This window comes from Amblyraja radiata, chromosome 9 (assembly GCF_010909765.2).
Source record: "Amblyraja radiata isolate CabotCenter1 chromosome 9, sAmbRad1.1.pri, whole genome shotgun sequence".
NCBI lineage: Eukaryota > Metazoa > Chordata > Chondrichthyes > Rajiformes > Rajidae > Amblyraja > Amblyraja radiata.
The window spans coordinates 14,908,464-15,052,642 of record NC_045964.1 but is presented as its reverse complement, the minus strand read 5'-3'; the positions used below and the strand labels follow the sequence as shown (position 1 = coordinate 15,052,642).

The following is a 144,179-nucleotide window of genomic DNA, read 5'->3' as shown; positions in this document are numbered from 1 at the left end:
CCTAAAGATAGAAATAAAACTCTCTCTTAGATGTGGTGGAGTTAGATACAAGAGGGCAAGGCCACATGATGAAAGCACACCTGATGCTGACAGAGGAAATTAATAACACTAATGTTACGCCAGAAGAGGCCTACTTCAGAAAGTGTGTGTTTTAGGTTTTGATACACAATGTCATAGCAGAATTAACAGTCCGCTTCAATGCTGTTAAGCAGTTTGCAGAACTATTTTTTTTGTGGAAATATCTCACCATGTCTGAATGTGATGTGGAGAGAAAAGCTTTATCTTTATCAGAGCAATATCCTGCTGAACTTAACGGTGATGATTTTGGAAAAGAACTGCAACATTTACCCTCAGTACATAAAGCAAATTTTGTTAATGCAGTTAAAGCCATTATCTGTTGAACTTGTTAACAGAATACAGACTTGGTGACCTGTTTCCAAATGTTTGTGTTAGCTTAAGAATACTATTACCAATTCCAGCAACAGTAGCTTTTGCAGAGAGGTCATTTAGCAAACTGTAGATTAGTGTGGCTCTACTGTGTGGCTCATACTGTGGCTCTGCCCGCAGGCTTAATAGAGAGCTCCCTCTCTCTCTCTCTGTTAGACTAGTAGTATGCATGTTGTGATGAAAGATCTTTGAGTTACCTCTGCAGAATTGCTAATAAAAGACTATGGATTCTAATCACTTTGTGTGAGTAATCTATATCCAACATGGTGTCAGAAACTTCGAGCTCTCTCCTCGCCTAGTCATTTTACGTTTATTTTAGTTTGTTTTTTTGTTATTTGTGTTTTTACCACGGCTTCAGCACTTCACAAGCCAGAGCATTTAGTGTTTGATGGCAACCTCGCCGAGCCTTGGCGCATCTTTGAAGAAGATTTCACTGTATATGTGCATGCGGCGCACACTGCTGCCACTCCAGATGTTCATGCCTCTATTCTCCTCAACCTGGCAGGCACAGAAGCCACTCCATGTGCCAGAAGATTTCATTATGAACCGGCGCAGTTCAATGCTGCGGGTGTCCAGATTGTTCCAGCTGAATCTATACAAGACCCTGAGTGCCTGCTGAACAAGTTCCGACAGCTATGTGAGTTACGTATTAATCTTGTAATGGTGCGCTATAACGTTTTTTCGCGAAGCCAAAGATGCGGTGAACCTGTCGAAGCGTACGTCAGTTCTTTGAAACACATCGCCAGCAGGTGCGAATTTGCCAATTTGTGTGATAGTCTGATGCGGGACAGACTAGTTTATTGAATTCTAAATGATAAGGTGCGTGATGAACTTTTACGTGATACTGCACTCACGCCGGAGACTGCTGAAAACCGCTGTCGCATTGCAGAAATGACAGATTCTCACACCAGATCTTTGGGGCTCGGTCCCCATTCTGCCGATGATGTTAATGTTGCCGGCACAGTTTATCAAGCTCACCGCCAGTTTTCCCAGAAGCCCGGCAGGCATCTGGGAATTGTGTGAACTGTGGAGGTTCGCATGTTGCAGTTCGTGAACGTTGCCCGGCTTATGGGAAGCTTGGCCACTTCTGTAAATGAAGGAATCACTTTATTCGTTGTTGTCGTTCATTTGGAAACAAAGTTCAAACAAAGGAATCCGTCAATTTGCTCAACCATGGGAGCATGGATCCGAAGCCTTCCCAGGTCACCAACACGTGCTGTTGAAGCTAATGAGGACATACTGTCTGCTAACGAGAATCTTGATATTGACGTACATTCTTCGTCTGAAGTCTCATAAACAACAAGATCCCAGGGTCGCTCTCCTTATTAATGGAAATAATGTTTTTGTAAAACTAAACACTGGAGCTCGCTGCAATATGTTATCCTTATGTGAGCTCAAAAGGATTCGAAAAAAAGAGACTATCAAACACACGGCTGCCACTCAACTTCCATTTGCAGGTGGTGCAGTGCACCATATCGGTCAAGTCGAGCTACGATGCTGTCTTGATTCACGTGTCCACAGCCTGAGCTTCTTTATTGTTTGAGAAAATGTGCCTTCTTTGCTGGGCATTAATGCTTGTAATGACCTGGGTCTGGTCACCTTCAGTGCATCTGTTTGTCAACTGTCTACAACATGTGGCTTCACTCAACAAATCCTGGCACAATACAAAAGTCTGTTCGACAACAAGATGGGCAGGTTGCCTGTCAAGTACACAATCACAACTAACCCCGAGGTACGCCCAGTTGTCCGTCCGGCACACCGGATTCCCCATGCTATACGGGACCGTGTACAAGGTGAACTCGACAGAATGGTGACTATGGGTGTGATTGCCCCCGTCGCTGACCCCTCGGATTGGGTCACAACCATGGTCATAGCAACGAAAAAGAAAGAATAAGGATGAAATACGGATTTGCATCCATCCTAAGGATTTAAACACAGCCATTAAACGACCACACTATCCCATGTGCACAGTGGAAGAGATTGCAGCGCAGCTGTGCGAAGCGACTGTTTTCATAGTATTAGATGCCAAGAGTTCATTCTGGCAGATTGCTCTGGATCCCAATTCCTCCAAGTTAACTACCTTCAGAACACCCTTCAGACGGTACAAATTTCTTCGTATGCCATTCGGCATAAGCTCTGCTGGTGAAGTATTTCGACGTGCTACGGAACACTTGTTTGCAGGTTACCCATGCTCCATCATAGTTGATGATATCCTTGTTGTTGGACAAACTATTCAAGAACACGATACAAATTTAAAAAAGGTTTTGGACCGCGCTAAAGATATCAACCTCAAGTTAAACCCATAAAAGTGTAAATTCAGAGTAAATGAGGTGAACTAAGTAGGCCATGTGTTCAGTAAAGACGGCCTCAAAGCTGATCCATTGCTATTAACGAGTTACCAGCATCCACAGACGTGCTCAGCCTGCAGAGTTTCCTTGGCATGGTAAATTACTTGGGGAAATTTATTCCTAACTTCAGTGAAATATCGGCCCCACTGCGCCAGATGACCATCAAAGACACTCTTTGGGCCTGACAAGAGCAGCAGCAGAGGGCGTTTGACACTCTTAAACAGTAGATGTCTCGTTCCCCACTCTCGCCTACTTAAATTCTAAATTACTGGTCACACAGACTTGTGAGGCCTCACAGCATAGCTTAGGGGCAGCCTGTCTCGGCAGCCAGGTAACGTCAAAAGGCCTGTCGTCTATGCTTCGCGCACCATAACACCACGGAACAACGCTACGCCCAGATTGAAAAGGAGCTGCTAGCGGTCGTTTTCACATGCAAGAAGTTTAATGACTTTATCTTTGGAAAAACCGTCACGATTGAAACTGACCACCAACCCCTGATCAGCATCTTGAACAAACCAATACTCGCCTCTCCAGGGCGCCTTCAACGGATGTTACTACGGCTTCAGAAGTATGACATTGTTTTGACCTACAAACATGGCAAGGACATGCACCTGGCTGCTCCTCGAAAGACCTGCGAGGGTCCACCCTCACCGGATGATGGTTTTGTGGTAATGACTGTTTCCTTTATTCCCTCGTCCTATTTGGAGGACCTGGTTACCCACACTGCTGCTGACGATACCCTACGTTTGCTCTCCTCCATCATTAAGCGAGGCTGGCCTGACAAGCAATACAATCTACCACTTCCAGTTCGGCCCTTCTTTGCCGTCCACGATGAACTAGCACTACAAGATGTCATTATCGTAAAAGGCCACAAGGCTGTAGTTCCTGCCTCTCTACACAGCAAGTATTTTGACGCTGTCCATGCGATACACTCAGGCACCGAAGCAACTGTCCTATGAGCAAAAAACATGTTTTACTGGCCTGGCATGGCTGATAACATTCACGAGAAAGTGGAATCCTATGCAGTGTGCAACAGTTTGGCACCACATCAACAAAAGCAACCACTTCTCTCACACCCGGTTCCTGCCCTTCCAGTGGCAACTGACTTATTTGAGTGGCATGGCAAGCAGTAGCTGGTTCTTGTTGACTCGTATTCCGGTTGGTTTGACATCGATCTTCTTAGTAGCCCCACTTCTCACGGGGTAGTTCTAAAGCTGGCTCGCCATTTCTCAGACCACAGATTTTGCTGCATGCTGGGGTTTTCATCACATCACCAGCAGCCCTGAATTTCCTCAGTAGAATGGACTGGCTGAACGTGCCATCAGGAATGCCAAACAATTAATGGAACAATCTCACAGAGCAAAATCAGATGTGTGCCTGGACCTGCTCAATCTGCGCAACATCTCCCGCGACCCTATCTTGGGTCCACCTGCTCAGCGTCTGTTGTCAAGGCAGACCCGAGCCACATTGCCTGTGGCGAATCAGGCACTAGTCCCGCAGGTGGTCCCACCATCAATGGTCCAGTCCAGGCTACAACAAAAGCGGGAAATTCAGAGAGAGTGCTGTGACAAAACGATCAGACCGCTTACACCATTAGCCAAGCGGCAAGTGGTGCGTCTGAAAACCGACAAAGGTCACGACTGCATCGGCGTAATTTTTGGAACTGCCTCCGAGCAGCGTCCATACTTGGTCAATGCCGATGGCGGCACCTACAGACGTAATAAGCCACATATCCTGCCTGTGAATGAGCCAGCACCATCTCCATACTACCCTGACAGCACAAGTGTACTTCCTTCCACATCCAGCGGCATCGGCACGCCTGCACCAGATTCAGATTCAGATTCAGATTCAGATTCAATTTTAATTGTCATTGTCAGTGTACAGTACAGAGACAACGAAATGCATTTAGCATCTCCCTGGAAGAGCGACATAGCAAATGATTTGAATAAATAATAATAAGTGATAATAAGTGTCCGGGGGGTGGGGGGGTGATTGGCAGTCACCGAGGTACGTTGTTGAGTAGAGTGACAGCCACCCGTTGGGGTGAAAGCAGTCCTTGGCGATGCTGAGCGCCCTCCGCAGACAACGCTTGCTTTGGACAGACTCAATGGAGGGGAGCGAGGAACCGGTGATGCGTTGGGCAATTTTCACCACCCTCTGCAATGCTTTCCGGTCGGAGACAGAGCAGTTGCCATACCATACTGTGATGCAGTTGGTAAGGATGCTCTCGATGGTGCAGCGGTAGAAGTTCACCAGGATCTGAGGAGACAGATGGACCTTCTTCAGTCTCCTCAGGAAGAAGAGACGCTGGTGAGCCTTCTTGATCAGAGTTGAGGTATTGTGGGTCCAAGAGAGGTCATCGGAGATGTTGACTCCCAGGAACCTGAAGCTAGAAACACGTTCCACCTCCGTCCCGTTAATGTGGATGGGGGTGTGCGTGCCGCCCCTGGACTTCCTGAAGTCTACAATGAGCTCCTTGGTCTTCTTGGAGTTAAGGGCCAGGTTGTTGTCAGCGCACCATGCTGCTAAGTGCTGGACCTCCTCCCTGTAGGCCGACTCATCGTTGTTGCTGATGAGGCCAATCACCGTTGTATCATCTGCATACTTGATGATGGTGTTAGTACCATGTACAGGTGTGCAGTCATAGGTGAAGAGGGAGTAGAGGAGGGGGCTCAGCACACAGCCCTGTGGAACGCCGGTGTTCAGGGTGAGGGTTGAACACCAGCACGACGACCTGTTTCTGATACGGTTACTTTGCCAATGGCTACGCCACCTCCACCTGTGCCAAAGTCTCCTGTTTCGTCACCGAGAATGCCGTTTCAATCTTCGATACCTATTTCACCACCGATTGCATATCTCCGGTGGCATATACCGTATGCGTGCTGGTCGTGTTTATAAGCCCACCATAAAGTACCCGGGCTATGTTTGAACTTCCTCCAATTTATTGCCATATACTATGTATGCTTTATATAGTCAGCAGTATACATTTGTATTTAATTCTTGGTAGTACTCAGTAGTTTTGTATTTGCATTTAATTCTTTAAATGGGATGATGTGGATAAGTGTCACTCATACTGTGGCTCCGCCCACAGACTTATTAGAGAGCTCTCTTTCTCTCTCTGTTGGACTAGTAGTATGCACGCTGAGATGAAAGCTCTTTGAGTTACCTCTGCAGAGTTGCTAATAAAAGACTATGGATTCTAATCACTTTGTGTGAGTCTGATCTTTCTCTAACACAAACTCAAGCTGATTAAGAATTATTTAAGGTCTACAATGTCTCAGGAACATGTTGTGGATTTGGCCAGGCTAAGTATTGAATCAAATATTGCCAGAACAATTAATTTTCATGCTGTGATTTGAAAATTTTCACAAAAAAGATCAGGAAAGCTCTTTTTTTAAAGTAAATACTAAACCTGTCTACCTTTTTTTACTTTTTACTAATAATTATGCCTTCTGATGATCTGATCTGCATTGAAATATAAAAGGACTAGACTAAGTGGGACCCGTTGGGTCCCAGCATCACACGGGAGGGCTGGTCCCCCAACACCATATTCCACCTCTCCACCATTTCCAATATTGGTGGCCAGTGGTGGGGGGGGGGGGGGCTTTCTGGAGCACTAGTATGGGTGTTGTGGGCTGAAGGGACTGGTTTCCAGAGAGCTAGTATGGACATTGTGTGTGCTGAATGGATTCTTGGGCAGGCGGCTCAGTCACTCAAGCCTGCTGACAGCTCACTCACTCACGGCTGGTGGGCTGACAGTTGACTCATTGCTATTCCTTGAAATTCCATTTCAAGCAGGGTGCAAGGCCACCAAATTCAAGTGCAGTTTCTTACCACTTCACGCAGGGTGCAAGGCCACCAAATTCAAGTGCAGCTTTAATCAGGCAACAGAGTTTTAGCTTTTTCAAACCAAAGGCAACACAGCTTTAGCATTTCCAAACCAAAGGCAACACAGCTTTAGCATTTCCAAACCAAAGGCAACACAGCTTTAGCATTTCCAAACCAAAGGCAACACAGCTTTAGCATTTCCAAACTATATTTTGAAACCACATTAAGGGCACTGACAGGTCAGTAAAACCACTCACAATTTAGTAGACATGTGTTCAGTGTTATTCACAGCTCAGACTGAGAGACGTGACCCTCTCACTCCCCCATCTTGCAGAGACTGACTGAGGCACTCAAAACGTGGGTTTTATAGTCCCTCCGGAAGGAGCGTGGCCTTCAGGAGAGAGAATCTCAACATTTTTTAAACACTAATAACTCTTTTATTTTTCATCGATGAGACAAATCCTCTTGTCCTGCGCAGCGGAGGGGGACTCTGAGTAAGATGGCCAAAAATCACAGCCGTAAGTGGCAGCGTTTTTTCTAAAATCAATATACAGAACAACAGGAAGTGGTCAAGATCAGATTTTTAGTAATATAGATGTTTCAATGTGAATTCTTTCTCCTTATATGTATTGTAGCATAAACAAAGATTTCAAAACAAATGTGCTTTCTTCTCTCTGATCCTTTTATTTTATTTATATTTATTTATATTTATCATGGAGGGAGTATAGGAACATAAGGCCTCAAATGCAGAAAATCAACAAAGCGCTCTATTCCACCCCTCTCTCATCTTCCATACCCTTTTTGGCTTTACAGGCTACAGCTCATGGCATAAAACCGTAGTGGATCAAAACAGGATGACTAATGGAGAAGGGAAGGGGGCCCGAAAGAAACTTTGTACCCACTGATAAAATTCCTCTCAGAGGCCCTGCAACTTGTCCCTTCCCACCCAAAACACCCTCTCCCCGGGTACTTTTCTGTGCAACCGCACGAGATGCAACACCTGTCCCTATACATCCCCCCTCGACTCCGTCCAAGGACCCCAACAGTCTTTTCAGGTGAGGCAGAGGTTCACTTGCACCTCTTCCAATCTCATCTGCTGTATCCACTGTTCCAGGTGTGGAGTCCTATGTGTTTCCCTGAACACCTCCACGTAGTCTGCCTAAACGTACCTGATCTCCCAGTTTGTAAAGAATTTATCTCCCCCTCCCATTCCCACAGTGACCTTTCTGTCCTGGGCCTCCTCCATTGTCAGAGTGAGGCCCAGAGCAAATTGGAGGAACAGCACCTCATATTTTGCTTGGGTAGCTTACACCCCAGCGGCATGAACATTGACTTCTCTAACTTAAAGTAACCCTTGGGGTGGAAGATTGCAACCTTCACATGGTCATCCCTGTTTCGACTAATACAATCAACTCGACGTGCACAAACGGAAGATCAAATAGAACAAGTTAGAAACATAGGAACATAGAAAATAGGTGCAGGAGTAGGCCATTCTGCCCTTCGAGCCTGCACCGCCATGGCTGATCATCCAACTCAGTATCCTGTACCTGCCTTCTCTCGATACCCCCTGATCCCCTTAGCCACAAGGGCCACAATTAACCCTCTTAAATATAGCCAATGAACTGGCCTCAACTACCTTCTGTGGCAGAGAATTCCACAGATTCACCACTCTCTGTGTAAAAATGATTTTCTCATCTCGGTCCAACAACATTGGGCTGTGCAGGCCACACAAAAGAAGAAGAAGAAGTAACCCTTGCTTTCCCTCTCTCTCCTTCCCTCCCCCTTCCCAGTTCTCTGCCCAGTCTTACTGTCTCCAACTACATTTTATCTGTTTGCTTTGTTGTTAGCTTCTCCCAGCTAACAATTATCTATTCTACAGTTTCCTTGAACTCCCTTCCCTTTGTCCTATTTTCATACTTTACACTTCCTGTATCTCCCTGTCCCCTTCCTCTGACATCAGTCTGAAGAAGGGTCTCTACCCAAAACATCACTCATTCATTCTCTCCAGAGATGCTGCCTGTCCTGCTGGGTTACTCCAGCATTTCATGTCTACCTTCAATTTAAACCAAGGTCTGCAGTTTCTTGCTGGAGAAACTCAGCGGGTGCAGCAGCATTCTATGGAGCGAAGGAAATAGGCAACGTTTTGGCCCGAAACGTTGCCTATTTCCTTCGCTCCATAGATGCTGCTGCACCCGCTGAGTTTCTCCAGCATTTTTGTGTACCTTTGATTGTCCAGCATCTGCAGTTCCTTCTTAAACACATCTGCAGTTTCTTACTACATATGCAGATTGTGAATGTGTTGACCCGCTGAATGGCCACAAATAATTTAGCTTTCTTCCTTACACTGTGGTCACTTTTGTAGGTAATCCAATCATCAGTAAATAAAAGTTAAGGCTGATCAATGTTTTACCTTTGTGCTTGTACTGATTTTCGAGGAGCCACCGAACGACTACTGCTTTGGATGCAGTGACCTCAAGTGGATAATCAACAAAGTGTTTTAGTTTCCACTCGGCTATCTCAGGGTCTGACCAGTGTGAACACTGAAACACTTTCATGACGCTGTACTGAAATTCTTTTCTTTTATTATTTCAAAATGTACTTTATTCATTAAAAATTTAAACAATGCTATGTACACGTTTTTTAGTTTAGTTTATTGTCACGTGTACCGAGCTACAGTGAAAAGCTTTTGTTGCGTGTTAACTAGTCAGTGGAAAGACAAGACATGATTACAATCATGCCAACCACAGTGTACAGATACATGATGAAGGGAATAACGGGAATAATGTCTAGTGCAGGATAAAGTCCTGTAAAGTCCGATCAAATGTAGTTCAATGAAGTAGATAGTAGCTCAGGACATCTCTCTGGTTGTTGGTAGGATGGTTCAATTGCCAGATAACAGCTGGAAAGAAACTGTCCCTGATACTATCTCAATATATACTCTTACAATGCACCAATGCCACTTCTGTTTTCTCCTTGACAGGTCATAGCAGCTGGAAAGACGTGTTACTTGTTCCATCAGCAGCATTGAGAATCACATTTACATCTGCAAATAAACTCAATTGACAGACCAAGGGATGAACAAAGGGCATCGCATCTGAATTTTGAGCCTGGTTCATCTTCTAGCTCAACCCCTGCAAAGTAGGTGCAGGGGATTTCCAGCCCCTGAATCACATGGAGGCTGATGCAAGGTGATTACTTTCTTGAGGTTTCCTCTTCCTCCTGGTGCACAAGTTGGTTTTGCAGAGTCCTCCCCCACTATTGAGCTCCTTCGTCTGGCAGTGTTTTTCTTCCTTGCTCTTATTTTCTGATGGCATTCAAATTGGTCACGAGGAGGTAACAATGAATATTTCCTCACGTCACAAACATGCTACAAAATTGAAGATCACATCGGCAAAGTCCAATAAATGTAGGTGCTGCAGTCTCTCCCACAACTCTCAGTGGGGATGGGGCTAATTGTTTACTGTCTTATAGGAATGATGGCAACCTTGCATTGGAGCATTCATTTAAAGGACAATAATGTTAAAAATCCTATTTTGAAGAAGAGTTGGAAAACTCTCTTTCGTGTCCAAAGCAACATTATTCATCAACTTGTTGTTATAAGCAGCCAATTAGGACATTTATCTATCTTCGGAATAAGTCTGAGGAAGGGTTCTGACCCAAAATGTCACCCATCCTTTTCCTCCAGAGATGCTGTTTGACCCGCTGAGTTACAGTACTTCAGCACTATTGTGTCTATCTTCGGTATAAACAAGCAGTTTCTTTCTGTTATGTATTGCCCGAAACAATAACCACATCAGAGTAAGTCATTTAACAGTCATTTTCTAATTACCTTCAAACTTAATACATCAACGTAACTCACATAAAATGGCTGCAGCCTTTCAAACCCAGTTTCAGCCGAGTCCCGCGCAAGTCCCGCCTCACCATCCTCTGATTGAACGGTGTTTCCAATCTACCGTGCACGCGTGCACATGTGACATTCCTGGCCAGCAGGCATGCAAATAAGATGTTGGCGTGCATGCACAGAAGTTAACCATTTGGGACGGTGCATCCCTCCCCACGTAGTGCTGGCCCAAGTGATCCACCCTGACCAGTCCTACACGGTCCCGGGCCAGTCCCTCCAGGACAACATTCATCTGATCTGGGACTTGGTCTACCGGCCAGTCTCCTGAGCTAGGTAGGGTGGATCACCTGGTCAGGGTGGAACACTTGGGCCAGCACTGGGCCCAGACGGTTGGCCATTGCCCTATCAAAGACCTTGTAGTCTGAGCAGAAAGACCGGGCTGAGAGTTCTTCAACAGATGGAGATCGCCATTCTTGGGTAGAGGACCATGACAGCCCTTCACCAAGACAGGGGCATCTCTCCTGTCGCAGACTCTCCCTCAGGACCATGGTGTGGTCCTCCCCCTGGACCTCTCAAAATGTTTGGAGGAATGTCCAGTGTCAGGGGAGGTATCTTGTGAGAACAAGGTCCAGTAAAGGGAAGGAACCACCACATTGATGTCTTCTGGTTCAGTGACGAAGGAGTCATCATCAACGTGCAGCTCCACTAACTGCTGATGGACTCCCCGCCACTTCTCCAGCGTGTTCAAGGTTGAAACACGGTCCAAATCGTGGAGCATTTGGATCCATGACCTCATGTATGCACCTCGGGATTACTCTAACAGCAGCTCCCTCATCGTGTCCGTTTTCTCCTGATATTCCCTCCTTTGGATTGGGTCCCCGACGGTCTGACCCCAAATCGAGCAACTCGCTCCCAAGCTGTTCGACCTTGGAATCCCGCCTCTTGGTCGATCCTCTAGTGTACTCCTGCCAGAAGAACCGGATGTGGGCCTTCCCTACATCCCACCATCGCCGCAGGAAGTGAAATCCTCTCGTTTCCCCTTCCAGGTGGTACAGAAACTTTTGAACAAATCCCGGAATAAACGATCCTCCAGCAGCTGGTTGGTAGAGTACCAGTACGCAGACCCTACCCCGCATGCATAGTGGGCTGAACTCCGCCCACAGAAGATGGTGGTCCGAGCACGACACTGGCCACATGGAGGCCGCCGAGACGCAGGAGACATACGCCCGTGAAATGTACAGGATTTTGATGCGAGATCCATCCCATTCTGACCTCCTGGAGAAGGCACTAGGCATGGTGGAGATTCCTCCAGGTGTCCAGCAAGTTAAAGGAGCTCACGAGTTCCTTCAACTTCTGCACATAGACCCCCCGCTGTGCACACTGATCTCCTTCCTCGACTCCGTCCAAGGACCCCGACAATCCTTTCAGGTGAGACGGAGGTTCACTTGCACCTCCTCCAACCTCATCTATGGTGGCCTCCTATATGTCGGCGAGACCAAGCGTAGACTTGGCGACCGTTTTGCTGAACACCTCCGCCTAGGCCTACGCGATTTCCCAGTTGCTAAACACTTTAGCTCCCCTTCCCATTCTCATACTCACCTTTCTGTCCTGGGCCTCCTCCACTATCAGAGTGAGGCCAAACCCAACTGGAAGAACAGCACCTCTTATTTCGCTTGGGCAGCTTACAACCCAGAGATATGATTCTTGATTTCTCTAACTTCAAGTAAACCTTACTTTCCCTCTCTCTCTGCCTCTCCCTCACCCAAGTTCCCTGACTAGTTTGACTGTCCTCCTGATTGTATGCCTCATTGTCACCTTCCCCTCATCCAGTAATGAACCACTCTACATTTCCTTATCATCGTCATTCTCACACCTTACATTCTCTTTGTACCCTTCCATATCTACAGTTTCCCTCTCCCCTGACTCTCAGTCTGAAGAAGGGTCTCGACCCAAAATGCCACCCATTCCTTCTCCCCCAATGGGTGCATGTCCTGCTGAGTTACTCCAGCCTTTGTGTCTATCTTTGGTGTAAACCAGTGTTTGCAGTTCCTTCCTACTCATTATTACCCCAAGGTAGTCTTCAGCTAAATTTGTTATTATTACCTTTATTATTAAGAATGGCAAAAAAAAAATTAAACACTGTCTATTCCTATGGGAGAACCTACCTCTGCAGGCATCTTCTGGCAACTCATTTCATAGCTGACCTTCATTAAGCAATCAGGCACACCCAGAGACAATTCCAAAACAAGCTCGAGTCCTAGACCAATCACATAGACACCCGCCAATTATGCCAAGGCTTGCACGCAATAATGGGTCACAAAACAAAGTCGGACAGAATCATTGGCAACAGTGCCTCTTTCCTCAATACATCCTATGTTCATTTTGAACAGAGGTCAGTGGAATGAATTCACCTGCCCGAAAAGTCTCGGGTGAACCTATATTCATGGTCACTGTCATAGACATCAGATCAGCCTTTCCTTACAGAAAGGGTGGCACGGTGGCGCAGCGGTGGAGTTGCTGCTGTACAGTGCTTACAGTGCCAGAGACCCGGGTTCGATCCCGACTATGGGTACTGACCGTGCGGAGTTTGTAGATTCTCCCCGTGACCGCGTGGGTTTTCTCCCAGATCTTCGATTTCCTCCCACACTCCAGAGACGTACAGGTTTGTAGGTTAATTGGATTGCTATAAATGTAAATTGTCCCTAGTGTGAGTAGGATAGTGTTAGTGTGCGGGGATCGTTGGTCGGCGCGGACTCGGTGGGCCGATGGACCTGTTTCCACGCTGTATCTCTAAACTAAACTAAACTAAAAGTGACGGGCCCGGATGGAATCCCCGGCCATGTTCTTAGAATCTGCCCTGACCAGCAGGCACGAGTTTTTGCAGACATCTTTAACTCTTTTCTATTCCAACTTTGGGGGTTCCACTTACTTTATGAAGACCACTATCATCCCTTTGCAAAAGAAAAACAAGGTAGCATACCTTTTGACTATCATCGGTGGATCTGACGTCTACGATCATAAACTGTTTTTCGAGAGGCACACATCATACCATAGTATGCATCAACTCCAGCCTCCCAGACAGCCGTGATCCACTGCACCACCACCACAACAGGTCCTCAGCAGATGCTATCTCTGTGGCTCGACATGCATCCCTGCAACATCTGGTAAACAAGGACACTTATGTCAGATCGCTTCGCCGTCTGAAGAATGGGCCCGGCTCAAAATAGCGCCTATTCATGCCCTCCAGAGATGCTGCCTGGTCCGCTGAGTTATGCCAGAATGTTGTGTTTTACAGTATGCAAGAGTCCAGCATCTGCAGTTCCTTGTGTCTCTTCTTTATTAACTATAGCCTTCAACATCATAATTCCAACCAAACTCATCGCCAAACGCCTGGACCTAGGACTCAGTACACCCTTCTGCAACTACAGGTAAATCCTCGACTTCCTGACAGATAGAACACAATTAGGAAGGATAGGAAACAAAACCCACGATAATTCTCAACACTGGTGCCCCCCTGTAAGGTCGTTTTCTCAGCCCCTTATTATACTCCTATACTCTGTCAACTGTGTGGCCAAATTCTGCTGTGACTCCATTTAAAAGTTTGCAGATGACAGCACCATAGTGGGCCACATCTAAAACAATGGTGAGACGCAATACAGGAAGGAAATGGAGAGCTTAGTAGTAGTGTATCAATGCCAGCAAAATGAAGAAGCTGGACATCGACTTCAGGAAGCCTGGTGGAGTATATGTTCCAGTCTGTATCAATGGTGCTGAAGGGGAAATAGTCAAGAGTTCAGGTTCCTATGTATAAATATCACCAATAAATTATTCTGGTCCAACCACATTGACACCACGGCCATGAAAGCATACTGATGTCTCTATTACCTCAAAAGCCTGAGGAAATTTAGCATGTCTCCAATGACTCTTCAGATGCTTCGTAAAAAGCATCTTATGGCAATGCAACACAGCTTGATATGGCAACTGCTCTGCCTAAGCCCACAAGAAATTGAGGAGAATTCTGAACACAGATGAGTCCATCATGCAAACTAGCCTTTGCCTAAAGGGCCTGTCCTACGAGCATGCGACCTGCATGCGGCAAGCGCGACCTAAGGGGCCGGTCCCACCGGCATGCGCCTGCATGCGGCAAGCACGACCTAACGTGGTCGCTTGAGCCGTACGGCCTCGCGGGGCCGGCCCCACTTCGATCGCCGGAGCCATATGGAGTTGTGCCGAGCTGGTCCCGACATCGCGCGGGGCTCCGAAAAACTGACCGTGCTCAAAAACTCCGCGCGGCAACGGCCTGCCGGCCCGCAGCCGCCTCGACGCCGTACGTCACGCGCGAACTTCTCGCAGACTTCGCTCAAACTTCATTTCACTCACTCGACCTCCGCGCGGCCCCCGCTTCTGGTTAGGTCGCGCTTGCCGCATGCAGGCGCATGCTGGTTGGACCTGCCCTTAAGGTCGCGCTTGCCGCATGCAGGTCGCATGCTCGTGGGACAGGCCCTTTATTGACTCGTTCAAGCTGCTTGGGAAAGTAGTCAACATAATCAAGGGCCACTCACACATCACACTCACATATTCTCTCTTCTCCCCTCTCCCATTAGGCAGAATATAGAAATACTTGAAAGCACCAACGACCAAATTAAGGAACACTGTAGCATCATCCCCACTGTTATCAGACCTCTCATATGCTAAGGATAAATTCCCCATCTTCCAACTTACTTTGTTGCAGCCCCTGCACTTTTTATATCTGTTGTTTCCCTGTGGCTGTAATACTATATTCTGCTCACCGTTTGTTTTCTCTGCTGCACTGGGTGTACCGTTGTGCTCATGTTTTGTATGAAATGCCTACATAGCATGCAAAGTAAACTGCCACAAACTGGGGAGGACCAAATACATGTCCTGTTCCCTTTGTGTTTGAAGTACAATGACGGAGAGTATTTGGTCCATTCCGAATTAGTGAGTACAGTGAGTGAGTACAGAGTTGGGGGACTGAAATAAATTTGTGTTTGATGCAAAGCTCTGGATAATGCTTGGCACCAACAGATGAGCAAAATAAATTGCTGTTAAAGATTTAAAACTGAACAGTAATTAATAATACAAAGTTAGCTTCCATGCATCTGAGCCCGTGATGATCAATTTATTGGACTACATTCTGATGAAGATTATAAACTTTCATTTAAAAGACACATATTAATCAAAGATAAACAGCATGGATTTATTCAGGAAAAGTTGTAGCTGACTAATGAATCAATTTTTGAGGAAATAACGAGGAAGTTTAATAAGTTTGGTACATTTGATGTTGTCTACATCGGTTTTAGCAAAGCTTTGGTCAGGTCACAGTTGGAAAGCTGATCAAAAAGGCAAGAGTATAATTCAAGGCAGAGTGGCAAATTTGATCCAAAATTGGCTCGGATGCAAGAAGCAAAGAGTAATAGCTAACAAGTTTTTTTTGTGCCCAGAGGATATTACCAGTGAGTTTCCAGGGGGGCCATGCTATTTGTAAATACAACATGATTACATACAGCTTGATTCCAGGGATTGCAGCACTGGCATACAAAGAGAGATTGGGATGATTGCACTTATTGGATTTATATTCGCTGGAGTTTAGAAGAATGGGAGGGGACATATTAGAAATTTGTAAAACCTTGATAAGACTCAATAGACAATAGACAATAGACAATAGACAATAGGTGCAGGAGTAGGTCATTCGGCCCTTCAAGCCAGCACTGTCATTCAATGTGATCATGGCTGATCATCCCCAATCAGTACCCCATTCCTGCCTTCTCCCCATATCCCCTGACTCCACTATCTTTAAGAGCCCTATCGAGCTCTCTCTTGAAAGTATCCAGAGAACCGGCCTGAGGCAAAGAATTCCAAAGACTCACGACTCTCTGTGAGAAAAAGTGTTTCCTCGTTTCCGTTCTAAATGGCTGACCCCTTATTCTTAAACTGTGGCCCCTGGTTCTGGACTCCCCCAACATCGGGAACATGTTTCGTGCCTCAAGCATGTCCAAACCCTTAATAATCTTATATGTTTCACTAAGATGCCTTCTCATCCTCCTAAACTTCAGAGTATACAAGCCTAGCCGCTCCATTCTCTCAGCATATGGCAGTTCCGCCACCCCGGGAATTAACCTAGTAAACCTACGCTGCACTCCCTCAACAGCAAGAATGTCCCTCAAATTAGGGGACCAAAACTGCACACAATACTCTAGGTGTGGTCTCACTGGGCCCCTATACAACTGTAGAAGGACCTCTTTGCTCCTATACTCAACTCCTCTTGTTATAAAGGCCAACATGCCATTCGCTTTCTTCACTGCCTGCTGTACCTGCATGCTTACTTTCACTGACTGATGAACAAGGACCCCCAGATCCCGTTGTACTTCCCCTTTTCCCAACTTGACAACATTTAGATAGTAATCTGTCTTCCTGTTTTTACTACCAAAGTGGATAACCTCACATTTATCCACATTAAAATGCATCTGCCATGCATCTGCCCACTCACCCAACCTGTCCAAGTCACCCTGCATTCTCATAGCATCCTCCTCACAGTTCGCACTGCCACCCAGCTTTGTGTCATCTGCAAATTTGCTAATGTTACTTTGAATCCCTTCATCTAAATCATTGATGTATATTGTAAATAGCTGCGGTCCCAGCACCGAGCCTTGCGGTACCCCACTAGTCACTGCCTGCCATTCTGAAAGGGACCCGTTAATCCCTACTCCTTGTTTCATGTCTGCCAACCAATTTTCTATCCATGTCAGCACTCTACCCCCAATACCATGTGCCCAAATTTTGCCCACTAACCTCCTATGTGGGACCTTATCAAATGCTTTCTGAAAGTCCAGGTACACTACATCCACTGGCTCTCCCCTGTCCATTTTCCTAGTTACATCCTCAAAAAATTCCAGAAGATTAGTCAAGCTTGATTTCGCCCTCGTAAATCCATGCTGACTCGGACCGATCCTGTTACTGCTATCAAAATGTGTCGTTATTTCATCTTTTATAATTGACTCCAGCATCTTCCCTACCACCGATGTCAGGCTAACTGGTCTATAATTCCCTGTTTTCTCTCTCCCGCCTTTCTTAAAAAGTGGGATAACATTAGCTACCCTCCAATCCACAGGAACTCATCCTGAATATATAGAACATTGGAAAATTATCACCAATGCATCCACGATTTCTAGAGCCACTTCCTTAAGTATCCTGGGATGCAGACCATCAGGCCCTGGGGATTTATCAGCGTTCAGTCCCATCAGTCTACCCAACACCATTTCCTGCCTAATGTGGATTTCCTTCAGTTCCTCTGTCACCCCAGATCCTCTGGCCACTAGTATATCAGGAAGATTGTTTGTGTCCTCCTTAATGAAGACGGATCCAAAGTACCTGTTCAACATCTGTCATTTCCTTGTTCCCCATAATAAATTCACCATTTTCAGTCTTCAAAGGTCTAACTTTGGTCTTAACTAATTTTTTCCTCTTCAAATACCTAAAGAAGCTTTTACTATCCTCCTTTATATTCTTGGCTAGCTTACCTTTGTACCTCCCCGTATTGCCTTTTTAGTTATCTTCTGTTGCTCTTTAAACATTACCCAATCCTCTTGCTTCCCGTTCATCTTTGCTACGTTGTACTTCTTCTCTTTTATTTTTATACTGTCCCTGACGTTCCTTGTCAGCTACGGTCGCCACTCAACAGACCAGATGCAGAAAGGATGCAGAGAGTCCAGAACCAGAGGTTACATCCTAATGATAGAATGGTGGTCAAATGCTACATTCAAATTTTTATACAGAACAAGTCCAGCCCAGGTTGTGGCCAGCTTTGAACGTGGCTTTGGCTTTGACGGCAAGATTAAAGGAATTTTGGTAGAGGGGTTTGACATTATGAAGAACACAGCAAGAACACAAATATTCAATAGGTTGATAAGGAGAGGGAAATCAATTACAGTAAGTGGCAAAAGTAAAAGCAGCATGAAGATAATATTTTTTCGAAAAAAAGTGATTTGGATTTGTGGTGAACTAGCTGATCGGGCAATGAATCCTGATTCAACCATAGCTTTCCAAAGGAAATTAGATTAACTATTGCACGGGGAAACATGCAGGGATATAGGAACAGAACAGAGAAGTGGAACCAATTGGATGACCACATATCTGTTAGGCTGAATAAACTTCGAATATGGGATTGTTCTAATGCTGGCAAGACAAGCTCCTTCTGTGAAAAGGAGCATTTTTATTTTATTCACATAGCAAGTTGCAGTTTTCATAGAGCCAAATGGTACATAGATGGAAATACCATTCATAGGTATATAAATTCATAGGTATATAGGTATATAAATTTAAAGGTATATAAATGGTATACCTACGTATTTAGCAGATGTAGAAATACTAATTCAGTAGAAATAACATTCCAAGAATTCTGACTTTCTGCATGTGCCTTCTCTTGTGACTTTATAGTTGATTGTCTGTAGGGGGAGCTGTTGTCATGAGGCGATGATTTCATATTCACCTCAGAGTCATGGAGTCTAATGATACACAAACAGGGTTTCAGCCCACCATCTCCAATCCAACCATCAATTACCCACTCATAATAATATCATTGACCAGCTCAAGCTACACAGGAGGGTTTATACTGATCTGGCACGTGGTGTGAAGCATAGTCACAGTGCAGCAGGTGGGAAGACAAATGTTGGAGCTAAATCAAGGAAGCCGAGTGGGGTTAGGGAGCATGGGAGAGCTGGTAGGCTCAACCGTATTAACTGTATTTTAATGCGAGGAACCTCACCAATAAGGCAGATGAGTTTGGAGCATGGAGCAGCACTTTGCATTGTTATTTTAATGCAATCATGGAAATGTGACTGAGGGAAGGACAGGACTGGAAGGACAGGACTGGCAGTTTAATGTTCCTGGGTACAGAAATTTCTGATTAAAGAGAACTTAACAGCACCACGTTGAGACGATATTTCGGAGAGATCTTCCAATGAATGGGTAAAACTTAGAAGACACTTTTCTGGGGTTGTACTATAAGCCACCCAAAGGTCAGTGGAATTAGAAAAATGGATATGCAAGTTATCGAAGAAAGATAAAAAGCAATAAGGTTACGGTAATGGAGGATTTAAGCTCACCCCTTATTAATAGAATTGCCTTAATGCGAGGGGCTTAGATGGGGAGAAATTTGTTATGTGCATCCAAGAAAATTTATTGAGACAATATTTATAGTCCAATTAGAGAGAGGGCAGTACTTCAGAGGTGAAATTGGGCAGGAAGTGGAAATATTGGTGGGGGAACACTCTGGGCACCGCGACCATAATTCTGCAAGTTTCAAGATAGTTATGGAAAGGGGAATGGTTGGGCCGCAAGTTAAGGTCTTGATTTGGAGGAAAACAGATTTCAATAGCACAAGAGGGAATCTGATGTGTATAGACTGGGAGTAAATGCTTGTGGGTAAAAGAACAGCTGACTAAATGAGAGTTTTTTTACAAGAGAATTATTAAGAGTTCAGGGTCAGCATGTTCCAGCAAGGGTGAAAGGCAAAAATCGCAAGATTATGGAACCTTAGATGTCAAAGGTTGTTGAAGGTTTGATCAGGGGAAAAAAGGTGACATGTGATGAAAAAGCTACTTTTATAACTACTAAACCAGGTTCGCTTCTTAATAAACAGACACCACACAAACTGTTTGGTAGACCAGTTCAAAACTTTACTTAACATCGGCCGATGGAAGGGAGGGAGAACTCCAGTCAAGTGACCATTACAGACACTTGACCGTCCACCGTCCACCTTCTCTGAACAACAGAATTACATTGCCTTAAATAGGGTTTTTTTGTCCCCTTAGCACATTTCACAGACATTAGTCATGGTCAGAGGTACAGGAAAAGGTTTCCACAGAATGCCTCACATCAAAGGCCTTTTGTTTACATAGTACAAGATAACATTGGCCATTTGGATAATGCCATTTTATCTTCACAGAGATCACCCTAGCTCTTTCGCTGCTTCCTCTCTGTCATTTGGTCCCTCATAAACATTGGCCATTTGGTTTATGGCATCTTACTTCAAAGAGATCTAGCTCTTCTCTGCTTGTCACTTGGGAGACAATGTTATGGTATTTATTATCTCACACACCGCAACCTAAGGCAAGCCTAATTTGACAATAAATATAAGCTGTAAGCTAGCCCAGAAGCCAATTTAATATCTTCTTATATTTTAACAAAAATTCAGCTTCATCATTCCATCCTTTTATCAAATTTTTGATAACAACTACAGTCCTTGCTGAGTACATACGAAAGACCATAAGCATCTCATCAGACAAATTAATAGTACACTAGTATCACAATCATTTCATAGTGGACAATCGTTCCACAAGTCCCTCCAAACATTTTAAATGGCCACCAACCTCCCCCGGACGTGACACTAAGATACTACCATAGGACAGGAAAAGGATCATTAAAATTGCTCAGCCTTTATTCGGCTTCGCTTGGAATTCTCCGTGTGCTGGTGTAACTGGTTCATGCTTCTTTTGTGTGGCACTGCATTTGCAACATAACAATGCCCTGTCACAAATATACTGTTTCCTAAATATACACCAGTGCCTTGGTTGTGGCAAAAACAGGTAGATTTAACTGGCCTTTGCAGACCTCTTACTGTCTGTAGTCAGGGTATCTTTGCTGCGCTTGTCATGTTTGACTTCAATCTTGTTTAAAAGGAGGTGTGTACCATCCTTTAAATGTGGGTTAGTCCGCAAGTTTGCCATTCTGAAGAAAGTTCAGTCCATGTGGGCTGGGCCACCCCAGAATAAAGGGAGCATCAATAGCCCATCGTCCTTGTTTCCACAAACTGTTCACAGTCAATCAAATGCATCCAGCGACGTTGATCTTCAATCTTTACAGCAGTTCATGTTGTTAGCAACACTTGGTTGTTCTTTTCAACACAGTCTCAATTCTTCTTGTCCCAGCACCATCATCGTATAGCTTTTATGGCCTTGGTCACTGGTTTCCAGCAAAAACTCCTCCAACCTGGGAATGTAGATCTGGCAAGACATGGGTTAATTGCCGTCCATACATAATTAGTTAATTGCCCAGGGCCTGAAAGTGGCTTCCCCCCACTCTCCAGGGGGTGGACAGCAGCTTTTCCTGTATCAATAAAAAGTTGTAAATCTTGTTCCCAGCTGAGTTTCTCCAGCACTTTTGTCTTCCTTTGATCCTCCAGTATCTCAGTTCCTTCTTAACACATCCCTGTGAACTTATTCTTTAATCCAATTATATCCGAAGAGGCTCTCCCCACCTAAATATTCAATTCTCCAAATATGTTCTCTTCCCCAATCTACTTTATCTTCTCACCTTTCATCCCTCATTGTGAGTTCCCTCAAATCCCCTTTTGTAAGTCATAATACAATTATTCATCTACCATCATTTCCCTCAAACAGCCCATGCTTCAAAATCTTTTTGTTTGCTTGAAAACAGTAATCTTGCTTCATTTGCATTTTAAAAGACAACCTCTGTTATCATATCAAAACAATCTTTCCCAAAAGAACTCACTCAGAATCAGTAATCAATAATACATTTTCTTTTTCTCTGTAATTTTGACATTTCCAATCTCATTTAACACTTTAATCGGGAAGTCTTTTTTTTTAAAAACTTGGTTCAAAAGATTTATAATCAACCAACACATTTTATCATTCAAGTATAGCTCCGCCCCCCATTCATGCCTGTTTCTTAACGGAGCACACCATAAACTGTCCATTTGCATTTTAAAGGACAAACTTCTTAAAGCGACACACAACTTTGCTCATTGCTTCGAATTTCACACATTCCACATACAAAAAACATTGCTTTACAATCAGTACATATACAAAAACATTGTTTTACCAGCAGTATATATACAAAAACATTGTTTTACCAGCAGCATATAATATTTCATCTTCAGACATCTCTTTGTAATTTACTTTCCCTTTTTCTGACAAGACTTCTGTTTACCAAAATCCTGGTTACCTAACCCTAAATGGACATTGATCCAGATCATGATTAGTCAGACTCCCCGTGACTTTTCAGTCTCCCTACCTTTTCCTCATTTCTCCATCAAATTTTCCTTCATCCCCAATTTTTTTATAACATAGTTGCCTGTCAGAAAAAGGATTTACCTCCGGGGTAATTTTGTTTTGCAATCCCCATTGACTCTTTCCACCATCCCAGATGCCTGTGGGTGGTGTACACAGTGAAATTGCTGTCGAATATTACAATGTGCACATTTTTCCTTATTAATAGTGGCAATAAAATGAAGACCATTGTCTGAACTTATGGCAGTAGGTAGGCCAAACCTGGGATTACAACAATGTTTCTGTAGTTTCAGCGGTATTATTAGTGGTTGGTAGAGCTTCACTCTACCTGCTAAATAAATCTAAAATCACTAAGCAATATTTATAACACTGGGCCCTTGGCATTTCAATAAAATCAATCTGTATGCATTCAAACGATCGTGATGGCATTGGCGTCACCCCTGAGGGTATCTTATTGATTTGCCTGGATTACTTTGTTGGCAAATTTTACATTCAGAGGCCTGCCACCACATTTCCTTTGTTATCCTATCATTCCCTCCTTACCAGCATGGGTAAGACGAGTAAAAATGTATCGAATACACCAACTTGTCCAAGCGGGGTGTGCTGAATCAATGGCACAGCCCTCGTTTCCATAGTTATTATTATATATGAGAGGCGTCCCTCTGTAATGTACATACCTCCTTCATGTTTGGCAGGACCGTTCTATTTGCTAGCATCTGTTTACGTGCTGTCACTACGCATTTGGATGTACAGGCTGCACTGTTTGGATACACTATCGGCAACTCATTGCCTTTTACTATAGGGTCCCCAGCACCAGTGTGTGCAGTACATTTAACAATTGCCAGCTGTTCTGATAGCATCAATGCGTTAAACAAATTACGCACAGAAAGGCATTCCCGTGCTCCCAATCCTGGGGAGCTTTGTAAGGTCAGAACTTCAAGGTATAGGGATGTTACTGACGGAACTGTCCCAGGTAAAGATGCCATTGCTACTGGTAGGGCATAGGGAGGTGGACATCTCCCAAGATTATCTAACTCCTCATCTTCATTACCAAATAGGGTCGTCGTGCCAGACATGAAGTCTCCTCCAGAGGATTTACCAGTACTGGGTTTATTTTTTTACTAACCATCACCTGTTTCTCACCTCCTGTCTGTCTTTTAATTATTTCCTCTTGTTCCTCTGCCCACTGGCATTCTAGTTGCAATACGTTCCATCCTTTCCGAGTGCTATCCTTGTTTCTTAACTCTATCCCCTTCTGACATGCAGTATCCATCCAACTTCAAACTCTATACTCTCCTCATGCTTCTTCACTGCGTCTGCGTCCCATGTTTTAATTCCTTTCTTCCATTTCTTTCCTGCCTTCCTTTCCCATATAAATGTCTCTACATTCCATGTTCCCCCTACTGGCCAGGCTTCATCCCCTAACCGTTTGGTCAACTTGTAACTTAACATTCTAAATTTCTTATTATACTTAGGATTCAAATAACACATATGTTGGACTGTTATCCAGAGCATTCCCCATAGATAGATAGAAAGAGAGAGAAAACAGACTTCTTAATTCCGAATCGTTCCAAATATATCAACCAGGCCGACCCGCTAAATGAGACCCCAGTTTCTCAATTTGGCTGACTTTTTAACTCTTTAATATACGACCCAAGTGTCTCAACGAAGCAGACCCACTAACCGGGACCCCTGTTTCTCAACCTGGCAGACTTCTTAAATCTTTAATATACAACGCCACTTATTTCTGAATCCAACATCTCTTCAGATGTCTCAATAAGCCAGACGCACACCTCAACCCCCGTATCTCAACCCGACAAATCACGGATGTCTCAATGAGGCCGATGAGCCCTTAGTAGAGAAAGAAAAAAAAGAAAACAAAGAGAGATAGACAGAGAGAGAGAGAAAGAGAAACCACTCAAGTCCTTCTTAAAAATATACACAATTCCTTCTTAAAAATACATACACAATTCTGTCTTAAAAATACATACACAATCCCTTCTTAAAAAAACCATATAAAGCCCAACTGGTCTTACCTGTGTCTGTTTCTAAGAACCTCGGCAGGGAACCAATTCAATGTCTGCTGAAGGATCACAGATGTTCCCGGGAGTTTCTAGGGAGTCGGTCTGACAAGGGGGCCGATAGAGCTCAGTTATCTCCCTTCCAATCCTGGCAACCTCTGCAACCTCTTGCACAGTCAGCCGTTGATGTGGTCCCAGCGAGGCCTGCATAACTACGCCAATGAAAAAGCTACTTTTATAACTACTAAACCAGGTTCGCTTCTTAATAAACAGACACCACACAAACTGTTTGGTAGACCAGTTCAAAACTTTACTTAACATCGGCCGATGGAAGGGAGGGAGAACTCCAGTCAAGTGACCATTACAGACACTTGACCGTCCACCTTCTCTGAACAACAGAATTACATTGCCTTAAATAGGGTTTTTTTGTCCCCTTAGCACATTTCACAGACATTAGTCATGGTCAGAGGTACAGGAAAAGGTTTCCACAGAATGCATCACATCAAAGGCCTTTTGTTTACATGTTACAAGATAACATTGGCCATTTGGATAATGCCATTTTATCTTCACAGAGATCACCCTAGCTCTTTCGCTGCTTCCTCGCTGTCATTTGGTCCCTCATAAACATTGGCCATTTGGTTTATGGCATCTTACTTCAAAGAGATCTAGCTCTTCTCTGCTTGTCACTTGGGAGACAATGTTATGGTATTTATTATCTCACACACCGCAACCTAAGGCAAGCCTAATTTGACAATAAATATAAGCTGTAAGCTAGCCCAGAAGCCAATTTAATATCTTCTTATATTTTAACTAAAATTCAGCTTCATCAGTGACAGGTTATAGGTAACTGGAACCATTTTACATTTCCTTGATCATCGTCTGCTTTGATCTGTAATTTTCACACCTTACCCCCACATATCTCCAGTCTCCCTCTCCCCTGACTCTCAGTCTGAAGAAGGGCCTCGACCCAAATCGTCACCCATTCCTTCTCTCTAGAGATGCTGCCTGTCCTGCTGAGTTACTCCAGCATTTTGTCTAACTGGAATCGGAACATCTCTTAAGAAATATAGAGTGTGTAGGAGACAACTTAAGAAAGAGTCATGAAATATTCTTGATAAGTAAGATTAAGGAGAATCCCAACACATTCTACAAGTATATTAGGAGCAAGAGGGTAGCCATGAATGAATGGGTCCCATTAGGGAACTAAAGGGGAATCTGTGTGCAGAGACAGGAAATGTGGTCAGGTCCTAAATATATACAGTACTTCTCAGTTGAATTCATCAAGGAGAAGAATGTACTGTGTATATCCTTATTATGTGTAGGAAATAACTCTTATTATGTGTAGGAAAGAACTGCAGATGCTGCTTTAAATCGAAAGTAGACACAAAGTGCTGGAGTAACTCAACGGGACAGGCAGCATCTCTGGAGAGAAGGAATGGGTGACGCTTCTTCAGATTGATGGTCCTACCCTTATTAATCCTCTCAATGTATTTCACCACTCGCTTGGATTAAATTTCATCTGCTGTTCCGTCTATTTAAAAGTGGCTATGAGAGGCAAGATTACATTAAACAACAAAGCCTGTTGATCGTTTTAATAAAGACTGGCTGGTCTACATAGCTTTGCTCGGGTTATAATGCCGATAATTATGACGTTTGCATTTATTTCTGTGCAATCGGGTTTTATAACACTCCTGGGAAATTAAATTAATTCTAATTTAAATATACAACTATTCCATGAATAATGTAATTAAGCTAAAATAATGTAGTTCAACTAAAATTATCAATACAAACATGAACACTGAAAATAATTACATGTACAACATTTTGTTTTTACCTGATTACATTTAATATAGTTTCCGTTAAGTAGGTATGGCCTTATGCATAATTTGTAATTTCTTTTGATTTTCTGAAACCCCACTATGCCTCCTAATAGGGATTAATTAAAAACAAACTAAGAGTGTAGTACACATCCTTATGCTAAATTTGACATATGCAACATTTTAGATTTATTGATACAAAATGCTGGAGTAACTCAGCGGATCAGACGGCATTTCCAGAGAAAAATAAGTGATGTTTCGGTTCAAGATCTTTCAGACATGAAATGTTACCTATTGCTTTTCTCCAGAAATGCTGCCTGACCCGCTGAATCACTGCAGCTTTTTGTGTCTTCGGCGTAAACCAGAATCTACAGTTACTTGTTACACATTTCAGATTTGTAGGCTGTTTAGTCACTGAGCTATGTGCAGCTCATGCTTACTGCACACTGCTGTGTCCCAATCATTTTTCTGCAATGCCATGATGTATATAATTTTGAATTAAGAAAAAAACACCTGATTTCAGAACACCCAATTAGCATGTATTGCACAACCTTACACTAGGCCTAATTTACCTACACCATTTCAGATTTCTAGTCATTTAGGTAAATACAATTAACTTTATCTGTTACCTATAATCCGGTTATCCAATTAACCATAAAGGGATTCCCAAATAGCCACTTAGATTCCAAGTTAAATATATTTGCATTCCCTTCATGCTTTTCGCTAAGCATGATTCATCATACCCTCACCTATGTGTCAGATTATGCCAATTTGAATTCCTTCACTCAAGATTTGAGCACCTATCTTGACTCCAGGGCTGCACTGAGAATACAGTACTATCAAAGTTTTGAATCAGTCATTATAACGACACCATATGTGATCCATTGTAACAGGTACCATATCGCTATTTTGATGAAGAGCAAGGTTCCCCTGAACCGAAGATGGGTTGGCTGGTTATTACCAAGTTTCTGCCTCTGGAAGCAGTGAACATTTTTCTGTTTCTTTCTTTACTGCTCCCAAACAATAACGTCTAAACAGTTCTGGAATGTTGTGATGGAAAGGGCTTTGGGAATGTAAGTCTTTCAGCTGGTCACAATGGACTGAATGGATCTCAAAGTTGGTCACATTGGACTGTGTTCAAGAATTCAAGAGAGTTTATTGTCATGTGTCCAGATAGGTCAATGAAATTCTTGCTTTGCTTTGCTTTAGCACACCAGAATATAGAAGGCATGAATACAGAACAGATCAGTGCATCCATATACCATTGTATAAATATATATACACATGAATAAATAAACAAACTGATACAGTTCAAATAAACAGACAATGGGCTATTAATGTTCAGTGTTTTGTCCGAGCCGAGTTTAATAGCCTGATGGCTGTGGGGAAGCAGATATTCCTGAACCTGGTGGTTGCAGATTTCAGGCTCCTGTACCTTCTACCTGAAGGCAGCGGAGAGATGAGTGTGTGGCCAGGATGGTGTGGGTCCTTGATGATGCTGCCATCCTTTTTGGGGCAGCGACTGTGATAGATCCCCTCGGTGGAAGGGAGGTCAGAGCTGATGATGGACTGGGCAGTGTTTACTACTTTTTGTAGCCTTTTCCACTCCAGGGCGCTCAAGTTTCCAAACCAAGCCACGATGCAACCAGTCAGCATGCTCTCTACTGTGCACCTGTAGAAGTTAGAGAGAGTCCTCCTTGACATACCGACTATCCGTAATCTTCTCAGGAAGTAGAGGCGCTGATGTGCTTTCTTTATGATTGCATCAGTGTTCTCGGACCAGGAAAGATCTTCAGAGATATGCATGCCCAGGAATTCGAAGCTCTTGACCAGTGGCAGACTGGCCAGGGTGTCAGCTTGCCCGATGGCAAGTGGGCCCCTGATGAAGTGGGCCCCCTTTGTCTCCTGGCAACCAATATTTTTAGACCCAATCCGCCACTGCTCTTGACCCTTTCCACCATCGACCCGTTGATATAAACGGGACTGTGGGTCCCCATCCTACCCCTTCCAAAGTCTACAATCAGTTCCTTGGTTTTGCTGGTGTTGAGGGCCAGGTTATTGTGCTGGCACCATTTGGTCAGTCTCAAAGTTGGTGACATTGCAATGAGTTAGCCTCAGCTCCATCGTCCAGTCATGGTGGACATGCAGACACTTAGTCGCGGCATCTTCACCCCGCCCTTGCTGGACGCGTCATTTACGCTCCGCCCCCGTTCCCTGCGTCATATTCGCCCCGCCCCTCGACCAACGCGTCATATTTGGTCCCGCCCCTGCCAGATGCGTCATATTCTGCCCCGCCCCTGTCTGACGCGTCATATTCGCCTCGCCCCTATAATCGCAGCGTGATCCTCGCCCCGTCCCCTGATCCCTTGTCATCTTCAACCCCGCCCCTTGGTCTCGGCATCATCCTCGTCCCGCCCCCTGATGCGCGCGTCACCTTCGCCCCGCCCTCTGGTCACGCGACACATTCTCTCCGCCCCGGTGAGCCGCGCCTGCGCGGGGCATCGCTGTGCCTAGCAACCGCAGCGGAGGATGGTGAGTGAGTGACTTGGGTTTCGGCCGCCGTCCTTCAGTAAAGCTGCCCGCTCCTCAGTAACGCCGCCTCTCCTCTTCTTTTCCAGGCAAAAGCGACCACCATTAAAGAGGCTCTGGCCAAGTGGGTGAGTAAATGGCGCCCGATCCCACCCTACCTCGATCACCTCCATCTTTCCTTCCTCCGCCGCGACCCCCCCTCCCCCCCCCCCCCCCCCCCCCCCCCCCGTCCCGGACACGACTCGTCCCCCGCCCGCCGCCATCCACTCGACCTCGAGCTGTAACAGCCTGCACTTGCCCTGCAAAACATAATGTTCCTCTACCGCAATTCTATTTATTCGAGCTGCCGCAGGAGGTAGTTGAGGCAGGTACTGTAGCAGCATTTAAAAGGCACTTGGATATGTGCATGGATAGGAACTGATTTAGAGGGAGACAGGCCAAGCGTGAACAAATGGGATTAGGGAGGTCAAATTCTGGGAGGACAAAGAGAGTAATTGACAAAAACTTTAGGAGTATTGATAAACAGAGAGACCTTGCGTACATGTTCGTAGTGTCCTGAAAATAGCGACATGGGTGATAGGCAGTGAAGAAGACATTTGATATGTTTGCCTTCATAGGTGAGGCATCCGAAACGTTGCCTATTTCCTTCACTCCATAGATGCTCCCGCTGAGTTTCTCCAGCATTTGTGTCTACCATCGGGTATAAGAGTTGGGATACCATAATGCAGCCATACAAAACATTAGTTAGACTGCACTTAAGAGTATTGTGTGCAGTCCTTGTGGTTGCACTGTAAAAATAATGTGGTAACAGTAGCAAGAGTGTAGAAGAGAGTCACCAATGTGTTGCCTGGAATGGAGGGCTGTTGTTATATGGTGAGATTGGATTGGCTGGATGTTTTCTTACTGGAAATTAAAGGAGTCCCTTTAAAGAGATGTACAAAATTATGATGAGCAAAGATGGAATATACAATCAAAATCATGCTGATCTTGGATGCACTTCCCACTTGTCTGATTTAAATTCAATGTACAGGAGAGTCTTGAACTAGAGGTTTAACGTAAGGGGAGTAATTGAAGGGAGATCTGAGGAAATCTGCTTTTCACACAATGGGTTGTGAATATCTGGAATGAACTGCCAGAGGAGATGGTGGAGACAACATTTAAAAGGCATTTGAACAGGTATTTTGTTAGGAAAGACCTCCTCAGATTCTCTCCCTCACTTTTTCTTGGTATATGAATGGGTATATCTCCTTATTAATCTGCTGCAGAATTCAAGATAGGAAGTTACATAGCCTCTGCCAATTTTCATTATGCTCTCTCCCACGTCCTTATCTGACTCAATTCACTTTTATTTAGTGATTAATCTATTCCAAGCCTCCATATTCCAATAGCTATACCTGTTGTGACGGTAGGCAAATTGTAGTGGGTCCAGTTTCTTGTTGAGGTAGGAGTTAATATGAGCCATTACCAACCTCTTAAAGCACTTCATCACCACGGATGTTAATGCCACTGGTCATTAATCCGTACTTTTCTTGGGCACTGGTATTATTGCTGTCCTTTTAAAGCTGGTGCGAACAGTAATGAGATGTCGAAGATGTCAGCAAAAACTCCAGCCAGTTGGTCTGCACAGGTTTTGAGAACATGACCAGGTATACCATCAGTTCCAGATGCTTTCTGAGGGTTCATCCTCCTGAAGGATCTTCTGATGTCGCCCTCTGAGACTGAAATTGTAATACCATCAGGGGCTATGGGGGCCCAGGAAGGCACATCAGTGTTCTCCCTATCAAAGTGCCGGCTCGCCTGGGAATGATGTTTCACTGTCATTTAAGCTTCCCCTGGTTTTGCCATGTAGGAAGTGATGTCGTGCCAGCCTGACAGTTGACGATCTACTGCCTCGTCCTCCAGTTTTTAGAGCAAAAGTCTCTTTTAGCCTTTTTGATGGCGTTATCAAGGTCACATCTGGACGTCTTGCATGACTCTGCATCACTTGAATACCCGAGATCTGTGCCTCAGGAGAATGCCGAGCTTCTGGTTCATCCAAGGCTTCTGGTTGGGAACACTTGGATGGATTTCGTGATTTTGCACTCCTCCGCACATTTCCTTAAGAAGTCGGTACCATCTATGGCATTTTCTTTCAGGTCCATGGTTGAGTCCTTGAACATCTCTCCCCCACCCCCCCCCCATATGCAGGAAGGAGCTCAGCCAAATGGTCAGATCTCCCCATGTCAGGGCGAGGGATTGAGCGATAGGCATCCTCGATGGTGATACAGCAGTGGTCAAGGGTGTTTGCAAGACACATGCTGGTGATAGTTAAGGAGTGACCCTTTAGACTGGCTTTGTTGAAGTCCCCGGCTATGATAAGAAAGGCATTGGAGTATGCCGACTGGTGTTTGTTGGCCATGGTGTGCAGCTCCATGGCTGTGTTTCAGTCTTACGTGCAAGCCTGCCTGCCAGCCACATTTCCAGACACATTGGAGGCCTCCCCAGTGTTTCCTGGCACTGTACTCACTGTACCAGTGATCCTTCACCAGGTTGGGGATTCCCCTATGGCGCCTATCGATTTAAATGGATCAGCAGTTTATTAGTTACAACACTAATTCGTGCTGTTTCTTTTAACAAAATAAGTTCAGAGCTGCTATATTTCTCTGCTGTTGTGCTGCTTGCAAAAAGTCGCCACAGAGAGGCGCCATATTTTTTAAATCATTTCTATTTGTGTACTCAATTTGTTGCTATTGCTGCCTGGATTCCTTAAGCACTGTCAAGTACTGTCTTTCCCCCACAGTTTTTGTTTCCTCTACTTGTAAAACACACTCATCTACCTTCCAGACTTGAAAACTAAACCCCAACCTTTCCTACTCTGCCACACATCTGAGACTTCCTTCTCCCTGCTAAGCCAAGTACCCTTCATGTTCAGCTTCCCTTCAAGCTATCTGAATTTTAATTGATACTTTAACTAGAGAGTCATAGATCATAGAGTCATAGAGTAATACAGTGTGGAAACAGGCCCTTCGGCCCAACTCGCCCACACTGGCCAATAATGTCCCATCTACCCTAGTCCTACCTGTCTGCGCTTGATTCATAACCCTCCAAACCTGTCCTATCCATGTACCTGTCCAACTGTTTCTTAAACGATGGGATAGTCCCAGCCTCAACTACTTCCTTGGCAGCTTGTTCCATACACCCACCACCCTCTGTGTTTAAAAGTTACCCCTCGGATTCCTATTAGATATTTTCCCCTTCACCTTGAACCTATGTCCTCTGGTCCTCCATTCCCCTACTCTGGGTAAAATACTCTGTTGCTTTTAATGCTTTGGGCTAGTCTTGGGCACATCTCAATAGCTTCAATTAGCAAGATAGCATAAATGATGATTTGGGCTCTGTCAAAAGTTAGACCTTTTGCTGATATCCAGGTAAAATATGCAACAACTGGAAGAGAGAAAGGGTTTCCAAGATGTGTAGATGCTGGAGAGGTTAGTTGTGGGTTCCATGTCTTGGAGGAACTCATTAAAAGAAAAATGAATGGTGTTGCTAATTATTTGTCTCTCAGATAAAAAATTTAAAAGATTGAAAAAACATTATGATTTTCAGGAAGAAAAGTCAGGTGAGAAGGCAGCTGAAGCATTGGAGGTGAAGTTGTATGGTCAGGTCCCTCCTATTGAAAAGATGGATGCGTCCCTTTCAACACTGAGTAATTGCGAGTAAGTTTTTCTAGAATGAATCTTGAGTGCTTATCCATGTGTCCCTGCTGGACTTTATTTCCTTAAAATATGGTTTTAAACTGAAAACTATAATGTTTTCAAGGTTTCACCTTCTCTTACAGCTCCTCACACATTCAAATATTGGATGGCATGTTGTATCTGCTCTAAGTGGGCATTCTTCATCTGATCCCTATCACAAGGAATTGTGATACTTTGATGTCTGAGTTCATACCTTTGTCACTGGCAGTGGGGCAAGAATCTTGGTTATTTTGTTCCATCCCAAATCAGCAAAGGTTGTGGAGATGAGGGAGCTATAGAAATGAATACTTCTGCTTGCATTCGTAGAACAACATTTGTTTAAGCGTAACTCAGCGGGACAGGCAGCATCTCTGGAGAGAAGAAATGGGTGACAAGAAACAGTCTGAAGAAGGGTCGCGACGTCACCCATTGCTTCTCTCCAAAAATGTTGCCTGTACAGATATGCTTTCCAGCAGTTATGGCAGCATTTTGTGTCTATCTTCGGCGGATACCAGCATCTGCAATTCCTTCCTACACATTTGTTTAAGTGTTACAGACCCTTGTCATTTTTACCACATTTTATTACTTTCCTCTGAATTCACGGCCTTATATCTTAAATTGACTGGGACTCACTTGCATTTGGAAGAATGAGAGTATTTCATTGAAACCTATAAATTGTAATGGGGTTACTCAGTGTGGATGTTGGCAGTGTGGGGTGGGAGAGTAGATGGTCTAGCAGTCTTGGTTTCCAGACTGAAAACAGGAAAATTGTCATCACCCAGTATGTGGTGAATCTGTGGAATTATCTGCCTCAAGGCAATTGCTGAATTTTTTTTGAAATGCATTTCTAGACGCAAGACATGCTTACCCAAACCCCTATTATCATGCCGGTACAAGATTCCCAAATTACTGTTGTGTTTCCCACATTGAAAGCGTATCTAGATCAAGAAAAAAATGCTTAATTATGTATAAAAGTATGACATAAATGTAACTTTCATTTCTTTTTAGTGTGACATTTTTTGCACTGATGCTCATCTGAATTAGTTTGCCGGTTTTACCTGCGAGTTCCATGCAGCTGAGGTCTTGTCAAAATTAGGTGAAATAATTTTGCTTCAGATTCATGCAGTCAGTGGAGCAAGGTTTTCATTCTGGTGGTACATTGTTCTGCATTCTAAGTACTAATCTCAGAAATGCCGAACATGCATCTGAAGTCGATGTTTGAGAACATGAAGACCTTCATTTTATCTTTTTTTAAATCAGCAATATAGTGTTGCTTTAGATCACGGTGCAATATCACCCAAATTTAAAATATTATTTTGCTTGTTTTTCAGAAAATTGTCTCTTTCAACTAATTGCATTGAAAAAATAGCGAATTTGAATGGACTAAGTAAGTGTAAGATTTTTATTAAAGTTTTTATTCAAGTGGTTTTACTTTCACATCAAACATTCTTCTCCTAAAACTGAAGCAATTGTACTATTTCGGGCAAATGGAAGTATGTACATCTGTATTTTTGCTGTCTCTAGCTGTGCTCATGTTTTATTCCATTTACACTAGCAAAGCTGGCATCCTAAGATATTTAAATAAAATCACATCTGTGTTGTCAAATGATGACATGCTATACACTACCCTAAATATTTACAAATGGCAGTATACATTATTTAACTTTGGGTATGATAGTGTCAGTGATAATGTTACCAGTCTAGTAACGTTCTGAACTGGAATAACACCTCAGAAACTTGAGCACTACTAGAGGCTGGAAATTGTTACACTCACTACCAGAGATCCGAGTTCATTACCCTCATGACCAGAGACTCGAGTTTGTTAGTATCACGACCTGAGTTAATTTCCCTCACTATTAAAGTGTCAAGATCATTACTCTCACTATCAGAGACCCAAGTTCGATACCCTCACTACTAGAAACTCAAGTTAATTACGCTCACTACCAGAGATCAGAGTTCATTTCCCTCACGACCAGAGACCCAAGTTAATTTACCTCACTACCAGTGACCCAAATTTGTATCCCTCACCAATAGAGGTAAGTGGCATGGTAGACTTGTTATTTAGATTAAGATCATCAAATCTTAACCACATGTCATCCTCCTTCCTGTCTTTCTCCTGTCTATACTGTCCTCTATCCTCTCTCTCATCACCCTCCACACCAAATTGCAACTTCTCACCTGCCTCGATCCCAGATACGATCCCACCTCCCTGCCAATCTAGCTTAAACCCACCCGTGTAGCACGTGAACCTGCCTGCCAGGATATTGGTCCCCCTTCAGTTAAGTTGCAGCCCATCCCTCTTGTATAGGTCACCTCTGCCCCAGAAGAGATCCCAATGGTCTAGAAATCCAAATCCCTGCCCTCTGCACCAATTCCTCAGCCACACAATCATCTCCCCTATCGTTCGGGTCTTACCCTCACTGGCAAGTGGCACTGGAAACAATCCAGAGATCACTACACTGGAGGTCTTGCTTTTCAGCCTTTTACCTAATTCCATAAATAATATGCTGCAGAACCTCCTTCCTCTTCCTACCTATATCATTTGTGCCAACATGCACCATGACCTCCGGCTGCTCCCCCTCCCCCCAGATTTTCATGCAGCTGATCTGAGACATCCAGGACCCTGGCAGCAGGGAGGCAGCACACCATCCTGGAGCCTCGACTGCTGCCACGGAACCTCCTGCCGCCTATCATTATGGCTCTGCCTGACTTTGCCCTTCCCTACTGAGCCTCAGCACCAGGGTTGGTGTCACAGCCCTGCCTGCTACTGCTGTCATCCAATTCCTTTCTTTCAAGTTGAAGCCAGTGAAGCATCTGGAGAGGTAAACGTCCCGTGCCTGTGGCATTAGGTCAGGTCAACAATCTAATCTTGCCCCTTACTCTAGAAACCTGTCTACCTCCGCAGAGAATTTAAAGGCAGATCATAACACTAGTGTGACTGGATCTTCCAGTGTTGGAAATGTACAGGGAATCTTTTTCCGCCTTCCCTGCATCTATGACTGCGTTCCCCCACCCCTCAATACTGATCAAAACATTTAAGATAAGCAGGGAAAGTTTCAGTCAGCTCCGTCTGAAATCATTGAGCTCAGCACGGCAAAGCCACATGAACACCAGTGGCATTGTTTGAAAGATTTCAAGAAAATACAGTATTTATCTACCAATGTCACACCAGTATCTCAACATTGCTTGGAAAATGTCATGAGCATAATGGCACTGAGCTCAAGCACTCAGCCGCCTGATTCATGCAGATGTCCACATATTGCTTGAGGGGTTGTATTCATAACATTTAAGTAGTATTTAGATGAGCATCTGAAATGCTATGACAAGTAATGCTGCAGGAAAATGGGATTTGCATAAATAGTTCCTTAAGGTGGGAATGGACATGAGCGAAGGGGCTGTTTCTGTGCTCTCTGATTCTGTTGATAGCAGTTTTTCTCATTCTGTTACCAATGATTGCACAGTGTTTACCCCATTACCAGTTAAAGCGATCAGGCTTTCAGTAAGTTCCAGCTGAAATAAAGCAGTGCTTCTGCCAAGGCTGAAGCCCAGCTGGCAGATTTCCTGACCTAGGACTTGGAAAATCTCTCATAGTCAATGCTGTGTTGGAGTCAGCACAGGTATCCCAGACCATTCACATATCTATTGGGGAAGATTGTGCTCAGGCTGCATTTGAGAGTTACAACGTTTGCTCAGTTACATAATTAATTTACATCCTTGACTGTAATCCTGTATAGCCTTCTTTGACCGGATAGCACAGCACAAAAGGCTTTTCACAATACTCAGTACACAAGACAATAATAAACTCAATTAGACTAAACTAAAACTTAAATTCGATTTAAACAGAATATATGATTAGATCAGCCAGATTTTCAACAGAATTGATGTGGATAAAGAATACCGTCCTGTTTTGCTGCACCTGTTTGTTCATTAAGTACATGTCACAAGACTGAAGATGTTTTTCATGTTTCTACCCACTTAGTGTGAGTGAGAGAGAGGCAGAGAGAGATATTCTTGTACCCAACACTAAACTGAGCAACTTGCTCCTGGAGTACACTCAGACTAATACTTTTGAGTGTTGCTGGACCCGTCATTGTTTTGTAATTCATATTACTGGGTAATTTGTAGATATTGCTATTAAATCGGAATTGTGTGTGTAATAATCATGGAGACATACACACAGAAAAAGACCCTTCAGCCCAACTTGTCCAAGTTGCCTTCCTGAGCTCGTCCCATATCCCGCTAAACCATTCCTATTATTGTCCTTTAAGCAATGTAATTGTGTCAACCTATACATCTTCATCTGGCAGCTCTTTTCACACACCTACCACCCTTTGTGTGAAAGAATGCCCCCCTGTTCCCTTTTAAATCTTTCCCTTCCCATTTCAAATCTATGCCTTCTTGTTTTAGACTCCCCGAATCTGGGAGAAAGTGTGCCCATTCATCTTATATATGCCCCTTCTGATTTTATATACCTCTATGTTCAGCCTGCTACACTCCAGGGAATAATGTCCCAATCTATCCAACTCCCCTTATAAATCAAGCCCTCCAGTCCTGATAATTCCCTTGTGAATCAGCTCTGTGTCTTTCCAGCTTTCCTATAGCTAGATGACCAGAATGGAACACCATGCTCCAAGTGTGGTCTCACCAAGGCAAGTGTGACAAACTGCTTCTTCACCACCCTATGTTGCCACTTTCAGGGAACTTTATATTTGTACGCCTAAGTCTCTCTGTTCTACAACACTCCCAAGGCCCTGTTTTTTACTGTGTAAGCCCTGCCTGGTTTAACTTGCCAAAATGCAGCACTTTGCACTTGTTCATATCCCAGCTGCCGATCCTTGGCTCACTTCCCCAGTCGATCTGACCTCCAGGTTCAAGAACAGCTTTCTCCCAATAACCATCAGACTCTTGAACACAACAGACACCAACTAAACTGAACTACAAACTGTCTTTGTTGCACGGGCTTTTTTGCACTAATATTGGAGTTTAAAAAAAAAAAAATTGTTTATTATGTTATCTATGAGTACTGTGTTTACAGAGATGTTATGCTGCTGCAAGTAAGAATTTGATTGTTCTGTTTTCACTACATATGACAATGAAACACTCTTCATTCTTGACGTTAGATAACCTTCTTCACTGTTCACTATAGCATTAATTTTTATGACATCCACATCCCAATTGCATTCTCAGCCAAATCATTAATATAGATGACAAACAATAGTGGACCCAGCACTGATTCCCGAGGCACAGCACTGGTAACAGGCTTCTAATCTGAAAAACAACCCTCCATTACCACCCCCTGATTCCTTCCACCAAGCCTATTTTGTATCCAGTTGGCTAGCTCACCCTGCATCCCATGTGATCTAAACTACCGGAGCAGCCTACCATGTGGGACTTGTCAAAGATCTTGTTAAAGTCTATGCAGACAATATCTATCATCCTGCCCTTGTCAATCATTTTGGTCACCTCTTCAATTGAATTAGTGAGTTGTCTTTCATGCACAAAGCCATGCTGATTATTGCTAAACAGTCCTTGTCTTTCCAAATTCAGATGGATCTTTTGTCCCAGAATCCCCTACAGTAACTTTCTCACCACTGACATTAAGCTCACCAGCTTGGAATTTTATGGCTTGTCCTTTCTTAATAAAGGCACAACATTAGCTATCCAACAGTCTACCGTTACATCCATGGCCATCGTTGACACCAATATCTCTACCAGAGTCCCTGAAATGTCTTCCCCAGGTTCCCACAAGGACCTAGGATACACGTGGTCAGGATGTGAGATTTATTCATCTTTATGGATTTTAGATTGCCACCACAACCTCCTTTGTAATGTAGATGTATGTCAAGATCTCGCTCTGCTCTTCCTTGAATTCATTAGCTTCCATGACCTTCATGGTAACGTAGACAATAAATATTCATATTGAGATTTTATCTCAGATGGTTTGAAAGGATTACACAGGATATTTTTCCATATTGGATTTTCCTTTTCCTCTTCCATAAGATTATATGATGGGGGAAGGCTAGCAGTGAGGTGCATGGACATGATTTCCCCCGGGCATCAAAATATAGAATGGCCTGAACTAACATTTTCCTACTGACTGCTTTTGAATGCAAGTTTAAAGTGAAATATTGTGTATTTTTCTTATTTTCCAGAGAAGTTAAAAATCCTATCACTAGGAAGAAACAACATAAAGAATTTCAACGGCCTGGTAGGTTAATAACAAATTAATTCTCTTAATCTAATCTACATTATTAAGGTTTGTATTTATTTCTGCAATTGGGCAGCAAATTTGGTTAAAGAGTGGTGCACAATACAAAGCACAAAGGTTTAAAATATATTTTCTGAATTTTCTGATTTCAGATAGGGTAGCAAGGAACTTGTTGGCGTGCCCATCAACACCATCAACAGTGGTAGAAAGCGGATTGCAATGGTAGTCCTGGTGCAGACAGAAAATATCAAGAGGAGAAGCATGTTGGTTGAAAGCTTTGCTTTGACAGTCTGACCCAGGATGGGGTCATGGTCTGCAAAGCTCTGGGAGACGGGTGGAGATCAAAGATGGGGCATCAGGGTCAGAGGTGAAGAGGAGCACTACATGGCATGTTGAGGATCTATGTTTTAAAGGTGGAGGGGCATTATGTCTGGTTGAAATTGGGGTAATGTGTTTCAACAGTAGGGCTGGCGGTTGGGAAATACATAACGTATGAGGATAAAGTTCGGGATCAGGAATGTAAGAGGGACTGTGGGAGAACAAAGAAACATAGAAAATAGGTGCAGGAGGAGGCCGTTCGGCCCTTCGAGCCAGCACCGCCATTCATTTTGATCATGGCTGATCGTCCCCCATCAATAACCCGTGCCTGCCTTCTCCCCATATCCCTTGACTCCACTAGCCCCTAGAGCTCTATCTAACTCTCTCTTAAATCCATCCAGTGATTTGGCCTCCACTGCCCTCTGTGGCAGGGAATTCCATAAACTCACAACTCTCTGGGAGAAAAAGTTTTTTCTCACCTCACCAACATGTAATGGCTCGGGATGAGTAACTGGGATCAGAGTTGGGGAGAACTGATGTTTTGTGGTATTGGTAGGAGAAAGCATTGTCTATCTGCAGGTGTTGATGTTCAGGATAGGAAGTACAGAGCATCACAAATAAGGCACTGATGAGAAGGGAGCTTTGGTCTGCTAGTGGAGGCATGGGAGACACTGGGAAAGTGTAATGTATAAGGATGAGGGGGCGTTGGAGTTTGGGGACACTGCATATGATGGAGGAACGTTAGGAGTCATTGGAGTAGTTTGTAAGGAGAATGAGATGTTGGTCGAGGGGGAAAATGGTACAGTGTATGTGAGAGAAGGAGGAAAGGTTGGCGGGAAGGGAATCTTTTATCTGTTTGATAAAGGATCATAAAAGAGAAGTGCAGGCAAGAAGTTTGAAGGAGAGGTCCCTAAGATATTTTAGTGGAGAGTTTAATCTCTTAGGTTAATTTAGGTCAAGTGTGTAGGTAAAGAATTATACTTCTGAAACATTATACACTAAAACTAATAAACAAGTAGTCTACATGAGGATAAGTAATAAACTATGAACCCAATTTAGTTACAAACCTCGTAGTGTATGAACATTAATCTAAAATTGGGTGAGTTCAATGCCGTGTTCCACTTCAATATGTCAACAGGCCATATTAAATGTGCAACAAGTCGCTTATTAATCTCATTGTATGTTTTAGTAGTCATAATACAATAAGTTCAGTACATTGTGTAAGAGGGAGGCAGATAAAATAGTTGTTATGACTCCAGCTTTGTGTAAAATGATCAACTCTGTTATTCAACGATAGCTGTTTTTCATCCAGAAATAAGATCCTTGCATCAGTTAATTACTTTTACAGCATCATTTGTGGTGGATAAAGAGGATAACATGCCGTGCATCCCAATGGAAGTAATATTGATTCAAGGTCAAAGGCTCAAAAAATCCCCATAATTAAAACTACAGTAATGAATAAAGTAATGGAATTAAAGAGTAAGAATATTCAGGACCAGATTGTTTCCATTCCAGAATTTTTTAAATAGATGCAACCATTGTCAATGCCATAAATAAAGAAGATGGTGGAAATAGTCAGTAGATTTGGCACCATTGGTGGAAAGGGAAATGGAATGAACATTTTAGGTTGATTATCTTTTACATATTAGGAGGTACTGATAGGTATGTTGAGGAGATGCTGTTTCCATTGTTTGGGGAATGCTAGGATTAAGTGTCAGGTGCAGTCCACATGAGGTTAAGTAATAAACTATGAACTAGATTTAGTTACTAATCTATTCATAGTATAACTAGTGTATGAATGTTAATCCAAAATTATGTGGGTATCATGTCTTTCCATCTAGGTTTTTTACTGTTTATAACTTCAATATATTGTAACTTCAGACCATTGTGTTTTATTGCAACATACATCCATTTCCATATCAGTCCATCACTGACATTGTTTATTACATCTCCAAAATTGTGTCCTCCCTAAATTTTCTAAAGTTTAGAGATTTTGCCTTGCACGTCCAACAAGGTTCATGTAACTAATTACAAATAGCAGTTGCACCTTAGGGTTAAGATTTCCATCTTCCTCCAATCTTGAAAAGAAACTGGTAAAGTTAAAGGTTTGCATATTGTTTCAAAGACATTTTTTTCACGTATGTTCCTCCTGATGCTTTTATCTCCAGGGTTTTAATTTGGCTAACCAGCCTTTCATGTAGGGCACCTTCCAAACCACATATTTAACATTTAGTCCATTACTTTCATTATCTCTCCCTGGCACAATACTAATATGGGTTGTTAAAAATAGCCATCTGTTTAAACTAGATCACTGTTAAAACTTCTACAATGGTCCTATATTAGTTCTGAATGTATCTATTCATTATTTTTACCAGTTATCATTTTTAAAGGCTTCCTCACCACTTAGATTATGTTGACCAGCTTGTAGGTGCCAAATTTTCCATGTTCCTTCTGGGCCATGACGTAATATTTTCACTTGAACCCTCTGTTATCCCAATGTCTAGTGAGGGCAGGTTGCTAACACTTTCTTATCAATTTTATTTACATCCACCTCCTTCATTTTTGCCGTGATTTTGGTATCTTCCTCTTTGTGGTGAATGAGAGATAGCAAGTACCATGAAGTATTCCAGCCTTGCTCTCTGGCTCCATGCAAAGCTCCCATTTTTGGTTTCTATTGAACCCACCCCATTTCTTACCATCCATTTATGTCCCCATAGAAAACATTCGAGTTTCCTCTGATAACTCCAAGAACAGTCTCTAAACTAAACTATAAACTAAACTGAACATTCTCAAATTCTTTCTTTGACTCTTTTTTTGTATTTCCGTTTTCACTTTTGCTCTGAGTTTTCCATATTGGTCCTGGTGATCTCACTTGTCTTATCTTGTCAAAAACTATATACCCACATATTCTGCTTCATTCTTATTTTCTTTCTTTATCATCATCCAGTGATCTCTGGCTTTGATTTCCCACCTTTTCTCCTTGGGGAAGTGTGCCTATATTATATCAAAATCTTTGAAATATTGTGTTATTGTATTGCTAAACTAAGATTTCAATTAAACCTTGCTAGGTTCATTCATTTAACATGCTTTTCTCTAGTTCGCTCTATTCTCTTTGCATGGTCATCTTAACCTTATGCTAGAGCACAGAATCAGATTATTTGGCCCACCCCGTCCATACGGACTATTAAGTAATACTAATCCCTAATACCGAATACTACTCTCATAATAGCACTTAGTTCGTAGTTTTCTATTCCTTGGCATTTCAAGTGCTTGTCGGCATACTTGAATGTTACTACCATCTGTTCAGGCAGTGTGCATTGTGACTTTCTGTCCCTACAGCTCAATGCCCGGATCCATGAAGGCAAGTATACCATATAACCCCTTCTATCTATTTCTCTACTTAGAACATAGAATAGTCCAGCACAGACACGGGCCCTTTGGGGATGTTGCTTAGATAACAAGAACATGTTGCTTAGATAACCTGATCTCATCTGCCTGTACATGATACATACCCCTTAATTCCCTGCACTTCCATATGCCTATATAAAAGTTTCTTGAACACCATTATGGTACCTGCCTCCACCACTGTCTGTTATATACTTTTTATCAAGTATACCTTTTATATACTTCTATCAAGTCTCCCCTCAACCTCCAATGTTCCAGAAAAAAGAATCCAAGTGTTTCCAAACTCTCCCTGTAGCTGAAACCCTGTAATCCAGGCAGCATTCTAGTAAACTGCCTCTGTACCCTCTCCAAAGCCTCCACATCACTACTGTAATGGGGTGATCAGAACTACACAAAATATTCCGAATGCAGCCTAACCAAAATCATATAGAGCATGACTTCCTGGCTCTCATATTCAATGTTCCCAGCAAGATAAGCAAGCACACCATATCTTCTGTAACATCCTATCTACTTGTGCTGCCACCTTTAGTGAGCTATAAACTTGGACCCCAAGATCCCTCATGCACATTGATGCTGTTAAGAGGCCTGCCATTAACTGTATTCTCTCCTTACATTCAACCTCCCAAACTGCAATATTTGTATTTGTATCCTCCGCACTGATTTTGCTGTCCTCCATGTCCTTATTCTTGGACAATACAGATGCAAAGTACTTGCTTAGTACCTCATCTACATCCTCCGACTTCAAGCATAGATTCCCTCCTTTATCTTTGAGCGGTCCTACCTTCTCTGGTCACCGTCTCATTTTTAACGTACATAGAAAAACCATTGGGCTTTTCTTTAATTCGTCTCACCAATAATATTTCATGGCTCCTTCTAAACACCTGCTTGAGTTCTTTCCTATTTATATTCCTCATAGGATTCCTCATCTGATGTCATCTTCTTTAACCCGACATGCTCTACCTTTATCTTCCTGAACAAGTTTATAATCTCGTTCATCCACAGTTCCCTTACCTTGCCTCTCCTTACTGGAACATGATGATCATGCACTTTAATCAATTGGCCCTTAAACAACTCTCACATGTGTTGCCACTTTCAGGGAACTATATGGATTTGGATCCCAAGAGCTCTATGTACATTACTGTTGTTAAGAGTCTTTCCATTATCTGTGCACTGCGTGCTTGCATTAATCAATTACTGCATTGAGTATAAAAGATAGGATGTCATGTTGCAGCTTTATAGGTCTTTGGTTATGCCACGTTTGAAATATTATGTGCTGGTCTGGCTGCCCCATTACAAGAAGGATGTGGAGCCTTTGGAGAGGGTGCAGGTTTACCAGAATGCTTCCTGGATAAGGAGAGATTTGACAAAATTAGATTGTTTTCTCTGAATATCAGAGGTTAATGGGAGATCTGATAGAAGTGTATGAAATTATGAAAGGCACAGATGAGATGGACAATTAAAACCATTCTCCCAGAGTGGACATGTAAGAGACTAGAGGGCATAGCTTTAAAGTGTGAGGGGCTACATTTAAAGGAGATGTGTGGAGCAAGTTTTTTACACAGAGATTGGTGGGTGTCTGGAAAGCGCTGACAGGGATGGTGGAGGCTGATATGATAGTGGCATTTCAGAGGCTTTCAGAAAGGCATGTGGATATGAAGGGAGAGAAGATTAGTTTAACTTGACATCATGCTCGGCACAGACATTGTTGACTGAAGGGCCTATTCCTGTGCTGTACAGTTTTATGTATACACCATTATAAGTCATTCACAAAACACAACATTTACAGGCTTTTTCTATTCTCAGAATAGTTTGTAAATACCTGAAGTACTCATCAGTTAACTCAATTTCAGAAGCTACGTTGGAGCAAATTGCAAACTGCAGCGAGTTAAGATGCAAGAAATTACAGACTGCAGCTTCTGAGTTTCCATGTGGTTACATTGTATAAGAGGCTGTTGGTTTTGTGGTATAGAAAGGCAAATGCTACCAGTTTAATTGTCATCACAACCACAAAATCTAGGTCATTAAATAGTAGAACAGCCTCATAGTCAAAATAATCCACTCGTGCTCCATGTTTATGAAGGGGGATATCAGTCAGAGTCCGTATTAAATCGTGCCCCCCTCACCATAACTTTATGTCCTCTGTACCTCTGATAACTTTTAGAGATTTCTATGAATAAATCTAGAAATACTATAAATATAAATATTGTGAATTAACTCAAGCACTGCCTGTCTGCCCATTTCTTAGTTTAATTTCCAAATCTTTTTGCACCTTAATCAAGGGACACTGCAAGCCTCTACGGTGATGAAATCATTGCAATTGCATGCACAAATATTGTTACAAAGAAATTAAGCACAATTAAGCACAGCCAAAAATCTGTAGCCTCCCTTTGATCTGGTATTTTGTTGGTTCACATGCTTGATTGATGGTGTTTTATCATTAATGTTTTATTATTATTAATGTTTAGTGTTTTCTGAGTCATTCGTAACTGTCACTGTATGTCATGTTGTTACTTGTGGGTGGACACCAAGGCAAATTCCTTGTATGTGAATACTTGGCCAATAAACTTATTTACTTATTTACATTTCCTACCACTATATTTTTACTGCTATAATCAATTTTACTTTCTGCAGGAGTCAGTCGGGGAGACATTGGAAGAATTGTGGATATCGTATAACTTAATAGAGAAGCTTAAAGGAATTCATGCCATGAAGCAGCTCCGAGTGCTATACATGTCGAACAACTTAGTGAAGGATTGGGGTATGCTCCATATTTTTTTTATATAGAAAAACTTGCATTACTGCAGAGATTTTCACAACATCAGCACATGCCTGAGCACTTTACTGCCAATGAAATATTTTTATAAATTATTGTTGAACTTATAACAACCAAAGATAGACGCAAAATGGTAGAGTAACTCAGCGGGACAGGCAGCATCTCTGGATAGAAGAAATGGGTGACGTTTTGGATCGAGACCCTGATGCAGTCTGAAGAAGGGTCTTGACCTGAAACGTCACTCATTCCTGAGTTATTCCAGCATTTTGTATCTATCTTCGGTGTAAACCAGCATCTGCAGCTTCTTCCTACTCATAACAACCAATTCTGTGTTTGGCCCCAAGATAATGGTTGAAGAGTAGATTTTCTCCAGTGTAGCAGGTGTTCTTCTAAATAATGTAACTTGATCTTTTATGTTTTATTTGAGAGTCCAGTCAGCCCTGTGTGGATATATTTATACTTCACTAACCCAGAGCTGTTTTGTTAATGCCTCTTGAAGCTGTGCCTTATGCCTTCCCAGAAGTTGCAGGTCTCCGAATACCCTCTTAGTTTTCTGCTGTATTGGAAAGTGGGGTAAAATTCATTTTTGATTGCCTGTGCTAAAGACATGCAAGAGTATCTGATTTTGGTGTTTGCCTCTGGGCATTCTACTCTTGTGATTCAGTGGAATTAAATGTGCTGAGGCGTGTCCAACCAGCAGCCAGTCGTCCTGGAGACCACAGATTAATTTTTACTCTGGAGTATGTTTTAATAATCACACGGGTTTTCTCGGCCCAGTTTTTCACTTGATTCACCTAATTTAATATGACTCCATTCTTAATCTACCTTGAAAAGAAAATCAAACGCAGAAGCTATTCAATAAAATCATTCAAATATAATTAGCTGGAAAATGATGGGGATTATGCTTTTCTCTTGTGGCCCTCCATGCATTGGGAGCATGGAGGACTCCAAGTATGTACAATGAGAGACAATTTGTGCAACATCTTAGATTCATTTCCTGGATTATCGAGGGTGTCTGTGTAGCCTTGGCCATGCACTAAGCGACTCATGCAAGACCAGGGCACATGCAGACTTTGATTCTAATGTGACTTTTCTGGAGTTTGCCAGAGCAGTTACAAGGAAACTCTGGGAACCTAATTCAGGTTTGCGCCTTTAAGTAATTTACTTAGCTGACTTTCCCAATGCACCTCATTCCACAGAAGTCAGTGGTGCTGAAATGTAATAGCTTAATAACCAATTTTCATGTATCCTCTTTGAATACTCTATGGGCTGTAATGATTGCTGGTACGTAAATGTGCATGCACCTTCAGACTGTTAACTAAAGCAGGCTCATCACGCTATTTCTGAAACAACCGTGCTATCACTAAACCGCAGCTGTCTCATTGACCAGTGATTTATTTCTAATTGATTTCATTGAAGCATAGTCATAAAACAATTACCGGGTGAGTAATGAAGGGCTTGCTGGTGCACATTGCGAGTCGGGTGGGGGCCCTCAGAAGCCCATGCTCTAAGTGGCCGGGGAGGCAGTGCGAGTCAGGGGGTTCGTCTGCTATAACCGAAATCATTATAAAGGGGTCCATTAAAACAAGGGTTTACTGTACTGGAAACGCTCATGAGGTCAAGCCGCATCTGTGAGAAAGAAACAGTCAATGTTTTACATTGGAGGCCCTTCAGAACTGTAAAGGAGGCAAGAAAAGCTTGTAAAGCTACAGGGAGGATGGGATGTTTCTGATTGGGGATAAGCTGTAAACTAGTTTTTCTGGTAAACTACCGAGTTTGGTCTTTTGTTTCCACAACTATCTCTCTTCTTACAATGCATTGTCATCACTTGTCCTTTCTTCCCCTTCCCACCATCCAGGGACCCAAACAATCTTTCTAGGTAAAAACGCCATTCATTTGCACTTCTTTCAATCTGGTGTCCACAGTGAGAATCCAAAGATAGACACAAGAATCCTGAACATAATATTGCAACTTGCTATGCGATATGTTAATAGATTATCTGAAGAACGGTCCCAATCCGAAACATCACCTATCCATGTTCTTCAGAGATGCTGCCTGAGCCACTGATTACTCCAGTACTTTGTGTTTTCTTTTATAAACCAGCATCTCCAGTTCCTTGTTTCTGCTATGAGATCCAGCTTAGAGATCCTAGCACTGGAGTCAACACAGACCTAAGGGTGACTGGGCAGCTTCCTATGGATTCTATGGATGATTGAAACACATGGAAGACTCTAGACATCTCCACATTCAAGTTGGCAGATGATGAGTCAATATGGTAAAGTGGATTTACTTTACTTGACCAGAGACTAGGCGAGGAGCACACTACGTAACGTCTTTTGGTCTGAAATGGTCTGACTTTAGTGAATGGTTGTGAAAGTAGAAGAGTTTTCTCCACGAAACACCCAGCAGGTATTTGTCCCATAGTTGCCATGTTGATTGCTGATTTCAATAGTGGGAAGTGGGAGAAGTACCTGAAATGGGTGGCACAGTTTCGATCCTGACTACGGGTGCTAACTGTACGGAGATTATATGTTCTCCCCATGACCATGTGGATTTTTTCCGGGTGCTCCAGTTTCCTCTCACATTCCAAAGATGTACATGTTGTAGGTTAATTAGCTTCTGTAAAATTGCCCTTGGTGTGGGATAACATAGAACTGGTGTGCAGGTGTTCATTAGTCGGCATGGACCTGGTGGGCTGGAGGGTGTGTTTCTATACTGTATTTCTAAACTAAACTATATCTGAGTAAGGACTCCCAGTAAATGTTACAGGTTTGGGTGAAAGAAGTAACTTTGGACTTCTGATTCCCCGCGTCCTTTATCATTAGCATTTTCTTCACCTCCAGCCTGGGTTTATACAGATTACTTCATAATGACTGATCGCAATAATTTTGGCAACAACATTGTTACATCAAGCAATACCTGTGTGTTTGCACACAGATGAACCTTTGGTCATCTCACAATTCCTATGCCCCTAAATGTCCAATAGATCTTCAGTTAGTGAAGCTTTATTGGACCTGTATAAGTAGTATAAAACCTGAGCAAAATAATAACAGACAAACTTGCTGTGACATACAGTAAACCCTCGTTCACGAACCTCCGTTATAGCAGACTAAATCTGTTGTAGACAGAGTTTGTGTTTCACGGAATGGCCACTAGGTGAATGGAGCAAATGGTGTTTTTGAACCATTTTAGCTTAGTTTAGTTTAGAGATACAATGTGGAAACATCGAGTCCGCGCCGACCAGCGATCACCCATAAACTAGTTCTATCCACACACTAGGGACAATTCATAATGTGTCGGATAAAACTACCACAGTGGTTCTACCTTCCCTCCCACATTGCAAAGACAAAGGCATTCTGACAGCGTTGGTTTCCCTGGGTCTCCTACCCCACAAAGATGTGCAGGCCTGCAGCCTATCTAGCCTCCATGAACCACCGGCAGAGCCACAGCGCCAGAGATCCAGGCTTAACCCTGGGCGCCCCCTGCGACCGCGACTCCCCCAGCTCCATCCCCACCCTACATAGTGTAGGATAGAAACAGTGCACCGGAGTGCCCAGAGGAAATCCATGCGGCCACAGGGAGCACCCCGGGCCAGAGTGGAACGTGAGCCCCCGGCACCACAAGCTAGCAGTTCAACCAGCGACCCACAGAAACCAGCCAAACCACAAACCTGCAAGTCTCCCCAACGCGGGAGGAACCCCGAGCACCTGGAGGAAATCCACGCTGCCACAGGGAGCACCCGAGGTCAGGATCGAACTCCAGTCTCTGGCACTGTAAGGTAGTAACTCTACTGCCGTGCCACTGTGCCACCCCGTTATTGTATATCTTGTGTCCTTTACTGTTTATTGCGTAGTGTATGTTTATTGGCTGTTTTTCCCAATAGTACTGTACATATTAACCCCTCTTATTTGGTTATGGTGGACAATGTGTAATAATGGACACCATCTCCCTCCCTGTGGTCTGTTGTAGCGAGGGGTCAATAGTGCTTTAATTGGCACATATGCAACTGCACAGTGAAATTCCTATTGCGTATATTACACACGCGGGCTCTACTATCTTTGGAGCCATTATTCAAAGTCCGGTCGGCCCATCTTTGTGTCCTGGGTCGTCTCCTGAAGCCGACCTTGAAGGCGCTGGAGGCATTAATCTGGTTCACCCTCCTACTTGCCCACGTCTCCAGCTCCCTCCCAGTCACGTCACCATCGAGCTTTCAGACAGGCCCCCGGTTACGCGTTCCTACAAGCCTTCGGGCGGGCTCCCGGTCCCGCCAATCGCAGAACCTTCGGGCTAGGTCCCACTGACCAACGAACCTTCTGTGCGGCACCATGGCCGCAGCACCTCGGGAAGGGGTTCGCTGTACATACAGGTTTTAAAACAATAACAGTGACTTGGCATGGACTAAGGCCATGTATCCCTGCTGTACCTTTCTGTGACCCTGACTATGAAGCAATCCCCCAATCCCCTACAATCCCTCCTAAAATCTGTGGAGACAATATTGAACATTTCAAATTTGAGGTGGTTATGTTCTTGCTAAGGGGATTAAGGGATATGGAAATAAAGCAGGTTGCTGAAGCTAAAATACAAATTAACCTTGATCTAATATTTCTTCGCTCCATAGATGCTGCCTCACCCGCTGAGTATCTCCAGCAATTTTGTCTACCTTCTAATAAGACTCGTCATTTTCCTCCGTAGCTGAAGCCTGTCAGTGGTCCCTGAATCAACAGCTATGTTTGTCAAATAGCAAGTCTCTCGAAGCAGTAGATTTGTGTCTTGGTTATGTTAAATAGTCATCTACTTTAGGGTTTTGATATTATCATACAAGGATTTGTGCTGAGATATGTGGAATTTGATAGGATCTATAGCATAGAAAGGAACCATATGTCAGACAGCACATACTGCCATTTATGCTTCCACTCTGTTCATCTAAATGTATCAGGGTAACTCTCTGTACCCTTTGCTCCTCTTGTCGGGTTTCTTAGTGATTATCTTTTAGCAATTTACTCTAGTTACTTTCTTCAACAGTTGGAAATGTTCTCTCTGTATTCAGTCCATTAAGAACTTGTATGAAAAAAGATGAAGATCAAAAACATTACAGATATTGAAAATCTGAAATTAAACTTTAAATGCTAAAAGTACCCAGAAGATTAGGCATTATCAGTGTAGAGAGAAAGTGAATTAAAACTTCAGATCAAAGATGTTTTGTCATTCTGACAAACCGTCTTCAATCTGAAATATTATCTCTGTTTCCGCAGATGATGGCTAACCCATCATTTTTCATCATTTTCTATTGTTATTTATAATTTGAATTATGTTTTTAGGTCACCAGTCAAGAGAAAGGAAGTCTGGTCTGTTCATCCTTTTTTAATATATGTGCTCTCAAATTTCTGGTACCATACTTGTTTTCCTTACATTCTTGTATCATCTGATGTGGTTCAGTGGTTACACTTACAGTAAAAATGAAGCTTGAACTAACAGTCCAGTAAGCTAAATTCAAATCCCACCAGCTCTGTAATTTAAATTAAGTTAATAACCTAGATTTTTTTTTTTAAACTAGTCATTAGTGATGATATACAATTTCCACCACTATTCCAGGCTGTATGTGGAAGGATTGCAAAGCTGGTCTGATTGGTATGTTGTGAGGTTGCTGAACTCTGTCCATTGCTTGTTCTTTTTCCTGTTTAGCACGCATAACCTGGTGTTGCAGTTTTACCAGTTTAGCACCCGCACTTTTATGTACTATTGTTACAACTTCTGGTGTGTTCAATTCCATTCAAAATTCTTGAACAAATGAAGCAGACCTTCCTGCATGGATAAAACCTGGACAACATTTGAGCCAACGATCATTTTCAATCAAGACGAGCCTAAGCCATTACCCTTAACACTTATTAACATTGCCATCACAGAGTCCTTCCCTATCATTGACCAAAAAAGTCCATGCATCAGCAACATAAATATTGTGGCTGTAACAGCAGATCAGAATCTGGTTATCCTGCTGAGAGTGACTCGCTGCTGGGCACCACTCACTTTTGCTTTATGTACAAGATATTGGACGATGGTTCACCATCACCTTCCTGAGTACAATTAGATTAGATTAGATTAGATTATACCTTTAATAATCCTTTTCAGGAAATTACAGTGCCACGACAGCTTCAAGACAGACATAACACCACACATTTCCTCAAATGGCTTCCATACTTAACAAGTTAAAATACGTTAAAATACAAGTTAAAATACAATTAATTAAAAAAAAGTGCAATTATTTATGCGCATTATAAAATCTTATAGCAGCTGGTAAACAGGACTTCCTATGTCTCTCCGTTTTGCACATTGGTGCAATCAGCCTCTGACTGAAGATGCTGCTCTTGATCACCTTCAGGGCATGGAGTGGGTGAGTGGGGTTTGTCATTATAGAACCTAGTTTGTTCAGAGTTCTGGCCTCTGCCACCTGCTGGACCGTTCGTTGCTCAGCCCCGACCACTGAGCCGGCCTTCCTGATTAGTTTGTCCAGTCTGTTTTTATCCGCTATACGGGCGCCATCTCCCCAACAGGCCACAGCAAAAAACAGAGCACTGGCCACCACTGAATGGTATTAAGATGAACACCAATCACTGGCCAGTGACACACAGATTCCAATAAAATGCTTTTGTCTGGATGTGAAACTCCAATAGCACTCGGAAGGTTTGAGACCGTCCCAGGCAAAGCAGACAACTTTATTTGTAGCCCATCTACCATCTGAAATATTTATTCCCTCTCGCAATAGTGCGCAGTAGTTGCAGTGTGTACCGTCTGCAATATGCTCTATATTTATTTGCCCAGGTTACTCTATAACAGCACATCCAAAGCTCTCCAACCAAAAAGACAAGAATTCAGATGTAAGGCAACACCACACGCGCAGGTTTTTCCCACGTCAAGTACCAATCATGTTTGGAAATAAGTTGGTATTCCTTCCTTGTTGCTTTATCCAAATCCTGAGACCTCCACGCCCAACATTATTTGATTACGATCACACCGGAATGTCTTCAATGACCCTTTACCACCTTCTCAAGAACAACAGGTTGGCTGGATGGCAGAAGGCGAAGTGTGGCAATAATGGGGCTTTTTGTGGTTAGCTGCCAGTGGCTAGCGGAGTTCCACAGGGTCGGTGCCGGGGCCGCTACTCTTCACGTTGTATATTAATGATTTGGATGGGGGGGATTGACGGCTTTGTGGCCAAATTTGCAGATGATGCAAAAATAGGTGGAGGGGCAGGTAGTGTGGAGAAAGCAGGGACTCAGCAGAAGGACTTGGCCAGGTTGGGAGAGCGGGCAGAGAGGTGGCAGATGGAATAGATTTAAGGTGATTCCATAAATTTAGTGCTCTTTTCTGGATATTTATCATCAGTGGGTATCTGCCTAGTTCCGCCCTACATGCGTTTGTTGGTGTTTTCCTTTGGATACGGAGGGTGTTCCGACAAAATCCGCATGCAGGGCCTCCGTTGTATGTTTTTCCCATTTACTATAACTATGGTGACTGAGCGGACCCCATACTTCACTACCATAAAGCGCAATAGGCTGGATTACACTGTCAAATATTTTAAGCCAGATTTTAATTGGGATTTGGATGTTGTAGAATCTTCTTTTTATTGCATACAGAGCTCTTCGAGCTTTCTCTTTTAGATGCTGAAATAGTTAGACCAAGGTAAGTATAGCTCATAGTGTGTTCGATAACAGTACCATTGAGAGTAAATTTGTATTTATCTTCCTGGCATCTGGGTCTTTTCTGAAAAATCATGATGTTGGTTTTCTTTAGATTTACTGCCAGGGCCCAATTTTGGCAGTACTCATCAAGTAGGTCCAACTGTTGCTGCAGTCCCTGTTCTGTGGGGGACAGCAGAACCAAGTCATCCGCATAAAACAGGGATTTTACCTCTCCGTCCAGAAGACAGAGGCCCGGCGCTGTGCTCTGGTCCAACTTTACTGCCAAATCGTTGATATATACATTAAATAGTGTCGGGCTCAGATTGCAGCCTTGCCGGACGCCTCTTCTGTGGGCGAAGAGATCAGTGTGTTTGTCCCCGATTTTAACGCCACATTTATTATTCAGATACATTGATTTGATAAGGTCATATACCTTTCCTCCTATACAACAGCCGAGGAGTTTGTAATAGAGCCCTTCATGCCAAATAGAGTCAAATGCTTTCTCAATAAAATAGGCGAATATTTTCCCATTTTTCGTTTGGTGTACATGTTTTCCAATGAGGGTGTGGAGGGTATAAATGTGGCCAGTGGTACGGTGTTTTGGGAGGAAGCCGATTTAGTTTTTAATGAGAATGTTGTGTTTGTTAAGGAAATCCTGCATTCTGTTGTTTATGATACTGCAGAATAACTTCCCTAGGTAGCTACTGACACAGATGCCACGATAATTATTTGGGTCTAATTTGTTTCCACTCTTATAAATGGGTGAAATAAGCTCTCTCTCTCTCTCTCTCTCTCTCTCTCTCTCTCTCTCTCTCTCTCTCTCTCTCTCTGTCTCTCTGTCTCTCTGTCTCTCTGTCTCTCTGTCTCTCTGTCTCTCTGTCTCTGTCTCTCTGTCTCTCTGTCTCTCTCACTCTCTCACTCTCTCATGCTCTTTCACTCTCTCCCTCTCTCTTTCTCTGTGTCGCCCACTTCTCTGTCTCTCTGTCCATCCCTCTGTCGATTCTTCCCTTTGTCTCTCCATCTCTCTGTGTCCCTTTGTATCTCTGTCCCTCCCTTCCTCATTCCCACTCTCTCTCTCTCTCTCACACACTCCATTTCTCCTAATTCTCTTCATTACTTTCAACATTTAGCTGAGTTTGGCAAGCTGGCTGATCTTCCTAACCTGGTGGACCTTGTATTTGTGGGGAACCCAATAGAAGAGAAACACTCATCGGAAGGCGTCTGGGTGGATGAAGCAACAAAGAGGCTGACTCGGCTGAAGAAACTAGATGGTATGTTAACTGACATATTTATATTTCATTATGTTACATAGGGAGGCAGTTCTGCCATCGAGTCTATGCCAGCTGTTTGAGTCATTCCATCCTACCCCCTCCTTCACTTATTTCCTTGTCAACTATTGTTTCCACCATGCTTATTGACAATTTCACACCAATTCCCCAGTCACCCATACTGGTGATTAACCTGGCAAACAGCATTCTTTGGGAAGAAATTGAAGAGCTCAGGTCCAGTAGCCTAGGATCGGGGGAAAGACAGATCTTGGAGGAGGTAGCACGGGTTATTGGTAGGGGACGATCAGCCATGATCACAATGAATGGCGGTGCTGGCTCGAATGGCCTCTTCCTGCACCTATTTTCTATATTTCTATGTAGCGCTGAAGGAAGTTACTGAAAATGGAGGAAGGAATTCATGGAGAGGTTTGGAACGAGGAATTGTTTAAGATTTGCAGGTGTATGGGCGGATGGGTCTACATGCTAGTTACAATGCTTTGCTTAGTTTATGGAGGATGCACGGTGGAGGCTGATGAGGAGCAATGTAATTGAGAACCAGTAAGCCAGGTCCTAACATACAGTAATAGATGTTTGAAGACAATGCAGTACATACTGTCACACAGTGACTGAATCTGATTTGGTGATTTTCCTTTCTAGAAGCTTGCTAGAATGGAGACATGAGAGACTGCAAATGCTGCATTTTGAGCAAAAGATAAGGTGCTGAGGAACTCTGGATCAGGCAACATCTGGTAGGCAGTTTATCTCCCAGCACATCCTGGCAGGAGACCAAAGCACCAAGTGTAAACCCACAGTTCAAAAGTTCATAAGACATAGGTGCAGAATAAAGCCATTCGGCCTATTAAGTCTGCTCCGCAATCCGATCATGATTGATCTGTTTTTCCCTCTCAATCCCATCCTCCTGCCTTCTCCCTGTAACCTTTGACATCCTTACTAATCAAGAACCTACCAATCTCTGCTTGGCCATGGAGAGAACATGCAGACTCCACACAGTGAGCACCCAATGTCAGGATGGAATCAGGTATCCCAGTGCTGTGAGCCAGTAGCACTAACTGCTGTACTGCCAAGCTGTCTTTAAATGTTCTAAACATTGTGAACAGGTTTGATAAGGTAGAAAATATTTCACTTGAGGGACCATAAATAATACATCATCATCTAGTAGTAATTCGGGAGAAACATGGCTGTTTCTATACTGTTTTCTTTGCATAGTTCCAAGTGGTCTGCAGTTTTGGAAATGGCCAGGTCTTTACAATGCTTTGAATGATCTGCATGAAATGTGTTTCACATGCCAGATAGAGTGTGAAGTGTCTCCCTTATTCAATAATGACATTGTCGGTTCAGTCATAAGGTTGTGCTTTGAAGTCCCATTCCAAAGAATTAAATGCAGAACTCAGGCTTGCACTTCTGTGCAACATTGAATGAGGTTTGCATTGACAGTGGTGTTAACTTTTGAATGAATTGTTAGACCAAAACTTCTTATCTGTATATAAAGGATACCATGCTACAACCAGGAGGCCAGCAAATTTGTCCCCCTGTCATGGCAATTTTGTTCCCCTCAGGTTATTGTATTTGCAGATTTCATGTTTTCTCTTTGTGACCATGTGGGTTTCTTCAGAATGCTCTGTTGTCCTGTCGTATCCCAAAGTCCTGTTGCTTGGTAGGTTCGTTGGTTACTGTAAACTACAGCTACTGTGGCAGGAGAATCAGGGTGCAATTGATGGGCATGTGGAAGAGAACAGGGTACTGGAAAATAAGTAGAGCAAGAGGACTGATAGGATTGCTGTGAGAGCTAGCAGAGACTCGATAGGCTGAATGGCCTCATGTCAGAAGTAAATATGAATATTATCAATAAAAATTAAAGCCATTTATTGTTTCCTTTATATCAATATTGATTGTCTGAATTTGTACAAATTGAGGATTGCATGTGGAATCCGGTAGATACATCAGGGCTCTAAATTAACAGTTGCCCGGGTGCCAATGGCGACCAAAAGTCCCGCCGGGCAACCTAACAGCCGTGCCACTTTGCCCGGCTTGGCAAGCACCTGGGACACCTATCGTTCAACTCTGAGTGGGTCCCACTCTCTCTATCTCTCTCTCTCTCTGTCACTCTCCGTCTCCGCCCGCCTTCCGGGTCTCTGCTCTCTGCTCTCCGCTCGCTCCTCATCCGCCGGCACGGCCGGCCACCTTACACATGCGGCCTGCCACAGCCTGCACATCCTCCCCCTGCACATGCGCATAACCATGGCCAGCGCAACATCGGCCGTGGTTGTGCGCATGTACCGCCCTGCACATGCGCACTGCCACGGCGCCGGGCACTTTGTCCCTCCCTTGGCATTGTGGGAGATCTGGCCGCCATTGCTGTCTGGTCGCCGCCTCGACGCGACCGCTGAAAACCAACGCAGAATCACTCCCTGGAGCTGGAGTAACTCCCTGGAGTAACTCTTGCTTCTTGGTTTCCTGGTCCTCCAAAAATATTCCAAATGGAATTTAAACTGGAGTAGACCCTCCACCACCAAACTCCAAACTGTGAAAAATAACAGCCTATTGCACTTTATCTGTTTATTTATTGTGCATATATATGGTATATAGACACACTGAACTTTTATCTCCTGTTCTGTATTATGTTTACATATTGTGTTATGCTGCAGCAAGCAAGAATTTCATTGCCCTATCTGGGACACATGACAATAAAACTCTCTTGACTCTTGACTTTGACTTAAGAAAAAAAGGGTTCTTGGGGAAAAAAGAGCTACCTTAAATTTAGTTGCCTCTGGTTGGGTAACTATGGTAGGGTGAAGACTATTCCATGCTTTAATTGTGCGGGGGAACTCCATGGAGCAGCCAGCATCTCTGGATAGAGGAAATTGGGTGACGTTTCGGGTAGAGACCCTTCTTTAGATTTCCTCTGGTTTTAGTGTTTTTAGTTTAATTTAAAGATACAGCATGGAAACAGGTCCTTCGGCCCACCGAGTCCACGCCGACCACCGATCACCCGTACACTAGTTCTATCCCACACATTAGCGGCGAAAATCAAGAGTCAAGAGTGTTTTATTCTCTCACGTCTCAGTTAGAACAATGAAATTCTTACTTGAAGCAGCACAACAGAATATGTAAACCTAGTACTCTGTAAACAATGTTATAAACGAGAAAAAACTATATTAATATATTAATATACAACTATAAATATATGTGTGTGTGTGTGTGTCTGTCTGTGTGCGTGTGTGATACATACCCACACACACACACACACACACACACATACAATTTCCCTCCTGGGATTAATAAAGTTCTATCATATTGTATTGTGTGTGTTGGAAGAAACTGCAGATGCTGGTTTAAACTGAAGATAGACACAAAAAGCTGGAGTAACTCAACAGGTCAGACAGAATCTCTGGACAAAAGGAAAATATTACGTTTTGGGTTGGGCCTGAAAAAGGTTCCTGCACACCTTTAGAATGTGGAAGGAAACAAGAGCACCTGGAGAAAACCCATGTGATCAAAGGGAAAAGGAGCAAACTCTATACAGACAGCACCCATATTCAGGATCAATTCCGGGTCTCTGGCACTTTTAGGCAGCAACTTTATGGCCAATGTACTGCCCCATAGTCTTGGACTGAATTAACACATACAGTAGCTGTAAAGGGGGACATAGCGTCACCTAGAGATTTAAGACTGAAAATGGATAGTTTCTTTTTTTTTAGTAACCAAAGTTATCAACATATAATTTTTTGTGTGTGGGAAAACAAAATATCCTGTCCTCGGGCACTGTCTGTGTTGAATTTGCACATTCTCCCTGCAAGCGTGTGGGTTTCCTCCCACATCCCAAAGACGCATTGGTTTTGTACGTTAACTTCTCTGTAAAATTGCCACTAATGTGTAGGGAGTTGGTGAGGAAAGTGGGATAACAGAACTTGTGTGAATGGGTAGACAAAAATGCTGGAGAAACTCAGTGGGTGAGGCAGCATCTATGGAACAAAGGAAATAGGCGACGTTTCGGGTCGAGACCCTTCTTCAGACTGATTTTGGGGGGGCGGGGACAGTAGGCTGTGGGAGAGCTGGGAATGGGAGGGGAAGGAGGGAGAAAGCAAAGACTAGCTGAAATTGGAGAAGTCAATGTTCATACTGCTGGGGTGTAAACTTCCCAAGCGAAATGTGAGGTGCTGTTCCACCAATTTGTGGTGGCCCTCACTCTGGCCATGGAGGAGGCCCAGGACAGAAAGGTCAGATTCGGAATGGGAGGGGGAGTTGAAGTGCTGAGCCACCGGGAGATCAGGTTGATTATTGCAAACTGAGTGGAGGTGTTGTGCGAAGCGATCGCCAAGCCAAGTGATGGTCTCACCGAGGTTGATCATACGCTGAATAATCCAACCAGAGTTTTGTTTGGAAATAAAAAAAAATAATAGAAATTTCATTCATTGCAACGTGTAAAAAGAGTTGAGATACTGTATTGTAATTTTGCTGCATGTCATTGTGATATATATCATGTCTTGATTGGTGAATAGGTTTAGTTTGTGACTTTATTTGAAGCAGAAATAATATGTGAATGCTTCATTGACCATAATTCCGACTGGTAACTACGCACTTCGTCCGAGCACATTACCGCACGCGTCATGCAAGCCGTCTTAAATGACCACCTAAACTGTCATTTGGCAACCCAAAAAGCTGCCAAGGTTGCCCGGCTGGCATCAGAGAAAAAAGTTAAATGAGAACCCTGTACATTATACTTTAAAAGTACTTTTGCCTTGCATCCTTCAATCTTGAAAAGTTTGTGTGGGTCAGCAAGCTTGAGTGAGGAATTGTAAACTTTCTTTGCATGTTCAAGTGGCCAATAATTGTCTAACTATGTAACTACTTGTAAATTTAGGGATCCCTGTCATTAAACAGGTGGAAGAAGAGGCTGATGACTAACTGACTGAGGCCGATGTCTGAACAACCTTCCTATTGCACTTTCTCTACTCTCCTTGCAAGTGAGCATTGTCTGAAGATCTCACAGCCCAGTCTTTGGAAATTTCCCAGCACGTTCTCATTGTGTTGCCTCGTGATTTTTGTCATGTTTGTTGAAAACTGTGAGCTTCCAAAATCTACTGACCAACAACTAGAAACTACAACCACTAACAGGAAAATAATTGCTTGAACTACAGATTTCTTTACTTTAATTTCTTTTGTATACTTTCGTGTGACACGAGCATTAACTTACAGATGCTGTTTGACAACATGGTAAACTGTTGCTCATTTCTGGTAAAGCACATGAAACTATTTTCTGTAAAACGAACAATTTGTAATTATAAATGAATATGAGATATTGTTACAATGTAGTTAATGAATGTGATGTTCATAGATAAGGTCCTACCTTTGCTTCTAATGTCATAAAGCAGCAGCTTTTCCCTATGTTCAATTCATCAAGCATACTTTTTTAAGTGATAGTCTCATTTTTGTAAAGTGCTTTTATCTGTTTTATACGAAATTATTTATCAGACGATGTTGTACATGTACGCACAATCTTGTGGAAAAATGATTTATTCTGGTAATGATTAAATATAATTAACTTTCCTTACTGATTCCCAATAATTCCCGTGCCCCATCTCCCCTTCAATTTACCCTAGTTCCCTTCACCTGCTTTCCTGAAGACTATCTAGGAAGCATTATGTATGTCGTTTTTTTTCAGATGCAACACTGATATGGTGGAATTTGACGCATTTGGGCCAGTGCAGGATTTGTCTGCTTTGTTGCCAGTTTGGCTACCAATTCCCTCACCTCTGTTAACCTGCAACATAATTCATATCCCTATAATTAGTTATGCATTTAGGTTTAAGTTAACTTGAGTTTTAGGTTTAACTAAGATATGGGCATTGTTGATGCAGCAGTAGAGTTGCTGCCTTACAGCGATGGAGACCCAGGTTCGATCCCGCATAAGGATGGGGTCTGTACGGAGTTTGTATGTTCTCCCCGTGACACTGTGTGGGTTTTCTCCGAGATCTTCTGTTTCCTCCCACTCCAAACACGTACAGGTTTGTAGGTTAATTGGCTTGGTGTATGTGTAAAATTGGCCCTAGTGTGTGTAAGACAGTGTTAGCGTGCAGGGATCGCTGGTCGCCGCGAACTCGGTGGGCCGAAGGGCCTGTTTCCGCGTTGTATCTCTAAACTAAAAAAAAAGACAGCATTTATTGTAAATTTTTATTTTATCCTGAAACTAGAAGGCATTTAAGAGTAAATGGGCCTGGAGTCACAAATAAGCTGGGTCAGTTAAGGATGCTAATGTAGAAACAAGGAACTGCAGATGCTGGTTTACACTATAGGACATAAAGTGCTGGAGTATCTCAGCATCATGTTAATGTCCTTTTCTTGAGAACCATTACTACGGCTAGCTTTTTAATCTCGATTTATTTAGTTGACTGAATCCATAGTTATCTGAAAGTGGCAACACAAGTAGACAGAGTGATGAAGACGGCATATATATTGCTTCTTTTCATCAGTTGGGGAATTACATGTGAGAGTCAGGAAGTCATGTTGCAACTTTATAAAACTTTGATTTGGATGTATTATGGAGTATTGTATCCAGTGCTGGTCTCCCCATTACAATTAGGATATGCAGGGTTTGCAGAGTGTGCAGAAGAGCTGTCCGGATTAGAGTGTTAACTAGTGGGAGAGGTTGGAAAATCCTAGATTGTTTTCTCAAGAGCATCAGAGGTTGAGGGGAGACCTGCTGGAGGTATATACAATTATGAGAGGCATGGATAGGTCAGTCAGAATATATTTTCCAGGATAGAAATGTCAAAGACAAGAGGCCATAGCTTTAAGTTAAGTGGGGGAAAAGTTTAAATCAGATATGCGGGGCAAGTTTTTTTTTTTACAAATGCAGGGTGCTGTGTGCCAGGAACACACTGCCAAGGATGGAGGTGAAAGCAAATAGTATTGTTTAAGAGGCTTTTAGTTATGTATCGCGTGTAGACAGGAGTTTAGTTTAACTTGCCATCATGTTCGGCAGAGACTTTGGGGGCTGAAGTGCCTGTTCCTGTGTTTTACTGGTCTATGTTGCCTACTGTTTTCGATTGTATATTCTGCAAACATTCAAGAAGGGAGCAAAACAAAAGAGGAGCAACTAATGTGGTTGGTAGGATTTTAAAATCCATTTAAGGATGAGATTTCTGAATACTTAGAAGCGCATGATACTATAGGCTGAAGTCAGCATTGGTTCGGTGTAGGGGAGATCCTGTTTGACAAATCTATTGAAATTCTTTGAGGAAGTAAATAAACAAAGGTCAGATGTTTACTTGGATTTTCAGAAGGCCTTTGATAAAGTGACACACGCAAGGCTGTTAAACAAGATGAGAGTTCATGGTATTGGAGGGAAGATACTAGCATTGATGGAGGATTGGCTGAATGGCAGAAGGCAGAGTGGGAATAGACAATAAGTGCAGGAGTAGGCCCTTCAAGCCAGCACTGCCATTCAATGTGATCATGGCTGATCATCCCCAATCAGTACCCCGTTTCTGCCTACTCCCCATATCGCCTGACTCCGCTATCTTTAAGAGCCCTATCTAGCTCTCTCTTGAAAGAGAATCGGCCTCCGCCTCCACCTCCATCTGAGGCAGAGAATTACAGACTCACAACTCTCTGTGAGAAAAAGTGTTTCCTCGTCTCCATTCTAAATGGCTTACCCCTTATTCTTAAACTGTGGCCCCTGGTTCTCGAATCTCCCAACATCAGGAACATGTTTCCAAACCCTTAATAATCTTATATGTTTCAATAAAATACCCTCTCATCCTTCTAAACTCCAGATTATACAAGCCCAGCCGCTCCATTCTCTCAGCATGACAGTCCCGCCATCCCACGAAATAACCTTGTAAACCTACGCTGCACTCCCTCAATATCAAGAATGTCCTTCCTCAAATTAGGGGACCAAAACTGCACACAATACTCCAGATGTGGTCTCACTAGGGCCCTATCAACTGCAGAAGGACCTCTTTGCTCCTATACTCAACTCCTCTTGTTATAAAGACCAACATGCCATTCGCTTTCTTCACTGCCTGCTGTACCTGCATGCTTACTTTCATAGACTGATGAACAAGGACCCCCAGATCCTGTTGTACTTCCCCTTTTCCCAACTTGACACCATTTAGATAGTAATCTGCCTTCCAGTTTTTGCTACCAAAGTGGATAACCTCACATTTATCCACATTAAACTGCATCTGCCCACTCACCCAACCTGTCCAAGTCACCCTGCATTCTCATAGCATAATAAAGGGGGCTTTTACTGGTTGGTTACCGGTGACTAGTGGTCTTCCGCAAGGATCAGTGTTGGGTCTGCTATTTTCATGTTGTAGATTAATGATTTGCATGATGGCTTTGTGGCCAAGTTTGTGGATGATACAAAGATAGGTGGAGGACCAGGTAGTGTAGAGTAAGCCGGAAGTCTGCAGAAGGACATGTTCAGATTGGGAGAACGGACTGATAAGTGGCAGATGGAATACAGCGTAGCAAAATGTGTAGTCCTGCACTTTAGCAGTAGCAATGAAGGCATATTTTTACTTCTATTTTCTAAATGGGGAGAGATTTCAGAAATAGGGGGCTGCAAAGAGGCTTGGGAATGCTATTGCAGGATTCTCAAAAGATTCATTTGCAGAAAGCAGGAGAATGGGGTTGGGAGGGAGATAGATCAGCCGCAATTGAATGGTGGAGTAGACTCAATGGCCCAAACAGCCCCTGGACATGTTTTGTGAATTTAGTGAACATTTGCTGTGGTAAGGTTAGAGGCAATGTCTCAAGCTTCTGGTTACCAGACCAATAATTTATCCACTGCGTGTAGGAAAGAAATGCAGATGCTGGTTTAAATCTAAGGTAGACACAAAATGCTGGAGTAACTCAGTGGGTCAGGCAGTATCTCTGGAGAGAAGGAATGGGTGACGTTTCGGGTCGAGACCCTTCTTCAGACTGATGAATTTATCCACTGCGTTACTTTTGTTTCTCTGGGGTGGAAACAGAAGTAGCAGGAACCAGGGCGACCAACACCAGCTGGTACTTGGTACTTTCATCACTTGCCTTCTTGGCTCAAATCATCCTACCCAAACAATCAAAGGCATATTGACTCTCCAGCTAATTAGAAATTGAACAAATTCTTTGTTGCTCAATTAGATTAATCTTGACGAATTGAAAGTCTTTTTCCTCATCTCCAACATAATTTCAGCAAATAAATTAAGTACGCATAAAACCCCCCAAAACGTAACTTTCCACAAATGTCAACTGGTAATTGGCCTTCAATTGTTGAATTAGCCCAAGGAACTGGCAAGCCAAGTGGTAAGTCAGCACAGCTCCCCCCACCACTTATCCCAGTGGACCTGGTTTAAGTCTCTGTCCTCCTTCCTCATCAGGTACCAATACTTTTGCTGCGGCCACTACCAGCAGAGTATAAGATATCTTTTGAGATGAAAATTCAGGCCTCTATCGTTGGTGCATGCCCGTCAAGTCAGGTTGAGTTTGTCATATGCACAAGTACAGTGAGGTGCAGGTACAATTACAATCTTGTTTGCACCTGTATCACAAGCACATAGACTGAGGCAACACACAAAACTAATTATGCATGTTATATATAAATTACACATAACTTCTACAAGACAGTGACATTTAAAAGACTGAAAAAACAAGTCATTCGTACAAAAATATAAAATTAGAAAACGCATCAAGGCCTGCAGTATTCCGTTGCAGAGGTGGGATTAGGGATACTTTCTACTGTGCCTCTGTTGTACAAATGACCACCTCAATCTTTAGTCAAAAGCTCAACGAGGAGTGGTTCAACTACCCATGGTAAACACATGAACCCCCATCAGCAACTCACGGGTACAAGGCCCAGTCTAGAGATTTAACACTCAATAATAAACTTGGCCAACACTCCAGTGCAGTTCTGAGCAAGTATCACACTGCCAGGGCTGCTATCATTTGCATGAAGATATCCTCTCAGTGGATGTAAAAGATCAAACACAACTTAAAGCAGTGGAATGGCCTGGTCCATATTAATCCCACAGTAAAACAGATCTCATCATTGACTTATTGTTGTTTGGGAGCCATGAAGTTTTCTTTCCTCAACAATCGGCACATAGTACAATTAAATTATTCATTTTTATCTACTTTTGATCATGGACAGATATACCAAGACTTTAAATAAGAAAATTCCAGTTGAGGCAGCAATGTTTAATAATGGTTTAGATTTTCTTTGTAACACATAACATTGTCATTAATACAAAAATTATATTCCAAAGGGCATTTTTAACCCACTCTTAGCTGAAGTTTTAAAAGGAAAGGAGCAAAAGGATTGTCGAAAAGATATTTACAAAACCATTCACAGAAAACAATGTTCAGGCCAGCCTTGCTAAAATCAATGACATTACAAATCTTATAAAGTTTGTATACAGAAACCAAATAACTGTAAGAATAAATAATATCTATTTTAATATATTTACAAGGCTCATGTTAAAATAGGCTGTTTAATTCAGTGCTCACAGCCATAGCTTAAAATGATTTATACAAATTTGTGCTGTATGTACAATAGCATAATGAGCAAAAAGCTGCAGTATCACATTTAAGATATATATATTAAAAAAAATAGGGTTGTTTAGCTTAGTGGCTATTTACCCTAGAATCTAAAAAATAATCCTATTCAAATTATTTTTAATATTAAATATAGTTCTATTCTTTAAAAATGTATTTATCTTAAAGTCAATTTTTTCTCTCTCCACATATCTTGCTTGACCTGCTGAATACTTCCAACATTTTGTTTTTGTGTTTCAGATTTCCACAGTAGACAATATTTTACGTTTTACATAATAAATATTGTATCACTGAATGAAGCATAGCTTGCCAACGTTTCCAGATTGCCCTGGGCACATGATAAATTAAAGGTTAATCTTTAGAGATCGATGTGAAAAGAAAGCTGGTAAACACAGGTACATCCTACCAGTGAGGAAGTGGTTGACACTATCGGTAACAGTGGGTGTAATCAGCAATGTTAGCAGTGTGACCTCACTGGCAAGACATACAAGTTACTTTGTTCTTGCTGTTAGATACTGCAGAATGCAACTTTAAGAAAGTCCTTTAAAAATGTAATTTCTTCCATTTGGGGTTGACATATTTACTTTAAAAAACATAAGGATAAAAACAAATAGGTAGTTTGAAATGATGAAACCTGCAAGATATATATCCAACTGGAGATGACAACCATACCACAGAAAATTGATGCAGACTATCCAGGTGAATAACAGAACCCACCACCTTACCCTATTCCTTTTGTTGTGGAAGGAAAATGAAGTATTAATGAGGATGATTTGTTGCACTTCTACTGCTATAACCTGAAATTTCTTTGCCACTTCAAATAACTCTCATGCCACTTAATTTTGGGGAAAAAAAAAATTGAAAGAAAAATTGACTGCATAGAAACTGAAGGAAGGTCCAGGTACCAATTTAGTGTAGCAGGCAACATACCATGCTCTTTTTTTTAAAAATATACATAAAGTTTGCATCAGGATCTTCAGCAAAATTAACGTTTCCTATTTGCACAATTCCAAGTACGGGTCTAATGGGCAAATAGCCTTATTCCATGCTACAAGGCAGAAAACAATGTGACAAGTCACCATTGGACTTGATAACACAAGCGGAAGGGCCACAGAAGAAAATGTTTACATATTTATTAGAGGGAAAACTGGATTGGAAAATTTACAAAGGGAAATTATTTCCAGAATACTCACTGTGCCTTTAAGGTAGGGAAAATAGTGACACAGGTGGATTGGAGAGGACTTGGGAGAAATGGATAATGTAACTAGTTTCTGAAGCAGACAGCACTTTTCAACGTTTAGGATGTGGTGTCTCACAAAGGCGCACCCAGTATTCACATGAAGGGCACTGGAGTGTTGATTTGGAATGTGCTGTGTTTAGATATAATGGAAGTTATTTAACCAAAGAATTGGGATAAATGATAATGACAGGAAGGTCCCAATGTGTTTCACACGAATAAGATTGATAATCATCTTACTGAGCAGTAAGGCAGCTTTCAATTTCAAGATGCGGTTTGACATGAACATTTACTGGGAACATTAATTCTAATTAGTCCAACTGCATAAATGAAGTTATAAACTAGCCAAATGTTTGTGCTTTACAATTCTAACTGTGCCAACATGTAACTTCATTCTGCCTGGTGTGATGCAAAACCAGAATATTGTAATTATTTTATACTGAATATTTTAAATTCTGCTGTGTGATACAATATTTAGCAACCTACACAATTGATGTACAACACTTTCACAGCATCCAAGCATGTTTTGAATCTCAGCGAGAAATATGTTGGGCAACTGTTTTAAAAAGAAAACTAAGTGATAGGTTTTGCTCCATCAGCTAGACAGAATTAGAGAATTATGACATTTTACATTGTTCCAACATTCTGGCCTCAGTTGTTGATTGTCGTTTCAGACCAACGTGTTTGAGCAAATTGGCTACGGTGACAAAATGCAGTCTCTACCTTCCATTTAAGAGTCTGCAGGCAGGAACAAGAGAGACACAAAATTGAGTTTGAATTACCCAGAGGGATGGTGTCCAGTGCACCCATGCTGACATTCAACGACGTATCCAGATAAGACCATAGATCATGTCTCAGGTTCCACAGCTGTTTGAAGGTCAAATTGAAATAGTTTGCTTTATCACCATTGCATAAATTAAATGTCCCGGCAATATGAGGAATAATCGTTGCACCCCTCGTGCTCCTTTGGCAGCTCTTTTTCATCTAGACCTCGTTGTTTTAACTCTAACTCCCTCTGCTTCTTTTCCTGGACACTGTGGCTTTTCATGTGTGCACTTCGACTCTTCACTTTGTAGAATACCCTTGAACACAAAGATTGGGTCAGATGTTAGGCTCAAGCTGTGCATGATTATTCAGGTTGTTACTTCAGAAATAAAAGGAAGTGGATAGACTCTGATATGTGGAAGAATTTACTGTTCTTGACTGGCAAAACAGTAAAAGTAATAAAATAAAACAAACTGGTCAAAATGGTGAGCGAAAGACACCCAACTGCAGAATAAGACTCAGAAGGCTATTTGAAGAAAAAGCGTAGATTGGGAAGATGTTAACAAGTGGAGATCCAACAACTGATACAAAACCATCCTCTGCAGCCACAAATGAGACCACAAGTACACCGTCTAGTGCCAGGAATAGATAGATTGAGGTGGCTGGGAGGGGGTGGAGAAAACTCAAATTGACAAGTTCCACGTTGTATCAAGCAATGACAGAAGGACTTGCACTGGTCATATCAGGAAATAGGAGTGCAGCGTAGGTGCACAAGGTTAATTCCTGGGATGGCAGGACTGTCATATGTTGAAAGAATGTAATGACTGGGCTTGTATACACTGAAATTTAGAAGGATGAGAGGGCATCTTATTGAAACAAATAAGATTATTAAGGGTACACAAAAATGCTGGAGAAACTCAGCGGGTGCAGCAGCATCTATGGAGCGAAGGAAATAGGCAACGTTTCGGGCCGAAACCCTTCTTCAGACTGATGGGGGGTGGGTGGGGAGAAGAAAGGAAAAAGGAGGAGGAGGCCGAAGGCTGAGGGGAGGAGACAGCAAGGACTAACAAAATTGGGAGAATTCAATGTTCATGCCCCCAGGATGCAGACTCCCCAAGCGTAATATGAGGTGCTGTTCCTCCAATTTCCGGTGTTCATCGCTCTGGCCATGGAGGAGACCCAGGACAGAGAGGTCGGATACGGAGTGGGAGGGGGAGTTGAAGTGCTGAGCCACCGGGAGGTCCGGTTGGTTATTGCAGTAGCGGAGGTGTTCGGCGAAACGATCGCCCAGCCTCCGCTTGGTCTCACTGATGTAGATCTGCTGACATCTAGAGCAGTGGATGCAGAAGATTATTAAGGGATTGGACACGCTAGAGGCAGGAAACATGTTCCCGATGTTGGGAGTGTCCAGAACCAGGGGCCACAGTTTAAGAATAAGGGGTAGGTCATTTAGAACGGAGATGAGGAAAAACTTTCTCACCCAGTTGTGAATCTGTGGAATTCTCTGCCTCAGAAGGCAGTGGAGGCCAATTGTCTGAATGCTTTCAAGAGAGAGTTAGATAGAGCTCTTAAAGATAGCGGAGTCAAAGGATATGGGGAGAAGGCAGGAACAGGGTACTGATTGTGGATGATCAGCCATGATCACAGTGAATGGCGGTGATGGTTCGAAGGGCTGAATGGCCTACTCCTGCACCTGTTGTCTACTGCTATCCTGTAGAGCACTGATTTGTTATTGCGGTCTTGGTTCTCGGAACTGGAGCCTAGCATGAATTTTCCAGTGGTGCTCACCCTCTGTGTGAGGTCTGCCACATCACTCACCAGAGATAGCTGCACCCGCTCCACATGTTGACAGACTGGACAGTCTTATGGTTTCCCTTACTGCCTCCAGTTGGAGTTGATCAGAGCTGTTATCTGACCCATTTGTTTGTTGCACAACTCTCCCAACCCATTGGATGATTGAGTTACAGCTATGGTAAACAACTTCTAGGATATCTAAACATATATTGTTTCAAGGGAAATTCTAAGGTGAATCAGAAAATATGGTAGGAGTGGAGAGGGGTGGAAAAGGGGGGGGGGGGGGAGAGGGAGTTGTAGTACGTGCAACAGGCCAACATTAACGAGTGGAGAGATCAGAAGATTACATGGAAACAGGGCCTTTCAACACAACAAGTCTACGCTGACCATCAACAATCCCGATTACACTAATCCTATTATTTGTCCACATGTACTCCCCCAAATTCTACCAGTTACCTGCGTAAAAGGGGGAATTTACAGTTAATCTATTGACCTGAACATCTTTGAGATGTGGGAGGGATACACAGGGAGAAAGAGCTTACTCCACACAGACAGCACCATAGGACAGTATTGAACCTAGGGTACTGGAACAATGAAGTAGCAAGCTGGATCATGGTGCTGCTGTCTGCCTGAGGCACATTGCACAAATAGCAATCAGTACAGCAAGAAGTGAATCAGCCCATCACACCTGCCCCAGCTCATTGAAAGGATACATTTCTTGGCACACTACTTTTGGGAAACATGGAATGCATACAGCAAACATTTACTTGTAGCAACATCCCAAATGAGATATTATAGTTGCAAAGGAAAACTGAAAAACTAGAATATTCTACATTAGATTAGGAAGGAAATTTTAAACAAAGTTCAACATTTATGCAAGTAGGTATTAATTACTAACACTCTTGTGAGGCGAATTAAGTCAAAACAAAACCTGTCAGATTCAAGACACTAAATGGCATGGTATAAATGCCTCAGCCTTTCAGTCATAAGCTTCCCACTTACTTCCCACACTTCTTGCAAGGGAAGATATTTTCTTGAGCTTGCTTTGCAAGCTTGGTTGAGTCACCCAACTGCGCACGCTCGTTCCTAGATGATGTACGTGAAGCAGCCACAGTCGCTGGAGGTCGCGGTCGTGGTCGCGGTCGTGGTCTGTAGTTGCATCGATACGTGGGGTCGTGATTCTTCCGCAGGTGAACATCCTGGGCCTGCTTCAAGAGAAAGGGAAAGAACAGGAAAGGACAGATCAGAGATGCAACTCCCCCACAAATACAAAGCATCTCACACAATCTCAGGAACCGTTGTAATGAAAAACGTTAAAACAAAATTGAGCCTCAAACACCTTCTTGTGGGATGCTTTCTGCCTTTTAGAAAATCTGGGAGTAAATTCCCACTTGGAGCAATGCAATAATGACTGGTTGAGGAATTAATTAGCCTAAGATTGTACTTGTTCTATCAAAAAGAAGAGGGCAAAGCAATGCATTGTAAAAGGTGATGGACACAGTCCTAATGCAGACAAATGGGATTAGTGCAGTTGGACCACAAGGTTGGCATGGACATGGTGGGCTGAAGGGTCTGTTCTGTGCTCTATAACTCCATGATTCTCATCCTGAGACAATACTCAGAACCTTTATTCCTGTTTGATTAGTTGGTATGGACCATAACAATGCCCTTTAAAATATAACCTCTTCATTACTACTGTGGAGAGGCAGCCTGGATTTTGAACTTGGGTTTCTGGAGCTGAACATTCACACATAATCACAGGCAAACATTTGAATGTGGTGTACATAGCTGCACATAAGACCTGACATTTTATAATTGCAGGCTGCAAAACAAACCTGGATTGATTAATGTGGATTTGATAGAGGTGGAAGATACACAGATGAGATCAGCGGGTTCAGGAAGGATATTTGATATTAAGCTCCGCGATATTCATTAATTCAACTATGTTATACAACAAACTCATTTATGCTTGTACTCTTTTCCAATTAAGATTTCCTGGGTTTGAAGTTCTAAAGTGCTGAAGGCCATGAGAGGCAACACAGATAAACACAAGACAAAGTGTTACAGCTCAGGCAGCATCTCTAGAGAACATAGATAGCCAACATGTGTAGGAAAGAACTGCAGATGTTGGTTTAACCGAAGATAGACACAAAAAGCTGGAGTAACTCAGCGGGACAGGCAGCATCTCTAGTGAGAAGGAATGGGTAACGTTTCGGGTCGAGAACCTTCCTCAGACTGGCAACAGATAGGCAACATTTCAGGTCGAGACCAGACAAAGAAGTCCCAATCTGAAAATGTCTATTCATGTTCTTCCGAGATGCTGCCTGACCTGTTGAATTACTCCAGCACTTTTGTACCTTTTTTGTAACCCAGCATCTGTAGTTTCTCTCTCTTTTTGTGTTTTTACTTAAGACTTTCATCTCCTGCAGTATTTTATTTTCAAATTAATAAATTAATCCAACACTCCCTTAATCATGGAAACCAAATTGGACAATTAATAAATGGCCTCTTATTAAATTATCTGCAGCACATTGAAAACAGATTAACTACAATCAATTGATAGCCTCTGGTCTCCAACTCCATAAACTCATTGGTCCCATTGTGTCTGCCAGGTCCCATTCATTCCCCATCAACTTTACCTGAGTCACGATCAATTTCTTGTGATCAGGTTTGTATTCCTCCTTTTCTTCTTCTTCTTCTTCTGCTTCTTCTTCTTCTTCCTCGTCCTCATCCTCAGCTTCCTCTTCCTCTTCCTCATCTTCGTCTGCATCCTCTTTAACCTCCTCTTTCACCTCCTCTGACAACTCATTCTTAGAATTTGGTGCAAGAGGGGTGCGGGTTTTACGACGGAGTGAATCCTGCCAAAAATAAAGTTACCGTCTGAGCAAGACTTCCAGATTGTCGATCTTCTGAGAAGGAATGCAAAAGGATCTTGGCTCCAACAAGAAATCCAGTTTGTCACCAAGACCACTACTTCAACCACAGTAATAATGTGTTATCCAAATCCATCACTGCATCAACCTACATGTTGCTATTCACCCATGTCTGTGTTACCTCTGGTCTTAACAATCCTAGTGCACTCTTGTACACCGTTCCCACTTTGTATGGAAGTTACTTAAATATAACTTTTTTTTTGCTTTGGAATTATTCCCATAAGGTTGAGTTAAAACTTTGTTGTTCCATTGTTCCAATAAGTTCCACATTATTTTGCAGAATTGCTTCAAAGTTTCTTGTGCCCCGAACCATCGGATTATGGTGCTATTTTATGAGAAAATAATTATGGTTATCAAGCAATGTATGTGACCTACATCCGATCAAGGTCCTTTAACAAGTTAGTTTTAATTTCTCACTCTTGTTAAATCCTTCCCATGGTCTTTGCCCTCTTGACCTCCACAACAAGGTCAGCTCCACAACACGCCATCTCCAATTCTAGCCAAGTGAATGACTGAGGCCTCTGCCCACCATCTATCTAGACGGTAAACTCTGCAATTGCCTCTATTAACCACAAAATAACTATTAATTTCTTTAGTCAGAGGGTAGTTAATCTGTGGAACTCATTGCCACAGTGGGCTGTGGAGGTCGTCAGTGGATATTTTTAACACAGATGTAGACAAATTCTTGATTAGAACGGTGTCAAGGGTTATGGGGAGAAGGCAGGAAAATGGGATTAGGAGGCAAAGATCAGCCATGCATTGTCAGAGTGCCAATTCAAGGGCAATTAAGAAGAGGCAATAAAGGCTGATCTTGCTGATAAAAGCAATAGACAATAGGTGCAAGAGTAGGCCATTCGGCCTTTCGAGCCAGCACCGCCATTCAATGTGATCATGGCTGATCATCTCCAATCAGTACCCCGTTCCTGCCTTCTCCCCATATCCCCTGACTCCACTATCTTTAAGAGATGTGGAGTCAGGGGATATGGGGAAGTATATCTTGAAAGTATCCAGAGAACCAGCCTCCACCGCCCTCTGAGGCAGAGAATTCCACAGACTCACAACTCTTTCTGAAAAAGCAATACCTAGATCCCCCAAATTATGAAAAGTTAAAAAGCAGCTGGATGCAAAAGATTCTGCCCTATTTGGGCGGAAGCAGAATTTCGACCTTCATCATCTTAGTCAATGTTATTCATGGTTCAACGCCACAGAACAAGATTACCTGATGGTTATTGCAATTGTATTTATGGGACATGCTTTGAGGAAATTCTCTGCCATGTTTCTTACATTACAATAGCATTTTTCTTTGGCTACAAGGTGGTTTGGGACATCCAGAGACAGTGAAAAAGAGCTGTACAAAATGCAATTGTTTTTAAATGGAAAACCCAAAGTAATTAAAATCTTGGACCATAATTTGTTCACGCATTTTTAAATTAAGAGATCCAAAGTAAACATTGCTCCACTGCAGTGCAGACCTAGGTCAAAGGCTGGGATCTTCTTTGTGGACAGTAGCTTTATTCACTAGTCTATCGACCAGAAACCCATCAATTAGCAACTCAAACATTGCAGTTACAAAAGCTGGAGGTCCTGTACTATGTGCCTCTCCCAAGCTTTCCCACCATCTACAAGAAGAAAATATATTATGAGTGCATTACAATTCTCTCCACTTGCCTGATGGGTGAAGCTGTAACAACAAACTCAAGTTGTTCGACAATCAGGGAAAAGCAACATATCTTAAGAGCCAACATCTTATGTTTCACTCCTTTCATCATCATCCCACGACTCCTCCACCCATTTCCACTTATCTCCAAATAATTACATGGTTTCTTTAATCACCTTTGTGAAGTGCACCACGTCACTATTATCTTCATCAAACAATTATTTCCCAAGTTTTTATCCTGTAAGATGGAGACCAGTCATGCGTACAATGCCCCAACTAGATGGCTCAAATTTCTCCAAACCTTTTCACAAACTAGTACTTTAGGAAGCAATAGGAACTCACCTTTCTGTCAACTGTGCTTGGCTCAGCCACAATCTTACTGTCAGCGGTGGAAGTGTCACCAAATATCAACGTTCCATTCTTGCCAATTTTGACCTGCTTTTTGTATGTATAGTAAAATTCCACACACTGGGCCACTGTCTTTGTTTTCACCTGTTAAAACAGAAGGGAAGATTTCAATGAATTTCATGACACTCATTGCGTCCTTGCCAGCTCCTTGAAAGCTAATGCTACTCTTTTGCTCTTTCCATTTTCCATAGCAGTGCAAATGTATTTTCTTTAATTATACATCCAACACCCTTTTCAAGGCTTCTATTGAAATTACTTGTTCCAACCCATCTAGCAATACATTCCAAATCACAGCAAAAATAGTTTATTCCACCTCAGCCTTTTCTTAATTATCATGATGCTGTTCTTCTTTTGATCACTGACCATTCTGCCAATGGGAAGACACTGTAATAAATCTGAACATTTCAGTGAAACACTCCATCAACCTGTGCAGGAAGCAACTGCAGATGTTGCTAACACAAAAGATAGACACAAAATGCTGGAGTAACTCTCCACTGACTCTCAGTCTGAAGAAGGGTTTTGACCCTTGGGTGGCACAGTGGTAGAGTTGCTGCCTTACAGCGCCAGGGACCCAGGTTCGATCCTGACTACCGGTGCTTATCTGTACGGAGTTTGCACACTGCCCCTGTAACCACATGGGTTTTCTCCAGGTGCTCCGGTTTCCTCCCACACTCCAAAGGCATACAGGTTTGTACGTTAATTGGCTCCTGTAAATTGGCCTTACTATGTAGGTGTGCTAGTGTACGGGGTAATCACTAGTCTGTGCGGACTCGGTGGGTCGAAGGACCCGTTTCTGTGTTGTATCTTTAAAAGTCCCGAAACTTCACCTATTTATTTTCTCCAAAGATGAGTTACTTCAGCATTTTGTGTCTAACTCCATTAACCTTCTCTGTTCAGTAAAGCTATTTTCTCCAAGATCCCCATTAAGTGTTATTTAAGTAACTTTCCCTTTAACCTTCACTTCCTCCCGTTGATCACCACAAACACTTTTCACTTTAGCATGAATGACTCCGGGTCTTACCAGCTTCTGAACAAGGAAGAAATCCTTTTTGTGCGCTGCCAGCCCTTTATTAAACATCACCTTCTCTCGAGACGTCCACTTATCTGAGCCTGTAGATCATAAAAGGAGAATCAGTCATGTTGGCGACTACTGTGGGCTACTCAATCTAGGGGCTCCCTCACTTACTGAAGAGCCGTATTTTGGAAATTCTATGAAACTTTATGCAAATTCTACCTTAAATCTAACATTTCCCCCCCCCCAAGAAATTCTGACTTAAATTTAACTTTTTTTTCCCCAAGAAAATAATATTTCATGATATTCATTAAATGGAAATAGTAAGAGATTCCATTCATTGAATTAGTGTGAATATTTGATGAAATGAAAAAAAATAACATGTATGCAGGGACTTACGATATGAGAAGCTATAGAAAAGTAATGTTTCTGATTTAAAGAGATCAGCTTGCATACAGTTCTCAGGAAGGAAACCCCTTCATGACTGCACCTTTGATTCTCACATCCGAGTCAGTGTCTTGTGGAGTTTAGGTATAATTTATACAATGCCTGTGCCGAACATGATGCCAAGATAAACTAATGTCATGTGCAAACCACGTGGTCAGAGCAGCCCATGCCTTACCAATCTTAGTTGCAACAATTCCTGCTTTGACTGTGTTCCAGTGAGGCTTTGGCAGGGGACCAACACTTAATGTTGGTCTTTGGCCACTGCACTCCTTCGCTCAGGGGCACCAAATATGAGGCTGAGTCCAACTGATGCAATCCATAGCAATAAGGCACTCAGGACATCCTTAGACACCCAGTCCTCTAATCACCCAGCTTCTCCATTCCCAAAACCCTCACTCATCCAACTCTGGATAACAACTGTAATCACTACCACTGGTAGTCAAATCTTTGATTACTTACACACTTCTAGAATAACTTAACTACACTTCACTACTGTTCTCTCCTCCCTAAAATAAGCCATAATTTGGTATAAAATTTAGTTGTGCTCATGGTCCCATTAAATGTTTTTGGATGGATATTACCTTAACCTGCTAATGCATTTTGTTACAGGCAAGGAGAAAACCCATGACAACCAAAGCTAAATACCTCCATGGCCCTAGTTCCCAATGCCGTTTTCCACTAATATCTTGTTTGTTTGGAGTCTTTTATTTTTCACTGGCTTGTAGAATTTATGATTTTGTGTTTGTCCGAGTCTCTGTTCCTGTGATGCTGACACAAGCAAGATTTTCATTGTCCTTGTTCCTCACTTTATCTGTATTAGTATATTATTGTTATATGTACTGAGATATAGTGAAACACCTGGTACGCGTGTATAGTATCATTTAATGTGATGGCACATAATCAAGCCATACGCGTATAACAGGTAATGGAAAGAGAAAAATACTAGAGGGCAGAATATAGTGTTACAGCATTTTAGCGTTAGTTACAGATAGAAAAAACTGTAAAGTCTGCAATGAAGAAGAGTGCGAGTTTGGATTTATTTATGGGAGGACCATTCAATAATCAGATAACAGCGGGGAAGAAACTATTAAGTTTCTGTATCTTCTGCTCGATGAGTGAAGAGGGGAATGACTGGGGTGAAAATGGTCCTTGATTAGGCTGGTTGGTTTAATGAGGCAGTTGGAGTCAATAGGGTGGGGGAGAAGAGGGGTTGGCTTGGCTGGTTAATGTGACTAAGCTACATCTACAACTCTGACATTTCTTGTAATCAAGGGCAGAGCTGCTGCCTAATCAAGCAGTGATGCATCCCAAAAGGATGCTTTAAATGGTGGATCTGTTGAAGTTGATAAAGAATCACTGGAGACATACCAAACGTCCTTGTTCTCCTGAGGAAGTAGAGGCACTGGTGTGCTTTCTTGGCCTTAGCTTCAATGTGGTTGGTCCAGGAAAATTTAATGATATTTAATAATAATAATAATAATAATAATAAATTTTATTTGCGGGCGCCTTTCAAAGTCTCAAGGACACCTTACAGAAATTAACAAGAGACAAAAAACATATAGTCGGAGTAAAATAAATAATAAGGACATCACCAATACACAAATTAAAGACAGAATTCGCTCCAAAGACAAAAAATCAAAAACACAATGTGAAGGGAGAGCAGCGGCAGCTAAACCGCGCTAGCGTACACTCTCCCTTCCGACAGCCATCTTGGACACAGACTAACATATTCACTTGCACACAAAACAAATCATCCCCCCACAATGGTTACCACTGTGGGGGAAGGCACAATGTCCAGTCCCCATCCCCAGTTCTCCCAAAGTCAGGCCTATTGAGGCTATTGCCTCTACGGAGGCCCGATGTTCCTGGCCGTTCTGGCCGGGTGCTGTTGCCCCAGCGTCGGGAGAGTCCGCTCAGTGGCTGGGCCACCTGGAACGGCCGCTTCCTAACTGGGGACCGCGGCTTCCGAAGCCGACAAGGCCGCGCCGGTTTGGAGCTCCCAGGCTCCCGATGTTAGAGTTAAAAATTTACAGCTGGGAACCTGAAATTATCGCCCATTTCCACATGATGCTGATTGGTTGGTGTACATCACATTGCTTCCTGAAGTAATAATGAGCTCCTTTGCCTTGCTGACATTGATGGAGAGACTATCCTCTTGACACAATGTTACGAAGCTCTCTATCTCCTTCCTGTACTCCGCCTTATCATTGTTCGAGATTTGGTCCACAACAGTGGCATCATCTGCAAACTTGTAAATGGAGTTGGAGCAGAATTTGGCCGCACAATCTTGAGCAAATTAGAATATAGTAAAGGGCTGAGAACACACCCGTACGGGGCATCGGTGTTTAGAAGTATTCAGAAGTAGGTGTTGTCACATTATCCTCACTGATTATGGTGTGAGTTAGGAAGTGGAGGGTCCAGTTACAGAGGCCATGCTGACTCCTACATCCAGCAGTATGGAGAGGAATTTGATTGGGATTATGGTGTTGAAGGGCTACAGTCAATAAATATGAGTCTAATGTAGGTGTCCTTGCTATTGAGATGCTCCATCAATGAGTGTAGGGCCAGGGAAATGATGCCTGCTGGGGACATTTTGCAGTGATAGGCAAACTGCAGCGGATCAAGGTTGTCTGGGAAGCTGGAGGTAACGTGTGCCATGACGAGACTCCAGCAGCACATCACTGGATGGTGGTCATTAAAACACGCTACCTTGTTTCTCTCAGACACCAGGATGATAGTGATCTTCTTAGAGCAGGTACAATCTCATCAAGAGGTAGGAAGAGGTTAAAGATGTCTAGTCCACGTAGATCCCGAGGACGCGGCCAGGAACTCAGTTTGGAGTTGATTGTTTTCCATGGGTTCAATGTCAGGAGGGCTGATCTGACACGTGCAACAGTGATCGTGGATGAAGACGCTACCAAGGCTGGCATGATGGATTACCTAATTCCACTGACCTTTTATTCACAGGTAACATAGAATGGATTCAGCTTTTAGGGAGAGATGTGTTGTTGCCAGCGATACCCAAGTTCACTTTGTAACCGTTTATAACATGCTAGCCTTGCCACAATCAACAGGCATCCATGTGGTTATTCAGACTCCAGATCGGTTTGGAATCTACACTTGGCATTCTTGATGGCTTTGCCAAGGTTGCAAATAGATTTCCTGTTCGTTAAGGATCATTTGACTTGAACGCTGCACTGTGCTTGTACATATGACAATAAACTCGATTAGGCTTGAAACCTAATCTGCCCACCATGAAATAATGACATAAATAACCTATGTTAGTGAAGATGGCTCAGTGTGAGAATTAGTCAGAACACTGGGAACAATGCCAATAAAATCCACAGACGTTTAATGTCTCATCAGAGGTCGACTGAAGCAACATTAACATGGTTGACAAGTAGGACCCTTCTGACTGAAATGAGATTATTACTCACTGAACATTACTGACCGCTCTATAACTGGTGCGAACTGTTGCAAAGGTTCACTATGACAGGCAACAACAACGCTGTCTGCTTCAAGGGCAATATTGTCCCTTAACCAAGTCTAGGAGCACCAAGTCCTATGTGTGGTCACCAGTCTCATATGGTGTTCTCTGTGAATGCAACAGTAAACAAATGGTGAGTCGGAGCCAGGAAATAAAAAAAATCGCTTACCTGCATAGTGATAATTGATCAGCGCCTTGTTCCTGCCCCGTGGATTCCTCTTAATCAGCAGCATGTTCAGGGCTGCCTGATAGGGACATAAACAAACAGAAATGAAGACATCAAATAGAAATACACACACACACACGTATGCATGTATAGCTTTGTTGGTGGGAGTCAACAAATAAACAGAGACTGAGGATCGCTTGCTTACCAATATATTTCCCTTGGCCTCATGCAGACAGTGTAAGACGAGCTCCTGGTTAGTACCTCCACCTGGTAAAATATCGGAGCAGGCCACAGTCATCAGGTCCTCCACTACAAGGCAAACCGAACAAGACCATGCATTAGTTTGGAGAGGAATGACACCATTTTTAAATGTCTCAGAGCACTCACATCTCCTACCCCATTTCCTGACCACCACTTTCTTTTTATTATACGTGGTGATCATTGTTGGATGCCAACCTAACAGGCACTAAAGAGCCAGCAGCTCAGATATTGGAAGGAAGAGTCATACTGCATGGAAACCTGCAGGACCCTTAGGCCCACTGAATATGCACCAATTATCAACTGTCCATTTACACTAATCCTACGTTGATCCAATTCATTTTAATTGTCTCCATGTTCACACCATGGCACTCCCTTCTAATTTCTACCACTCACCTACACACTAGGGTAAATTTACACGCGTCAACTAACCTACCAATCTCTCTGCTTTTGGAGAGGGAAAGAAAGTTGCAATAGTACGTGGATGGGTCACTGAAAACCTTTATCCAGTTGGTAGATTTTAAAGTAGGAAATGGAGCACTGACACCACAGGCACGCAAGACTGGAGTAGATTAATTAGAGACCCAAGTGGTATCTTGGAAATAGAGTAATGTGAAGAGGAGGATGAGATAATCAAAAAATAAGGGTTCTACCAGATTGAAAGACACTTGAAGTTGACAAGTACTAGGGTGAATGTAACTTGTTACCAGAGTGACATTTGTGGTTTTACATCACCAAACATCAATCTAACATCAATCTAAATCAGTACCATCACATGGTATCATAAATCTATCCCAACATCACATTTAGCCAACTTATTGATTGCTAGATATCATTGCTGGACATAAAATACACAAATACCCTATTTTCTGGATAGCAGGGGAAATCAAAGATGTGAAGTCAGTGCAGCTGAGTGGTGCTAAGGTAAAAGATTATGCCATAAATTTGCCGAATTGTTTTTTAGCTTCTTGTGCTCTGAACCATCAGATTATGGCACCATTTTGTGAGACAAAGGGAAACTAGTTATGGTTGTAACATTTTCTGCAGTAATACATAATGTATTTGACAGTGAATAGTGATACTACTCTATCAGCCAACAAGTTGGAGGTGGACTAAGTAAGTAGACTATGTTACAAAAAACAAAGGCTACTCAGCAAATAGCACTCTGCACAATGGAGACACAAGGAGCTGCAGGTGTTGGAATCTTGAGCAAAGCACTATGTGCTGGAATAACTCAGTGGGTCAGGCAGCATCTGTGGATGGAATGGACAGACGATATTTCGGATCAGGACCTTTTCAGACTCACTCTACTAAACTGCATTTAATTAGGAAAAGGACTCTTTACAAAAAACTCTCAAACTTTTGTCAGAGAGAGATCCAACATGGAAACAGGCCTTTTAGCCCACCAGATCCACACTGGCCATTTACCACCCATTTACAGTAATCCTATTTTATTATCCACACATTTCCTTATTCTTCATAAACATTGCAGTTTACTTCACACCGACACTTCCCTACATGACAACGCCTACCCTTAAACTTTATACCACATTGTTGTGTCCCTCAACACACCTGACAACAACAATGACTTCTCCAGTAAAATGTAGGCAATGCAGGATTAATTATACAACATCCAGTACTCTCATAACATTTTCTGCAGCAATACAACCTGCAAAATGGTTTGACAATCACCTTCACTCAGCTATGATTAGCAGCATCATAACATGTAGACATTTAACAAACTGTTTCTCTTGAAGAAAATTCTATAACAAATTAGAATTCTTACTTATTTGTTGGTTAAGCCGATAGCTTTTAGGACTTTCCCAGGGCTTGAATACCAGGTCGGCATGGTTGACATCCAACGCAGCCAGGGACTTGTCACGGAGCTGAGGTATTTCTGCCTGGAACTGGGGGCCAATGTTGATTCGCCTGAGGACAATGACAGTTTATTTGCATCTCAACCATGTGCTCTCCGTCCTTTGTTACCCAAATGCTATCTGCCATGCAACCCCTGTGCCACTTAGCTCTAACCTTGGAGTGGTCCCCTGAATGGAATTCACCACATGCACACATTCCAATGACCAGAATCATTTCTCTCTATGAAACCTATTAAATCCAAATGTGGTTTTAATTGGGCACTAGTTTGGAGAGAGTATCTGTGCATATTGAAAACTAAAATATCAAAGTGGTCTTGACCAAGCTCCCAGTCTTCTCCCCACCTTTCCTGAGGTGCATTCATGCTGTTTTCTTTCCCCCTTCAGGGGCTATCTTTTCACATGCTTGGGTGGGAAGGTTTAGCTGGCTTTTGAAAATGGAAGGAAACCAAAGAAACGCCAGCCCTTTTCTACTGTCTGTATGCAACTACGGTAGGGGTGGAAATGAATGGGCAGTAATATCTTGGGCGGCACAGTGGTGCAGCTGGTAGAGCTGCTGCCTCACAGTACCAGAGAAACGGGTTCAATCCTGACCTCAGGTGCTATCTGTGTGAAGTTTGCAAGTTCTCCATGTGACTGCATGTGTTTCCTCCAGGTGCACTTGCTTCTGCCCACATTCCAAAGACATGCAGGTTTGTAAGTTAATTGGCCTCTGTAAATTGCCCCTCGTGTGAGGGAGTGAATGAGAAAGTGGGAATAACATTGAATTAGTGTGAACGGGTGATCGATGGTCGGCATGGATTTGGTGGGCCGAACGGCCCGTTTCCGTGCTATATCTCTAAACCTCAAAAGAGCCACAAAGGCAAACCTCAACATATCTAATTCAATGCATACAAGTCAGCGCAGACTTGTGGAAGCCTGCACCTTCTGGCTTGTAGCTGCTTGTGTAAGTTTCCCGTCCTGCTGATAACATGTGCTATTCTGCAGTCTCTGCCAGTGCTACTCTGCCTGTCTCGTGTAGAAAATAAAAGCCTATACCCTTTTTTATGGAGACACAGGAACTGCAGATGTTGGAATCTTACACAAAGTGCTTGAGTAAATCAGTGGGTCAGGCAGCATCTCTGGAGGGAATGGAAAGGCAACATTTCAGGTTGGAATCCTTTCTATTACTCACGGTTCAATGCTTGCAGGAGTGGCTTCATTCATGAGGGGCAGGAATGGAGGTGGGGTATCAACACTGTCTAGAAAACAGAAAACAAAGTATTACCAACATCATAATCAGTGCTAGAAGCCTTGTGCTCCCAATGGCTGGGGTGGGCAAGCTATGCTCTAAACCCATCTCTGTGCCAGGATTTTGAACATCGAGGTGACAGGCCAGAGGCTCAGCGACTTTCTTCCATTCTATTCTTTCCTTCTCAACCAAAATTCTGTTTGACAGTACTCCTCTCTGCATTTCAAGACCTTGAAAGATGCAGGTTGTTTGTAAAGCTATGAAAATATTTGAACAAAACATCATCGAACTTCATATTTTAGCAGTGGTTGTGAGAGTCTCCCAGGAGACAATAAGAAATTATTCCGTTGAGATTGATAATCTCAATACGTTTGGAGAAAGGTCTAAAATAAGATGAGGTATTCAGTCAAAAGGGAGAGAGAACAATGGGAACAATGTTGTGGGGCCCTAAATGATTGAGCTTATAACTCTCCGGATAAACTGTTCACGAGGCATTTGCAAGTGTGTGTGTTTTCAAAGGTGGTAGAAGTGAGAAAACAGATCGGGAAATAGACAATAATTTACCCACGTTGGACTTGGTATATTGTACGGAAAAGAATGAAGATACCGTCCAAATGCAAATTCTTTTGACTGCATCAACTATTCAAGATGGGGTTTTTTTTTGTTTTTTTTTAAAACAGATGAGATGTAAAAATCCCATTTAAGCACTCACAGGGCCAAATATCAGAACTAGCCTTTACTTTGGAAGTAGTTGGTACATAGACAATTTACTGCTGAAAGAGAAAAATCAAATTAACTCAACTTACTTGATCGGCTTAAACAGAATTTGGGCGTAGACTTTGGAGTGACCGGTTGGGACGAATTGGTTGTAGCTGACAAGATGGCGTTGAAGTAAAGTCCCGAGCCCTCCCGCATGGGGCTGAGAATGGGCGGGGGAGTGTAGGGCGGTGGTTGGAAGTTCCTGTCCACGGAGTACTCAGGCAATCTGATGGGCGATCGAAGGTTGCTCTGATAGAGGGCACCAGGTGGGTAAGCAATGACCGAGACATGGTTGAGAAGTTTGGGCGGAATGAAGAGGGGCTCCGGCCTGGGGCGCCGTTTCAATTTGGCCGCCAAGTTCAGCTGACCTCTGGCGCGTTCAACTTCCTGCAACAACAAAAGAAAATCAGACCTGACATTTTACATATAGCACATATGCATTTGGATAGACAGAGGCTGTCTACCTGATAGTCACATGGTTTTGTACGTGGGAGATGTCTTACGAATCTGATTGAGTTTTTTGAAGTAGTAAGCAAAAAAAGGTTGATTTGGGGCAGAGCCACAGATATTATGTATATGGACTTCAGCAAGGCATTTAATAAAGTTCAGCATGGTAGGCAGCTCTGGAAAATTATATTGTATGGGATCTAGGGAGAGCTAGCTGACTGGATAGAGAATTGGCTTCGTGGAAGGATGCAGAGGGTGATAATATAAAAGCTGTTTTTTGGTCTGCAGACCTATGTCTAGTGGTGACCTTCGGGGATCAGTGCTGGGCCCATTGGTGTTTGTGGTTTATGTCAATGATTTGGATTAGTATGTTTGCAGATGACACAATATGCATGGTATCGTCGATAGCAAAGATGGTTATCCAAAATTACAACTGGATCTTGATCAGTAGGCAAGTGGGCTAAGGAATAGTTAATGGGGTTTAATGCAGATACAGGTGAGGTGTGGCATTTTAGGAAGTCAAACCAGGGCAGGATCTTCATGGTGAATGACAGGGCCCTGGGGAGTGTTGCAGAGTAGAGGGATCTAGGAGTGCAGGTGTCACAGGTAGGTAGGGTGGTCAAGAAGGATTTTGGTACACTGACTTTCATCAGTCAGGATATTAAGTATAGAAGTTTGGATTTTATGTTGGTTCTACAAGACATTGGTGAGTCTCGAGTATTGTGTTCTGTTTTGGTCACTCTGCTAAAGGATGAATGTTGTTAATCCACAAAGAGTGCAGAGAAGATTTACAAGGACCAGAGAAGATTTATCCGGACTAGAGAACCTGAGCTAAAAGGAGAGGTTGGGCAGGCCGGGAATGTATTCCGTGGAGCACAGAAGGTTGAAGGGTGATCTTGTACAGGTGTATAAGATGAGGGACATAGATCCACCTGCACCATGAGGGAACGATCTACCTGCTCCATCATTCCTATGCTCAGCTGGATAAGCTGGGAAGCATTGTGAGAGACATGTTTTTTTTATTTTTCCAGTGCTTTTAACACCTCCTTGGGAGCAAATTGACGAAGATGCGGGTGGATGCTCAATTGGTGTCCTGGATCACCAACTACCTGACTGGACGACTACAATGTCAGGCTACAGAACGGTGTCTCAGACATAGTGTTGAGCAACACAGGGGCCCCATAGGGGATGGTCCTCTCTCCCTTCCTGTTCACCATCTACACCTCGTACTTCAGATACAACTCGGACTACTGCCACCTGCAGAGGTTCAGATGACTCTGCAATTGTGGGCTGCATCAGTGAGGGGAGGGAAGCCGAATACAGAGGTGTAGTGAACAACTTTTCTGAGTGGTGTGGGCTGAATCACTTGCAGCTCCACACCGACAAGACTAAGGAGTTAACAGTGGACTGTAGAAACATAGAAACAGAGAAAATAGGGGCAGGAGTAGGCCATTCGGCCCTTCGAGCCTGCACCGCCATTCAATATGATCATGGCTTTTACCCAGAGTAAAGGAACCAAGAAGACATAGGTTTAAAGTGTGAGGGGAATGATTTAATAGGAACCAGAAGGTTAACAGAGAGTGGTGGCTGCTTGGAACAAGCTGCCAGAGGAGGTAGTTGAGGCAGGTACTATAACAACACTTAAAAGGCATTTGGACAGGTTCATGGATAGGAAATGTTTAGAAAGATATGGGCTAAATGCAGGCAGGTAGGACTGGCGTATATGGGGAATCTTGGTCGGCATGGGAAAGTTAGGCCAAAGGGCCTGTGTCCCTGCTGTATGACTGTAGACATATCCCTTCAAACAGTCCCTTGGAAAACCACTACAGAGCCAAGTTAGTGACTTAATATCTGGGATGAGGACAATGACTGAACAAAAGTAGAGAACAATAAACTGCTGCCTCAGCATTTCCAAGAATTCAAATTATTTGACCATTTCAATAATAATGCCTTTTTCTTAAGCCACTATACATTATTGCTGAAACTCTCCTTTGTGACTTTTGTATTACTACTTCAATGCTCATTTGGGTAACTACCATCCTCCACCTCAAAAAACTCCAGCTCATCCAAAACTTGACACTTGTCCAGGCTCACAATGTTCCATTAACTCTTCACCCATCAACTGTAAAGTTAGAGAGTTGAAGAACTACACAGCATGGAAACTTGTTCATGCCGCCCAACTTGCCCGAACCGAGCAAGTTCCACCAGCCTGCCTTTGGCCCATATCCCTCCAAACTTTTCCAATCCAGAAACTTGTGCAAATGTATGGAGGTTGTTCCACTATCTGTGTGAGAAAGCTTCCCCTCACATTTTCTTTTACATCTTGGCCCCTCACCCTAAACCTTTCCCCTCTGGTTCTTACTCCTTTTTTCAAATCCAATCATGGACTTGCTCTTCCCCATCTCCCTCACCTCCTCCAACCATACAGCACTCTCCTCCTTTGCACACCTCCATGAATTCCACTTACTCTCTCGAGATCTTGCATTCTCTCACCCTTATGCCTCCTTTTAAATGCTCTCACTTCACTTGGCTTAATATCTTTTTTGCCAGTGTCAGCTGATAGTGCCCCCAGTGAACACAACGGAGATCATACATTTAAAGCACCATACAAATGTGATGTTGTTATAAATGGTACTTCACCTGTATGGAGGGTCCACCTCCAGAACCTCGACTCAATCTGCGCTTGCGGGTGGTCAATGGAGTGGATTTCGACTCAGACAAATCCCTCTCACTTGACAGATTCTTCTGCGATTCCCCGTCTCCTTTCTGATTGGTGCTTCTGACTGGCACCGACACGGGTATTACCAGTGGTACCAGGCAGCTGTCATCATGTCGGTCCCCTGGAGATGCCGCTTCTGACAGGGCACTCTCAACCCTCGATTGCTCCGACATCCTCTTCTTTTCTTCCTTACCGTCATTCACCTGAGCCTAGAAGGGAAACAAAACATACTTGTCACCATAACATATTCGCCACAGGAGGGTCTTGATCAGAAACATCGTCTGTCTATTTCCTCTTCCACAGATGCAGCCTAGTTTGCTGAATTCCTCCAGCAGTTTGTTTATTGGTCAAGATTTCAGCCTCTGCAGTTTCATGTATCTGGCGACTCTTGGCACAAATTACTATTCTCATAGTGTTATCTTTTCTAACGACACAGGAAGCCATTCATTCCAGTCTATGGCGTTATTGACAGCAATTCTATTCCTCTGCTTACACGTATTCTCACATGCATTTCTTCATTCCTTTACCATCACCACTGCCCCCCTCCCCACGCTGTCTCAACTCCCACCCACGTTCCTGATCTTACTGACACACCTGGCACAATCTACAGTTGTCAATTAAGTTAGCAGCAATTCTTTGGGATACTTGAGGAACTGACACACCCAGGGAGAAGCCACACAATCATTGGGAGAATGTGCAAACTCCACACAGGCAGCACCCAAGGTCAAGATTGAACCAGAGTTGTGAGAGCAGTGAGGCAGCAGCTTTATTGGCTGCACCACTGTGCCACACAACGGTAGATTTACAAAAATCTATGCAGCACAGGGCATGCATGATCAAGTCAGCGTGTCACTAGTAATAATAATAATAAAATTTATTTATGGGCGCCTTTCAAGAGTCTCAAGGACACCTTACAAAAATTTAGCAGGTAGTGGAAAAACATGTAAGGGGAATGAAATAAATAGTAGAGACATGACTAGTACACAAAGTAAAGACAGAATTCAATACAAAACACAATATGAGGCAATTAATGCACAGATGAAAAGGGAGGGGGACGTGGGGCTAAGGATAGGCAGAGGTGAAGAAACATAGAAACATAGAAATTAGGTGCAGGAGTAGGCCATTCGGCCCTTCGAGCCTGCACCGCCATTCAATATGATCATGGCTGATCATCCAACTCAGTATCCCGTACCTGCCTTCTATCCATACCCTCTGATCCCCTTAGCCACAAGGGCCACATCTAACTCCCTCTTAAATATAGCCAATTAACTGGCCTCGACTACCCTCTGTGGCAGAGAGTTCCAGAAATTCACCACTCTCTGTGTGAAAAAAGTTCTTCTCATCTCGGTTTTAAAGGATTTCCCCCTTATCCTTAAGCTGTGACCCCTTGTCCTGGACTTCCCCAACATCGGGAGCAATCTTCCTGCATCTAGCCTGTCCAACCCCTTAAGAATTTTGTAAGTTTCTATAAGATCCCCTCTCAATCTCCTAAATTCTAGAGAGTATAAACCAAGTCTATCCAGTCTTTCTTCATAAGACAGTCCTGACATCCCAGGAATCAGTCTGGTGAACCTTCTCTGCACTCCCTCTATGGCAATAATGTCCTTCCTCAGATTTGGAGACCAAAACTGTACGCAATACTCCAGGTGTGGTCTCACCAAGACCCTGTACAACTGCAGTAGAACCTCCCTGCTCCTATACTCAAATCCTTTTGCTATGAAAGCTAACATACCATTCGCTTTTTTCACTGCCTGCTGCACCTGCATGCCTACTTTCAATGACTGGTGTACCATGACACCCAGGTCTCGCTGCATCTCCCCTTTCCTAGTCGGCCACCATTTAGATAATAGTCTGCTTTCCTGTTTTTGCCACCAAAATGGATAACCTCACATTTATCCACATTATACTGCATCTGCCAAACATTTGCCCACTCACCCAGCCTATCCAAGTCACCTTGCAGTCTCCTAGCATCCTCCTCACAGCTAACACTGCCCCCCAGCTTAGTGTCATCCGCAAACTTGGAGATATTGCCTTCAATTCCCTCATCCAGATCTTTAATATATATTGTAAATAGCTGGGGTCCCAGCACTGAGCCTTGCGGTACCCCACTAGTCACTGCCTGCCATTGTGAAAAGGACTCGTTTACTCCTACTCTTTGCTTCCTGTTTGCCAGCCAGTTCTCTATCCACATCAATACTGAACCCCCAATGCCGTGTGCTTTAAGTTTGTATACTAATCTCTTATGTGGGACCTTGTCGAAAGCCTTCTGGAAGTCCAGATACACCACATCCACTGGTTCTCCCCTATCCACGCTACTAGTTACATCCTCGAAAAATTCTATAAGATTCGTCAGACATGATTTACCTTTTGTAAATCCATGCTGACTTTGTCCAATGATTTCACCACTTTCCAAATGTGCTGCTGTCCCATCTTTAATAACTGACTCTAGCAGTTTCCCCACTACCGATGTTAGACTAACTGGTCTGTAATTCCCCGTTTTCTCTCTCCCTCCCTCCTTAAAAAGTGGGGTTACGTTTGCTACCCGCCAATCCTCAGGAACTACTCCAGAATCTAAAGAGTTTTGAAAGATTATTACTAATAATAATAATAATAATGGATGGGATTTATATAGCGCCTTTCTAATACCCAAGGCGCTTTACATCGCATTATTCATTCACTCCTCAGTCACACTCGGTGGTGGTAAGCTACTTCTGTAGCCACAGCTGCCCTGGGGCAGACTGACGGAAGCGTGGCTGCCAATCTGCGCCTACGGCCCCTCCGACCACCACCAATCACTCACACACATTCACACACAGGCAAAGGTGGGTGAAGTGTCTTGCCCAAGGACACAACGACAGTATGCACTCCAAGCGGGATTCGAACCGGCTACCTTCCGGTCGCCAGCCGAACACTTAGCCCATTGTGCTATCTGTCGTCCCAACAGATGCAGGGAATGGCGGGATATAGATCGTGTGCAGGCAAGCAAGATTAGTCATCTTTGCATTATGTTCCACATTGGCATTATGGGCTGAAAGGGTATTCCCCTGCTGCTCCCTCCTCCCACCCACATTTCCAGCACTCCTCTGCTCACCCATGGCCATGGGAAAGCTTTGATCACCATTTCTCCAGTGACAGCCCGGTGCTCGAGTTCAAGTCGTCCCACCTTGGGCGTGAGCGTGTGTGAGTGTGCGCGACACCTCTCGGGTGTGAAATTAAACGCTGCCTTGTCCCTGGGTGGCAGCTCTGGCCAACACCTCCCAACCACAGCCACAAAGCTGCAAGTCTTACTGCTCTTTCTGCCTGGGGATTGTGTGTAGTTCAAGCCTCTGCCCCACTTACGTGTCCTTGGTATGCTAATTACGCAACCTCGTGATCGCGTTCAGGCGCGACGGTCCCGCGAAGGTCGCGCGCGATTTTATGCGCCCGCACAACGCATTATTCACATCGCATTATTGCGCCCGCACAACCGTCTGGAGCGTGTGACGTCATTTGAAGATGGACACAAAATGCAGGAGCAACTCAGCGGGACCGGCAGCATCTCCGGAGAGAAGGAATAGATGACGTTTCGTGTCGAGACCCCTCTTCAGTCTGAAAGAAGGGTCTTGACCCGAAACGTCACCCACTAATGCATCCACTATTTCTGGAGCTACTTCCTTAAGTACTCTGGGATGCAGCCTATCTGGCCCTGGGGATTTATCGGCCTTTAATCCATTCAATTTACCCAACACCACTTCCCGGCTAACCTGGATTTCACTCAATTCCTCCAACTCCTTTGACCCGCGGTCCCCTGCTATTTCCGGCAGATTATTTATGTCTTCCTTAGTGAAGACGGAACCAAAGTAGTTATTCAATTGGTCCGCCATATCCTTGTTCCCCATGATCAACTCACCTGTTTCTGACTGCAAGGGACCTACATTTGTTTTAACTAATCTCTTTCTTTTCACATATCTATAAAAACTTTTGCAGTCAGTTTTTATGTTCCCTGCCAGTTTTCTTTCATAATCTATTTTTCCTTTCCTAATTAAGCCCTTTGTCCTCCTCTGCTGGTCTCTGAATTTCTCCCAGTCCTCCGGTATGCTGCTTTTTCTGGCTAATTTGTACGCATCATCCTTCGCTTTGATACTATCCCTGATTTCCCTTGTTATCCACGGATGTACTACCTTCCCTGATTTATTCTTTTGCCAAACTGGGATGAACAATTTTTGTAGTTCATCCATGCAGTCTTTAAATGTCTTCCATTGCATATCCACCGTCAACCCTTTTAGAATTAATTGCCAGTCAATCTTGGCCAATTCACGTCTCATACCCTCAAAGTTACCTTTCTTTAAGTTCAGAACCATTGTTTCTGAATTAACAATGTCACTCTCCATCCTAATGAAGAACTCAACCATATTATGGTCACTCTTGCCCAAGGGGGCACGTACAACAAGACTGCTAACTAACCCTTCCTCATTACTCAATACCCAGTCTAAAATAGCCTGCTCTCTCGTTGGTTCCTCTACATGTTGATTTAGATAACTATCCCGCATACATTCCAAGAAATCCTCTTCCTCAGCACCCCTGCCAATTTGATTCACCCAATCTATATGTAGATTGAAGTCACCCATTATAACGGTTTTGCCTTTGTCGCACGCATTTCTAATTTCCTGTTTGATACCATCTCCAACTTCACTACTACTGTTAGGTGGCCTGTACACAACACCCACCAGCGTTTTCTGCCCCTTAGTGTTTTGCAGCTCTACCCATACCGATTCCACATCCTCCAAACTAATGTCCTTCCTTTCCATTGCGTTAATCTCCTCTCTAACCAGCAACGCTACCCCACCTCCTTTTCCTTTCTCTCTATCCCTCCTGAATATTGAATATCCCTGGATGTTCAGCTCCCATCCTTGGTCACCTTGGAGCCATGTCTCCGTGATCCCAACTATATCATAGTCATTAATAGCTATCTGCTCATTCAACTCATCCACCTTATTACGAATGCTCCTTGCATTGAGACACAAAGCCTTCAGGCTTGTTTTTACAACACTCTTACCCCTTATACAATTATGTTGAAAAGTGGCCCTTTTTGATTTTTGCTGGAAGATGGTTAGGGACACGGAATTGCGGATCAGTTGGGGAAGGGAGTTCCAGAGCCTGGGAGCTGCCCTGGAGAAGGCTCTGTCCCCAAAACTGCGGTTGGACTTGTAGATGGAGAGGAGACCGGCTGATGTGGATCTGAGGGACCGTGAGGGTTGGTAGGGGGAGAGGAGGTCAGTGAGATATGGGGGGGCCAGATGGTGGAGGGCTTTGTAGGTGAGGATCAGGATTTTGTAGTTGATCCGGTGGGAGATGGGAAGCCAGTGAAGTTGTTTGAGGACTGGAGTGATGTGATGCCAGGATTTGGTGTGGGTGATGAGTCGGGCGGCTGCGTTCTGGACCAGTTGGAGTCGGTTGATGTAGGTGGAGCTGATGCCAAGGAGAAGTGAGTTGCAGTAGTCCAGTCGGGAGGAGATGAAGGCATGGATGAGTCTTTCAGCAGCGGGAGGTGTGAGAGAGGGTCTGAGTTTGGCGATGTTGCGGAGATGAAAGAAGGAGGTTTTAATGATTGGAAACTAAATATTCCAGGATTTCGTTGCTTCAGGTGTGATAGAATTGGAGGGGCAAGAGGTGGAGGTGTTGCATTGCTAGTCAGGGAAGATATTACAGCAGTGCTTTGGCAGGATAGATTGGAGGGCTCATCTAGGGAGGCTATTTGGGTGGAACTGAGAAGTGGGAAAGGTGTAGCAACACTTATAGGGGTGTATTATAGACTGCCAAATGGGGATCGAGAATTGGAAGAGCAAATATGTAAGGAGATAGCAGATATTAGTAGTAAGCACAAGGTAGTGATTGTGGGAGATTTCAACTTTCCACACATAGACTGGGAAACACATTCTGTAAATGGGCTGGATGGTTTGGAGTTTGTAAAATGTGTGCAGGATAGTTTTTTGCAGCAATACATAGAGGTACCTACTAGAGGAGGGGCAGTGCTGGACCTCCTGTTAGGAAATGAGATGGGACAGGTGGCGGAGGTATGCGTTGGGGAGCACTTCGGGTCCAGTGATCACAATACCATTAGTTTCAATATAATTATGGAGAGGGTCAGAACTGGACCTAGGGTTGAAATTTTTGATTGGAGAAAGGCTAACTTTGATGAGATGCAAAATGATTTAAAAGGAGTAAACTGGGACATTTTGTTTTATGGGAAGGATGTAGAACAGAAATGGAGGACATTTAAAGGGGAAATTTTAAGAGTACAGAATCGTTATGTTCCTGTTCGGTTGAAAGGAAACAGTAAAAGTTGGAAAGAGCCCTGGTTTTCAAGGGAAATTGGACATTTGGTTCGGGAAAAGAGGGAGATCTATAATAATTATAGGCAGCATGGAGTAAATGAGGTGCTTGAGGAGTATAAAGAATGTAAAAAGAATCTTAAGAAAGAAATTAGAAAAGCTAAAAGAAGATATGAGGTTGCTTTGGCAAGTAAGGTGAAAGTAAATCCAAAGGGTTTCTACAGCTATATTAATAGCGAAAGGATAACGAGGGATAAAATCGGTCCATTGGAGAGACAGAGTGGACAGCTATCTGCAGAGCCAAAAGAGATGGGGAAGATATTGAACAATTTCTTTTCTTCGGTATTCACCAAGGAGAAGGATATTGAATTATGTGAGGTAAGGGAAACTAGTAGAGTAGCTATGGATACTATGAGTTTCAAAGTAAAAGAAGTACTGACACTTTTGAAAAATATAAAAGTGGATAAGTTTCCAGGTCCTGACAGGATATTCCCAAGGACATTGAGGGAAGTTAGTGTAGAAATAGCCGGGGCTATGACAGAAATATTTCAAATGTCATTAGAAACGGGAATAGTCCCCGAGGATTGGCGTACTGCACATGTTGTTCCATTGTTTAAAAAGGGTTCTAAGAGTAAACCTAGCAATTATAGACCTGTTAGTTTGACTTCAGTGGTGGGCGAATTAATGGAAAAGATACTTAGAGATAATATATATAAGCATTTGGATAAACAGGGTCTGATTAGGAACAGTCAACATGGATTTGTGCCTGGAAGGTCATGTTTGACTAATCTTCTTGAATTTTTTGAAGAGGTTACTAGGGAAATTGACGAGGGTAAAGCAGTGGATGTTGTCTATGTGGACTTTAGTAAGGCCTTTGACAAGGTTCCTCATGGAAGGTTGGTTAAGAAGGTTCAGCTGTTGGGTATAAATGCAGGAGTAGCAAGATGGATTCAACAGTGGCTGAATGGGAGAAGCCAGAGGGTAATGGTGGATGGCTGTTTGTCGGGGTGGAGGCAGGTGACTAGTGGGGTGCCTCAGGGATCTGTGTTGGGTCCTTTGTTGTTGGTCATGTACATCAATGATCTGGATGAAGGTGTGGTAAATTGGATTAGTAAGTATGCAGATGATACTAAGATTGTGGATAATGAAGAGGATTTCCAAAGTCTACAGAATGATTTAGGCCATTTGGAAGAATGGGCTGAAAGATGGCAGATGGAGTTTAATGCTGATAAATGTGAGGTGCTGCACCTTGGCAGGGCAAATCAAAATAGGACGTACATGGTAAATGGTAGGGAATTGAAGAATACAGTTGAACAGAGGGATCTGGGAATAACCGTGCATAGTTCCTTGAAGGTGGAATCTCATATAGATAGGGTGGTAAAGAAAGCTTTTGGTATGCTAGCCTTTATAAATCAGAGCATTGAGTATAGAAGCTGGGATGTAATGTTAAAATTGTACAAGGCATTGGTGAGACCAAATCTGGAGTATGGTGTACAATTTTGGTCGCCCAATTATAGGAAGGATGTCAACAAAATAGAGAGAGTACAGAGGAGATTTACTAGAATGTTGCCTGGGTTTCAACAACTAAGTTACAGAGAAAGGTTGAATAAGTTAGATCTTTATTCTCTGGAGCGCAGAAGGTTAAGGGGGGACGTGATAGAGGTCTTTAAAATGATGAGAGGGATAGACAGAGTTGATGTGGACAAGCTTTTCCCTTTGAGAATAGGGAAGATTCAAACAAGAGGACATGACTTCAGAATTAAGGGACAGAAGTTTAGGGGTAACATGAGGGGGAACTTCTTTACTCAGAGAGTGATAGCGGTGTGGAATGAGCTTCCAGTGGAAGTGGTGGAGGCAGGTTCGTTGGTATCATTTAAAAATAAATTGGATAGGCATATGGATGAGAAGGGAATGGAGGGTTATGGTATGAGTGCAGGCAGGTGGGACTAAGGGAAAAAAGTTGTTCGGCACGGACTTGTAGGGCCGAGATGGCCTGTTTCCGTGCTGTAATTGTTATATGGTTATATGGTTATATGCGAGGCTCAAGGGAGAGGGTGGAATCAAAGATCACGCTAAGGTTGCGGGCCTGGGGAGATGGGGAGACAGTGGTGCCGTCGATGGTGAGAGTGGGGTTATTGATTTTGCTGAGTGTGGCTTTGGAGCCTATGAGGAGGAATTCTGTCTTATCGCTGTTGAGTTTGAGGAAATTATGTTGCATCCAGGTTTTTATAGCTGACAAACAGGAGTTGATATGGGAGAGGGGGGGGTGGTGGGGGGATTTGGTGCCGAGGTAGATCTGGGTGCCATCAGCGTAACAGTGGAAGTCCAGGTTGAAGTGGCGGAGTATCTGACCAAGGGGGAGGATGTAAATGATGAAGAGGAGGGGGCCGAGTATGGAGCCTTGGGGAACGCCTTGAGTGACTGTGGCTGTAGCAGAGGTGTGGTTGTGGAGAGAGATGAAGTGGGATCTGTTGGAAATGTAGGAACGGAGCCAGCTGAGGGCAGAGCCTTCAATGCCGAGGTCTTTGAGTCTGGTGAGCAGGATGTTATGGTTCACTGTATCGAAGGCTGCGCTCAGGTCGAGGAGGATGAGGATGTTGAGGGAACCAGTGTCAGCAGAGGTGAGGAGGTCGTTGAGGACTTTGAGGAGAGCAGTTTCTGTGCTATGGAGGGGGCGAAAGCCAGATTGGAGGGGTTCAAGTAGGTTATACGCAAGGAGGTGGGAATGAAGTTGCGACGCAACGATACGCTCCAGGGTTTTTGAAAGAAAGGGGAGGTTTGAGATTGGGCGGTAGTTAATGAGAGAGGAGGGATCAAGACCAGGTTTCTTTAAGATTGGTGTGACAGCAGCAGTTTTGAAAGCGGAGGGGACAATTCCTTGGGACAATGAGGAGTTGAAGAGATTAGTGGGGTAGGGGCAGAGAACGGGGAGGCAGGACTTCAGCAGGGGAGTGGGGAGAGGGTCGAGGGAGCAGGTAGTCGGTTTGGAAGAGCTGATGAGTTTGGAGATTTCAATAGGGGTGACCAGGTCAAACTGGGAGAGGAAGCAGTGAGGAGGAGGGGTAAGGAGGTCAGTGGAGATGTTGAAAGGAGGGGCCTTGGTAGGTGGTAGAGTAGAGCTGGGGAGTCGGGTACAGGGGGATAAAGATTGATAGATGGTGCTGATTTTATCAGCGAAAAAGTGGAGGAATGAGTTGCAGAGATCCGGAGTAGAGGTAGGGAGAGTGTTGGCTCGAGGCTTGAGGAGGTTGCCCACTGTGGAGAAGAGGGTTCTGTGGTTTAGGCAGGGATCGGTGAATATGGAGGAGAGGTAGGCAGATTTTGCAGCAATGAGGGCATCTTTGTAGTCAGTGAGGTGGAGTTTGTAAGCTTCAAGGTGGACTGTGAGAGATGATTTCTTTGCGAGTCGTTCAAGTCGGCGACCAGTCTGTTTCAGTTTACGAAGTGCAGGTGTGTACCAGGGTGAAGATGTGTTGAAAGTTACAGTTCTTGTTTTGAGGGGGGCCATAGTGTTAAGGGAGGTAGACAAGGTGGAGTAGAGATGGTTTGTGAGATCATCAGGTGAGATGGTGTCATGCTCCACACGTTCCACCCAGTCTACATTACCTAACACTATAAAATTGACTTAATTTCTTATCTTGGGAATACTAATTTAGGTTTTCCTTAAATGAATTTTGACATTTCTGTTTTATAGAACAAACTTCTGCTAGGTTATTACAGAACATATTCACAGTAGTGTCGTACAAAACAGAAACAGGCCCTTCGGCCCAAATCGTACATGCCAACCAAGATGCCCCTTCTAAGCTACTCACATTTGCCTGCATTAAACCTTTATCCCTTTAAGCTTTTGCTAACCATCTGTGTGAAAAAGTTTCCCCTCGGGTTCCTATTAAATTTTGTCCCTCTCACATTAAATCTATGTCTTCTGGGTCTTGATTCCCCTACCCTGGGTAAAAGACTGCATTAATCTATCTATTCTCCTCAATTTTATACACAATACAAGATCACCCCCCAGCTTCCTACGCACCAAGGAATAATATCCTAGCCTAGTCAACCTCTCCCAAAAGCTCTGGTCCTCGAGTCCTGACAATATGTTGATAGTATGGAGCGGCTGGGCTTGTATACTCTAGAAATTAGGATTTTGTATTTCTTATTTTTATTTATTAGAAGCAAATGTACAAAAATAGAACCAACGGCATATAAAATTATACAGTTATTGTACAGCTTCAATTTTAACTTTTTAGCTTTAGTTAGAAGGAAAGGAGAAAAAGCAAGAAAGAGAAAAAGTGAGAGGTGCAAAGATAAAACCCCTAGACTACCAAAGTAGTGTAGCCAAAGAGTGAATAAATGAAAGAAAGAAGAGAAGAATAGAAAAAAAAGGACAAAAAGAGAGGAAAAAAAATGATATACCTGCCTCACATCCCTCCCCACCCACCTCACCCAACCTGTAATTAGTTTTAAATCCAAAGTTGTGTTGTGCCATGCTAGCCTTGTAATAAATCAATGAATGGTGTCCATGTCTTTGAAAAATGATCTGTTTTTTCTGCCAAGACAAGTACAATATTTTCAAGATGTAGTGTCTCGGACATGTTTATGATCCACATTTTAAGAGTAGGGATATGTTTCCAAAATTTAAGTATTAGTTTTTTCGCCATTATCAGGCCATAATTAAGGAAATGTCTTTGAAATAATGATAGCTCAGAACAGGCTTCTGAAGTACCTAGAGTGATCAGTTCCGTGTCGGGATTCAATTTTATTTTCAGTGTTTTGGAAAAATATTCTCTCCAGAAATTATGTAACTTTATACAAGAGACAAAGGAATGGGTTATAGTTACTTCCTGAAGAAGACATTTATCGCAAATAGGAGATACATTTGGAAAGATCATATTCAGTTTAGACTTTGAATAATAGAGTCTGTGCAGTATTTTAAATTGAATTAACGAATGCCTAACGTTGATCGAACAATTGTGTATATATAGGTTTTCCTCCCATCTGTCTTTTAAAATTTTTAGGCCAAGCTCATCTTCCCAAACTCTTCTAATTACTTCTGACGATGCGATTTCTATATTTAAAAGGGTGTTATACAGATATATTAACTTGTTTGAATCCGAGTTTCTATTCATACATTCGTCTAGTGTATCTGGAAACATATATTGATGGTCTTGGATATATGATTTCAGATAGTCTCGTATTTGAAGGTATCTAAAATATTGACTACCTTTCAGATGATATTTCGACTGTAATTCTTGAAATGAGAGAAGAGTTCCCATCTCATAAAGATCTCCGAGTTTTTTAATTCCTAATCTTTCCCAATGTGTGAACGTTTTGTCTAAAATAGATGGCTTGAACGGAGTATTGTTGGCAATTGGTGAGAGAAGAGATAGATTTCTCAGTTTAAGGGTTGACTTCACTTGTCTCCAGATTCGTAAGGTACTGTGGATAATCAGATAGTGTTTTCTTCAAATTTATTGGAGTGAGAAGGATCGCGCCTATATTAAAATGCGAGCAATCCTCTCTCTCCATTATTAACCATTTTACCTGTTGGCATGTGTTGTCCAACCAATAGATTACGTTTTTAATATTCGTTGCCCAATAATAGTATAAAAAATTGGGGAAAGCCAGTCCACCAATTTCTTTGGGTTTACATAGGTGTCGTTTATGAATTCTATGTGTTTTATAATCCCAAATAAAGTTTGTGATCAGAGTCAAGTTTTAAAAAAAAAATTTTTAGGAAGATAAATCGGTATTGATTGAAATAAGTACAGGATTTGTGGGAGGAAGATTATCTTTATGGCATTTATTCTGCCTATGAGAGACATCGGAAGCGTTTTCAAAAATTGAGTACGGGCATTTAGTTTGGTAATTAAAGGAGGAAAGTTTGCTTGAAATAGAGAAGTATATTTTCTGGTTACGTGAACTCTGAGATATTTAATTTTTTCCGTAGCAATTCTAAAAGGGAATTTTAGGAGGTGTTTCGGCTCTTGAGGTTTTATTGACATAATGTCACTTTTGTTCCAATTTATTCTATATTCTGAAAAGGAACCGAATTATAAGATTTAATATACTTGGAATGCTAAGAAATTTGAAGGATAAGAGTGGATCTTATTGAAACATATAAGATTAAGGGCTTAGACACGCTAGAGGCAGGAAACATATTCCCGATGTTGGGAGAGTCCAGAACCAGGGGTCACAGTTTAAGATTGAGGGATAAGCAATTTAGAACGGAGATGAGGAAAAACTTTTTTACACAGAGAGTTGTGTCTGTGGAATTCTCTGCCTCAGAGGGCAGTGGAGGTTGGTTCTCTGGATGCTTTCAAAAGAGTTAGATAAAACTCTTAAAGATAGCGGAGTCAAGGGATATGGGGAGAAGGCAGAAATGGGGTACTGATTGTGGATGATCAGCCGTGATCACATTGAATGGCGGTGCTGGCTCGAATGGCCTATTTCTGCTCCTATCGTTTATCACATCGTAAATCACCTCTGCACTCTTTCCAGCTTAATGACATCCTTCCTATAGCAGTGTGTCCAATGATGAATACAGTACTGCAAATGTGGCCTCACCAATATCATGTACAACTGCAACATACCACGCCAACATTTGTGTGGGAAGGAACTGCAGATGCAGGTTTCAGCCAAAGATAGACACAAAATGATGGAGTAACTAATGTAATTTAATATAGTCCAGTGTGAGCTGCATTATAGGAAGTCAAACAAGGGTCACAATGAATTCACAATGAATGGCGGGGGTGTGTAGAAAAGAGGGATCTCGGACCACAGATAATATTGGGGATTGATTATAGAGGTTGGGGTAGACACAATGCTCGAGTAATTCAGCGGGACATCCAGCATCTCTGCATAGAAGAAATGGGTGACGTTTTGGGTCGAGACCCTTCTTCAGACAGAATGATCATAACAGTTGGGGATACTAGAGTTAGGAATTCATGATGCAGCTCATTAAGACTTTGGCAAGGTCTCATTTGGAGTTTATGTGCATTCTGGTCACCTCGATGCAGGATGGATGTGGAGGCTGTGGAAATTGCAGAAGAGGTTTACCAGAATGCGGCCTGGTTTACAGGGTATTAGCTGCAAGGAAAAGTTGGACATACTTGAATTACTTTTGCCAGTACTCCAAAATTGAGGGGAAATCTGATAGAAATAAATAAATTTATTATGGGAAGCATAGAGAAGGTAGCCAGTCAGAACCATTTTCTCCTAGGATGGAAATATCAAAACTAGGGGGGCACCACGGTTTTTAGACGAGAAAGACAAAGTTTAAAGGAGATCTGCGGAGCAAGTATTTTTTTTCCCCAGAGGGTTGTGGTTGCCTGGAACGCAGTGCCAGGGGTGGTGGTGTAGGTAGATGCGATAGTGGCATTTAAGATAGGCACATGGATAGACTGAAATGGATCATGTCCAGGCAGATGATCTAGTCATCATGTTGGGCACAGTCATCGTGGGAGAAGATGCCTGTTCCTGTGCTGCACCTTACAATGCTCTATGTGCTATATCCTCACTCTCCACTTTACCATCAATTTTGGTGCCATCTGCAAAGTTACTAAACATATTAACTGTTTTGACATCCAAATTTTTAATGTAGATAACAAACAGCAGCAGACCAGCACTATCACTGGTCACAGGTCTCCAGTAGGAAAAACAGCCCTTCACAATTATCCTTTGACTCCTTTCTCCAAATACATTTTGAATTCAATTGATTAGCTCACCTTGGATTCCATGCAATTGAACCTTCCAGACAAACCTACCATGTGAGACCTTGTCAAAGACCTTGCTAAATAAAGTCCCCATGGTCAACGTCACTTCTCTCTCCCTCAATCCTCTTTGTGATTTCTTCAAAAAAACTCTTAGATTTGCAAGAGACAATTTCTCCACACTAAGCTATGCTAATTATCCGAATACTGGTAGATCCTGTCCTTAAAAATCTCCTTCATTAACTTATCCATTACGACATTAGGCTCAGTAGCCTGTAATCCCTGGCTTATCCTTGTTGTCCTTATGTAACATTACATTAGCCACTCCCCAGATTTCCACAATCCACCGGGTGGCGCCAGCAATGGCTGCCTCGCCAACAGTCTGTCCCTTTCTTTGTTATTTTTTTAGTACATGTTAAATGGATGTTTTTAGTGTTCTTTAGCTAGTTTTATATGGAGGGTGGGGGAGAGAGTTGGGGAAAACTTTCTAATCTCTTACCTCGACAGAGATACGATTTTTCCCCGTATCGTATCTCCGGCTGCACAGCGGCCTAACATCGAGAAGTTGGCGGCCTTTGCTGGAGACCGACTGGAAGCTCCACTGTGGGTGCCTAAGGGACTTTAACATCGCGGAGCCCGCGATCCCCTTGCCAGGGATCGACCTCTGCGCTCTACCGCGGGAGCCTGCAGACGTTAACATTACGGAGCTCGCGGTCTCTGGTTAGAGACCGACATCGGGAACTCCAAGCCGCAGGAACTCCTGACGCGGGAACTTCGATCATCCCGACGCGGGGGCTTCGACCGCCCCCGACGGATGGTTCGACTGCCCCGACCGCGAGAGAAAAATGAGGGAAGAAGATTAGACTTTATTGCTTTCCAACACAGTGTGGAATGTAGTGAATCTGCTGTGGTGGATGTTTATGTTAACTTTTATGCAGTTGTGTGTCTTCTTGCTTTTTTAGTATGGCTGTATCAATGTACCTTAATTGGTACGTGGCAATAAAAAACCTTTCAAACCTATATTGAGGATGCCATTCCATGGATGAGGTTTGAAACTGAGTTCCTATCTTGCTGCCTCAAAGAGCAGGGAGTTCTTCCTGGTGTCCTGGCCAATATTTCACTGCAAAAGTGCTATCACAAAAGCATATTGTCCTACCACTGTTGCTTGCTGATTATTTCCAATATTGTAACAATGACTATGCTGTATGAAGCTCTCAGGTTCTGAAGTACAAAGTTATTTCTAGATAGGCATGAGAATTTTTCAAAACATATAAATTATTGGTGCAAAGAGGGTGTTAACAGCAAGACTATTTTGAAGCACTGGGGAAGTTCAACAAAATAGTTCTATTAATAAGTAAAACTAACCTCAGTGGGGGAGTTTTGAATGGGCAGGCACTGTTGTGATCGGAGCCCATTGGTCTCGCTAGAAATTGTCCCTCCTTTTGTTGTGCTTTGTGTAATACTGTCAGCTGCCTCGTCAACGTCCGATGAAGTTTCCTGAGCACACTTTCTATTGTTTTGATTCACCTGGCTTTTCTCATGTTCTCTCTGACTCCCGATGTCCTCATTAATCTGAGCATGTGCTTCAATGCTCTTGGATTGAGGCAAATCCACCTCAAACAGCTTGTGTTCGTTCTGTGCACCATGATACTTTGGCATGTTTAGCAATTTTTGGAGCTCTGGCCCATATGCAAGTGACAAATGCTGGTAGGTACTTTCCATGGTCTCATTTTCAAGTCTCTGCATCTCATATTGGCAGGGTTTCACCTTCCTTTCCTTGATGGTACATCGAATCTGCTTTGCTAAGGGTGCTTGAAATTCGCTCCCTATATGACGTAGAGGAAGTTCCTGATTGTGATCACCTGTGGACCTCTGGATTCCTTTGCTGATCTGTACATCAGATGATTGCTGTAACTGAGATGGTGCTGAAACTATCAGATGCGTGGATTCTTCTGGCCCCTGACTTGTCTGAATCCTGTGGAGACCGAGAGATTGGGGTGGCTGTTGGTGAGGGAAGAACTGTTGGAAAAGGTGTTGTTGACATGTGGCTTGTGTTGTATGGCTGTAATGAGGAAGTGGTGGCTGGCGAGATGGGTGGAACAGGTGTAATACTGAGTTTGGGGGCAGGTCCTGCTTCTGGCATTGTCCATATGGAAACGGGAAGTATTGATGCTGAAGCAACGTTTCATGACCCGTTTGTTGCTGTTGATGCTCCTGGTGATGCAACAGTTGAGCCTGCTGGTGTTGAGCTTGATTCTGCTGGTACTGCCTTTGATTCTGCTGGTGTTGATGCTGCAGTCGGATCTGTTGGAGCTCATGCTGCGCTGAAAGCTGCGTTCGGATATGCAGTTTGTTTGTCTGGTGTTGATGCAGCAGTGGGTTCTGCTGGGACTGTTGTTGATGCACAAGTGTGTTCTGCTGGGGCTGGTGTTGGTAATGCAGTGGGTTCTGTTGGGATTGGTGTTGCAGCAGGTTCTGCTGGGATTGGTGTTGGTGTTGCAGTGGATTCTGCTGGGAATGGTGTTGATGCTGCAGTGGATTTTGCTGGGTGTTCTGCTGGGATTGGTGTTGATGCTGTAGGAGGTTCTGCTGGGATTGGTGTTGTAGGGGGTTCTGTAGTTGTGGTTTCTGTAGCTCACTTAATGAGTGAACCGATTGCTTGGCCAGCTTCTTTGCTAATTGGGCTTTCTCATCCATCTGTTTTATTGCATCCCCAAATAAGTCAAGCTGAGACCCACTGTCTTTGTTCTCCTGGAGCCTTTGGAGGCATTCCTGTGACAGATGGGCTGTGCTCTCTTGCTGTGCCAGAGTGTTTAGGAAGGATCTTGGAACATTGCTTGCAGCCCTGCTACTGGCACAGAAAGGGGCTTCATTTTGACTCCAGGAGACGCCCTGGTTAGCTGGTTGCCAGTTCAGCTCACCTTTGGTGGGCAAACGATCAATCAGAATGGAGGCAGCCCAGTTTGGTGGGACAGTGCCACCTTTGGTCAGATTCTCTTGATCCATTTCCACTTCCGCAGCAGCCACAGGGTGGCAATGCACCCCGGTGACAGGAACTGTGGCCTTGGGCGGTTGCTGTGCTTCAGCCAGGCCCTCAGAGACATTCACTTCACTGTGCAGCATTCCGTTCTTCCTCTGGCGAGCTGGGTTTGGTCGAACAGTTCTGGTACTTTCAGCAAAGAATGAAATCTGCTTGCCTCTCCGCTTCGTTGAGTTCTTGCCAGGGGCAGGTACACTCATCATTAGAGCGGCATTTAAGGCTATAGTTGCGAACTCTTGACCCCTCTCCGTTTTAAGAGCGTTGTTCCTTGCAAGCTTGGTTTCTCCACTCTAAAAATAAGATGTTTGAAAGCCAACAATGAATCATGGATGTCTGCTCGCACCCAAGATAGCAAATGTCCACAGTACCAAGTTAACGTCTGCAGTTGTGCGCAGTCCACGTGGGTAATTTTCTCCCTGACTTTTCACGTGCAGACTCAGAAGGAAATTTGCCAACCTGGAAGAACAATCAAAGTCAAAATTAGCAATCATCATCTGCAGCTCAGTCCTGTTCATGAAAAGAGGATAATCTTAGCCAAACAACATTGTTTCACCAACAGTGCAAGTTGGGCAGAGATCAAAAACAAACAGCAAAATGTTCCTTGGTTTAAAAAAAGACACAAAGCGTTGGTGTTCAGCGGGTTAGACAGCATCTCTGGAAAAACAGCATTTCAGGTTGAGACTCTTCTTCACACTGATTGTAGTCAATCTAAAGAAGGGTCTCATCCCAAAACGTTGCTTTTCCATGTCCAGAGATGCTGCTTGACCCACTGAGTTACTCTATCATAAAGTTATAGAGTTTTACAGCACGGAATCAGGCCATTTGGGCCAACTTATCTATGCCAACCAAGGTGCCCCATCGAAGCAAGTCCCAATTGCCCACATCTGGGCCATATCTCACCGAACCAGCACTGTCTTTTTTTTTTTTTTAAACTACCATCTGCAGTTCCTTGTGTCTCTGCTGTTTGGTAATCTTTTCTAAACTCTCTTCCATAGGACACTGCATGATGTGTGTCTCAGGCTCAGATCATGTATTTTTTCCTCTGCAGCACAGTAAGCAAAAACTGGACCAGGATAGAAGACTAAAATGAGTGTGGGTTAATGCTCCAGTCTCAGCCACAAAATGAGTGCTCAGCAAACTTTGGGAGGCGAGAATCCTGCTGAAAGGCTCCATCTGCCAAGAGCTAAAACAAAACAGTTGCCAGATTCTCCCTAACTTGTTCCACAGTACAGTCAGTCGGTGGCAAAGGCTTCTGGGAGCCCATTATCGCGTGTGATTATTCTGGCCTGTCACTGCATGCACTCCCATCCTTTGGAATGTCACGCAATGCCAGTGGGCACTTGTAATCTCTCAAAATCATTCTAAACATTAAAACTAATCTTCATGCTAAAGTTTGGATTGCATTTGATTTTACAAAATAAAAATGCAGCACTAGTCTGTCAGCGTGGCTGCAACCTGCAGGATCTGAATTTAAAGCAGTCCTCAATTGTTTGTTGATGTTTCAGATAAGGATTAATACTGCACTTGGCACCCATGAGAACGAAGGGGAGGGAATTTATTGCAATGCGGAAGTTGCAAAATCCACCACAATCCCCACCCTGGATCTCTACATAGTCAATTAGCCAACAATTTAATCTTACATTGAGCTTGTATCCAAAGTGTATATCCAGTATCTCACATTCTCTCTCGTAAAGGGCCTGTCCCACTGTACGAGGTAATTCAAGAGTTCTCCCGAGTTTCCCCTGATTCAAACTCGGAGAATTACGGTAATAGCTGCTCGTAGGTACTCGGGGTTCTCGTGGACATTTTTCAACATGTTGAAAAAACTTCACGAGCTTACGGCATTTCCCGAGTATCTGCCGTTAGCGTTACGAGCCGCTAAGAGACGTCCCGAGCTCCGACGTACCCGCTACGTACTTACCATGAGTTCGATTTCTTTTTTTAAAACTCGGGTGAGCTCTTGGGTAAACTCGTATAGTGTGACAGGCCCTTAACTTTCCCACTATTGATGTTTGGCTCACTACCTGGAGCTTCCTGGTTAAATAAAGGCACAATATTAGCGACCTTAGTGTTTTGGTACCTCACTCGTGGATAAGAAAAATATAAAAAACTTTGCCACGGCTCCAGCAATGTTTTAGGATACACTTGGTCAAGACTTGGGGGTTTATCCACCTTTATGCCTCAAGAGTGCCATCACCTCCTCTTTTGGTAAGTTTCAGGACATCACTGTTCACTTCCCTGAATTCCCTTGTGTCCATAAAGTTCACCACAATTAATATAGAAAGTAGTATTAATTTAAGATTCTGCCTTTCTCCTGTGGCTCTACATATAGATGATCATACTATTCCTAAAGGAACATATTTTTTCCAAGTTACATTTTTTGCTCTTAATATACTTATAGAATCTCTTAGATTCTCCCAACTATTTGTTGCCTGCATCTTCGGCATGACCACCTCACTAAAGCTCCTATCCTCAATGGTCTCAGAGTCAAGGATACTCCTGAGCGAGTCCAACTGCAGCTCTAGCCACGTGATGCAGTCAATCTGGAGCTGCAGATGGACAACTTCTCACAGGTATAGCCAAGAGGGAAATAAAGTCAGGCAGTTGCAAAAGAGAGAAGGGAATACAAGGATATGCTGGGGAGATACCGGGAAGGACATAGAAAATAGATGCAGGAGTAGGCCATTCGGCCCTTCGAGCCAGCACCACCATTCAATATGATCATGGCTGATCATCCAAAATCAGTACCCTGTTCCAGCTTCCCCCACCCCCCCCATATCCCTTGATATCCCTTGACAAGAGACAGCTTGAGCAGAGCAGACATCCCATGATGTGGGAATGACCAATTTTGATGCTATCAATCCTATTAAATTCCTGTGTTCTACTTCCTGGCAAAGATAACACGTAGAAATAACAAGATTTGCACTCCCTTATTTCATCATTAACTAGACAGCATGTTTATGAATGTTACAAGGACCAATTATTCTGTGGCTTGTATCCCAGAGATATGTTAGTACATGGACACTCAGAGAAAATAATAATGAAGATGATTTTCTGGTTATCAACCTCAGTGGTGCTCATAGAACCCAGCCATTTGCAAATTAGCTGCATTCCTACACTAAATTATCTGTTGAAAGTAGCTAGGCGCATGCTATGGCCAGGAATAGCATTATACAAATGCACGGATCTATCTCTACCTTGGAAGTGTTGATATATAGATTCGGGCTGTGATCACAGGGCTAATGGAGTTTGGTTCTACATCAGTTGAAGGCTATACTCGAGTGGTTATGAAAGAATATTTGACAATTATCCAAGAGATATTAATATTTGTGCCAGCATATAAACACGTAAATAATATGGTTCATCCACATATGCAATATTACAGAGACATACAGCCCACAAATCCTATGCCATCAAATACCTATTTGTACATTAATCCTACACTAACCCATTTTTTTAAACTCTCCCCTCATCCCCATTAACTAGACCCTACCTTACACCCGCATACCAGGGACAATTTACAATTAACACACCTACCTGCATGTCTTTGGGATTTAGTGGAAACTGGATGACCCAAAGGAAACCCACATCATCACAGAGAATTTAAATACTCCACATAGAAATGTATCCAACATCAGAAATGGCCCCCAGTCTCTAGAGCCCTGAGGCAGCAGCTCTACTCACTGTGCCACTTTACCGTCCATTCAGAAGACCTTTTAAAAATGGATAATTACAAAAAAATTCTCAGGGAAATATAGGAACAACCACAAACTCGGCAACAATTCTGCAAAGTAATTATCATTGCAAGATTTATAAAGTCATGAAGTTTACTTCGATTAATTCATATAGAAACCCCCCCCATTGTTGCATCAATCCATTGTCAGAAGATTCAATTCTTTTGCACTAATTCACTAACCATTCTCCCAGCAGAAACAATTTATTGTGCGGTGGGAGGGAGACATCCCCTCCAACCCCCCCCCCCCACAACCTTGAAAGATCATTGATCTGGAACATGAGCACTGTTTCTCAATTCACAGGTGCTGCCTGTCCTGTTGATAATTTCCAGCAGTTTCTTTTTATGACATGCCATTGTTAATCCAGCCCATTTCCTTCTCAGTGGGGTGATGGACCCAGTGACCAGTAATGGTGGTCATTAGAACTCTCCAGGATCCATTGATTTGGCTAAAATTTCTGAATTTTTTTGACTAAAAAATTCAGAATATTTTAAGAGGTCTTCTGAATGGATGGTCACAGGATATCCCAAAATCATCATAGTTAATTACCATGCAAAACAATCCAGCAATCTGCACACAATGATAGCTGAAAAGGCTATTTGTTCTGTTGAGCCAATTCCATGCATTCAGAATGAGATGAACTTTAAAGCTTCTAACTCAAAAGGAAGCGAGCTTGGAATTAAAAAAAGAGCTTGGTGAAGTGTGTCAAGTTGATTCACAGCGGCTCTGAAGATAGCACTGTCGTACAGAATTCCAGGGAACAAAAAGACAAAGTCCTGGAGTAACTCAGTGGGGCAGACAGCATCTCTGGAGAACGTGGATGGGCAACGTTTCGGGTCAGAACCTTTCTTTCGACTTGCACTGCATGTTCTTTTTTTGTATAACCAGCAACTGCAGTTTCTTGTTTCTACAAAATTCCAGCAACCAGAGTTCAATTGGTGCTATGCGTGTGGAGTTCTCCGTAACTTCATGGGTTTACCCTGAGTGTTCCAGTTTCCAGCCACATCACAGACATGCAGTTTGGTTAATTCACTGCGGTAAATTTATCCCTTAGTGCAAGCCAAAACAATAAAAAGAGTTGTAAAGAGTTGTAAACAATAAAAAGGGTACATGACAGAGAGAGAGAGAGAGAGAGAGAGAATAAGCTGCAGGTAAACAGGGAAATAAGGAATGGGAGAATGAGTGATGGGATTGCTTCCCTGGGAGCTGGCATAAACCCAATGGGCCAAATGGCCATCATCTCTGTGAACTTCAGCTGAGCCAGGCGGAAAACATGAAAAGACCAAAGGTTTTCAAGATTGCTGAACACTGGTGCCGTTCAGAGGGGCAAGGACAGGGAGGGATTTGGACATCAAATATATATTATGAAACATGAACCCAGTCCCGAAATGTCCCACAAACCCCCGAGCTGGTGACTCCTTGATACTGCAAAAGAACAAACATTGTTTAGTCAAGAGCTTTCCTAGCTCAAAGGAAAAGATTATCCTTCATCTTTTGGACATAACCTGCTGCTGGACATACAGAATGGACATAGGATACTAGAAAAATGCTTCATTGGGAAGGACAATACTATAACAGGCATATTACTTCTATTATGAAAGATTGAACATGTGAAAGTTCTTCATTGAGGAAAATCAAAAGTTGTGAGTGATTCACCAAAACCTTATTATAGCAGCTTCAATTTGGTAAACAGAGATGTTTCCACACAGACCAGAACACCAGAAATAATATAGCCATTACTAAATAAAAAAAAATAAAAAAGATTTCTTCATACATGGAGTGGTTAGAGTGGAGAACTCACCACCGCATGGGAGAGGTGAGGCATTGGGTGCATTGGGGAAGAGGTTGGATAAGCTTGCAAGGGAGAAAGGAATAAAAGAGCACATCAGAAGTTGGAGATGAAATAAGGTGGATGCAGGCTTTTGTGGAACAAAGATCTGCATGAGCCAGTTGGACAAGTCCCGAGTGTGCATTTTATTGCAAAACATCCCACATGTCACAGGAATCAGAAAAAACGACATAAACTACATGTGAAACCATTGCACAAAAGGAGGCGGGAAGTGGAAGGATTTAAAAAGAACTTCACCTCAGACAAGGTGCAATGGCCAGTAATGGGAGCAGAAGATGCACCAAACATCAGAAATAAAACTCATGAGATTTCACTGATTATTCAAAAACTTAGAACAAAGTGAGGCTGTAAATGCCCTATTTGCTTCAACTTACGCTCCACCTCACAATAGCGCAATCCAAAATATCCATACCCTTTTATGTTAACAATCTATGTCCTTTACAAAGCTCACTGTTCACAGACACTATTCCCATGCAGCTGATTTGATTGTTTGCCAAATTGATGGATCAGCAGGACAAAGTCTAGAATGTCATGTCACACAGTTAAATCTAATTTCTGTTTTATCAGTTCACAGGGTTGAGGGAGAGATTTCTGAGAAATAAGTGCGCTATTAAAACAATGATACACCTTATCAGTCTTCTCCGTGAATTGTCACCTTGTCGTGGTGGAGAAGCTTGTGTGGACTTGAGATCCTGAGAGCGATGCCGTCTGGAGCTATGCTCCTGGTGGGGTCACCCATGGCGGTAAGGTCGAAGGGGAGGTCTCTGACAAAGAGCAATCCAACCAAGACCTCAACAGTGGAACAGGCCTAAGACGATGGCTGACCTTAGTGGAGCGTCACAACGGCTGGGAACGCGGATGAAGGCTGCAGCAGAAAAGGGTCTCCGGTCGTCTTGGACTCCATGCCACCGTATCCTGACCCCGATCTGTCAAGGACCATGGGGTGGCTGCCTGTGCACCAGTCTCCCCACGTTAAACAAAGTCACGCCCAGGCGTCCTCCAGAAAGCACCCTGGAGGGGTGAAGGAAAACACCAAATGCAAACCTCTACTGCCTTGTGGCTATTACCTTATTCAGGAAAGGTGAAGACTAGCGGAATAAGCGGAGGAGACCATTTGGCAGTCCAACGGGTAGGAAGGTGGACCCAGAAAGCGTTGTGGAGCACAATGTTCATGCAGAACCCTGGTGTCCATCCACTGCATCCTGACCTATCGCCAGCCATCTTGACGATGTCTTGCCACTGGATCCAGATAGGCTGGGACGAGAGAGTGAGGCTGACAATAGGTGTAGGAGTAGGCCATTCAGCCCTTCGAGCTAGCACCGCTATTTGACGATTTACACCTCACTTTAATCCAAGTCAAGTGCAAGTCATGACTTCAGGACCCATACTGCCCAACTGGGCAAAGCAAGATCACCACAGGAACGCGTGCAGCTGAGAAGAAGCGCACCGCAGAAGCTCAGAGGAAACGCGCCGTGCGCAAGGCCCGAGCCACTTCAACTTCTACTGCAGCACCCACCCAACTGTGTCCCATATGCAGGCGAGCCTTTCGGGCCCGGATCGGTCCCACCAGTCACCTCCGGACCCACAAACAAAAACACAGAAGTCATGATCTTCTTCAACTACAAAGGACGAACAACAACACCATGTCTAAATACTTTGGCTACATTCCAACAAATCCAGCAGTTTTCCAACACTCTCCTGCGGTTGCAGGGGAAAGTACCTGGAGAGAGGGTGGTTTGGGTGCAAAGGGATGTGAACCAAGGAGTTGCGGAGGGAGCAGTCTCTATGGAAGGCAGAAAGGGATGGAGATAGGAAGATGTGACTCGTGGCAGGATCACAGTGGATGTGACGGAAATGTCAGAATATAGTGTTAGTTGCGGAGGTTGGTACGGTAAAAGGCGAGGGCGAACTCAACCCTTGCACTTGGTTCGCCATGCCTACGAGATCTCCCAGTTGCTAACCATGTTAACTCCCCTTTTTATTCCAGCACTCACCTTTCCGTCCTGGGCCTTCTCCACAAGGCCATGCAAAGTGGAGGAGCAGCACCTCATATTCTGCTTAGGTAGCTTACATCCTAATGGTATGAACTTTGAATCCTCCAATTTTAGTTAACCTCTCACTAACCCACCCCCCTGGCACCCCTGTTACCACCTGAATTTCCACCTAGGTCTCCCATCCATCTATCCCCCTCCTGCTCCCTCTGGCTTCACAATCTGCAACTCTTCAAACCTATTACACCTTTCTTTCTTATCACTGACCTTTGTTCCAACCACGTGCCTATCAACCCCCCCCCTCGCTTATGTTGAGGATCACCTACCATGTTCTCCAGAGATGCAGCCTGACCTGCTGAGTTACTCCAGCACTTTGTGTCCTTTTGTGTATTAACCAGCAGCTGCAGTTTGTTGTTTCTACTAACTAATAGAGTATGCCAGAGACGGTCTTGGCCTTAATTGTTCACCATTTGCATTAAAAAACCTGGTGGAAACAGAATATAAATTTACAAGTCTGCTGACGGTAATGAATGTAAGTGGAACGGCATGTGATAAGGACATTGTTATTCTGCATAATGATATAGATAGACCAAGTGAATAAGAAAAATCCTGGCATATTGATTTTTCAGCAGGAAGAATCAAAAGGCAGATCTAAATTGAGAGTTTGGGTTCAGTTTTGGCCACCCTGCTATAGAAAGGATGTAATTAAGCTCGCGTGAATACAGTGAAGATTTAAGAGAATGTTGCTAGGCCTCAAAGGCCTGAACTATAAGAAGGGAGGACAAGCTAAAACTTCACTTCTTGGACTGTAGGAAACTGATGGGTGATCTTATGTAGGTGTATAAAACCATGAAGGGAATATGTAGGGAGAATGCACAGTATTTTTCCCCAGGGCAGATGAATCATGAAAAAAGGATAAAGGTTCAAGGTGAGTGGAGAAACATTTAATAGGAACCAGCAGGACAACTTTTTCCATTCAGAGTGTGGTGGATATATAGAACGAGCCACCAGAGGAGGTAGTTGAAGCAGGTATAATAACTGTATTAAAAAGACACAGAAATGTATGTACATGGATAAAAAGTTGAGAGGAATATGGGGCAAAGGGATATGATACAGTTCAGAGGAATATAGATGTCCTAGTGCACGTCATAAAGTTACTAAGCAGGAAGGCAAATTGCATCATGACCTTAATTGCAAAGGGGTTGGGATTTAAAAATAGGGGAGGCTTTGCACAGGGTATTGATGAGGCTAAACCTGGAATGCTTTGCAGAGTTTGGTCCCCTCACCTAAAGTAGCAGGCCAAATTAGAGTCACCAGGCCAATTACTGTGATGGGAAGGTTGGCCTAACAAGAGAAATAGTCAGGATGGGTTTGTATACAGGTTGGATTAGATAAATGAAGGATGACATTATTTAAAATACACAAGACCCTAAGGAGACTTGACAGGGTACATTTTGACATGTTTTCATCGGTGGATGTTTCATTTAAAAAAAAACAAAGTTACAAGAACAACGGCCAGTCATTTAAAACAGAGGTGCAAAAATTTGTTTTCTCTCAGAAGGCAGTGATTCTCTGGAATTCTCTGCCACTGAGGGGGGGGGGGGGGGGGGGTGTGGAGCCCGGACAAATAGGAATATTTACAGTGGGGATGGATAATCATTTGAAAGATCGAGGAACTGAGGGTTTTGGGGAACTGTTACAGAACAGGACTCGAGGCTAAACTAGATCAGCCATGATAATTTTGAATGGTGGAGTACGCTTGAGGGGCCTGGTGGTCGTCTACCCCTTCTCCTATTTTCTTGCATTCTGATCTTAGAGTTCTGCCTCATATCCCACTTTGTAGACCAGAAAACACAAACTAGTGTGATGTATAGTGTAGCAATAGTACACCACAGGGTGTACTTGATCTACAATATTAACACCACACAGAGAGCTGTTATGCAGCAAAAATGGGCCTACCATTAGTGATTTGAAAGCTAGCTTGTGCCACGGCTGATTGTCCATTGCATATCTTGCTGCATGAACTCCAGAGTCCAGGACTGAGCATGCGTGGAGTGCTGGGGGGGTGGTGGGGGGTGGGAGGGTAAGGAGAGAAGGTGAAGGTGGTCAGAGGCCCCAAGAGACAAGTACATTACAATAACTATCAGGCTGGGACCAGCTTTGTTTAAACAGTCAATTGTCAGACTGATATGATCGCACACAGAAACTGTTGCAGCAAGATTGTAGTCTGATCAGAGCTATTTTCAGGCATGCTAGGCTTGAAGAAAGAGCACCGTGTACCCGAGTTTCTCAGCCACCGTGTCTTAGGCAAGATGTTAAACTACTCAATCGATACAAAAGATCTGCTACCACTCTTTTGATGAGGACCATGGGAGCTCTCTCCAATGCACCAACTGATATTTATCCCATAACTAAAACAGATCAACTGTCATTATCTTGCAGGCTGTAGAAACTTGAGGTATATTTATTTATTGGCTGTTTGATTTCAAATGTTAAAACACTGCCTACACTTCAGAGCAAGTCACTGACCGCAAAACATCGAGGTGCCCTTAGTTCGTAAAAGGCAATGTCTAAATCCCAGTGTGTCCTTTTTAATGTATAGACCCAACAGAGCCACCAATTCTAGGAAATAAATAATGAAATGATACCTCAAGCACTGAACATGATTTGATACATATTCGGTTCCAGAACAACTTTCGTACATCAGATTCCTGAACTTGAGAGCAGTCCTGCTGCCAAGGTAACACACCGTGGAAACAACATACCATGCGCTTGCCACAACAGCAGCTGTGGCCCCTTCAGATGCTTCTTCAGTTACAAGGAGAATTATATTTACCCCTCTTACTTTTGTTTGTCTGCCTGGGATGGGAGGGAGTGAGAGAATACGATAAGAGGACATAGAAACATAGAAAATAGGTGCAGGAGTAGGCCATTCGGCCCTTCGAGCCTACACCGCCATTCGATATGATCATGACTGATCATCCAACTCAGTATCCCATCCCTGCCTTCTCTCCATACCCCCTGATTCCTTTAGCCACAAGGGCCACATCTAACTCCCTCTTAAATATATCCAATGAACTGGCCTCAACTACCTTCTGTGGCAGAGAATTCCACAGATTCACCACTCTCTGTGTAAAAAATGATTTCCTCATCTCGGTCCTAAAAGACTTCCCTCTTATCCTTAAACTGTGACCCCTTGTTCTGGACTTCCCCAACATCGGGAATAATCTTCCTGCATCTAGCCTGTCCAACCCCTTAAGAATTTTGTAAGTTTCTATAAGATCCCCCCTCAATCTTAAAAATTCTAGCGTGTACAAGCCGAGTCTATCCAGTCTTTCTTCATATGAAAGTCCTGCCATCCCAGGAATCAGTCTGGTGAACCTTCTCTGTACTCCCTCTATGGCAAGAATGTCTTTCCTCAGATTAGGAGACCAAAACTGTACGCAATACTCCAGGTGTGGTCTCACCAAGACCCTGTACAACTGCAGTAGAACCTCCATGCTCTTATACTCAAATCCTTTTGCTATGAATGCTAACATACCATTCGCTTTCTTCACTCCCTGCTGCACCTGCATTCCTACTTTCAATGATTGGTTTACCATGACACCCAGGTCTCGTTGCATCTCCCCTTTTCCTAATCGGCCACCATTCAGATAATAGTCTACCTTCCTGTTTTTGCCACCAAAGTGGATAACCTCACATTTATCCACATTATACTGCATCTGCCATGCATTTGCCCACTCACCCAACCTATCCAAGTCACCTTGCAGCCTCCTAGCATCCTCCTCACAGCTAACACTGCCCCCCAGCTTCGTGTCATCCGCAAACTTGGAGATGTTGCATTCAATTCCCTCATCCAGATCATTAATATATATTGTAAATAGCTGGGGTCCCAGCACTGAGCCTTGCGGTACCCCACTAGTCACTGCCTGCCATTCTGAAAAGGACCCGTTTACTCCTGCTCTTTGCTTCCTGTCTGCCAGCCAGTTCTCTATCCACATCAATACTGAACCCCCAATACCGTGTGCTTTAAGTTTGTATGCTAATCTCTTATGTGGGACCTTGTCGAAAGCCTTCTGAAAGTCCAGATATAACACATCCACTGGTGGTCCCTTATCCATTCTACTAGTTACATCCTCGAAAAATTCTATAAGATTCGTCAGACATGATTTACCTTTCATAAATCCATGCTGACTTTGTCCAATGAATTCACCACTTTCCAAATGTGCTGCTATCCCATCTTTAATAACTGACTCCAGAATTTTCCCCACCACCGATGTTAGACTAACTGGTCTGTAATTCCCCGTTTTCTCTCTCCCTCCCTTTTTAAAAAGTGGGGTTACATTAGCTACCCTCCAGTCCTCAGGAACTACTCGGGACTACTTTGAAACTACTGTCAGCATCAACTTGCGAACCAAGTCAACGAAAGGTTAGTTTGATCATCTAAAGCACACAAAGACCGGATAGAGCAGGAGTAGGCATCAAGCCTTCCCACCATTCAAAATGACCGTCATTGATCTATCCCAGGCCTTCACTCCTCTTCTGTGCCAATTTCCCTATTGACCTCAACTCCTCAATCTTTTAAAACTTTATTTGCCTCCTCTACAGACTTTACTATGGTTCTTCTATGTACTTTTTTTTTTTGCATTATCATGGTACATTTTACTTGGAATAAATGATGGTTTATTGCATTTTTATTAGTGTTGCATCAGATGTGCCTACAAAGCTACAGCAAGTAATAATGTTATTGTTCTGATTCATATCTGATGCATATGACAAATACGCACTCTTGACCCATGACTTTAAATACCTCTGGTGATCAGCCTCAACAAATTTTCAGGGTAGAGAATTCCACATATTCACCAACCTCGGCAAGAGGAAATTCCTAAGCGCCGCAGTTTATAGCTTTAATTCTATAGTCATTCATCTGAACAGGTCTATTTGCTGTGAAGACAACACAAAATTATTCCGACCCATCGTTCCAATAGACAGTTGCAAAGCTACTGGCTTAACATGTAAAAGGACACCAATGGTCCCCTGTATTGAGAGAGCCACACACCAAAAGAAAGATAGAGATAGATAAAAGAAAGCAAAGAAAAAGAGCAAACTTACCCCAATAATAAAGCAGAAAATTCTGTTGTGTAGAGAGACTGGAGACACTAGGATTATTCCAATTACAACTGTGAACGTGAAGGAAATTCCTAATTAAAGTCATTTGAAAATTGAAGGCTCAGTGGAGAAAATCTGTTCCTGTGGGTAAGTGAGCTGGCAAATTTGGCAAAAGAAACTTGATACAAGGGTCTCGATCTGAAATGTCGTACATTCCTTCTCTCCAGAGATGTTGCGTGTCCCACTGAGTTACTCCACCATTTTGTGTCTATCTTCAGTGTAAACCTGCATCTGCAGTTCCTTCCTACACAAACTTGGTACAACCAGGAATACACTGTCCGAAGGAGGTAGTGAAACCAGTGACTTTTCAAAAAGTACAGGACAATACAGGAACAATTCTTTAGCCCGCAATGTCTTTGGCAACCATGATGCAAATTTAAACTCTACATTTGCCTGTCTAAATGCTTCTTAAATGTTGCTATCTGCTTCCACCACCACCCATATCACTGCATTTCATATACAGGTGCACAGCGCGTTCGCTCGCTCTTAGTGCCGGCGTTTCTCCCCTCAGACTCCGCCAAACACACACACACACACACAGCATGTCCGGCAGATCGCTGCCGGCCGAGAGAGAGTAGAGAGGTAGAGGGGGAAGAAAGGGGTAGATAAGGGGGTGTGAGGGGGAATGGAGAAGGGGGAGGTGCCCTCACGCTCCAGGGGCAACTCTCCCGTCCCTCTAGTCGCCGTGCTTCACGCACCAAGCCCCGGCTCCCGCCCTCCCCCCTCTCTCCAGGAAGACGCGGTGAACAATACACGGAGGGCCGGGCGTTGCAGCAACGTTTACAAACCTCGGCCTCAGCTCGCGCCCGGACCCAGGCATCCGTTCACGCCGCTGGATCTCTCCCTCTCTCCCTTCCCTTCCCCTCTCCCTTCTCCCCTCAGACTCCGCCAAACAAACACACACACACACACACAGCATGTCCTTCCTCTCTCTTTTCCCTTCTCTCCCCTCCCTTCGCCGAAACCCTTCCTCAGACTGATAGGGGGGACTGATAGGGCAGTCTGAGGAAGGGTTTCGGCCCGAAGCGTTACCTATTTCCTTCGCTCCATAGATGCTGCTGCACCCGCGGAGTTTCTCCATCATTTTTGTGAATCCCTAGACCTAGTTCAGTGAGCGTCCACTGAGGGTCACCTGGAGAGGTGACCGCGGAACCTCTCCGGGCGACCCTCGGTGGACGCTCACTGTACTAGGTCTAGGGATTCCTACTCTCCCGGGCAATATACCCTCCCTTTTTTCCAGGACCGAAAATGTCCGATTTTCGGAGCTTTTCGGTTTCCGGAATTTCGGATAAAAGGTTGTGCACCTGTACCTGCCATTTCCACGCAAGAAGAGAAACTTGCCTTCTAGATCTCTGTTAAACTCTCCCAACGCAGCTTTAACCTATGCTCTCTAATATTTGACATAGCCACCTCGGGAAAAAGATTCTGACAAGTTGTGCATCTCTCAATTTTATAAACTTCTACCAGGTCTCTCCTCCACCTCTGATGCTCCAGAAAAAACAAGTTTATCCAACATCTCCTTATTGCCAATATCCTCTAATCCAGGTAACCTCCCAGTGAATCACTTCTGCACCCTCTTTGTCCTTCATGTTATGCAGGGGCAGAACTACAAACAATACTCCAAATCTGGCCTAACAAGTTTTATACATCTGCAACACTACTTCCTCACTCCTTTTATACTCAACACCCAGATCTATGCAATACACTTTACCACCTTACGGTGTGTTGTCACGTTTATGGAGCTATGGACTAGCACCCCGAGATCCCTCTGTATAGCAAAGCTCCTATGGGTCCAACCATTATATATACAGCTGTACATAGAGTTGTATACTCTCCTCTTACGGTTGACCTCACAAAGCGCAAAAGCTCACATTTGTCCCGGTGATACTGCACCGGACATTTATCCACCCATTTTCTAACTGGTCTATGTCCTGCTGTATCCTTTGACGACCTTCCACAATTTGCGTTGTATGCAAACTTATTCATCAGCCCATCTACATTTTTGTCCAATGTCACAGAAGGTGTCCCAGCACTGATGCTTGCAGAACACCGTGGATTACAGATCTCGTCAGAAATAACACCCTCCACCACTACCCTCTGTCTTTCATGGCCTAGCTAATTTTGAATCCAACCTACCAAGCCACCGTGGATCCCATCTGCCTTGATCTTTGGATCAGTCTACCATTTAATAAAGAAATATCTGATGCTTTATTTTTTTATGTAAAGCAAGTCTGCACCATATTAGAAATCACATTTAATCAGATTTAGAACTGGGATGGTTCTTTGTAGACCGTAACCTTTTACTGCAGGAAAATTGCATCAAACTTGCACTTCTTGAAAAATACCACATTAAATGCAAGTTGTTGAAATACTGTGTGGGTGTCTATGCATTCATGCTTAGTCATTGTGCACATTTATGCAAATGCATATATATCTGCTGGTATATCATGGACTATATTTAACCATGCATTTGTTTCTATTTACTTGATATAAATTGAATATTCCAGCAGAGGAGGTTCCAAATCTTTGAAAGCACTGATCAATTTGTCCCAATCTGCTGCTTCTATTTCCATACAATTGTCATTTTATCATTAAAGCCACTAATGACATCCTGTATCAAAGTGACAAAGATAATATATTCATTGTCCATCTCAGTCTGCCTCAGGATTTGTCACCACCTTCCTCCAAAATCTCCCCACTTGCCTGGTTCAATTTTTTTAAATCTAATTGAACGCAGAAAATTAGCAGTGGGTTTGCATTCCAACCCAACCAAGACAAGTACAGGTACCTTTAGACTTTCGAGATACAGCAACTTTATAGATATATACACAATCACCCCATGTACTACCACTATCCTACATATTAGGAACAATGTACAATTTTACCAAAGCCAATTAACCTAAATACCTGCACGGCTTTGGTGTGTAGGAGGAAACGGAGAATGTACAAACTCTGTACAGACAGGACCAGTAGTCAGGATTAAATCTGGGCCTCTAGCTCTGTAAAGCCCCTGTCCCACTTGCGTGTCCTTGGCACGCTAATTATGCAACCTCGTGGTCGCGTTGAGGCACGACGGTCCCGCAAAGGTCACGCGCACTTCATGCGCCCGCGCAGCCGTCTGGAAAACGTGACGTAATTTGAAGATGGACACAAAATGCTGGAGTAACTCAGTGGGACCAGCAGTATCTCTGGAGAGAAGGAATGGATGATGTTTCGTGTCGAGACTCTTCTTCAGTCTGAAAGAAGGGTCTTGACCCGAAACGTCCTCCATTCCTTCTCTCCAGAGATGCTGCCGGTCCCGCTGAGTTACTCCAGCATTTTGTGTCTATCTTCAATTTTCTTGGCCCCGCTCTGGGAGTAGAAGTCCCACAACGGCCGTGAGCTCCAGGCCGAACTCAGTGATCGTTTGCCCGCATCTGCTGCTGTTGGAGGTGAGATGTTGTGTCGCGTCAGGATCTTGGGCCTGTACCACTTTGGCTGTCAGTTACGCGACAGGCCGTTGGCGCGCGAAGATTTCGTTTGCTACAAAATTTCGGAGTGCCGCGCGATACTGCGCACAACTCCATACCCCTCCGCGCTTCTCAATGGGACCAGCCCCCCCGCGGCCACACAATGCCCGTGCGCCTCAACGCGACGACGAGGTCGCATAATTTGCGTGCCAAGGACACATAAGTGGGACAGGGCCTTAAGGCAACAACTATATCACTCGGCTGCCCTGACCTCTGGAGCCTGTACCTTTGACCCCCTCATGCATCTCATCTACAACCTGCAAACAGTACAGTACACAATTCGGCTCATAGTTCTATCCTACACACTAGGGACAATTTAGAGTGTGTATAGTGCTAATGCAGTGGTTCCTGCAAAGACATACATTGTAACAGCGTGGATTTCTCACCCTCCCCCCCCCCCCACAAAGACGTACAGACCAACAGCCCAACTGACCTCGAATCCCGCATACCGCCTACAGAGCCACCCAACAGCGCCAGAGACCCGGTTCTGACCACGGGCAGCCCTGCAATCGCGCAGGCCCCCGGCGCACACTAGGGACAACTCTCTGGGTGCAGGATAGAACCAGCAACCCACACAATCCACAGCAGCCAACCAAACCACAAACCTGCACATCTCCACAACACGGGAGGAAACCCTCACTGCCACAGGGAGCACCCGAGGTCAAGATTGAACATGCGTCTCCGGCGCTGTAAGGTAGCAACTCTACTGCGGCGCCACTGTGCCGTCCCAAGGTAGTGTATTTTGTTTCCTTTACTGTTTATTGTGAAATGTATATTTATTGGTTTTTAGTAGTATATTGATTTATTGGTTTTAGTGTGGTGTATGTTTATTGGTTGTTTTTGCCATACTGTACTGTACATATTAATCGCTTATAGCAGACAATCGGTAACAACTGACACCATCTCTGCTGCGTGTGGTCTGTTATAGCAAGGGTTTATGGACAATAGACAATTGGTGCAGGAGTAGGCCATTCGAGCCAGCACCGCCATTCAATGTGATCATGGCTGGTCATCCGCAATCAGTACCCCGTTCCTGCCTTCTCCCCATATCCCCTGACTTTGCTATTTTTAAGAGCTCTATCTAGCTCTCTCTTGAAAGTATCCAGAGAACCTGCCTCCACCACCCTCTGAGGCAGAGAATTCCATAGGCTCACAACTCTCTGTGAGAAAAAGTGTTTCCTCGTCGCCGTTCTAAGTGACTTACTCCTTATTCTTAAACTGTGCCCCCTGGTTCTGGACTCCCCCAACATCAGGAACATGTTTCCTGCCTCTAGCGTGTCCAAACCCTTAACAATCTTACATATTTCAATGAGATGCCCTCTCATCCTTCTAAACTCCAGAGTGTACAAGCCCAGCCGCTCCATTATCTCAGCATATGACAGTCCCGACATCCCGGGAATTAACCTTGTAAACCTACGCTGCACTCCATCAATAGCAAGAATGTCCTTCCTCAAATTAGGGGACCAAAACTGCACACAATACTCCAGGTGTGGTCTCACTAGGGCTCTGTACAACTGCAGAAGGACCTCTTTGCTCCTATATTCGACTCCTCTTGTTATAAAGGCCAACATGCCATTCGCTTTCTTCACTGCCTGCTGTACCTGCATGCTTACTTTCATAGACTGATGAACAAGGACCCCCAGATCCCGTTGTACTTCCCCTTTTCCCAACTTGACGCCATTTAGATAGTAATCTGCCTTCCTGTTTTCGCTACCAAAGTGGATAACCTCACATATATCCGCATGAAACTTCATCTGCCATGCATCTGCCCACTCCCCCAACCTGTCCGTCACCGTGCATTCTCATAGCATCCTCCTCACAGTTCGCACTGCCACCCAGCTTTGTATCATCTGCAAATTTGCTAATGTTACTTTGAATCCCTTCATCCAAATCATTTATGAATATTGTAAATAGCTGCGGTCCCAGCACCGAGCCTTGCGGTACCCCACTAGTCACCGCCTGCCATTCTGAAAGGGACCCGTTAATCCCTATTCTTTGTTTCCTGTCTGCCAACCAATTTTCTATCCATGTCAGCACTCTACCCCCAATACCATGTGGCCTAATTTTGCTCACTAATCTCATATGTGGGACCTTATCAAATGCTTTCTGAAAGTCCAGGTACACTACATCCACTGGCTCTCCCTTGTCCATTTTCCTAGTTACATCCTCAAAAAATTCCAGAAGATTAGTCAAGCTTCATTTCCCCATCGTAAATCCATGCTGACTCGGACCGATCCTGTTACTACTATCCAAATGTGCGGCTATTTCACCTTTTATAATTGACTCCAGCATCATCCCCACCACTGATGTCAGGCTAACGTCTATAATTCCGTTTTTTCTCTTCCGCCTTTCTTAAAAAGTGGGATAACATTAGCTACCCTCCAATCCACAGGAACTGATCCTGAGTCTACAGAACATTGGAAAATTATCACCAATGCATCCACAATTTCTAGAGCCACTTTCTTAGGTACCCTGGAATGCAGACCATCAGGCCCTGGGGATTTATCAGCCTTCAGTCCCATCAGCCTATCCAACACCATTTCCTACCTAATGTGGATTTCCTTCAGTTCCTCCATCACCCCAGATCCTCTGGCCACTACTATATCAGGAAGATTGTTTGTGTCCTCCTTTGTGAAGACAGATCCAAAGTACCTGTTCAACTCATCTGCCATTTCCTTGTTCCCCATAATAAATTCACCTTTTTTGGTCTTCAAGGGTCCAATTTCAAGGTTCATTTATTGTCACATACACCAATTGGTGTAATGAAATTCGAGTTGCCATTCAGCACATTAATAAGAAAACAACATAACATTATAAAGGAGTTTAACATTAAAAATAAAAAACATCCCCCCACAATGGTTCCTATTGTGAGGGAAGGCACAAAGTCCAGTCCCCATCCCCTTGTCCACCCACAGTCGGGCCTATTAAGGCCTCCGCAGTCGCCGCTACGGCGGCCAGATGTTTCAGGCCCTTCTCGCCGGGTGATTGTGCTCCGGCGTCGGGAGAACCCTCTCAGCGGCTTGGGATACCTGGAACGGCCGCTTCCTTAACGGAGACCGCGGCTCCCGAAGCCAACAGGCCGCGCTCGATGAAGCTCCACCACTGGCAATCTCGGCGAGTGATCCCAGGCTCCGCGATGTCAAAGTCAGCGCGGCTGGCCGCTCCACAGACCCGCAGCTCCGCGATGTGCCAATTGGCGGACCCAGAACACGGCTCCAGCCCGGCGACCCAGGCAAGGCATCGCCCGCTCCGCGATAGCGCTCCAGCGCTGTGCCACCGCTGAAGCCGTGATTCTGGCCGGTCCCCTCAAGAAAAGCCGCTCCAGAGGATGGGGCGAAGATGCTGCTCGGAGGAAAGCCGCCTCTCCGACCAGGTAGGGACTGGGAAACGCAGTTACCCCCTTCTTCTTCTCCCCCACCCACCCCCCACATAAAAAGACTAGACCTCCCTCCAAGACAAAACACTATTTTAACATACTAAAAATAAAAAAGTGAAAAGACAGACAGCTGCAGGCAGGGCAGCCATACCCAACTGGACGGCGCCCCCTTCTTTGGTCTTAACTAAACTTTGGTCTGAACTAATTTTTTCCTCTTCACATACCTAAAGAAGCTTTTACTATCCTCCTTTATATTCTTGGCTAGCTTACCTTCGTACCTCATCTTTTCTCCCCGTATTGTCTTTTTAGTTCTTCTGTTGTTCTTTAAACATTACCCAATCCTCTTGCTCCCCACTCATCTTTGTTACATTGTACTTCTTCGCTTTAATATTATACTGTCCCTGACGTCCCTTGTCAGTCATTGTCGCCCCTTACTCCCCTTGGAATCTTTCTTCCTCCTAGGAATGAACTGATCCTGCACCTTCTGTATTATTCCCAGAAATACCTGCCATTGTTGTTCCACTGTCATCCCCACTAGTGCATCTTTCCAGTCAACTTTGGCCAGTTCCTCCCTCATGGCCCCATAGTCCCCTTTATTCAACTGTAACACTGACACCTCTGATCTACCCTTTTCCCTCTCCAATTGTAGATTAAACCTGACCATGTTATGGTCACTACCTCCTAATGGCCTCGAGGTCCTTTATCAAATCCGGTTCATTACATAACACTAAATCCAGAATTGTCTTCTCCCGGGTGGTCTCCAATACTAGCTGTTCTAAGAATCCATCACAAAGGCACTGTACAAAGTCCCTTTCTTGGGGTCCAGTACCAACTTGATTTTCCCAGTTGAAATCTGGGAGCATGTTGAAATCTCCCATAACAACCACAGCATTACTTTTGCTACATGCCAATTTTAACTCCTGATTCAACTTGCGCCTTATGTCCCGGCTACTGTTTGGGGGCCTGTAAATTATTCCCACTAGGGTCTTTTTACCCTTACAATTCCTTAGTTCTATCCATACTGACTCCACATCTCCTGTTTCAATGTCACCCCTTGCAAGAGACTGAATTTCATTCCTCACCAACAGAGCAACCCCATCCCCTCTGCCCACCTGTCTGTCTTTTCGATAGGAGATATTCCCTTGAATATTCAGTTTCCAGCCCTGGCCCTCTTGCAGCCATGTCTGTAATTCCCACAACATCATACTTGCCAATTTCTAACTGGGCCTCAAGCTCGTCCACTTTATTTCTTATACTTCGCGCATTCATATACAGCACTTTGGCCTCCTTATTCACTTCCCCCCTCACACCTGGCCCTGACCTTACTCTGTTGTCCCTTCTCGAGCTTTTCTTCCCATTAATTTGAGAATCTTTTGTAAATTTTCCTGTACTCACTTCCCCTTCAACTCCATCTTTATACTCCCAATTTGTCAATCCCTCCCCCCCACTATTTAGTTTAAACCCACATGTGTAGCCCGAGCAAACCTGCCTGCCAGAATGTTGGTTCCCCCTCCATTTAAGGTGTAACCCGTCCCTTTTGTACAGGTCACCCCTACCCCAGAAGAGATCCCAGTGGTCTATAAATCTAAATCCTTGTTCCCTGCTCCAGCCCCTCAGCCACACATTCAGATCCCCTATCTCCCTGTTCCTGTCCTCACTAGTACGAGGTACTGGAAGCAATCCAGAGATAACCACCCTAGAAGTCCAGCCTTTCAGTCTTCTTCCCAACTCTCTGAAGTCGTGTTGGAGAACCTCCTTCCTCTTCTTCCCGATGTCATTTGTGCCTACCTGCACAACTACTGCCGGCTGTGCACCTTCTCTCTCTCTCTCTCGAATGTTCTGAATTCGGCTCGTGACATCCTGAACCCTGGCACCAGGGAGGCAACAGACCATCCTCGCATCTCGTCTGCCGCCACAGAATCTCCTGTCTGCTCCTCGGACAATGGAGTCACCCACCACTAAGGCTCTGCCCGATGTCGGTCTCGCCGGTCGAGTCCCATCTCTAGGATTGGAGCCACCGACGTGTCCGCCACTCGGACTGGAAACATCGTCAGTTCCCAAGAGGGCGTACCCGTTTTCATTAGGCACAGCCACCTGGTTCTTCTGCACTCCACAATTTCCACCCTTTCTCTCCGTCACACACCTTGGTTCTTCCCGTATCTTCGGCGTGACTACCTCATTGTAGGTCCTGTCCAGGAAACTCTCATTTTCCCAGATGGCCCTGAGGTCATCCAGCCTCTTCTCCAGTGCACCAAACACAGTCCTACTGTAATGTTATACAAGAATATCAATTCCTGGTCTCGGTTCCACCTCTTCTCTCCTCCAGAGCCCTAACTAAGCTTAATGGACAAGCAGTAACTTTCTCCAGTGAAACACTGACAAGCCTGTAGTTCCCAGAACAAACTGTTCTCCTTCCCAGCTCTCCCTCTTTCTACCATTGGTATGAAACTGAATGAGATAGTTTACAATCTTGGCAACACATTTGACTCAAAAATTAGCTTCATGCCACTCATTGGTGCCATCAAACTGCATTTCCACTACTATAACACTGCTTAATTTTGTGTCCGCCTCAACTTGCATGTTCTTGAGCACCCATCCACATTGCCTTCAAACTTGACTGCTCCACTGCATATGTGCCTGATCGTCATTGTTCCTGCAGATGCTGATGTCCTACCTTGTATCCAAGTCCTGCTCACCCAATCATACACTTGCTGACCTGAAGCAATGGCTTGTGAATTCTCATCCTTGTTTTCAAACTACTCCAAAACATATTAAAAGCATAAAAATAAAGTTAATTAAAATTTGAAACATAAATCATGCAAAATGATTAGTTAAATCTGATTTTTTTTTTTTTTAAAGTCAAGAGTCAAAAGTGTGTGACATATATACCGAAAAGGAACAATGAAATTCACGCTTGCAGCAGCATAACAAGTCTGTAAACACAAGCTTCAATATAAACATAATAAAACAAATAAAAGTGCAATAAATAAATAAACAATAAACACCATGGCACAGCTAGAGCCGCTGCCTCGCAGCGCCATAGACCAGAGTTCAATCCTGATCTTGGGTGTTGTCCTCGTGGAGTTTGCACATTCTCCCTGTGACAGCGTGGGTTTCCTCCCTGTGCTCCAGTTTCCTCCCACATCCCAAAGACTTGCATGTTTGTAGGTTAATTGGCCGCTGTAAATTCCTCATAGTATGTAGGGAGTGTACAAGAAAGAGGGATGACAGAGAACGAGTGCAAAACAGGTGATCGGTAGTTGGCGTGGACTCAGTGGGCCGAAGGGCTGGTTTTCATGCTGCATCTCAAAACTAAAGTGGTGCAAAATAAAAGTACGGTCCCTAGTGCAACCAGGACAGTTTGTAGTCTGAAGAAGGGTCTCGACCCCAAACATTACCCATTCCTTCTCTCCAGAGATGCTGCCTGTCCCGCTAAGTTACTCCAGCAATTTGTTTCTACATTCTGGACACTTTCTGGGCTTTTTGTGTATATCTTCGGTTTAAACCAGCATCTGCAGTTCCTTCTTACAGTTTGTAGTTTAGTTGGTATTTGTAGGGTTCAATCGGCTGATGATTGTTGGAATGATGTTGCTCCTAAACCTGGAGGTCAATGCTTTCAGTTTCTTATTACTTCTTTCCAATGGCAGGAGTGAAAATAGAGCATGGCCATGGTGGTGTGGATCCTTGATGTTGTTGGCTGCCTTTGAGGCAGCGCTTCCTATAGATCCCTTCGATGGTAGGGAGGTCAGTATTTATGACGGTCCGGGCAGTGTCCAGCATGTTTTGAAATCTACTTTGTTCAAGTTGCTCAACCAGGCTGTGATGCAACCAGCCAATATGCTCTCTATCGTACACCTGTAGAAATTCAAGAGCGTATTCATCGACATACCAAATCTTCTCAGGAAATAGAAGTGTCGATGAGCTTTTTGTATGATTGCATCAATGTGGCTGGGTCCAGGACAGATATCCAGAGACAAGCACACCCAGAAAATTGAATTTATTGACTCGTTCCACCTGTTGATAAAGACAGGTTTGTGGATCCTCAGCTTTCCTCATCTGGTCAACAATCAGCTGCTTGGTCTTACTGATGTTGAGAGCAAGGTTGTCGTTCTGGCATCATTCAATCTGACGATCAATCGATACTTCCATTCATCATAATCCGTAATTCGTCTAACAAGGTGAGTTGAAAGATGGAGTTGGAGCTATGTCTGGCTACACTGTCTTGGCTAAGGAGCGAGTAGATCAAAAGACTGAGCACACAGCCCTGAGGCGCCCCGGTTCTGATGGTTATCGAGGAGGACGTGTTGTTGCCAATTCGTATCTATTATGGTCTGTTGAAGTGGAAGTCAAGGATCTTGTTGCAAAAGGATACGCAAAAATCCAGTTCCCCAAGTTTCGTAAGAAATTTGGAGGGGACGATGGGGTTGAATGTTGAGCTGTAAGGGGCCTGTCCCAGTTGGGCGTCACTTGCGCATCATGCAGATGGCGCGCAAAGATTTTGTACATGCCAAAATCCTGAGGTGCCGCGCGCGACCGCGCATCACAGCCTACGTCACCATGCACGCGTAATGTGCACCATGCGCGCATCACGACACGTGCGTCATAACGCGTAAATGACGCCTGTGGGACAGGCCCTGTAGTCGATGAACAACAGCCTGACATACGTGTTCTTATTGTCCAAGTAGTTCTGTGCAGAGTGCAGAGCCAGAGAGAACATATCAACGGTTGATATATTATGGCAGTAGGCAAATTGTAGTGGGTTGGTATTTACCTTACTTATCTTGGTATTATTTATTATTAATAAAATGATTTTATTGGTATTATTAGTGTTATTACTATAACTTATTCATCTCCCACAAAGTCATTCCACTTTAATGAAACAAATGAAGCCATTGAATTCTCTCTAATATGTTCCAACCTGAAATATAAACTCTGGATTTCTCTCCAGAGACGTTTCCGAATCTACTGAGCATTTACGGCAATTTCAGCACAAGTACAGCGGGCAGATTTCCCAGCATAAAGTGGCATACTGCAGGAGGCCACAAGGGGTATAACACCACAGGTTTAACTGCGGGGACAACAGCTTGTAGTTAAAGAGCGAAAGGCCAGCAGCTTTGCGTCAAAACAGCGGATCCTAAACAGAGATCTCAGGCCATGTGGGATCTCAGTGAACATATCACTACCGCACAGTAAATAAAAATCAAAGGCTGGTTACAATAGAAGGCCATTCAACCAATCTAGTCCACCCCAGTGATATACACAAAAAGCTGGAGTAACTCAGCAGGACAGGCAGCATCTCTGGAGAGAAGGGTGACATTTTGGGTCGAGACCCATCTTCAGACCCAACCCGAAATGTCTCCCATTCCATTCTCCAGAGATGCTGCCCATCCCGCTGAGTTACTCCAGCTTTTTGAATATATCTTTGTTTTAAACCAGCATCTACAGTTCCGTCTTACACATTTAGTCCATATCAGTTCTCTACCAGAGCAATTCAGTAGATCCATCCCTAGAAGATGGCAGTGGTAGAATTGCTGCCTTACAGCGTCAGAGATCCGGATTTGATCCTGACTACGGGTGTTGTCTGTACAGACTTTGTACGTTCACTCCGTGATCTGCGTGAGTTTTCTCCGGGAGCTCCAGTTTCCTCTCACACTCCAAAGACATACAGGTATTTAGGCTAATTGGCTTAGGAAAATTGTAAATTGTCCCTAGTGTGTGCAGGATAGCATTAGTGTGTGGGGATCGCTGGTTGGTGAGGGCTTGGTGGGGCGAATGGCCTGTTTCTGTGCTGTATCGCTAAACGACCGAAGGGAATGCAGATGCTGGAATCTGGAGCAAAAATAAAACAAACTGCTGAACGAATTTCAGCTCTTCTGTAAAATTGAAAGTAATATATCATGTATCATACATGTTACAACACAGCTGCCGTCTTAAACAATAGATAATTGAGTAACTAATATCATTAGCAGTCTGTTACAAAAATGGCGCAAGACATACTGCTTTGTTATAGTTCAAGAAATGCAATATGCTGGGTCCTTCTAAGCTACAACATGAAAGTGACAAGCATGCAAGGTCAACAAACCACAGAGCTGAACGCCAACATACAATTGCACATTTGCACTAGAATACATTGTGCATTTTGTGGCGGCATGTCCTACTTCTTGGTTTCATACCGATCACACAATGCACAAGTATCTCCATGGGACCTGCTGTTGTACAATGCATATTACAGCAAAAGTCCTCTACCTTAGCCAAATGCATAAACATACCACATGCAACACCTTTCCTTTTCTCATGGGATGTGGCAATTGATGGCAAAGGCAGTACTTAATATCCAGCCCTCACTGCCTTTGAGGTTGATTATTTCTGGTGCTATGCTTACTTCTTGTACACTGTCTCTCGTGGTTAGTTGGTAACATTCCTGTCTGAGTCAGAAGGTCCTAGTTTAGGTTCAGTCTATTATCTCCTTCAATGCCATGCTGTGGAGGATGGCAGTGGAAAACGAGGCATCCTTTCAATGAAACAATTACATTGGGCCTAGGCTGCTTCTGCTTGACTGGCTGGATTCAAATATCCTCTGGCACCACAGGCTAGGAATAGATTGATACCCTCAACAATTGTCATTTCTTAGCTATCACCAAGTTAAAAAGCAAATAACTGCTTACTCAGTACAGTCTGTGGGCTTTGCTGTGCAGAGAAGGATCCCTCATGGAGAACCATCTTTCAAACCATGAAGACATAGGACTTTTTTTTTTTTAAATGACAACCATCCTTACTCGTTAGCTGAGAAAGAGAGCACGGTGGTTCAGAAGAGTTATCAGGAAGTGAAAACAGCATTTCTCTCCCCAGAAACAATGCTGGCCTTCTCAAGGGACTGAGAGTTCGAACAAAATCAATTCAGTTATAAAAGTCAAGAGATATGAGGTAAAGGATTTTTCAAATCTATCATAGATTACTACCAGCAGTTCCACTGGAAAATAACCTTTAATTACTAGCATCGGCAACCCTATAGGTCCTTTTTGTTTATAACTTCAGGCCAATTGAGCATGTGTAAGTTAGAAGTGCAGTAGCTGTCCCAGATGAGAGCCTCAGGGGCATTGAACTCCTTCAGTGCTTGGACCATACATTATATCTCATTAGGAACGTCCAATGTATTAAATACTGATCTTTGGTCTCAACGGAGAGTTCAGCATAAATCCTTAAAATGCTAGTACTGTGAGATCAAATCTTCTATAGCCGACTCCGGATGCTTACAAAAACATGGGCAACTTACATAAAGATTCTCTTAGTAGTCTCATAGACTGTGAGACTGGGACTTGAATCACAAGCCAGGAGATTGTGGGTTAAGGCTAGTCTGGCACACAACAGAAGCCATTTAGAAACAGGGATCTGCATTTCCATAGCACCATTCTCAGTCTTAAACCATAGAATATAGAACTGTAGAGCACAGGAACAGGGCCTTAGGCCTCAATGTATAGAGCAAACATGATGCCAAGCTAAACTAATCTCATCTGCCTGCACATGATCCATGCATATTCACATGCCCATCTAAAATCCTCTTGAACGCCTCTTATCTGCCCCCTCCACCAAACGTGACCACCACCATACAAAAGCATTTTATAGCCCCATGGACTTGCTTTCTTATATCAGTGGAGAAATAACAACATAATATGTATACCCCAAGCGTCCACGTGCCACAATATGACAATGGCTACAGCATGTGTGGTACTGGACAAGGTCAAACATTGGTACGTACACTTGGGGTCACTCTCCCAATCTAGAAATGGTACTATAAATATTTACTCAACAGCCAGACGGGTTCAAACTGACACCTTGTTGGAAGTGCGTGAGACCATGCAGCACTTCCTCAGCTAAGTCAGAGTCATTGAATTCAAACCAACATTGTAAAAATATAGCCCAATGCCAAACTAAAAGCACCTGTAAAGGGCATGAACAACTGGGAATCACTCACTTCTGACAGAGAGGAGGAATTTCTTCTCTCAGATGTGATGAATTTCTGGAACTCGAGCCCACACAGCTTTGGGGGTCGAGTCATTGAATATATTCAAAGCAGAGAATGACAGACATTTAAACTACATGGGGAATCAAGGGATATGAAAAGTGTGGGAAAGTGAAGTTGTGTCCAAGATTGGATCAGTTGTAAAACTATTGAACGATTGAACAGGGTCGGAGGACTGAACAACTTCCTCTGCACCTTTTTTTAAATGTATGTTCTTTTTTTATAAGCAGATGAGTGACAGAACTGACATAGTGGAGCACTGCAACACGAGATAAGCTTCATCCGTCCATTGCAGTTTCAATGCATCTAGCCTGGGAGAATGGGAGGAGTCAGTCACGGGGCCAGCTCATGATCAATTGCCGTTTCTAATTCCAATGTGTTCCAACAGCCAAATCAAGCCAAACTTGTTGACACACATGGAATACTGTGCAATGTTTCAAGTCTACGGCTTACAAAATAGAACAAAGGAGCATTGAATAAAACGCAAAAAAAATATCTGGGTTAATATTACACAGGAAAGAGTAAACAGGCTGCCTATTTTCTGCAGAGAAGTCCAATGGTGACCTGATAGCGTTCTTTAAGATTATGAATGGTTGTCAGAGGAAGGATATTTCGATCTTGGAGCCCAAAAACGCACATAATAAACCCACTGGGGAATTCAAGATAAACGAGATTCAGACCACTGTGTCCAAGAGGAGCTGCCACTGATCATACAGTTTATCCAAGCCTTCTTGAAACAACTAAATCTGCCTCTACTATAGACTCAGCACATTCCAGATCATGACAGGCTGCATGAAATATTTTCCTTCTCAACACCCTTCCTTATCTGTTTTCTTTCATTCAAGCCATACACAAGTACAACAGGTCGCGCAGAGAGAAAAATATCAGAGTGTAAATTATAGTGTTACATCATTACAGTTACAGAGAAAATTGAGTAGATTAAAAAAAATGCAAGGGCTACAATGTGACAAGTTGGGAGATAAGGACTACATGCTTATCTTATGAGAGGACCGTTCGGTAGCGTAAAAATAGCAAGGAAGAAGCTGGTTTTAAATCTGGTGGTACATGCTTACAGCCTTTTTTGTGTGATGAACTGTGGGAAGCAAGTTTCATATGCTTTGGATCAGAGTTGAATTCTAATGTCAGAGCTTCAGAACAAGTAGTGTTACATCAGGTTAGAATAACTCAAGCCAAAGTGCTGGAATAACTTTGCACATTGTCTTTTCTTGTTAAAACAGCATTTGTAGTTCCTGTGTCTACAAATAATAACCACAATACGTATGATGTGTTGCAATGATGGAGATTGCCGAGTCTGGTTGAAACGTGCAACCAAATCACTGTATGTTCCATACGCGTTAGTTAAGGGGGGGGGGGGGGGGGGGGGGGGTCACTGTTAGGTCTCCCAGTGCCCCGTGGAGCCAATACAGTATAGCGATCCCCCTCCCCTTTGCAGCGTAGCCGTTACCCTGCATGTTTTGTGCATGTTAGTACATTTGTTGTGGGAGGGGTTGTAATGCAAGCCGTTAACGGGGCTGGAGTGAATAATTGCAGAACCAAACTGCACACATTCCATCCCGTTGTGAACTAGAAGTAGTCTCCTCAAGATGAAGCTTTGCGCCACTGCTCAGTCCTAAATCGGCAAATCTCCGACTTTACCATTAAAAAAAAACCATGTTAGAACAGATATTATCACCAGTCCGCCGAGTGTTCCTGCTGCACTGTCGGGACTTTTCCTTTTTGCATTGCAACGCAGGAAACCACTTCCTCCTCCCTCCCCAAAGAAATCTCAATACTACGCTCAAGGCAGCCACCCACACACGGTGTCGAAACACGTTGTGTTCCTCCCTGTCCGTGCCGGGGGCGGCGAGTGAAGTGCCAGGCTGGTTTTTAATAGTGATCAGGCGTCTTAAGTGCGGCAGTGTCGAATGCACCGGGTAACTTAGGAGGCGTGCCCATCCACAAGAGTCCAAATCGGCACTCAGAACTGAGGCCAACTCATCAGGTGAAGAAATCACGCTGAAACCACCTGGAAACGTGGCCGTGTTCTCTGACACGGTGGTGTCAAGTTGCATTTTAAGCGAAGACTTCAAAACATTATTTAAAGAGATGTTGGTGTACAATACACAATCTTACCAAAAATATCCAGACAGGCTGCTGCTCAAGCATCAATGCATTTTTTAAACGTTTTGTTCCCTCCAGGAATCTATGAAGGTATGGGGGTTTTATGGACGATGATACCTGTGCAGTGTTCTCGTCCCAAAAGCATGTAGCAGATAGCAGTCTTCCCTCAAGGCTGAAAAAATAGTTTGGAAATGCAGCACGTCCCCAACAACTCGCTGCTGCGCTGCATCCGCTCTTACCATCGCAATGCTGTGGTGAGCTTGCATTTGGCAGGCTGAGTCATAGAGTTTACCTCATCGAGGGCTGAGCGAACATTGTTGCACATTCTCGCGGGGGAGGGCGGTCTGACAATTGCACATCTTCTGTGCACAAAACAATCTAGGCTCTCCGTCCTCCGTTCCCCGCCTCCTCCACCCCCTTTCCCCAATACTTTGCAAGCTGCTTAATGCAGAAATAACCGCAAATTCCCCACATATAGAAAACAAATGCTTTGTGATATTCCACGACTACTTCCTGCTGCCGTCAGAAAATGGCACAAGGCCCTTTTAAATCCCGTAAACATGCCGGGACTTTCCGCTCAGTGACTTACTTACACGGGTTCAGTTGAAGTAAATTCGCAAGGGCCAATTTAGAGGGTCAATCAAACTCAGGACAAAGTGTTAAATGCGAAGCTACCCGGATTTACTAATTAAATTTCAAGTCATATTTTTTAAGATAAAACGTCATTTCAAAAAAGTACTCAAAGCACAGAATTTATGCAACGCGAACCTTTGCAAACAACCTTTGAATTAACCAGCTAATTTTAAGAAATGAAAATAACTGGGTGTGGGGGATATTATAAATGTATCTATGACGGTAGATTGAGTAACTATTTCACCAACGCCAGCCACCCTGGCATCCCCCAATCCAAACAATTCCAACTTGTGCCTGCAGACTCGAGTCACCTGCTCACGTCAGTTTCAGTCCGCGTACACTAGCGACAGAAAATCGCTCGACTCGACCCACGCAAGGAAAATTGGCAACATTTTTGCAGGCTGTGTCCACATTCGAAAATAAAGTTTAAAAAAACATAAAACTTCCGCCAACTTACACATTCGCAGGCGCCAGTAATCCCTGCAAATCGCCAGAAGTTTCTCAATCCAGAACTTTGCCTGTAAAGGGTGTCCGTTCACTTCCTAGTTAAGAAACTGCGACTTATTAAAAGTTATGCGGTGACGTCAAAGCAGGACCCAGGCTGCAGGGGAACAAGTCTCAATCTCCAGATTTCATTTCTTGTTCTTAGATTTGTTCCCTTTTATTTCATGCATCATTTCTTTTTGCTCTGCGACTGCACGACAGCACCCTCCCCGCGCCACTAAAAATAAAGAACTATTTTCTGAACAGTGCATTGGCCCACGCAGCCTTGTCTCGAGGGAGCCGCAGTTGCTATTTCACAACTTGGACCTGCCCACGATTTCATTACGGCTGACTTGGTAAACTTGTTGCTTTGGGCAGGGATTAGCCTGTGACCAGTTTTTGAGCGTTGTTTTTTATATTGCACGGTTACACTTTAAATCGCGGTGTTTTAAATTGCACGGTGTTCGTTACATTTCGTGTTTGCACATTTGCGAATTGTGGAAACATCTGTGGTTTGGTTGGGATGAATAAACTGGATCGGGTGGAAGAAACCAGCACAATTATGTGCAATCATCCAGTTTTTATAATCGTGTCGATGTAATACTCTTACAGGCTCTCTCTGCTGTGTTGAGGAAGCACACTGATGGTGATGTTTCTTAATCGCTTGGAGGTCTGCCCGTTCATCAGCACTGAAACGACCGGATCCTTATCTTTAACTTTTCAATTATATCACGCTTCGTTTTGCTTCCAGATAGTCCGAGGGCATGTGAGAATTGTGAGTGGGAGTTGTACTTGGTCCGTATTTCTACTGTAACATATTTGCACACACGTGACACGCACTAATGGCGTTTTTTCATGTCAAGTACATTTATTTTGTAACCGAAAGCTCACAGCCACAAGTGGGTGTGTTATCATTTGATCCACCAGGGTGGTAATACCCTAACCAGTGAGATATTTTGTCAGTTTTGTGTACCTCATTAGGGGCTGTCGTCAATAGCTTTTTACACACGAATAGCAGACCATTCGGTCCAACTTGTCCATGCCGACCAAGATGCCCCATCTAAACTCGTGTGATTTTCCCCAATTTGGCCATATCCCTTTCCTATCCATGTGTCTTTTAGATTTAAATCTTTTTATTTGAATTTCACAGCAATTTGCATACATACAATGATAACAGACAGTGACAGTCAAGGCATAATTGTGCAACAGTATGTAAGCAACCCTCAAAGCCCTTACCCTTACCCACCTTCAACCCACCTGAATCAGGTCGGAACCAAATGGGGATAAACAACACTCACATACATACACATCCACACAAATATGGTAAGATAAACGAAACAAAAAGTACTAAAAAAAAAAAAAATCCATGTGTCTTTTAAATGTTGTTATTGTACTTGCCTCAACTACTTCCTCTGGTAGCTCGTTCCATATGCCCACTACCCTCTGTGTGTAAAAGTTACCCCACAAGTTCCTATTAAATCTTTCCCCTCGCTCCTTAAACCTAAGCCCTCTAGTTCTTGACACATCTACCCAGGGGGAAAAATATTCCATGCATTCGCCCTATCTATTGTCTATTCCCTTCATGATTTTATACACCTCAACAAGATCAGCCTCCAGCACTTCAAGGAATAACGTCCTAGTCTGTCCAACCTTAGTCTGTCCAACGTCTCCCTCTAGCTCAGGTCCTCAAGATGTGGCAATATCCTTGTATATCTTCTTTGCACTCTACACAGCTTAATGCCATTTTTTGGCTAGCTGGGTGAGCACAACTGAATACAATACTTCCAATCATAGCCTTACCAATGTCTTTTACAACTGTAACATAATGTCCAGCCTTCCTTACCCAATTCCCTGACTGTAGGCCAATGTGCAAAAGTCTTCTTCAACATCCTATCTACCAGTGAAACTTTCATCAGGGAACTATTTACTTGTACTCCCAAATCTCTCTGGTTTACAACACAGCCCATGGCCCTGCTGTTCACAGTGAACGTCCTGCCCTGGTTTGACTTCTAAATATGCAACACCTTACACTTATTTTAATTAAACTCTAATAGCCACTCCCCAGCCCACTTGCCCAGCTCTTGTCAACCTTGACTCTTGTCAACCCACTTCACTGTTTATAACAACTTTTTTAAAGCATCATCTTACTAAGCATACATTTTACATTCTCATCCAAATTGTTGATATAAATGACAAAGAGCAATGGGTCCAGCACTGATCCTTGAGACACCCCACGAGTCACAGGCCTCCAGTCAAAAATAAACTTTCACTGCTACCTTCTGTACTCTGTTATCTAGCTCTGCCTGGTTTGGTTGTGGCCTAACCTTCCAGAACAGCCTACCATGCAGAACCATATCAAAGGCCTTGCTGAAGTCCATACTGACAATTTGCACGGTCCTGCCCTACCAACTTTCTCGGTTACATATAAAAACGCAATCACATTAATGAGACACTATCTCCCATGCACAAAATCATGCTAACTATCACTAATCAACCCATAATTCCAATAAATGGGTAAAAAATTATGTGATAGCTACATCCTGAACAATTAAAAGGAATCCTTCAAATTGGAAAGTAGAGTGTCATTGCTAATTGTATGACCTATTAGTTTCTCCATACTGAATTTGTGGAAATACGACAAACCCACCAGGACATGTTAAGGCCTATTAGACAATACGCCAAACACCGCTAGCTTTCAGCTGTGCCAGGATCCAGACTTTTTCACATGATCCAGGGTCTCAGGGTAGGAGAATCTAGAACTAGATAGGGGGTATAGGTTTCAGTGAGAGGGGAAAGGTTCACTAGGAACCTGGGGTGCAACTTTTTCCAACAGAGGGTAGTGGGTATATGGAAGGAGATGCCAAAAACAGCAGTTAAGGCAGGTACAATAACAACACATGAAAAACATTTGAACAGGTACATGAATAAGAAGGGTTGAGAGATACGGGCCAGGCGCAGGCTAATTGGATGGGGCATCCAGGTCAGCATGAACAAGTTAGGCTGAAAGGTCCATTTCTCTGCTCCCATATGACTCAATGAAGCCAGCCACTCTTATCAAGTCAGAGAGAGAGCCTGGTTTTATATCTCCAGCTTTAATAAGCAATCAACTTGCAGTTCCAAGTATTGTAAATGCAACTTTACCCAACTCATGTAATCCCCCCCCCCCCCTCCTCCCTCCCTCACCCACTCTGCCCCCATCATTTTCATGGACTTCTATCACAAATGTTTGCAGATTTATCGTTCATTCCTAGAGGCTGAGGATATCTTCCAAATTTGACAGAGTTTTTGATTTAATGGGAACAGAAATAAGACTGGGAGATGGGTTCCTGTGGAAAAGGAAGGTCGCATGCTAAGTGAAAGAGAGTTAACATGCTGTTATAATTGCTCTCATAATTGTGCAGCCTTCAATCAGGTCATCCCCTCAGACTCCTTCACTCCAAGCAAAACAAACTCAGCCTATCCAGCCTCCTCACAACTGAAATGTTTCATCCCATGCAACATCTTGGTCAATCTCCTCTGCATCCTTACCAGTGCAATCACTAACATGTAGTGGCTAGAAATGCACACCGTACTCCAACTGATGTTTAGCTAAGTTGCACATAACTCCCCAGCTTTTATATTCAGTTCCCTGGCTATCCTAATAGCTTTCATCATAATTTTATCTACCAGTGCTGCCACCTTCAGGGATCCTTAGATTTGTATTCCAAATCCCTCGGTTCCTCAATACTTCGTAAGGCACTTCCATTCATGTTTGTCCTACTTTAATTGGTCCTCCCAAAATGCATCACATTGTACTAAGCAGGATTAAGTTTCATCTACCTTTGTTTTACCAACTCATCGATATCTTCCGTGCCAAGAGGCAGGGAGATGAAAAGTCATGGGACAGAGGAGACACCATGGGAAAGGGATGACTTGTATCGGGTGGAAAGATGCAATGTCATGGAAAACAGATGGGTTGTTGTGGAACAAGGAAATAAACGACATCGGGAAGGCTGGCTTGCAAGTCTCTCAGCAGGAGAGATTACTGCCATCATAAGGCATATTTGATCAACTGGTCTTGTTCTACCCATTGTTTTTCTTTGTATAGCACTGACCCAGTCTGCATTCCGGACTAGCAGAACTTGCAATTCAATATTTGGCCACAGCCTCTTTTTATCTTATCTCCCCCCCTCTCCCCCCTTACGGACTACATAGATAAAATATAGATGATTGAGGAAAAAATGTTATGCTCAAATGGTGGTTGGTATCTGGAATGGAGTGAAGAAGGCAGAAAAACTCATGACATTCACAAAGCACTTGAAATACGTTGGCATAAAGACCACAAGCTGAGTGCTGGAAAATGGAATTAACATAGGCATGTAGTGTTTTCCCCTGACTCTCAGTCAGAGGAAGGGTCTCGACCCGAAACGTCACCTATTCCTTTTCTCCAGAGATGCTGCCTGACCCACTGAATTACTCCAGCTTTTTGCATCAATCTTCAGTTTGAACAAGCACCTGCAGTTCCTTCCGACATATACTTGATAGCCAGCACAGACATAGTGGGCTGAAGGGCCTCTTTGCACACTGCATGGCTCCAGCTCCAGGATGATTCAAAGACTAAAAATATGGGACCACGATGCACTGGGTCCGGAAGGTAAAGGGGTGTGGTAATTGAGATGCTAAATGATAATGAAAGGAAAAAGGAAGACAGAATATTTCCTCTGACAGGAGAGAACGCAGAACCAAGGGAGGATAGGATTCAAACCATACTGTTCAGTGTGATATCAGGAAGCACTTCCTTACGTGGAGTCTTTACCCCTGTCAAGTTTTCACCATCCCCCCTGACCTTCCTCTTTATGATGCAGAACAGTCACTCCTCATCAGAGGCCTTACCTTTGTATCCCTACATCCACACCTCATTGAGTTCCCAGCCCACCATGATGTTCTTCTCTTCTTCCATCGCCTCCACCTCCGGAGCTTTTTTTTTTATTTTTATTTTTTAATAATATTTTTATTAGAAGTAGACATATTATAAAGTATAATTGCATATTATAGTAAAAAAACTTTTCATATACATCAGTCATACATTATTAAAATTTTCAATTGTCGATTACTTCTACTTCTAGTGGGGGGTTTTTTTATATAGAAAAAGAGAGAAAGAGAGAGAAAAGTTACAAATATCAAAAAAAACAAAAAAGGTGGAATGGATTACTTATAATACGTCATTGGAGATAGGTTCGTAGATTATAAAGTATGACTTTTCATCTAATCCTGAGTTCAAGTTTCAGTTGGGTTTTCGTGCCGGGCCAATCTATCCCATCAGATAATTAATGAATGGAGCCCATATTTTATCAAAAAGTTCTTGTTTGTCCATTAAGACAAGTCTAATTCTTTCTAGATATAGGGTCTCCGACATTTCCACAATCCACATTTTAATTGTGGGGGTCGTAGGGCCTTTCCAAAATTTTAATATTAATTTTTTCCCGGTTATTATACTGTAGTCGAGGAAATTTCTTTGGCTTGTTGTGAGTGTTAAACTTTGCTCTGATATTCCAAGTATTATTAATTTTGAGTTTGGATCCAGTTTTGTATTAATAACCTGAAATTATTTCAAAAATATCAGTCCAGAAGTGTTTAATTTTTATACAATTTGCAAACGTATGTGTTAAATTAGCATCTAGATGTAGACATTTATCACAAATAGGAGAGATTTGTGGGAAGATTCTATTTAGTTTTATTTTATAGTGTAATCTATGTAAGACTTTAAATTGTATTAAAGCATGTCTGGCATTTAACGAACATTGATGTATATGTTGTAAACTTTCGTCCCACAAATCTTTCGTTATAGGATGACCTAATTCATTTTGCCATGTGTGTCTATATGGTTCTGTCGGTGGTACCTCGTTGTTTAGGAGGGTGTTATAAATATAAGCTATTAATTTTTCAGTGTTAGGATGCTTGTTCAAACATTCATCAAGGATTTCTGGTTCCCTAGTCCTGCATACTTGTGTGTTAGATTTAACATAATCTCTAATTTGTAGATATCTGAAGAAATTATTTGAGTGCAGTCCATGATTCTGTTGTAACTCCTGAAATGAAAGAAAAGTGCCTTTCCCATAAAGATGTCCAATCTTTTTAATTCCATAAATTTTCCATTGTGTGAAACCCTTATCCAAAAAGGATGGTTTGAATAAGGGATTATTTACAATGGGAAGGCATAGTGGTATATTATTCAATTTTAAAACTTTTTAAAATTGTTTCCAAATTCGTATTCCACTATGTATTATGGGGTTCTCCTTATAGGTTTTTTTGTGCGGTTTTGTGGTAGCAAATATGATCGGTCCAATTTCAAAAGGTAAACAGTCTTCCTTTTCCATCCTTAACCAATCTGGTTGTTGATCCATTTCTTCCAGCCAGAAATTCATTTTTTTAATATACTGCCCAAAAATAAAACAAGAAATTTGGCAAAGCCAAACCTCCATTTATCTTTGACTTACATAAATGTTTTGTACTTATTCTATGATTCTTATAATCCCAGATAAAACTTGTAACAATGGAGTCGACTTTTTTGAAAAAAGTTTTTGGGATATATATCGGGATAAATTGAAATAGGTACAGTAGTTGCGGTAAGAAGATCATTTTTATAGCATTAATTCTACCAAGCATTGAAATGGAAAGTGTTTTCCAGTATTGAATATTCTTGTGTAGTTTATTCAGTAAGGGTGGAAAATTTAGTTTAAATAAAGAGGTATATGTCTTAGTTACATAGATTCCTAAGTATTTAAATTTATCTTTAACTATTTTAAAAGGGGATTGTTGTAATGTATGTAGATTGAGTTTTGTTATTGGCATGATTTCACTTTTATTCCAATTAATTCTATATCCTGAAAACTGACCAAATTGAGTTATTAAATTTAATAGATTTGGAATACTAGTTTCTAACTTTGTAATATATATTAGTACATCATCTGCATATAAGGACATTTTATTCCTTGTTTCTCTAGTGTTATATCCATATATTCCTGTATGGGTTCTAACGCTTTCTGCTAAGGGTTCGATTGCAAGAGCAAATAATAGTGGGGATAGTGAACATCCTTGTCTACAACCTCTAGAGAGGTTAAATTTAGTTGATAACATTTGGTTTGTTAATATTCTAGCTGTTGGATTAGAGTATAACAATTTAACCCATGTACAGTACTTCTCTCCCAATTGAAAATTTTCCATCACCGAAAATAAATATGGCCATTCAACCTGGTCAAATGCTTTTTCAGCATCTAACGAAATAATTGCTAGATCTGCATTAGGAATTCTATTGGAGTATATAATATTGAATAGTCTTCTCAGATTATAAAATGAATAACGTTTTGGAATAAAACCTGCTTGGTCGGGGTGTATTAATTTGTTAATCACTAAGCTCAATCTATGAGATAGAATTTTAGTTAGTATTTTCTGATCAGTATTTAAAAGGGCTATTGCTCTATATGAACCTGGGTCTTCAAGATCCTTATCCGTTTTTGGTATGAGTATGATTGTAGATTCATTTAGAGTTTCTGTTGAGTGTAAGCATATTTGTACAGTGTCTGTAGGCGTGGAGAAACCAGATCATAATTTTTTAAATAAAATTCAGAACTTAGACCATCAGGACCTGCAGCCTTTCCATTTTTTAAAGATTTAATTGACTCTTCGATGTCTTTTATCGTAATTTCAGCACCTAGTGATTCTCTCTCTTTCTGATCTAAACCCACAAGCTTACATTTCTGTAGAAATGTTTCCATTCCTGCCGATTGTTCTGTCATTTTAGATGAGTACAATTTTTGACTGGACTATTGCAACTCACTTCTCCTTGGCATCAGCTCCACCTACATCAACCGACTCCAACTGGTCCAGAACGCAGCCGCCCGACTCATCACCCATACCAAATCCTGGCATCACATCACTCCAGTCCTCAAACAACTTCACTGGCTTCCCATCTCCCACCGGATCACCTACAAAATCCTGATCCTCACCTACAAAGCCCTCCACCATCTGGCCCCCCCATATCTCATTGACCTCCTCTCCCCCTACCAACCCTCACGGTCCCTCAGATCCACATCAGCCGGTCTCCTCTCCATCCACAAGTCCAACCTCCGCAGTTTTGGGGACAGAGCCTTCTCCAGGGCAGCTCCCAGGCTCTGGAACTCCCTCCCCCAACTGATCCGCAATTCCGTGTCCCTCACCATCTTCCAGTCCCGCCTCAAGACCCATCTCTTCAGCTCTGCCTATCCTTAGCCCCACCCCTTTTCATCTGTGCATTAATTGCCTCATACTGTGTTTTGTATTGAATTCTGTCTTTACTTTGTGTACTAGTCATGTCTCTACTATTTATTTCATTCCCCTTACATGTTTTTCCTCTACATGCTCAATTTTTGTAAGGTGTCCTTGAGACTCTTGAAAGGCGCCCATAAATAAAATGTATTATTATTATTATTATCATTAATATCTTTAGGCAGTGTTAGTGTTTCTCCCTTGTCTGTTCTAATTTTGTAAATTGTTTTTCCCCGTCCAGTTTATGAAGTTGTCGCGCTAATAGTTTTTGTGGTTTATCCGGAGCTTTTTCTCTTGTAACGATTCCTTGCTGCCCAGTGACAAACCCATCTCTCGTATGCAACATCCATTCTCCTCACGGGGTCCCCCTGCCAGCCTTCTACCTTCTCTGGACCTTATTATTTCCAACTGCCAGCGTGACATCAACCCTCTTGGTTTCTCCACAATCCCTTACCTACCATAATCTCACTCCCTCTGAATGCACAGCCGTCTTGCTCAATCAGCAACAATCCCAACATTGTTATTAAACTCACCAACAAGGAGAGTGCCGCAGACTACTTTTACCATGCTGAGGCCAGGTGACAACTCTCGGAGAGTTCCTCATATCTGCCCCATGACCATGACCCCACAGGCGAATACCAGGTCATCATCTCCCAGTGTTTCCGCTTTCATAACCTCTGGCCTCTCCCCTCCACAGCCGCATCCTGCCCGCTTCTATCTCCTTCTCAAAATCCACAAACAGGACTCCCCCGACAGACCCATTGTTTCTGTCCACTTCTGCCCAAGGGAACTCATCTCCAAATACCTTGATTCCATCCTATCGCCCCTTGTCCAGTTCTTTCCGACCAACATTTGAGACACCTCACACGTCCTTCAACTTTTCAATAACTTTCACTTTCCTTCCCCCCTTTGCCTCTTCCTTACCAGTCCCTTTACACCTGCATCCCCCACCAAGAAGATCTCAAGGCCCTCCGGTTCTTCCTTGAACAGAGACCCAATCAATTTCCCTCTACGAACACTCTTCTCTGCCTGGCAGAACTTGTCCTCCCCTCAACAACTTCTCCTTTGACTCCTCTCATTCTCTCTGAGTTAAAGGTGTAGCCATGGGCACTTGCATGGGTCCCAGATATGCCTGCCATGTCGATTACGAACCAAACGTGCTTGTTCCAAATATATACTGGCACCATCCCCCAACTCTTTCTCCGCTACATCCCGGGATGGCGGGACTGTCATATGTTGAAAGAACAGAGCGACTGGGCCTGTATACACTGGAATTTAGAAGGATGAGAAGAGATCTTATTGAAACATATGGGACATGCTAGAGGCAGGAAACATGTTCCCGATGTTGGATGAGTCCACAACCAGGGGCCGCAGTTTACGAATAAGGGGTAGGCCATTTAGAACGGAGAGGAGGAAAAACTTTTTCACCCAGAGTTGTGAATCTGTGGAATTCTCTGCCTCAGAAGGCAGTGGGGGGCAATTCTCTGGATGCTTTTAAGATAGAACTCTTAAAGACAGCGGAGTCAGGGGATATGGGGAGAAGGCAGGAACGGGGTACTGATTGTGGATGATCAGCCATGATCGCAGTGAATGACGGTGCTGGCTCGAAAGGCCTACTGCACCTATTGTCTATTGTCACATCAACGACAAACATCAGGGCAGTCTCCTGCAACCACATGGAACTCATTGATTTCCTTTTCTTTCCAACTGACCTCTACCCTGCCTTAAATTCACTTGGACTACACTGCTCTCCCCTTTCTTGATCTCTCTGTTTCCATCACAAGGGGCAAAACATTCACTATCTACAAACCTAATGACTCTGTTTTCGCAGCCATGCTTCCTCCCACTTTGCTTCTTGTAAAGACGCTATCTCATACTCTCAATTTCTCCATCTCTGTTGCATCTCATGCCTATTTTGCCCCTCATCCTCCCCTTCCACCTACATTTCTTCCTCTAGCTTC

At 43.3% G+C, this 144,179-nt stretch overlaps 2 protein-coding genes across 4 annotated transcripts; one reads left to right on the top strand and one right to left on the bottom strand.

Annotated features, from left to right (window-relative positions):
* The first annotated feature begins 28,794 nt into the window (after window positions 1–28,794).
* On the top strand, window positions 28,795–59,811 carry dnal1 (dynein axonemal light chain 1). Its single transcript, XM_033026762.1, has 8 exons — window positions 28,795–28,881; window positions 28,968–29,006; window positions 32,464–32,573; window positions 33,923–33,978; window positions 38,744–38,799; window positions 45,154–45,280; window positions 54,102–54,242; window positions 59,122–59,811. Exons 1-8 carry the CDS (start codon window positions 28,879–28,881, stop codon window positions 59,163–59,165), a joined length of 576 nt encoding a protein of 191 aa, XP_032882653.1. The 5' UTR covers window positions 28,795–28,878; the 3' UTR covers window positions 59,166–59,811.
* Window positions 59,812–64,421: 4,610 nt separating this feature from the next.
* mideas (mitotic deacetylase associated SANT domain protein) lies at window positions 64,422–134,188 on the bottom strand. Of its 3 annotated transcripts, none has more exons than XM_033026757.1 (13): window positions 133,910–134,188; window positions 101,376–103,506; window positions 85,915–86,202; window positions 82,875–83,214; window positions 82,012–82,078; window positions 80,750–80,892; window positions 78,911–79,014; window positions 78,709–78,784; window positions 74,615–74,703; window positions 73,528–73,677; window positions 71,235–71,453; window positions 69,598–69,803; window positions 64,422–67,118 (listed from the first exon to the last, which is right to left on the bottom strand). In XM_033026757.1, exons 2-13 carry the CDS (start codon window positions 103,251–103,253, stop codon window positions 66,953–66,955), a joined length of 3,726 nt encoding a protein of 1,241 aa, XP_032882648.1. In that variant the 5' UTR covers window positions 103,254–103,506; window positions 133,910–134,188; the 3' UTR covers window positions 64,422–66,952. The 3 variants fall into 3 exon arrangements, with proteins under 3 accessions (XP_032882648.1, XP_032882650.1, XP_032882649.1); XM_033026759.1 differs by having other exon boundaries at window positions 69,598–69,800; window positions 133,910–134,187; XM_033026758.1 differs by lacking the exon at window positions 133,910–134,188 and adding an exon at window positions 132,832–133,127.
* Window positions 134,189–144,179: the final 9,991 nt, after the last annotated feature.

Bases quoted from the DNA above. Each gene is read 5' to 3' on its own strand.
- mideas (XM_033026757.1), bottom strand. From the start codon at position 103,253: ATGATGAGTGTACCTGCCCCTGGCAAGAACTCAACGAAGCGGAGAGGC. The intron at 86,203-101,375 runs GTTAGTTTTACT...TTTCCCTTCTAG, and splicing joins TTCAAAACTCCCCCACTGAG to GCTCAGGTGAATGACGGTAA. The intron at 74,704-78,708 runs GTAAGCGATTTT...TATGATCTACAG, and splicing joins GATCAATTATCACTATGCAG to GCTCAGATAAGTGGACGTCT.
- dnal1 (XM_033026762.1), top strand. The intron at 29,007-32,463 runs GTGAGTAAATGG...TATGATTTTCAG, and splicing joins AAGAGGCTCTGGCCAAGTGG to GAAGAAAAGTCAGGTGAGAA. The intron at 54,243-59,121 runs GTATGTTAACTG...TTGTAAATTTAG, and splicing joins TCGGCTGAAGAAACTAGATG to GGATCCCTGTCATTAAACAG.